Source organism: Cricetulus griseus, chromosome 6 (assembly GCF_003668045.3).
Source record: "Cricetulus griseus strain 17A/GY chromosome 6, alternate assembly CriGri-PICRH-1.0, whole genome shotgun sequence".
Taxonomy (NCBI): Eukaryota; Metazoa; Chordata; class Mammalia; order Rodentia; family Cricetidae; genus Cricetulus; species Cricetulus griseus.
The window spans coordinates 25,345,579-25,472,285 of record NC_048599.1 but is presented as its reverse complement, the minus strand read 5'-3'; the positions used below and the strand labels follow the sequence as shown (position 1 = coordinate 25,472,285).

At 46.6% G+C, this 126,707-nt stretch overlaps 4 protein-coding genes and 1 pseudogene across 4 annotated transcripts; all 5 read left to right on the top strand.

Annotated features, from left to right (window-relative positions):
• Positions 1 to 1,915: 1,915 nt before the first annotated feature.
• On the top strand, positions 1,916 to 5,835 carry LOC100753755 (BPI fold-containing family A member 5). Its single transcript, XM_035446044.1, has 7 exons — positions 1,916 to 2,126; positions 2,562 to 2,718; positions 3,645 to 3,752; positions 4,036 to 4,185; positions 5,099 to 5,177; positions 5,431 to 5,494; positions 5,795 to 5,835. Exons 1-7 carry the CDS (start codon positions 1,916 to 1,918, stop codon positions 5,833 to 5,835), a joined length of 810 nt encoding a protein of 269 aa, XP_035301935.1.
• Positions 5,836 to 34,605: 28,770 nt separating this feature from the next.
• Positions 34,606 to 54,112, top strand: Bpifb1 (BPI fold containing family B member 1). Its single transcript, XM_035446955.1, has 15 exons — positions 34,606 to 34,726; positions 36,660 to 36,798; positions 37,407 to 37,514; positions 38,295 to 38,444; positions 39,156 to 39,237; positions 43,420 to 43,483; positions 45,204 to 45,289; positions 46,677 to 46,856; positions 47,260 to 47,313; positions 47,664 to 47,822; positions 48,915 to 48,982; positions 49,892 to 49,937; positions 50,852 to 50,915; positions 52,061 to 52,137; positions 53,966 to 54,112. The coding sequence occupies exons 1-15, from the start codon at positions 34,606 to 34,608 to the stop codon at positions 53,996 to 53,998; spliced, it is 1,431 nt and encodes a 476-aa protein (XP_035302846.1). The 3' UTR covers positions 53,999 to 54,112.
• A 3,751-nt stretch (positions 54,113 to 57,863) lies between these two features.
• LOC100753984 lies at positions 57,864 to 75,684 on the top strand. Its single transcript, XM_027420948.2, has 15 exons — positions 57,864 to 57,972; positions 59,035 to 59,251; positions 61,169 to 61,273; positions 62,179 to 62,310; positions 62,994 to 63,078; positions 63,170 to 63,233; positions 63,638 to 63,723; positions 64,338 to 64,544; positions 67,149 to 67,202; positions 68,006 to 68,158; positions 69,252 to 69,319; positions 69,473 to 69,518; positions 71,600 to 71,663; positions 73,487 to 73,566; positions 75,576 to 75,684. The coding sequence occupies exons 1-15, from the start codon at positions 57,864 to 57,866 to the stop codon at positions 75,603 to 75,605; spliced, it is 1,500 nt and encodes a 499-aa protein (XP_027276749.2). The 3' UTR covers positions 75,606 to 75,684.
• A 16,986-nt stretch (positions 75,685 to 92,670) lies between these two features.
• Positions 92,671 to 103,061, top strand: LOC100754283 (vomeromodulin). The gene is made up of 14 exons (XM_035447029.1): positions 92,671 to 92,935; positions 93,826 to 94,315; positions 94,625 to 94,726; positions 95,406 to 95,561; positions 96,292 to 96,376; positions 96,720 to 96,777; positions 97,501 to 97,571; positions 98,585 to 98,731; positions 99,713 to 99,835; positions 100,006 to 100,073; positions 100,341 to 100,371; positions 101,476 to 101,536; positions 102,239 to 102,318; positions 103,038 to 103,061. The coding sequence occupies exons 1-14, from the start codon at positions 92,671 to 92,673 to the stop codon at positions 103,059 to 103,061; spliced, it is 1,761 nt and encodes a 586-aa protein (XP_035302920.1).
• An 11,650-nt stretch (positions 103,062 to 114,711) lies between these two features.
• Positions 114,712 to 115,529, top strand: LOC118237950 (annotated as a pseudogene).
• Positions 115,530 to 126,707: the final 11,178 nt, after the last annotated feature.

The window sequence follows — 126,707 nt, the reverse complement described above, 5'->3', positions numbered from 1 at the left end:
TGTTCATGCGATTATGTACATCACGTGTGTGCATGTGCAGGAGGAAAAGCATAGGGCATCAGATCCACTGGACTAGAGTTATGGGATGGATGCCAGGATCCAAATCTGGGTCCTTTGCAGGAACAGTAAACACTCCTAACCTGTAAGCACTCTCTCCAACCCAAATAAATCTTTATTAGAAGTGAGAGGCATGACGTGGGAAGCAAGGAGCAAGTGGATTAAAGGAGGCCATCTTCATCTCTCAGTACACTGATTAGGAGAAAAGCCGAGTGTGAATGTCTCTCTGTCCTGCCACCTCACACTCCAGCCCCAGTTCTCACTGTAAAAGCTCATCTCCAAGTGTGGGGCTCTGAGGACCTGGCATGTATGCAATTCTGTCATTGTTTGCATGGCATTATTATCCGGTAAATTGACTTCTACTCTGCCCTGTCCTCTCTGGGTCACAGGTCCTAACCAGACCTCAGTTTTCTCCTCTGAAAACAAGCAGCATCCCTACCAGAAATCTCGTGAGGACCCACAGGCACCTAACTATCATGCATGAGGGACTTAGAAAACAGCATGTACATGAGTGTGCCCACATACCTACACAAATGTGTACAGAATTAAGAGATAGTTCAGAGCTGGGAAGGCCACATATAGTGTGTGACCAAAAAAATTACCAAATAGGGGGAAAGAACAAGACCAGGGAATTATATGGGCTGAGAGCTAAGAATGAAGTGTCTGACGAGGCTACTCTGGCTGCTGCTCTCCATGCCAAGCCTGATCTTCCTGCCACTCATGAGCATGGATCCCCAACTTAAGCCTCATGCATGGACCATGAAGTCTTTAATAACCTGCCATCTCAAGTTGTCTTGTTCAACTTGTGGACCAAACAGCTGACTCACCTGATGGAGTGATTGGTAATTATTTACTTTGCAGAACCCTGAAAGACACTACCAGATTGCAGAATCTGGAATTATCTAGAAGTACATCATCTAATCTCATGTTTCCTGAGTCCTGTTCTATAAAAGAGGCAGCCAGCTGCTTGGTAGAAGCAGGAAGGAGAGGAGCTCAGGACAGCCGCCGAGATCTTGAGACTCAGGTGAGACCTGCCCCTTCCTCTGCTCCACAGATGCTCTGGGTAGCAGGAGGCCATGCCCCTCACTGCTACCAGATTGTGCCATCACTCCCTGGGGACCTAACAACAACAAAAAGACAGTACCAGCCTTATCAGGGGCAAGGGCCAGCCATTCACACACCTTTCCTAGAGAGGGCACCATTGATAGAGCAGTGAGCTCTCCAAATGTCCTAAGTAAATGCTCTAAGGAAGAAATTTCAACTTGAGGTTAACATCACAGTTAAGATGCTGTTTTTGGTCATGTGACCTGGACATCCTGTAGCTCTTGATGGTATCCACAAACCATCATGACCTGAACACAGACCAAAGAACCTCCCTTAGCAGAGATGATGGCCAAGCAATTCAGATCTTCAGCCTCTGCCATCTGAAGAGCGGGGATGAGGGCAATGGGTCAGGCCACCACAGTCACATCCCTGGCCCCAGAGTAAATATGACAGTCACTTAACTATACAGAAGCTTCTGGGTCAGGCACACTTAACTTCAGCTCCTCTCACTGCTGCAACTCGTGACCTTGGGGAAGACTGCCTTGAGTGACTAGGCCTCTGCTCCAACTGTTCAATAGTGGTTGTCCGTGCCCACATCTGAGGATGTGGTGACAATGAAGTTGGTGACTGGATGTATCAGCCTGTGACATGGGACAAGCTACTCTATGGCAGTGTTAGCTATTGTTGCTAGTTATCACCCGCTGGGGTTCAGGCAAGGAAAGATATCCACCACCCCTGACAGGGCAGGCAGTGAGAGAATCCCCTGCCTTCCAAACCACAGCAGACTTGTCATTCTTTCTGCAGATACCAAGAGATGTTTTTACTTGGGAGCCTCGTTGTCCTTTGTGGGCTGCTGGCCCAGAGCTCAGCTCAGTTGGCAGGCCTGCACTTGCCCCTAAACCATGACCTGCCCATGTCCGTGGGTCACTGCCGGCCCTTGCACCTGGGCCAGAGCCTGCCCTATGGGATGACTCCAGTCATATCCACATATCCTACAGAACATCTTGCTAGAAACTTCAGAGATGGTAAGTGAACTTGTGACAGTCTCTTTCAGGTGTGTGTGTGTGTGTGGGTGGGTGGGTGGGTGGGTGTGTGTGTGGGTGTGGGTGTGTGTGTGTGTGTGTGTGTCCTATGCAACTTCCCAATAATAGGAAGGGAATCAATAGTGAGAAAGAAGGCCTAAGGCTCTAGAACAGTGATTCTCAGCCTCCCTACAGCTTCCGCCTTTTAATACTGTTTCTCGTGTTGTGGTGATACCCAAACATAAAATCATTTTCATTGCTACTTCATAGCAGTAATTTTGCTACTGTTATGAATTGTGATGTAACTACTGTGCTTTCCAATGATCTTAGCAGACCTCTGGGAAGGGGTCATTAACCCCCAAGGGACTGCAACCTACGGGTTGATAGCTGCTACTCTAGAGTTAGCAGAGGAGAACCCTGAGAGTCTCCACTTTGCAGGTTTCAGACAAGGCCTGTTGTCTGGGGGGATTCTGGGATTTCTGGAACACATGCCTCTCCTGAGCTACGTGAGACCTGCAGGAAGCAATGCTGGTGGTCTGGTCGGGGTGCTTGGAAAAGTGATTTCATCAATCCCTATCCTGAACAACATCCTGGAGTGAGTTGCCCCAAAGAGGGATTTGGTTCCCACTAACAACTGAACACCTGCCAGTCCTGGGCAGCAGCTCTTCAGAGGCAGAGGGGTGGGCTGAGAGTGGAGCCAAGACTCAGTCCCCAGGCCTCTCTCCACTCTACCAGCAACAGTGGCCCTTTGACCTGGAGCTGCCCTGAGTCCTGAGGCACATCCTGAGTCCCAGCAGCAGCTATTATCTCCATGACAACCCTTCCATGTCAGTACAGACATGTGCCTGTGCTCACATAGCTAGGGTGATGCAGAATCAGGAATCTTAACTCAGAGAAGCCCAAGCTGGGGCCTTTTCCACCCCCTGCTCATCCCATCTGGGGAATGTGAGCTGTCGCTAGGATAGCCTCCTCAGCCGGATCACCTGAGTGATGTGACTGAGACCCGTTGTGGTGCTCCCCATGAGGCCACAGTGGGGAGGGTAAACATCTAGCCCCATGGACGGTTCAAGGAAGGCTCCCTCCCACTCTTACTGAATTCTTCCCAACTTCCTGCCTCTTAAAGGTTGTGTCATTTCCAATGACAGCGTATCCATCCACAAATCCATCCTTCCTTCCTTTCATCCAGCCACTCCCTCTTCGATCCACCCTCCCCCAGATCCAATGACTCATCTTCCTGCCAAGTTAAAAGTCAGCATCTTTGTTTGAAGGCTCCAAACTAGCATACCCAGTCCCTTTCCTCAAATATCTTCTAAGCTTTAGGTAAACAGAGAATGGGGTATGTCAGGATCTGGTCCAGAAGAAAGTTGGAAATGATAGGGGCATGGCTCAGAACCCAGGGTGGTTCTGACTACGAGACCATCCTGAACCCAAGTGGCCAGCTCTCCCTCCGTGATGAGTAAATTTAGTTAAAGGGGGTTCCCTGGTTTGAGGCTTAACATGCTAATGTTTCTCCATGACCAGCATAAGAGTCACTAATCCCCAGCTGCTGGAGATCGGTCTTGTGCAGAGCTATGACTACCACCGCCTCTATGTCACCATCCCTCTGGGCTTTGAACTCAAAGTGAACACGTGAGTAGGTCCCGAGGCGGGTGGTGGTGGGAGCGAGCCTCACGAAAGGACAGCTCAGGAAAGGCCTGAGCCTTGAACCTTACCTACTTGATGTGTTGAACAAACTTGGTCATGTGGAAAACACACAACCTCTCTGAACCTTGGTTTCCCCTAATGGGAACAGAGATCAGTGCCACTGTGACAAAATGGAGTAAGGGGAGGTTGGCACTCCTGCCAAGAAACCCTCCGTCTTGGAAAGGGAGAGGCCAAGTGGCATTAGAGCTGTTTCCGCCTTCGCTGTCAGACTCGTGGTTGGAAGTTTGGTGGAGCTGGCTGTGAAGCTAGATGTTACTGCAGAAGTCTACGCTGTGAGAGACATTCATGGGAGGAGCCGTCTGGTCATTGGTGACTGCATCCACTCTCCCGGCAGCTTGCGAATCACCCTGCTTAATGGGTAAGTCCAAAGGGCTGGCTTTTCCTGCCCAGAGATAGCAGGGTAAAATGATGGAACAAAGAGAGGATGAATGAATAACAGGACAGGAAGAAAGATGAGTAGGAGGTGGAAGTGTGGATGGGTGGGTGGAGGGTGGACTGATAGATGGGTGGATGGATAGATGGATGGGTGTACGTTTAGATGCATGGATGGTAAGACGTTTGATGGGTAGGGAGACTGATATATAGGCAGATGCATGAATAGACAAGTAAATGGATGAATAAATGCTCGCTTTCCCCTCATTAAACCAAGATGATCAATTTTACATTGCACTGGCAATATATGATTTAAGACCACCTGTTATAACCTGATCAGGAGAACTAGAGAACCTGTGACATGAACCTGGCCAGGGTTCCTCCAATTTGGTCTCACCTTGCTTATCTACAACACAAAACCATGTGAGATTATTAATAGAATCCTCCTAAGAGGTAAATAGATGTGGCACCTATTGGGATGCTTGTTCCAGTTGCCAGCCACATGGGAAGGCCCAGTCATTCATAGTGTATGGGGCCTGGCCACACCATGACTCACATTTGATTAATACATATATTGGGCTTTGCGTGTATCATTTCATTGAGTCCCCATGACAGCTACAAACTAAGTACTTTGCATGCATTCATGGATTCCAGAGTCTTGTTGTATGCCTGCTATGTCCCTGAAGCATGTGTTTATTCTACACTCATCTGTGTGTGCATGGCTGGGCTGGGTGTATCTCTCTTCATCTAGAATCCTTGCTGTTAAATCTGCCATGGACATGTGTGTGCAAGGCCTGGTCTCAATTAGTAGGTGCTAAGACTGAGTGTGCATAGTGGCTGCTGAACTTCTCCATAGCAACCTCAAGCCTCTAGGTCACACCCATGCCTTTCTCTTTCAGACTCAGTCCCCTTCAAAGCCTGATAGACAGCCTCACAGACATCTTGACTAAAGTCATTCCTGGCCTGGTGCAGGGTGTGGTAAGAGAGGGGTCTTTGGGCATCTCAGGCTGAGACAAATTGAGCTACTCTGTATGAAACTATCCATCCATCAGTCCATCTGTCTGGAGGTCCAGTCATCTGTGTTATTTCTTTCTACCACTGCAAACATTAGTTGGCTTCTTCTGCTATAGACAGTATCCCTGAATAAATTTCATCTTGGACATGCTACTCTGCCAAGGGTCTCCTTGCAGGAGGTCCTGTATCTAACTCCCCTCTCTCTGCCCTGGGTTAGGTGTGTCCTGTGGTCAATGGAATTCTCAGCCTCTTAGATGTCACCCTGGTGCATGATGTTGCTGGTAAGTACTGTTCCCAAGTTTTGTCCCTACACGCCATGGGACAGCCAGGTCTCATTAGCCACACACTCCTTAGCTGGGGTGTCTTTGTTCCTATGAACGATCCAGATGAGTTTGAGATGAAGTCCGCTTTCTCCTCAGCCTTACCTGAGACCAGCTGGGCTTTTTGGAGGGGAAGACCTAGTGCTTCCCAGCATGTCTGGGTATGGTGACATGGCTGGTGCTCCAGAGCCTCAGGAGGCTCTCAGGTTCTCTTCAGGTTCCTTCACCTCTGGATCATAACTTCAGTCATTTTTTTTCTAGACTTGCTGCTACATGGAGTACAATTTGTCATTAAGGCTTAAGCCTTCTAAGAAAGGACCTGCCTCTGCTGAGATGGTAAATGCTGTTCCTTTTTTCCAGGATTTGTGGACTAGATGTCACCCTCTAGGACAGGGAAGCAAGGCTCTTGAGACAACAATACCCACAGCAGCTCTCCCAGCAGCACCACTCTGGGCACTAAGCCTTTAACACATGGGCTTTGGGGGACGATGTTAGATCTAAGTTTTAGTGACACCCAGGAAAGAGACAATCATGGACATAGACACGCAGAGATGCATGAAGTCCATAGAATAACTAACAGATGTGGTGAGGGACCAGGACCTCAGCAATACAGCTTCAAAGAGAAGCATATGTGATCATGGGTACACACACAAGCGCATAGACATGACAGTCAAACACTCATCTACATGGGCATATACAGACTCACTAGCCAAGTCGCCATGAGCACACAGACACACACTCAATCACATGCACCAGAAGCCATAGAGACATAACCGTGGGTCACAGCATGCTCCTGTCCCTCAGAGTGCCAGCTGATGATGGAACGGTACCAGTGAGAGTCCCTGACCTCCAGTCTCCCTCCTGATTGAACTCTTCTCCCAACAGAACCATTTCTTGCTGCTCTGTCCACTTCTTCCTGCCCATCTTCCCATGGCTTACAGAAGGAGGCCCATGTCCTGGAAAAATGCCATGGCCATCTTCTCAAGGAACCTTCTCTCCTCCTCTCTCAGGCTTGATGAATATTCTGTGTACATCACTAAATAAAATGGCCCTGCTTCCACACTGATGTTCCTCCCATCTGTTGAGGCTTTAGAGCTGGAGAAAGCCCTGTTGGGGTGGCCACAGCCATAGCAGAGCAGGACCTCACATCACAGAACTGAGCGTTCTTGAACAGCTGAGAACTTGGGTTCAGACAATTGGCCTGCTATCCTTACAAGTATCCATGGAGAAGCCGGGAGTGGATAAACACCCAGGCATAGATGTACACACACACACACACACACACACACACACACACACACACACACACACACACACAGTGTTACCACACCAAAAGTGAAGCAGCAGGTGGGAGAGATGTTTAAAAGCTGGGCATGGAAGGAGGGTATGTAAGGACATATATGGCTCCAGGCTACATCTCTGGCTGGGGATCCAGAATGTCATACACAAGGCATATATTGCCGTGGAGACCTGGAGACATGGCTCAATGGTTAAGAACATTGTTGCTCTGGCAAAGGACCTGGGTTTGATTTGTGGCATCCACATGATGGCTCACAACCATCTATAACTCCAGTTCCAGGAGACTCGGCTTCTGGGGACACCAGGCACAGACGAGGTACACATATGCACATGCAAGCAACACATTCATACACACACATAAATAAATAATAAAAAAACTTTTTAAAAATATGACCAAAAGCAACTTGTGAAGGAAAGGGTTCCTTTCACTCCATCTTATAAATTTATCTTATAAATCCATCACTGAAGGAAGCCATGGAAAGAATTCAAGGGAGGAACCTGGAAGCAAGAAATGAAGCAGACCCCATGGTGGAGTACTGCCTACTGAATTGCTCCTCGGTCTGCTTTCTTATATACTCCACAACAACCTGCCTGGGCTGGCATCACCCCCAGTGACCTTGGCACTCCCACATTAATAATTAATCAAGAAAATGCACTACTGAGACATATTCTCAGTTGAGTCTCTCTTCCCAAATGACTCCAGCTTGTGTCAAAGTGACATAAAACTAGCCAGCACAATTGACCCCTTGTCTACTTGACACACAAACACATCACTACTCAACTAAAGTTCTCCTCTTTCATTTTTCCACATGACAGCATGTTAATGTGAATGTCACAATATAAAACATTCCAACTTTTAAAAGTCTCAATCTTCAAAAATTCCAGCACTCTAAGAGCTCAGTCTCTCTAAAATTCCAACATCTCTCAATTATATCCTATAAAATAAAAAAATAAGTTAAACCCTTTCTTACCCCAAGAGGCACAGTCACAATCAGACCAATTGCAAAACCAAAGTTCAATCATGTAAAGCTCAATGTCAGACTTCTGGACTCACTCACAATCTCCTGGGCTCCAACGGGCTTGCCACAGGACAGACAGTGCTCCCTGGGGCTCAGGCCAGCTCTACTTCGTGCTGCTGATATCCTTGATGATAGCACCATGTATGGTATTGGCATCTCCAAAATGTTGGCATCTCCCAGCCATTTGGCTGCGCCTTCACCAACAACGTCTCCTGAGCTCTCTTCGGGGACTCTGATCCCGCCACACAGTGCTAATCCTCAGCTCCTCTCTATAATCTCTTCATCCCTGGTGCTTCTACTATAGCTGAAGCTGAACCAATGGCCTCTTCCAGACTCCCTTCAGGGACTCAAGTCATGCCAAACCAGTGCCAAGTCTCAATTGTTCTCCATGATCCCTTTATGCCTTCAAAACCAGCACCACCTGGGAGGCTCTTACACTTCCCAAGTTTGGCTTCCAGCACAGTAGACAGCCTTGGCCCCTCTGGACCACAGTTTCTGTGAGATGGTCCTGAGGGAACACTTCAGTGATGCTGGTCTCTTCTTAGCCACCACTAATTTCTCAGCTCCTGCTAACCAGCATTGATTGTCCCAGCAAAGCAAAGGTTTCACTTTAGTGGTCCACAGCCTACCAGAACCATAGATTCTTCATTCAAAATAGCAAATGGCCCCAACAGAGTCCTTAAGGACTCTCATACTTTCTTCTGAGACTTCAGAAGCCAGACCTCCATCCTCTGCACCACTCAACATTTTTATCATCCAAGCTCCCACTGGACAGCCCACTCAGACCTGAGCACTCCATGGCTTTTCCACCAAAGCTAAAATGCCACCACAGTCCTCCCAAAACCAAGTGATCAGTTCTGTCACAGCAACACCCCTTGACCTTGTATAAATGCCTGACTTGGGTAAGGTTTCTACTGCTGTGATAAAACCGCAACCAGAGCAACTTGGAGGAAAGGGTTGGTTTCAGCTTAGGGCAAGAACTCAAGGCAGGAACCTGGAGTTGGCAGAAACTGAAGCAGAGGCCATGGTGGGCGATGCTGCTTCCTGGCCTGTTCAGCCTTATAGACCACAGGAGGCAGTAACTGAGGAACAGTGAGACACAAAGAACATATTGTATATGACACCAGACTCAGGAATCTCATCAGAGGAAGAATTAAAGAACAGACACATGCCGGGCATTGGTGGCACACGCCTTTAATCCCAGCACTCGGGAGGCAGAGGCAGGTGGATCTCTGTGGCAGAGCGAGTGCCAGGATAGGCTCCAAAGCTACACAGAGAAACCCTGTCTCAAAAAACCAAAAAAAAAAAAAAAAAAAAAAAAAAAGAACAGACACAGACAATTTAGGGAGAGGCTCTCACTGAGCTACAAAAGTATTGTGACAACCAGCTTTCTGTCACTGTAACAAAATGCCTGGGGCAACCAACTAAAAGGGAAAGGGGTTATTTGGATCATGGTTTCAGAGTTTACAGCCCATGCTCCATTGGATCATTAAATTGAGCCTGACACAAGAGAGACCACCATGGCTCATTTCATAACATCTAAAAAGCAAGAAGAAAGGAAGTCACAGCCCCAGTGTTCCCTGCAAGGACACTCTCACAATGACCTAACTTTCTCCCACTAGACCCCACTTCTTGGTTCCACTGGGGAACAAGCAAGCTTTGGGAGAGGTATCACATCCAAATGATAGCAAGTGTGCACACAACGTGCCAGGGGTCTTCCCCAATGACCTAACTGAGAGAGAATCGGGAAGCATTTTTTTTTATAACTGTAAGACATTTTTTTCATTTTTAAATTTGAAACAACCTTCTTTTACATGTCAATCCCAGTTCCTTCTCCCTCCCTTCCTCCTCTCCCCTCCACCAGCCCCTCATCCCAACCCTTTTCTGCTCCCCAGGGAGGGTGAGGCTTTCCATAGGGGATCTTCAAAGTCTGTCATTTGGAGCAGGGCCTAGACCTTCCCCCGTGTGTCTAGGCTGGGAGAGTATCCCTCTATGTGGAGTGGGCTCCCAAAGTCCATTCCTGTACTAGGGATAAATACTGATCCACTACCAGAGACCCCATAGATTAACCAGACCTCAAACTGACATCCTCATTCAGGGTGTCTGGAACAGTCCTCTGCTGGTTTTCCAGCTATCAGTCTGGAGTCCATGAGCAGGCCCTTGTTCAGGTCAGTTGTTTCTGTGAGTTTCTCCAGCCTGGTCTTAACCCTTTTGCTCATCACTCCTCCCTCTCTGCAACTGGATTCCAGAGTTCAGCACAGTGTTTAGCTGAGGGTGTCTGCTTCTGCTTCCACCAGATGCTGAATGAAGGCTCTAGGATGGCATATAAGGTAGTCATCAATCTCATCATGGGAGAAGGGCTTTTAAGGTAGCCTCTTTGATATTGCTTAGATTGTTAGTTTTGGTCAATCTTGTAGATCTCTGGACATTTCCCTAATGTCAGATTTCTCTTTAAACCTTTAACAGCTCCCTCTCTTATGGTATCTATTTCTTGCTCTCCTCTATTCTTCCCCCTGACTTGATTCCTGTTCTCTCCGGTCCTCCTCTCCCCTCCTCTTCTCCCCATCTCTTTCTTCTAGTTCCCTCTCCTCTCCCCCATGCTCCCAATTAGCTCAGGAGATCTTGTCCCTTTCCCCTTCTCTGGGGGACCATGTATGTCTCTCTTAGGGTCCTCCTTGTTTTCTAGCTTCTCTAGTGGCGTGGATTTAGGTTGCTACTCCTTTGCTCTAGGTCTAAAATCCATATATGAGCGAGTACATACCATTTTTGTCTTTTTGTGACTGGGTTGCCTCACTCAGGATGGTTTCTTCTAGTTCCATCCATTTGTCTGCAAATTTCAAGATTCCATTGTTTTTTTCCACTGAGTAGTACTCCGTTGTGTAAATGTACCACATTTTCTCTATCCATTCTTCAGCTGAGGGGCATCAATGTTGCTTCCAGGCTATTACAAATAATGCTGCTATGAACATGGTTGAACAGATGTCCTTATTGTATGAATGTGCTTCTTTTGGGTATGTGCCTAAGAGTGGAATTGCTGGATCTTGTGGTAGACTGATTCCCATTTTCCTGAGGAACTGCCATACTGATTTCCAAGGTGGCTGTACAAGTTGGCACTCCCACTAGCAGTGGTGTTTTTTATTTTAGCCATTCTGACACGAGTAACTTTTTTTAATTTGCATTTCCCTGATGGCTAAGGATGTTGAGCACTTTATTATGTGTCTTTCAGCCATTTAGATTCCTCCATTGAGAATTCTCTATTTGGTTATGTACCCCACTTTTTAATTGGATTATTTGGTGTTTTGGTGACTAGGAGAAGCGGGAAGCTTTTTAGGGCCTACTCTCCAAAGCCACACATGTCACTTTTGGTAGAGCTCTCTTTACTAGAATCAAGTCACCCAGGAAAGGAAGAGCAAGCTCGTACTCTGGAAGGAGCAACTGAGCATCTGTGGGCCAGACTGAAATCCATCTTCTTCTCCCTTCCAGATATCCCTGGACAAGGCCTTCACTCAGCAGCCAGAGACATAGGTGTGCAGTGTCCCAGCAAGCCACCTTTTCCCCTAAAAGCGTCTATCTTTAAAGATGAAAATGACTGTGGTTCAGGGTTTGGGATTTGTATTGATGTTTTAATTGTTTACTCAACATCAGTGTCCTTCCCACTCAGTCCAAACCAGGCAAAAGCAGAATTACTCTAGAGGGAAGTAAAGAAATGTTCTCCCAGCTTCTGCATCTCTCCATCTGCCATGCCTCCCACATTGAGGGCCTGAGTGAGGCAAGCTCGGGTAGAGTCTAGACAAAGCATGAGGTAACTGTAACCCGTGAAGCAGCCATGCTCTGCTGCATAACCACTCTCTTACCATCTAACTGCAGCAAGAGTGATGTCCTGGCTGGGAGGCAGCTCTTCTTGGGTGGTGCTGTCTTAGACGCAGAGGTAAGGGTGAGAGAGAGAAGGAGATTTTTCTCATCACATTACCTTAAAAAATGTACACACATACTAACATCCGTCTCACTCGGATCTATTTTGCAGTCACTTTCTTTTAAGTCAGTTTGCTTCTGAGTGATTTTAATTTAATTCCATCAGGCTGGTTAGGTGGCTCGGTGGGTAATGTCACTAAGCCTGAAGACCTGAGTGCTTCAATCAAACACAGGTCCTTATTCTTTTTTATAAGCACTCTACAGACTAAGCCATCTCCTCGGAATATAGGTGTCTTGAAACAAAAGGTGAGGATCATTTAGAGGAATGTGCAAAGTAAATAAGAGAGATGGTGGAGCCTCAGCAGCCTCTGTCCTAGACTTCTTAGCTCCCAAGAGATCTTCAGGCCACTTATCCGGTGTTGGAGTGCAGTTGTCTATGTAACCACAAGAGGGAGCTAATGTACATGCTAGTCCCCATTGCAGTGGAAAGAATTCAGTGTGTGTGTGTGTGTGTGTGTGTGTGTGTGTGTGTGTGTGTGTGTGTGTGTGTGTGTGTGCTCACATATGTTCCAAATGCCTATGTTTTAATACAACTTCCTAGAGTCCAGCGTTCTTCTTCCCTCATGTGTGTCCTAGAGAGTCAGTGGGTTCTTATCCCACCCTCCTCCTAGAAGGTAGCAAGCAAACAGCAAAGTATACAAACATGAGATACTTTTATTGCCAATTCAGGGGTAACAACCTTTAAACTGGTAAAACAACTTAGGTTGCCTTGAGGTATTGAAATTAACTGAGTTGAACTCTCCATTGCTGATGAGAGGTTGCTGCTTTGAAAATGCCACAGCTCAAAGCTCTCTGAGCATCAGATGCCAATCAAGAGCCTTCCCTTGCCAGGCAAGTCTGTGGCTGTGGGAAGCTTAATGGCTTTCTCAGACTTCCTGAGCAGCAGGTCTCTGAAGTATTAGGTGCTTCCACCTCCAGTGGCTGGAAACTGTTTCAGAGGCCAAGGCTGGAACAAGTTCCCAAGGCTTACAGTGGCTTACAGCCACAGGAGCCAGGGCTTCACTGCTGAGACCTCCATCCAGAGCTGTCAGGAGTTACCAGCAAGTCCAGGTGTCAGGTGGCTGTTTTGTTTTTTTGTTTGTTTGTTTGTTTGTTTTCCATCCTGGACCCATTGGATTCTGGCTGAGTAGCAGAGGGTGGTTTCCCCTATGGCTTCCTTGCCTTCCAGGCTTGAGTTCCAAGCCCACCCAACACAGCACCCCTGAATCCACATCAAGCAAGAAGCCTGACACCTGGGGCCCTTTCCACCCCCATCACAGTTGATCAAACTAGGGTCATCATTGGCAGGAAAACAACTGTGTCCACTGAGCAACTGGAGTCCAAGAGACCCTTATGGAGCAGTGCTCTGCTGTCCTTCAAAACTCTGTCTCCAGGAGACATGGAGACTCCATGTTTCTTAAGTCATGGAGCTTTGTGAGCAGTGAGTCCAGCACTCAGGTGTCATCGGGCTCCACAACCTGTGTTGCTTTCTGACAGAGAAAACTCCTGCACTCCAGACATTTTTTTAAAACTGGGTTTCTAGCACAGGCTGGCTTCAGATAAACTTGCTGTGACACCACAGAGATGACCTTGACTTTCTGAGCCTCCTGCCTCCACCTCCTCAGGGCTGGGATGCCCAGCACATCAGGTTTATGTGTTGCTGGAGCTCAAACCCAAGGCTTGGTTCATGCTCTGCAAGGACTTTACCAGCTGAGCTACAGCCTCGGCCCTACTTCCAAGTGCAATTGATTCTGAACGCTGAGTAGTGCCCAGCCCATCACTCTCCCAGCCAGCACGGCACATACTCCCACATTAGCTACTTTCTCCCTTCTTGAGTTTCCATCACTGGGACAAAACCCTGACCAAAAACAACTTTGGGAGAAAAGGGTTTATTTCACCTCAAAGACTTTAGATCATCATTGAGGGGAGTTGGGTCAGGGACCTACAGCAGAGACCATGGAGGGGGTTAATTACTGGCCTGCCCCAGTGGCTGGCTCAGCTTGCTTTTTTATACAACTCAGGACAACTGGCCCCAGGATGCACCACATATAGTTGTTTGGGCCATGCCCACATTGATCATTAGTCAAGGAAATTCCCCCACAGACTTACCTACGCACCAATCTGATAGAAGCATTTTCTCAATTGAGGTTCTCTCTTCCCAGATGATGTGGGCATATGTTAAGTTGTCAAAAAAATCTAGCCAGGACAGTCCCTAAAGAGCTGTAGATTTAGCAACAAAATTATAGGAGTTGGGGGTATCGCTCAGTGGTGGAGTACATGCTGAGCAGGCCCGGGGCCCTGGGTTCCAGTCTCTGTACTAACCTTAGGCTGGTTATTCACCAGTCTGTGGATCCAGTGAGGGCTAGGGCAGCAGAGTTGATGGTGGTGGCTGGGTAGTAATGATTGGGTGGTGATGGTTCAGCCATGGTGACGTTCCATGCCACCCTGATGGGGGATTACGAAGTGCTCTCTAGCAGACAGCCAGAACAAGAAACTGGCTGAGCACATTTCTATCAACAGGCAGGACTCAACGAGAGTGAATTGCAAGTGAGGCTGTAAACTCTCAAAGCCCACTGTAATAGAGACATCCCCCCAAAGGAAGCATGGACCTTCAGCTCCAGTGATGGCTGCCCTTGAAGCCACCCACGGTTGCCTAACTTTGTGAGTGTGCTGTGCCAAAACATGCACAGACACATTTGTGACTCCCACAACATTGGAATTTATTGGATAATAAACTTATGGACCATATCAGCTCTGTTGGCTGCAGTTCACCAAGTGCTCGTGATTTCTCTTGATCGCTGACCACAGGCAAACCAAGGTCTTTTATTCCAATCTCAATTATTAATATTAGCTCTCAGATTATGATTCATATAATATTAAATTATATCTGTGTTGGTGTACATATGTAGATTACAGGATGGCTGTGAATGGATTAAAGGGCTACAGAGGTCAAAGATTTCTAAGAAGCCTAACTTGAAGTTGAGACAGAGAATTGCTGCATATGATTAGATAAGACATTATTGAACTAGTTGGAAAGCTGCAGGAGGCCACCGAGCTGAGCCAAGGGTTTAGCAGGATCATAGGGCCACGAAGGTGACATTCAGGACTGGGTTCTGATGGATGGATGGATGTCGGGGACCCCACAAGCCTTAGCAGGGAGATGATCCACAGGAGGTAAAGAGCAAAATTCTAGTTAGTGCCACCTTTGCAGGCACTGAGCCAAAACCTCCAGAGTCTGACCTCATGGCTTATCCCTCTCATACATTTAAGCATAGTAAAATTTGGGAAGGTGTTTTCCACAGGACAATTATTACAACAAAGCTTTAGGCATAGCAACATAAAAACTCCCTAGCAAGGTAACAAAGCACCTGTGACCTTTACAATGTGTAACAAGGGGTTCTTTGTCCCGGCTGGTCCCACTACCCTTTAGCCCCAAATGAACACACTGACACAATATTAGTTATAAAACTGTTGTCTGGTGGCTAGAGCTTATTATTGCCTAGCTCTGTCTTAATTATTACCCATAACTACTAATCTAAGCATTTCTAGATGGTCTTGTCTCATCGGAGAACACCTGGTGTGTCATCTCCTCCAGGCTCTACATGATGGCTGTCTGCCTACGTTTCCCAGAATTCTCCTTGTCTCCTAGTCCCATCTATCTTCCTGCCTCATTGGCCAAACATTGTTTTATTCATTAGCCAATAAGAGAAACATATATACAGAAGGACTTCCCCCATCAACAATGAGTTCTATTGGCTGATAAACAGTCTCGGGGCTAGGGCCTAGAGGAAGGATCTGTGATAAAGATGGATTCTGTTGGTGGAGGATGCAAATTACATAGGTCTCTTTCATAGGGATGGGTTCTAGTCACTGAGAGACAAAGCTCAGAATCAGAGCTAGGACCTAGACAATGCTTGGGATATTGGAGGGATTCGGGTGTAGGCTGGCTACTAATACAGGAGCAAAGGATCACCAGATTGTCTGACCACTGTCACTCTGGCATCCCATGTGGCCAGGCATCATTCATTTCCTTCCTTTGAAGAACAAAGGCCCATGTGATTGACAATCCTGGTTTCTCTAATGCTTATTCTAAGCTGTGCTTCCTATAAATGGGCCAATGGGTAGATGGGTAGGTGGGCTGCTGAATAGAAAGGTTGATGAATGGGTGGGTGGGTGGATGGACAGATGGATGGCAATTTGAGTGAGCTGAGTCAAGCAGTGGGGAGCAAGCTGAAGCCATGGAAAAGTCAGAAGTCCTCTGCCTGTTGATGACTTGACACACACACATCGAATATTTAGATGACATGTCAAGGCCTGTCATCACTGCCATCGAAGTGTTAGTCGTCTCTTCATTGGGTCCAGGTGAGAATGTTGTGCCCTTTGTTAGTCTGCTGTGTTTAAGTCCTCCCACCTGGCTTAACTGATATGATTTTAATACACTACTATGCGCATGTGTTCCCATCGACTTTGACAAGCTGAGAGATGGCATCATTTTCTTTTTAAGAATGTTGTACATCATTCTGTGCCTTGTAGTTGGTCCAGAACTGGTGCTATGCTTGTTTATAGGGGGGTGCAGGATTATTCTGCCTCTGTATTTGCATTCAAAGCACAGCCAAATGTTGATTGGAAAAATGAAGTCATTAAGGGAAAGGCACAGTCAGAAGCCATTGCCTTACAATAAGGAGAAACTTGGTGCAACACACAACCCAATAACCCTGATGTTACCCTTGAACCTCTAGACAGGTAATATGAGGTGAAAATGATAATTTTCTTTTTCAGTACTGGGGCTTGTTCTCTATCTTAGCAGGGTACCCAGGACTCCTCTTTAAATGAGTGCCGATTGGAATTCTCCTCTTTAAAGCAGTGCCAGTTGGAATTCTCAAAGCCAAAAGAGTTATCATTATCAGGCCAGCCTTGGGAATTTACCCTGCATGTGACAAGGCATGACACTGGGAGTCCTCACCTAAAATGTCTAAGTTAATCTCTATGACTCAGTGTTTGTAAACTGTGGCAGCTGCAGTCATGCGATGGACCGGCCTGCCTCCACCTTAGACTTAAAAGCCACCTTATAGTAAAGACAAACTAGGTTCATTCCTGTTTATCATTAAACCTCTTTCTCAAGGATTGGGGTATGACCCACCTGTAACCTTAACTACAAATGGTTCTATACTGCCTGTTCCAGGAATGACAATCATGCCCTTGTTTCAAAAAGTTGTTTATAATCTGGCTGGAGAGATGGCTCAGAGGTTAAGAGCACTAGCTGCTCTTCCTAGAGATCACGAGTTCAATTCCAGGCAACCACATGGTGACTCACAACCATCTATAATGAGATCTGGTGCCCTCTTCTGGCCTGCAGGCATACTGCAGGCAGAACACTGTATACAAAATAAAGGGAAAAAAAGATGTTTATAGCCATCTTGCAACCCTACCTTTGTTTCAAAAGGGTTGTTATGGTGTCTTAGTTAAGGTTTTTATTACTATGACGAGACACAATGACCAATTAAATGCTATAAAGAAAGCATTTAATTGGGGTGGCTTACAGTTTCAGAGGTTTAGTCCTTATCATCAGGGTGGAGAGCATTGTGGCTGGGAGTATGGCAGCCTGCAGCAGATGTACTGCTGGCTACATCTTAACCAGAAGGCAGAAGGAAGTCAACTGAGACACTGGGCAGTATCCTGAGCATAGGAAACCTCAAAGCCTGCCCCCAAAGTGACACACTTCCTCCAACAAGGCCACACCCACTCCAACAAAGCCACACCTCCCAATGCTACTCCCTGTGAGATTATGGGGGCCAATTACATTCAAACTATCACATATGGCTACCTTGTTCTGATTACCTTGTTATGCCCACCTGCAACCATATCTTTCTTTCAGGAGAGACTAATTTTCTATGCTTATGTTCTACTTCTGTAACCCCGCCTACTTTGCCCAACAAAACCCCCACTTGGAAAATCCCTACCCCTGAGCTATAAAAGCCTGTCTTCCTCACATTTATTGCTAACCTCTCAAATCCCGCCTTAGGAGGAGGCAGCCCATGTACACAAATTAAAAAAAAAAAAAAAAAAAAAAAAGCCTGCCTTAATTAATTTGGCCATGCTGATTTGGACCAGTGGTCTTTGTCTTCCCACCTTTGGGATTAACATATGTTCTCAGGCTCAGAGAGATGTTCCACTCTCCCCCATACCTCATCCCACCTGCACAGAAGCATAGAAAGAATGGGCCACCCAGAAAGGACAAAGACTTGTTGAAAATAACTGGTAGACACAAGGGGAATATAAGATTCTATCACCTCACACATAACAAAGCATTACCAAGGGACTTCATGACTCATGGCATCTCAAAAGCCAGGCATCAACCGTTCTAGCCACTTCTGTCTTTGGGGGATGAAAAAAGAAAAAAGAAAAAGAACCAGAAGTCCTCAGTCCAAAAAGTCACAACGACCTGTCTGCACTGTGCCTGTAACACTAACCAGGCCACTGCCTCGCCTTCATCTCTCACAAAACAAGGGCACATTCAGAGGAAAAAGGCTGGCACTTGAGTGTTCCTGATTGCTTCCTTGTTATAGATGTAAACACCTTTTGGTGTTTGCTGACACCTCTCAGGGTGAATAAGGGCCTACTCACCCAGGCTGCAAGAATTCAAGAACTGGCTCTCTAGAATGACCCTCTCCTTCTGAGTCTTCACAGCCTCAGGAATATCCTCAGGATAAGGTCCCTTTCAGTATCAGCATGAAATCTTTAAAGTCTCTTCAAGCAAGAAAGCACAGTATCATAATGCCACTTGGCTTGGGTCCTGATTAGGGGTGAGGAGGGAAGAAAGGACAGACACATTACAGTGAAGCCAGGACCACGTGAGATTCCGCTCCCAGCACAGCCTGGAAACCACATTTTATTAGGTATTTTATTAGGTTTATTAGGTACAGCACAACGGGAGGGGTTAGCTGGTCCATAGGAGGTCTCTGTAGGGAGTAGTCACAGACAGTAACATCCAGCAGGAGGCTGCTGCAGTTGCCTGCCTTTGCACACACTGAGCAGTAGTCCATGAACACTCACACTCAGATCCCCAAGGAAAGTTTTGCCATGTCTCTTGAGCCTGGATAACAGCTCTGTCAATTTCCCGTCAGTCAATTGGCTTTGGAGTTCTCAACATGTCAAAATAAATACCCATCTACCCGACTTCACTCATCAAGGCTTCCTCGGCTATCTTCATATTAACTTCTTAAAAGCTGTAAGTTCCATTTATAATCCCCCCAGAATTGTAACATTACTTTATGTTCCAGTCTGCTTCATTACTTTTCATTTAGACACTGTTATATATACTCAATGATTACAATTTCACACTGTATTTATATTTTTTTCCATTGGCTCCCTTCTTAGGATTGTTCTTTTGTGTCTTGTCCCATTCTCAGAATACCACCATCACTTATTACAAAACAACATAACAATAGTAACCCAAACAGTCTTGCTCTTAAGCACAAAGGATGATGAAGACAGCTGTCTGACAGAACCAAATGGCCCTTGATGGTCTGATAGCATACGTAAGAAAGCCTTGCAGCTGTGAGACAGAGCACTGTGTGCCTCTACCTGACAACCCAAGCAAGGGGTGCCCTCAGCCCTCCACAGTTTGCATGCCCATAAGTCTTTGTCTGATTCTAAAGTAGATTTTGATGATTCGTTTGCATCGTGGTTACCAAGCACCTCATAAGAGAAGAAAATATAAAAGCCATGCTGCTGGCTTTGGTGTCAGTCTTGGGATCAGGCAAAACTGTCTGCTAATGTTTTATTGCTTATGTATGGTTTGATGTCTCTGCTCCTATGTAGGAGAAACTGTGGCCAGCCTACCCAAGCCGAAGTCACCCTGACCAGGTGCCCAGGCCAGCAGGCATGGACATGTGTGACTCTACTCCCAGAGACTGCTGGTGAAGAGACAACTGACAGAGACACCAATGAGGAAAGGACAGTGCAGCAGAGTCAGATGCCTGAGCCAATAAGACCTTGAAGGGGTATAAAGGCAAGCCTAGCTTCCTTAATAAACGAGTCTGCAGCACCCTCTGCTACTCACTGACTCCCAGTACCTGCGTCATTGGTGCTGTGTCTTCTTACCTCCTTCCCCAAGGGGTGTCTGAGCAGGGTCACCAGCAATACTCATACAGAGAGATTTTAAGAGAAAGCCAAGAGAGTAATGGAGCATGTTTAACAAATGCCCATATGCACATGGCCCCCAAGTAGGGCTGGCTCCTTTCCCAGATGAGAACTTTCCATTTTCTGGGAATCTCACAAACATGACACTAAACTTTACTTACAGTAGAAATGTATCTTAGTTTCCTTGTGCAACCCCTGTGACCTATGGTTTTACCTTATCAACTGTAATCCCATCCGGTGTACCTTGAGAGCTAGCCTATGACCTCGTTCACTGAAAAGGAAGAGACGGAAAGGGGCTGAGAACGTGACTCAGCAGTTAAGAGCACTTGCTGCTCTTGTAGAGGAGCTGGACCTGGTCCCCAGCTTCCTCATGATGGTTCGCAGCACCCACAGAGTGGATATGTGAGTTGACTCTGCCATGTACCTACCACCCATAGCACAGGGAAGGGCAGACAATCACACAAAAACACAAGAGTTAGTAAGATCACTATGGGGGGCTACACTGTTGGAGGAGCCCACCAAATGAGAAAAAGTGTGTAGAGGGCATCTTTAAGTCCCTTAAGGAGGCAACAGCCAAAGAGATTCCTAAATAGCAGAGGATCCCAGAACACCGCTGTTGCTGGTGGGTTTTCTTCCCATCATGGCCCCTCAGTCGCCTTACCCCCAAATAAACACACAAAGACTTATATTAATTATTAAACTGTTAGACAATGACTAGGGCTTCTTATTTGATAGTTCTTTCTTAAATATTAGCCCATAACTATTAATCTGTATATGTCTGCATAGTCATATCTTACCAGAGAACGTCTGGTGTGTCCATTCTTCCCGGTCCATACATGGCGACTGTCTTTGGTGGGCTCTCTCTGCCTACCTTTCCCAGAATTCTCTTCATCCTAGTCCCACCTCTATTCCTGCCTCATTGGCCAGACAGTGTTTTATGCATCAGCCAATAAGAGAAACTTATACAGAACGACATCTTGCATCACACCTCTCTCTTTAACACTGAGCCTCAGTCTCCCTAACTCTGTCACAAGAATGACCCTTCCTCACAGGGTCTGGTGAGGATTAATGCAAGTGTGACGTGTGTCCCTGTGGGAAATGGAGACAGCAAGCGTAGGCGCTGTCCCAGTTGCATCTGCTGCAGCCTGTGCATGCTGTTAAATACTTCCTGGTTCCTACTGAGTGGTGCTCTGCGTGCTAGAGATGCTGTGACTTCAATGGTGTCTTCCTCATGAAGTTCACAGTCCAGAGGGTGAGACGATGACAAAACAAAGTGCCCAAAACTGCAGGGAGACTTTCTAGAAAGTACCTTCATGACACTGAGGAGAGTGTGACTTCTTGGTGGGATATCAGTATCTGCCTAGGCTCTGAGGGTGGGAATATAACTAAGCTGAGCTCAGTCTCTCTCTCTCTCTCTCTCTCTCTCTCTCTCTCTCTCTCTCTCCTCTCTCTCTCTCTCTCTCTCTCTGTGTGTGTGTGTGTGTGTGTGTGTGTGTGTGTGTGTGTGTGTGTGTGTGTGGTGTCTGTCTGTCTGTCTGTCTGATCCTCCTGCCTCCAGTTCAAACTCAGGGCTTTGTTCATGTTAGGCAAGTACTCTACCAAATAAGCTACACCCCCAGCTCTTAAAGCTGAGTCTTCAAAAACAAATGGGCCATCTCCAGATCAGTGAGGCAAATGAGGTTGCAGATGAGAACACAGTACATCAGAGCAAAGGAGAGCGAACTGCCTGATCGCCATAGGGGAACTATTCACCTCGATGCAGAGGGAAACATGGGAAATCAAAACTGGGCAAAGATGGGCTGAACCATGGAGGACTTGAACACTAGGTTAGGAACCAAACCTTCTCCTGAGAGCCACAAAGAGTCAGTGTCATGGATTCTTGTGAGGATGGCATTAGCACACTCACTGACATTATCAAATGTTAGTGAAACAATGGACTGACAGAGAACACTTGTATACTTCAGGCGAAAATATAGAGTGGTGCTACCACTTTGGAAAGGTTCTGGAAGATTCTTATATAGCCAATCATGCACTTAGCCCTATAACACAGCAATTTCACCCCAGGAGAAATGAAACATATTCACGAACTGGCTTGCATAAAACATTTATAGAAAGTGTACCCACAACTGGAAACTGCTCAGGAGGCCATTTGAAGGAAAAATGGATGAGCACATTTTAGCATGTTCATACAATGGGAGACTGTGCCCGTCAAAAGCGTCAGCTGCCGCCCAGATGCAACCAAACCATGATCAGTGATAACTCATGGCTGAGCATGACTGAGAGGCGCATGTATGCTTGAAACCATAGAACAGGCTAGACTAATCTATGATGGAAAAAGTTAGATCCCATCCCTGCAGTCAGTGGGAGCTCAAGTTATACCACTAGGAAGATTTACAAGGGACCTTTCTGGAGTGATGGTGACATTCTGATCTCAATGGGGGTGGGGGGCAAATGCCTTTGTTAACACTGCACAAGCCACACTTTTCATATGGTTTTTCTCCGTGGCACTTAACTAATCTGATGTTCCGCAGTATGATGATAAATGTCAACCATGATGTCATGAGAGTGGCAGCCTTTATGCATGCATCAGACAGATGCACAGTTCCCAGGACTATTTTAGTGGTTCCAGAAAGTTCTCTTGTCTAAGGATTGGTACCAGCTATGGCAGGCACTGTTGCCTGACTTAGGGTCTATTCCCACCACACTTTATGTCTCTGGAGAGCTTTGGTAAAGGCAGCTCATCTTTCAGGCTGATCCCACCCATTCTAAGCATCATCCATACAGTGAGTTTAAACCCTTCCAGTCTCCAGTTGCTTTGAGGCCCAAAGGGTGGTGTCAAATTCCACAGCTTTTGATTTCCCCAGGATCAGCTCAGCAGGGTGACAGAGGGGACTAGTATCAGATAAACCCGGATATTGTACAAAGAAAGCCATATGATAGCCGTCTCCAGGCTGAAACCAGACTGTTAACAAATATTGAACTCCAGGCTCTCAAACATCGCCAGAGTATGGAGGGAAAGGGCACAGACATTTGTAACTTTCTTTGAAATACCATAGACAGATAGCAGGGGGAAAAGCAAGCACAGACAGGTTTCCATAGTGACATAGCAGCACCCAATACACTGTTTGAAAAGGTCTGTAAGAAGTTACTTGCGTTAGGCGAGATGGCTCTGGTTACAGTGACAAGAACTCAATTTGACAGGCTGGAAGTCAGGGGGGCCTGTGCAGGATTAATGAGGAGACCTGAGGGAAGGCCTGGGCAGCACAGGTAGTGAGTAAAGGGAGCCAAGGGCACCATTTGTGGAAGATCTGGGGAGACAGGGCCAGAGGTGAAGCATGAGCACAAGTCAGGGCTACTCTAGAGAAATGGGCCAGTCTCTGTCAGGAGCCGCAGAGGGGAATGAAGAGGGATGGGGAGGGAGAGGGCACACTGGAGGAGAGCAGGGTGGGATCACAGCCAGTCCCCACTTTCCAGTGGTGAACTTGGCTCACCTTTGTCAAGGGCTGAACACCTGGTTGTCTCTTTCTCCTGGATGACCTGGTGACCAAATGAGAGTAAATGTTAGCACAGAAACCCAACCCTGTGAAGGGAACCACAAGGGAGGTTCCCCTGTGCACCCCTGCTGGCCCCCAGGAGGTCAGACCAAGCAAACACCAAGATGTTCAAAGCCTCAGGGGAGGACTCAGGCTGCAGAACAAGTGGGGGGACTCACTTCACTTGAGTTTCAGAGACTCTGCTACTGGACACAGCCACCCCAAGGTGAGAGACTGCAACCCTGGTGCTACGGGCTTGGGATGTCCTCAAGGTATTGGTGATGTTGGGTATCTGGGTGAGGGGGTCTGGAATCTATGTTGCTATGGTACTTCGAGGTGGCATTGTGGTACCATCAGGTGGCATTCAGATACCATCTGTTGGCACTATGGCACTGTCAGGTGGCATTCTGGCACAGTCGAGTGGCAATAAGCAAGTGATTTTCATTCCTATTCTCTCAGTCTTTGTGATGATAACTTGGAGGAAAACTAATCATGGTGTTCGTGTGTTTTCAAATTGTCTCCAGCCATTCATTAACTCTGCCCTTGGAGAGGAGAGAGCAAGGCCAGAGTGTGGCTCAGTGGTGGAGTGCTTGCTCAGACCTGGCTTCTGGGTTCAATCCCCAGTCCTGGGGCAGGGGAGAGGTAGGTTGCCCGAGGTCAATAACATGCTTCTTCTGTATGTACTGAAGATTAGAAAAACCATTTCATCTCTCTCTAACAAAGGTTCACCCAAACTCCATCCTCATATGTCCTGTGTGGGGCTGCACAGGTGAAAACAGCAAAAGCAAAGGACCTGGTACCCATTGAACCATAAATACCCACCTTTTGGTTACTGCCATCATTGCCATCACTGTGGCCCATCTGTAACTTTCTATTGATAGAAAGTGACATTCTTCACTTTAGGAAGAGAAACACAATTTCCATTAAGGAGGAGAACACTGAACTTATTCAAGTTTTCCAATGTAGCTTCATGGTCTAAACTTAGAGTTGATAATTAAGAATCTCAGCAGGTGGTAGGTGGGTCATCTGAGGAGGTTGTGGACAGGAAAAGATGACCTAAACTCATGTGTCAGCAGACACTGGCAAAAGGACAAGAGTGCAAGTATTGGAGTCACACAGACTTGAGTTCAAATCTTGGCTTCCTGTTCTAGTGGCTGTGTGACCTTGAATTAGTGTCACTTACCACCTCTAGGTCCTTATCTGTGCAAGGGGGGTTATAACTAAACCAACAGGCTCAGGCCCAGCCTTTGGCTGGTGAGCATTCAGAGATGGCAGGACCAGTCTGTTCTGCATGTCAGACACCTCCTTCCTTCTGTGAGTTAGCAACCCCCAAAGTTGTTTGTAAATCCAAATACTAGAAAGTTGAGCAGAGAGAGATGAGTTTGTGGGGTGTGTGTGTGTGTGAGTGTGTGTGTGTGTGTGTGTGTGTGTGTGTGTGTGTGTGTATGTATGTATGTGAGTGTGTGTGAGTGTGTGTGTGTGTGTGTGTGTTGGGTGTAGGAACCATTCAATTTTCAGTGAAACTAAACCTCATAGACCTCCACAGCACCCTGATGGCCTCTCCAGTTGCCTCTTTGTTCTAACCCTCACACTGAGAATATAGAGTACTATGGTTTTACATCAGCTTGTCCATTTCTAGTTTACTCAGCCTTGCCCAGAAAACCTTAATCCAGGAGAATGTGTCCCCTGCTGTGTCCATGTCCAAGGCATACAGAAATCTGCTCACACATAAGGGAGCGCCACACATCTGCTGGCTAGCCAGCTCAACTCATGGCTTGATCTCTCTCTCCTCTCTCCTCTCTCTCTCTCTCTCTCTCCTGGATATCTAAAGAAACAGAAATTTCAGGGAAAGGGGGAGATGTAGTCTTATGATCACACAGCCAAGTCTTAGGCTGCAGCTGCAGTGGCCTCCCTGGGCTTGCCCTGGGTTGCTGGTGAGTCCTTCCCTGGCCTGACCTGGAGCAGAGTAGAAGAAAGTCTATCTCCACCACAGCTAGCCAGAGGAAGCTTAGGCTAACCTCAGAGTGCTTCCAAACTGAAGCTCTCAATTTGAGGGACTTATCTTCTCATCCTCATCACGGAGATCCCCATTTCCTAGGCCCCCAGTATACACAGCCACACCTCTGCGAGTATTCTTGGAAGTCTAGACTTTCCAGACCACAGGGTTTTTCCTTTTTCTAGCCATGGATGTGTACAGCCACCCCAGCAGGTGCAGTAATGATGTCAGAGCTGCTCAGGCTGAGTCCCTTCCCTTGGGGTTGGCTGCAGAGATGGCTCAGCTATTCAGAGAACTTTAGTTCTTGCAGAGGACTGGTGCCTGTGTGGTGGTTGACAGCCATGGGTAACTCCAATTCCAAAGATCCAACGCCCTCTTCTGGCCTCCACAGGCACCAGGCATGCATGTGGTTTGTGTATATGTAGGCAAAACACTCATACACATAAAACAAAATAAATTTTAAAAATTTAAAAAAAAAAAAACTTTTCCTGGGCCCAGGCCCTGGTCTAAGCCAATACTTTGAGCTTTCCAAGACTATGTCCCTGAAGTGCTACTCAGTCAAGGTTAGACATAGCTGAGTGTCCAGAGCTAGGACACTGAGCTCTTCTTCCAGGCCCAGGCTGTGTCACAGAGAGGTGAGGCCACATATCCAGGGCTGCATAATCGGAAGGGGTCACCTGCTTTATCCAGGCGCCAAAACCTTGTTCTCTGTGGGGCCTTAGTTCTGTCCTGGTCTCTGTGGTGGCACCTAGAGATATACAGGGAGAGGGAGAAAAATAGAGGAAAAGACACTAGGAGAGAGAGATAGGGAGAGGCGTGGACCAGGAAAGATAGGTGTAAGGAAGAAAGGAAGAAAGGAAGGAAGGAAGGAAGGAAGGAAGGAAGGAAGGAAGGAAACAGAGGAAAGCCACAGAGGCTTGGAGAAACCAGACACAGAGAGGGCAAACTGGAGCTGGAGATGGAATGCCAGTTCTCAAGGCATGACACAGGAAATAAGAATCTCACCCAAGGGAGATTCTTATGCAGACTGTGGCATCCCCAGATGAGCCATGGGCCCCTACAAGTTACCCTATGCTTGCCACAGGGTTCAGACAAACTCCTAGACTCACTGGTGTGCCCCAGTGGGGCCTCACATGAAATGCCTCCCTACCCCCTATACCCAGCTATTAGTTATACCTTCTTCCAGCCCAGGGAAAATGTCACCACTTCAGAAGCTGCTGTCTCTGATCTAGCCTCCTCTCAGTGCACCTGTTCCGGAGGCCTCGACAGAGATTCTAGAGACAATCACACCCTAGATGGGTGCTAACCTCCATCAGTACTGACCTTCCACTCTGTGTTGCTTTTTGTTCTTACATTGCCTGTGCATCCCACACTATAAGGCCCTGACAACAGGCCCCATGCCAACCTCCATGCTAACATGCCACACTTGACCTGGACTCCTGCAGCAGACATATGCATCACACTGTTCCAGGTCCTTAAAGCACCCACCTCCATTCTCCTCTGAAAGCATGTTGCCTGTGTAGAAGGAAGTCCCACCACCAACCAAGACCCACCATTGCCCACTGAGACCTTTGAAAGGCCACTTAGCACCTGCCAAGACCTGATTGTGAGCCTCATCAGGGCAGGGCCCTGGTCCTCATTCAAGGCAGAGCTGGGAATGAGCCTGGTTTAGCCACGGTTTGTTTGCATTCAATTTCGTCTATTCCTGCCCTACAAAAGAGAGATTATGCCCAGAACGGGATTTCCGGGCTGATGTAACTATGCTTTTGTTGCACTTATCATCGGTGGTGTGGCAAAGTTTCCAGCTAACTTGGAATGGGTAGGGCTATGACTCAGGCCCTGGGAAAGGAGGACCTGCGTGCACTCCTTGACCTCTGCCAGCCTCCGTCTACACATTTTTCAAGTTGTTTAGTGTGGTAGTTTGCCAATCCTATAGATGGATAGATAGATAGATAGATAGATAGATAGATAGATAGATAGATAGATAGATTTAAATCTTAAAATCACCAAGGAGATCAAAAAAGTTACCTGGGATCATGTCACACACATACACAAAAAAAAAAAAAAAAAAAAAAAAAAAAAAAAAAAAAAAGTTATCTCAGGGGACCATATCCTTTCAGAACATTCTCTAGGTTAATTTCATTTGACTCAGTCTCCCTTCGTTGTTTAGTGACAACTGCCTGGTGGCTCAGGACTAATAAATTCCCCAGTTACTTGGACATTTACGCTAGTCCTGCTTTGGGGCTATTACAAGTAACCACACTGCAGGCAGCATGCTAATAATTCTTTCCCCAAACTACTGGGAGATTCCCTCAGCAGAGCCCTGCCCCCCACTCCCTACCCACCCCCACTCCAATCTAGGGGCTGAACCTATCTCAGAACACACAGTGGGTGGAGCATCCTACCTTGAATATCAGCTGGGTTCCCTCTGCTATGGGCAGGCTTATACAAAGCAGCCTGACCAAGGGGATCACAGAACCCACATCTCTATTTTGCATCTGGGGAGACTGAGGCCAAAGATATGAACCAACTTATCCTAAATCAATCCACTGGAGGCAGTGGCAAACTTTGTGTCATCTACAGGCTCCCCATTTCCATTTCATCCTGTCTTTAGAATTGTGCAAGGGCATACGGCCTTTAACAGGGAGGCAGCAATACAAGGCCTCTGTATTGTTCATGGCAGACATTGCTAATCAATTGTCACATCCTTTTCTGCTGGACCCAGACCCTGAGGACTTCAACAGCCATGACTGGGCTTGGCACAACATTGAAGGCTCGCTGGTGCCAAGAAGAGCCATTGTGTAAAGGCCTTGGGTCGGCTGAGAGCAGCTTGAAGTCTTGCTTTTCTTCTCTCCTCTCTTTCGGGCAAGAAACAGTTGGCAAGCTCTCTGGTTTTCACCAGGCCAACCAGCCAACCCTGCCATGCCACGCCATCTGTTTCTATGCAACCACAGCCTTCTCCAGAGAAGCTGTCCCCATTGCAGCTGGACAGGGTGGCAGTGCAGGGGACAAAGTCAGGAAGCGCTAGTCTACTTTCTAGCCCCTGCTTTAGGGCTATGTGAACTCAGGCAGATCTCTGCTCTTCTCCTAGACCCCATTCACCTGGGAGAGGAGGGAGTGGGGTACGGACATGCTGTTTTCTCCTTCCTGGGTCTGCTTGATGATACAGCAGAGGTTGGTGGTCTTTTCCACTCTGCCTGTTGCTTTGCCTAGGCAATCAGCTTTGACATGGCATGGCCCCTCTCCTCCACCCTAACCCTAGCTGCCTTGAATGACTGGCCCCTCTCCTCACTCTCCCTGTCTGCGAATAGAGTACAAGTATGTGGGAAGAAGGAAGGAAAGGGTGACCTGACTGCGGCAAGGCTCCCTTGCTCTCTATGGACAGAGAGCTTTGTGCTTAACACTGAGCCTCGGGGCACATTGTGGAAGTTTCCTAAGTCTCTCTGCTGAGTTTCCCAAGCAGCAATCAGTCCAAGGCAGAGCTCCCTGCTGTCCAGTGGACCATCCTCTCCAGCCCTCCCTGGTCCTCCTCAGTCCCTGCCTTTCTGGCATCACCTTGTCTCCTCTCCAAACCATGACTTCTGACAGTCGAGAACCCTGTCCTGCTGTGTCCACACCAGCTTGGATGCCATCCACAGCAGTGACTTCCCAAACCCAAGTCACTCTGCCCTCCACAACTGCAGCCCATCATCTCTACAGAACTCAGCCTCAAGCTCCCACGTGGTCTCTGAGTCTCCTTCTAGAGCCCCTGCTTCTTTCCTGAGAGAACACAGCTATCCCTTAAGAAATGCCTTCACGGAGATGCCCGATCGTAATCCCAGCACCTGGGAGGCAGAGGCAGGAAAATGGAGAGTCCAAGGCCAGCCTGAGGGACATAAGAAACTCCTGTCACAAATAGAAAGGGAGGGAAGAGGGGTTGCAACTGTACTCCTCTCCTTCAATTGCCCTTATTACCTCTAGCTGGTGGAACTCTGCATGGTGGAACTGAGAGCTGTGCATTTGTTCTTCCTCCTGCCTGCACTGTGGCCTGCCCACCTCCTTGTTGCATAACATCTATAGGGTTAGGTAGGGTTAGGGTTAGGGCCTATAGAGTTGCAGGCCCAGCACACTCTAGTCTTCAGGTCTGAAATTCTGGTATGGACACCCACCAGCATATAGTCAGAAGCACCCTGCCCTAGCTGGGTGACAAGCAAAGAGGCTGAGACTTGGTAGAGGAGAGGGAGCCAGCCTGGGAGAAGGTTCAGCATGTGCAAAAGCCCTGGGGTGGGAATGAAAGGAAACAAGGGCAGCCTGGTGAGAAATGAGGAATTAGATGAGGAGTCAATCACGTTGGGTCTTATAGAGCTTGGTTCTCGTGCAAGAGCACTGCAGGCTTTGGCAAGTTTCACCAAGACTTTGCATAGTTTACCAAGGGCCACTGGCTGCTGGGGAGAATTGGACTTTTGGTAACAGGGGCTTAAAGGTGGAGACCCAGAGACCAAGAGGGCCTGCATAAGAATAGAGGAGGGCAGAAGCAGGGGGATGGCTCAGTGCATAAAGTTGCTGTTGTGCAAGCATGTGGACCTGAGTTTGGATCCCCAGCACCCACAGAAAAACCCGATACAGCAGCATGTGTCTGATGCCAGCACTGGCCAGGGCCAGAAACAGGCAGGTTCTGGGTACTCACCACCCAACCTGCCTGGTTGAGTCAGTGAGCTCCGGGGTCAGTGACAGAGTGCCTCAAAACATAAGATGGACATGGGGGCTAGAAAGGTGGCTCCATAGTTAGAGAATTTGCTGCTCTTCCAGAGGACCTGAGTGACTCATAACTGCCTGCAACTGTCCTCATCTGGCCTCCATGGGTATCTCCACGCACGTGACATACTTCACACAGACACATAAATAAAAATTAAAAATAAATATCCTTTTAAAAGACAATAAAATAATAAGATAGAGAGTCCTGGAGGGTATAGCAACAGAAGTAGACAACTGACCTCAACCTCTGGCCTCTGCATACATAGACATGCTCACACACACACACACATGCACACACACACACCACATCCACAGATGTGCACACACATACACACATGCACACACATGAAATAAATACGTAACTTTTAAAAGACTGAAGGAAAGAGGGATAATGGAAGGACAGAAGGCAGATAACAGCCCTCAAAGCACAGGGTTCATATCTCGAGAATTGAGTATGGGCTTTGAGGACTCACAGGGGGTAAGAGGACAGGGACCAGGCTAGACAGATATCCACTTCCGGATTGAACCTTGAAGGTGGCTGGTGAGGGCAGCTCTGTCATGGTGGTGGAATTGTCACTCAGTGGGTGATGATCCAGGCATTTTCTCCTCAGAAGGGAGTAGTGTTCAGCAAGGCCACAGCCATGGCACAGGAAAGAGTGAAAGTCATGTCTCCAACTCCAAAGTTTCCTTCTGGCCACCACCACAGAGGATCTTTTTTTATTTAATTTAAAATTTTTATTTTATTTTATTACATATATACACATATGGCTGTTTTGTCTGCATGCATGTCTGTGTACCAAGTGTGTGTCTGGTGTACAGAGGTCAGAAGAGGGTACTGGATCCCCTGGAACTGCACTTGCAAACAGTTGTGAGCTGCCATGTGGGTGCTAGGAATCAAACCCAGGTCCTCTGTAAGAGCTGCCAGGGCTCTTAACAACTAAGCCACCTCTCCAGGCCCATAAAGGAGCTTTTGTGAGATGGGAGGAGTTCCAGGGAGGAGATGCACTCAAAGAAAGTAAGGAACTGTGAGAAATGAGACCAGAGGGAGGTGTGCAGGGCAGGGCCACATGAGACCAGGTACACAGCCCAAGGGGTGCACGATGCCTGTTGAACCCTGACAGGCCAAGCCAACAGGCAGGAAGCTGGAGCAGATGTGGGCATTGGCCTTGGCACCAGCTCCACCTCCCCACAGAGGGACATTGTCCCTGGGCAGCAGGCATGGTGACTAAGGAGCCAAGCTGGGGCGTGTGTCTCTGCACATGTGCCTGAGGCACTGGCAGGGTCCTTCCAGGGAGCCCTTCTGGCTCTGGAGAAGCTTGCCTTTGGTGTTTGGGACCTATTGAGTGTTCCAGACATGGCAGGATGCAAACCACGTTTTCCTCCGTGACCAACCAGGGCATCTGTGACCTCATAGATACTGCCCCTTTCTCATCACACTGCAGATGGGCACAAGACTCAACAATAGATCCCCTAGCCTTAATCCATAGTTTATCGCTTACAGACAGAAGCCAAGACATGTGCCCAGGTGGTATCCAAAGGTCACATCTTTATACCTACTGACCCTAACATTAAGCAGGGATCACTGGACAGTGTGGTTAGAGTGTGTGGCCTGCACTAGGTGCTCAAGTCTCCTCTCTGACACCCTTGGTCCTGTGACCTTGAGCAAACCTCTATCCCCTGAGCCTCCAATACTCCTGGGAAAATCAGGAATGTTAATTCCTCTCCGGTACTGTGTGGCTAAAGGAGACTAGCCTTTACCCAGGCAGGAATGACTGGCCAGTTCACACTCGTCCCTTGGTCCACAGTCTATCACTCATTATTCTTTCACTCCACAAACATCCACTGCATTCCTGGCAGTGTAAGTAAGGCAGAGAAGTGCTCAGGCCATAAAATAACTAAATGAAAGTGACAAGGGCATATGGCCCATAGCTCAGCTGATGCTCTCGCCAGCCTGATGGACAGCATTACCATCAACCCCATTGTACCAAGGAGGTTAGAGAGGCCCTGGGAAGTAAATCACTTTGCCCAGGGTAGCAGAGCAAAGAAGTAGCAGAGGTACCCTCTAAGGAAGAGGAGCTTGAGCATGCCCATTTCACATATGGAAACAGAGAGGCTCAGAATCCCAAGAAACTCAGAGTGAAAACGGTGAAGACTTGAACCTGGCCTGTCCCCTAACATACATCCTGTGTCTACCAAACTATGGAGATGTCCTCAGATGGCTTCTCAAGCCAGATTTCTGCTTGGAATCCTTGCTCTTCTGTTGGCTGACTGTGGCGGCTGGTTCCTCATCACTGATATCAGGATTACTGGCTGACCACACATGAGAATGACGCCCATCGACCCAACTGACGGAGAACACAAATGATGCCTGCCATGTCAGAGATGCTCATACATGGCCACTGCTACTGTGGTCATTATGGTGCTGTAGAAGTCTGTGTGCTCATAGAGAAGTACTAGGGGAACCTGGAAAATTAAACACACAGGGCTATTCCTTCAGGGGACGGAATGCATAGCCTGCTATCCTCCCAAAATGCTGAGAGAGGACATGTTTACTATCCTGGTGACCTTTGCTCTATCTCTGTGGCTAGAGACTTTTCCTGGCACCAGGTCCCCCCACCACAAGACCCTTATTGTAAATTTGTTTTTCTTGGTCAGCCTATAAAACCTATCTTTATAGACTTTACAAGAGTTTCAATATAATCACGTCTGATTTATAGTTAGCTTGCTCTGTTCCTCAAAGAGACTTATGTATGCTTTCTTGTGAATGCAAGACTCAGTTAATTGTCACAAGAATAAGTTTTCAGCAATTATTGCTGTGTTTAAATATGCCTAAAATAAACTACCCAGGGTCAGACTCCAGAAGTCTGAATCAACACCAGCTACTGAGTCATACTGAACTGAACTGCCTTCTTGCTTCCTGCAGATCATGATTCTGCTGGCTATGAAGGTTACAAAGAACCCTGCATGGTCCCATGGCAGTGACTGCCCAGGATGCAGGGAGCCCCTTATGAGGCTTGCTGTTGCCTGGGTCACCTTCCTGTCTTATGCCCCAGTGCTCCCTCTGCCCCTCCAGCCAGCTTGGACCCTCCTTTCTGCAAACCTCAGGAAGCTGCAGCTCCTAGACTGCCTCCAGGAAGGGCTCTGGTTCACCAAGAGCTGCAAATATTTACCTTGGAGACCTCAGCCCAGCCTGAGTTCTTGGCCCACATGCTCAGGTAGCTGCCCAGGTTGGGATTGCAAAATATAAGGCTGGGTCTCCAGACCCACCACCCAGGAGAAGAGAGGGTAGACCCAGGACTCTAGCACTTCCAGGTAAAGTGTGGGGCGGATAGAAGCCTGGGCAGTCAAGAATGCTCCTCACAGGGAACACCTGCTGAGACCAGCCCAACTGCTGAGGGAGAACTGAGGAGCCTGATAATGCCTCTGTCAGCTGTGGTTTCTGGGAGCCAAGGGGAGAGGCAGAGAGGTGCTGGTTCTCTCATCCAAAGCCATGAGCAAAGATGGAGGCATGAGGCAGGCTGGTTTTTCCCAGTCCTCAGTCTAGGAACTTCCACCCCCTTTGCATACACTGGCTGTGCAATGTCTGTGTGTGCTGATTTGTTTCTGGGAACAAACAGAAGCATCAGTCACAGCAGCTGTCAAAGAAATCCCAAGGGACCGTTGTGGGCTTACTGTGTTTAAGGAAGGTCTAGGACCAGAGAGAGGGCAGTCAGAGGAGGCTTCCTGGAAGAGGGGGCATGTGGGATGCAAAGCTGAGTGGATGCTAGAAAGGAGCAAAAAGCATCCATGAAGAGGGAGGGGCTGAGGACCACGTGGAGGGTGAGCACAGGCTGGGATTTGAGGGAGACGATGTCTCCCATGAGAAGCAACACTACAAGTCCTGGGTTCAGAATCCTGATCAGGAGGCTGAGCAGCGGGCAGGAGAAGGGGACAAATAGGGGCCAAAGTGTTTGGAAAACAAAAACGTGGTTTGGGGGTATGGTTTGCCTTGTCAACCAATGCAGATTGTCAGCTCTGCCCCCCACCCTTGCTTTGACTGTGGCATGGTTTCCTCTGGTGCCAGTGTCAGTAGTCACTGAAAACTGTTAATGTCTCCCAAGCTCTTCCTGTGGGGAAAACACCACACTGAATGATTTCTAGATACTAACTGTTAATCCCAGAGACTATGAAGTGAAGCCTCATCCCATTCACTCACCAGAGGAGAACCCTGAGGCACAGAGGTATTCATGCCTTGCCTGATTATTCAAGTGTGCACAACTAAGCCTTGGTTCTTACCCATTGCCCTGAATGCCTCTTCTGGACACTGTGCTCCAGGCGTGGGCCTCTCTCTCCAGCTAGCAAGGCCCTTTGTGCTTACCCTAGGCCCTGCTACCAGACACCTACTTCTCATCAACACCCATGAAGATGGCTGGCCCGTGGATTGTCACCTTCCTCTGTGGTTTTCTGGGAGCCACATTGGTCCAAGCTGACCTTCGTCCCCCTGCAGTGCTCAACCTCGGCCCAGAAGTCATCAAGGAACGTAAGTCATGACCCCCTCCACCGAGCCTCACCACCATAAAGCAAGGGCAGTACTCCATAAAGGAGGGGAGTTTCTCGTCAAAAGCGTGCATCAGGCATGGGTGGAGTCCAGGACTTGAGTGAGACAAGAGTAGTGGTTGAGTATGAAGTACTGGGATATTATTATCTCAAGAGCCTGTGATGCCAAGATGTCTTCAAACAGTATTATTCCAAAAACCCTGGGGATCTTATGAGTGGTATGTGGCCATTGCCTGCAGGGAAGCACCCCAACCCTGTCCTTGTCTGAACTCCCATCAACAGAGTTAAGATCTAGCATGTTCCTGACCCCCAAAGCAGAGGCCTGGGCAGAGTCTGTGGGCCTCAGTCGCACACACAGGTTGGCTACTCCAGCTCCATAACCCTGGGCCTAGGCTCACTCTCCAGGAGCACAGAGGAAGGCCTTCCTCCCTGGGCCAACCAGAACTCCCAACACCATAGGAACTGAGGAGGGTCACAGGGGCTCTGGGTAGCCTTCTCCCCAGCTCCTCTCTGGCATGGGGAACAGTTCTGTGTGCTAGAAGACACTTGGAAGCACCTTCCACCCAGGAGATACCTTCCACACGTATCTCCTATGGCAATGTGGCAATTACCTGGTGGGCAAGCACTGTTGCAAAGGCTGGGGAAGCAGATGGCCTACCTGAGGCCCATCCTGTGACTCCCAAGCATGTGGTATCTTCAGGGAGCTTGGGTGAGCGAGCATGGTGTGCAGCCAAGGAGTTATTACTGGTGGCAGTTTGGGAGGTGATTCCCAGGATCCCCTGCAGAAGAGTCAATGGACCCACTCAAGTAAGCAACCACTAAGGGCCAGGAGCCACCAGGCAACTGTACCTGTTAACTCCATCAGAAGATAAAAGCCACACCATAAACCTTGGGAAAGGTGTTTAATGTAAAGGACTACAATGGGGCATCAGAGAGAGGAGGATTTGGCTAAGGGGGAGAAAGAGAACTAACTCTAAAGGGCACCCCGCAATAAGGTGGCACCAAGCATAGAACACACTCACAGTCAGAGCCCCTCCCAAGACTGCCTAGGACTGGGTGTGCCTAAGGCCTGTTGGATGGAGGGAACCTGGGCTGGGTTGCACTAGGCCAGCGCCAGCCTGATGCAGGCAAGCAAAAGCTACAGAGCACACCCTACCCTCAGCTGATGGTGTCCTTTGGCTGATGCCCCTGGAGGGAGAAGTTGTTACATCTCTCCAGAGGACCATCTCTGCATGACCCCGGAAGCTTGCCAGAGGACCCCAGGGCTTACTCTCAGCCTTCAGGAGCCCTGTTAACTGGCAATTCAACGTCACCTGGGCACTGACACCACAGGAACTGATGAGAGGCATGGTTCAAGGATTTGCCCCTCCATGTCCCCTGAGTACCTATGCTGATGGGGTAAATTTAAGACTTCCAACTGGCAAAGAAAAATGCTAATGAGTGCAGCCCAATTAGCACAGACTAGGCAAGTGCTTGATGGGAATGACAGGAGGACTGTGAAACACTGAGCCTGGCACAGCCCTAGAACACTGTCTATGGAATGGCCTCTGGCCACTGCTGAAAAGTCAGAGGGACCAGCTCCGAGGCCATGATTCTCATTTCTTGCTTTCTCTGCTTAGCACCTAAGGTGCTTTGGACAACAGGACAGACACTGAGGATGCCAGGAGATCATTAGTGAGTGTGATTTGGCCACAAAACTGTCCCTGATGGGCTAAGCCGCTCAAGAAGCATTTGGCACTGGCTGGAGAGAGGGAGGATACAGGTCCAGCACTCCAGCAGTGACTGGCAACAGTCTGAGTGTGAGGGCTCCCATTCGCTCAAGGACACCACCCTCACCTAATGTCAGGTCCAAGGAGTCCTGAGCAAAGGCCATCCTTAACCTCCTCTTGACCTCTAATCCCTGGATCTATCTGCAGACCTGACCCAGGCACTGAAGAATAACCATGCCACTGCCATCCTCCATGAGTTGCCCCTGCTCAGTGCCATGCGGGATAGGTCTGGGAGCATCCCCATGCTGGACAGCCTAGTGCAGTCTTTCCTCCGATACATCATCTGGTGAGTGGCACAGGGCCGGGAGCCATCTCTTTCCCACACCCCTGCCCAAGTACGCTGCTTGCTCAGTTCTCAGTCAACAACCCTTAGTGAAGAAACTAAGTTCCTCTTTGAAAAGCCCCCAGAATTGATAGTGGTGACTATAAGGCAGTGTCACTGGTGCTTCAAGAGGGCAGCCACATAAGAAGGTAGCCCCAGGTGGAACAGTGCCAGGACCAGGAGATGCTTCTTAGTGGAGGTCATGGCTAAGCCTGAGACACCAAGAAACTGGCATTCCAGGCAAAGGGACCAGTAGGGCAAAACCATGGAGGGGCAAGAGTCAGAATGACTGCATTTCAAACCCCCACAGCAAAGAGTGACAGGCCAGTAGGGTTGGGTCCCAGGGGGGCCTTACTGGCAGCCCAACGGGCTGAGGCTAAAAGTCAAGGAACATGCAGAGAGAGAAGCAAGGGTGATGGGGAGAGACAGAGGTAGGACCGTGAGAGAGGATTAATAGACTGGGCTTGGGGTCTGGGCAGGTGTGTCCAAGTCAGGAAAGAGGATGGAACAGGCTTAGGGGTGACACTCATCTGAGCATGAGCACGATTCCATCTCCCCTGCACCCTGTCCAGGATGAAGGTCACCTCTGCTAACATCCTCCAGCTGGCTGTGCAGCCTTCAGCCTATGACCAGGAGCTGGTAGTCAGAATCCCCCTGGACATGGTGTCTGGACTCAACACGTGAGTGTTCCCTGAATCCAACACAGCTAACCTAACAGCTTCATCTGCTCACTCTCTCCCTCCACGCAGACATCTGGAAATGAATCTAAGAGTGACAAGAGCAAGTGCAAAGGCCCTGAGGCAGGAATGTACTTGCCTTGCTCAAAAATGACAAAGAGGAGGGGGGTGTGGTTTGAGATGAGATCAGCAAGCGGCTAAAGCCGGATGATGCAAGGCTTTACAAACCAAGACGAGAACTTGGCTTTTATGGAGCTGTCTGAGCCAAGGAAGAGCCATGGGGGAAAGTGTGGGGCAGAGTGGAGGTGGGAATGCCCCATGGCAGGTCCTTCAGCCGCTCTATAGGAGAGAGTGATGGCATAGGCCAGATGAGCAGAGGAGTAATCAGATTCTAGCTGTGTGGTGGAAACAGGTAGACATAGGGATTCCTGGCGAGTAGAATATGGAGAGGGAGAAAGATCAAGGATTACTTCAGAATTTGCTCCCACATCAATTTGGGAAGAGCGGCCAGCATCCAAGACGACAAAGCTTGAAAGTGGCAGGCCAGGGGATTATGTGGAATCCACTGCTGCCATGCTATCCTGAAGGAACTCAGAGGACATGAGTGGGGCAGAGCGCGTGGCTTGGAACCCCATGGCATCCATAATGGGTGCGCTCAGGGGAGGAATCCAGATGTTGGAGGGACAAGGGGAACCAGCCAAAAAGATGGTGAGGGACAGACATCCAGCTGTGGCTCCCATGTGGGCTTGAGCAGCACTCACTGTCACTGCTGTTGTCCTCCAGGCCACTGGTCAAGACCATGGTGCAGTTCCAAATGAACACTGAGATCCAAGCCCTCATCCGAGTGGAGAAAAGCAAGAGCGGCCCCGCCCACCTCAACCTTAGTGACTGCTCCAGCAGTTCCCACACCCTGCGCCTCAGCCTGCTGAACAAGTGAGTGCTAGCTTCCATCATGCTGGCAGAAGCAGACTGTAGCCTTGCCCCCCGCTTGCTGGCACAACACTGAAGGAATGGACATGTGTCCCTCCTGACTCTAGATCTGAGGCTCCTTCCCGAGAATCGGGGATGCCAAAGCTCTTCTGGATGGCAAAGATGAAAGAAGCAATGGTGCCGTGATACCAGGACGGGAGGGTGGGTGTAGGGGTGAGTGTAGCGGTAGAGGTATGGTCAGGGTAGGGTAGGGGCGGGTGGAGTGGGTATGGAGCAAACACCTGCAGACAGAGCAGAGCTTCCATCTAGGGCTCCCAGGCCACCCAGGCAGACATAGGTGGACCCAAAGCAAGCTTGCCTTCTTCCTTGACTGCCTGCCTGGGTGATGTTGGGCGAGTCACCCTCCTGCGTTTCACTTTCCTGGTCTGGAAAAGGCTGCTGATGACACTTTCCAAGCAGCAAGAATGACTTACTGTAAGAGTGCATGTCAGCTCTCAGGTGATCTGTCAGCTCCGGGATCCTAATGTCAGCACAGATCTGTACAGACAATACCCAGGCCAATGTCTGCCTTCAGCTTGGCCCTTCCGCAGCTTTGGCTAACACCCTGGGTAAACTTGAGCTAACTCCTTCTTCCCAAGATTCCATGTCACCTCTATAAAGCAGGGAAAATTCTCTCTTAGAAACATCCTAATATCCCACTCTCCTTTGCCAAAGGCTCTCCTTCATGGTCAACTCCTTGGCAAATAAAGTCATGAATATCCTGGTGCCAGCCCTGCCCCAAATGGTGAAAAACCACGTGAGTAAAATTAGGCCTCTGGCCTACGGAGATGGCACCCCTATAGGACAAAGGTGGAACTGCAAACTGGTGCCAAATAAGTTAGGTCTCTTGGGGTGGGATCCTTCTGGGACTGAATAATTCCTTCAACAAAGCAAAGAACCACTGAGCCAATGAATTGAGTCACTGAGCCAGTGAGATCATTGAGGTCAATGTAACAGAACAGCCAAAAGGCCAGGAGGCTTTAGTAGGTAGTGTGCTGACTAAACTTTTAACACTTGTCTCTACAAGAGTTGAGGGAGGGAACACTACTTGTAGCTTTTGCTGACTTCCCAATTATAAATCCTATCTCCAGGCTGACTTTACTCTATTAAAGAGATGTTAAGGAGCCAAACTGGAAGAAGGTGCCAGTGGCATGCTCCTGTGTAGTACTGTCACCAGACAGACAGTAGGAAGTACCTCAAGAGCAACAGACAACAGTGGATGCTAAGCAAAATACTTAGGAAGCGATGCATTTTCTGCCTTTATTAAACTTATTTTAGTATCTTTTAATGTAAATCTGTATACTTTACTTTTAAAAACCAAGCTAGAAATCCCTGAACATCCAGAATTTTGCCCTGGAATACTTTCATAAGCAGGCTGTGGCATGCCCCTGCTCAGCTGTCCAGGTGTGGTTTGTAGGCACTGCAGCCCACCAGGTCAGCTGCATTTATTTCTTCTGTGTCAGTAAACTTGGGCTCTGTGTGTGTGTGTGTGTGTGTGTGTGTGTGTGTGTGTGTGTGTGTGTGTGTGTGTGCTGGAGATAGAACCCAGGGCTCCTGCTAGGCAAGCATCCTACAACAGAAGGCACCTGCAACCCCAGTGACTCATTTTATATGTCCCTGATATGCCACAGGTAAACTAAAATGTCATAAGTGGATCCATTCATATTTACCTGTGATTTCCATTGTAAAGTCAAGATGCATTCACTTCAGTACTTACCCAGAGGGCTCAGATCCCCTCGTCAAGCAGTCATTTCTTAACCATAAGCCTGCAAGCTGTCATTAGTCTCATTGATATCATGTTAATGTTTTAATGAAAAAGATGACATAATAACTAACACGAGTTAGGAAGAAAATATTCATAATGTGTCCAGTCCAATCCAGCAGCTGTTTGGCCATTTGTGTATCTCCAGCTCCATCTTCAGGCCGTCATGTTTTCATATGACTGTGCCTGATGTTCTATGTCCTTATTGTTATTATTGTTATAATAGCTGGATCATATTTAACTGTGTGTCAAGATAACTTTTTAATTAAGATTACTTTAAAACAATAGTGATATTTAAAACAATATTTCATATGCTTGATGGGATTTTATTCAAAACAATGGAGTATCAGTTTCCCTCCAAACTGTTCAAAATTGTATCAAATCCTACTAAATCACCTTTAAGAAAATTACAGTGTAGCATCTCGCATCTGTTAATCATGGTCTACTTACAATACCAAATTGTGTTTGGTTTAGTTTGGGCTTTTTTATCCATTCTTGTTAAATCTTGACTAAATCCCTGTTTCTATGCTGGGAAACAGTCTACTGAATCTGCTATTAGTAGACTAATTGTCTAATTGTTACAGAGAGCAAAGAAAACAATTAAATTATCAAGAACCTAAGGGCTAAGAATGCACCTTGTGATAAAGTACTTGCTTAGCATGCACAAGGCCCAGCACAAAAAAAAAAAAAAGAAAAGAATCTCAAATGATATTTTACTGCAAAGATCCAGTTTATTCTTTATCTTATGTCTATGCATGTGCATGTGAGAGGGAGTATATTCTACATACATGGGTGCCCACTGAAGCCAGGAGTATCTGATCCCTGGAGCTGGAATTGCAGGCAGGTTTGAGCACCTGGAGTGGGTGCTGTGAATCGAATTTGGGTCCCCTGGAAAAGTAATGCACACTCTTAGCTGCTGAGTCATCTCCCCAGGCCCCTGGATCTTATATTTTATAGAGTTAATTTTAAAAAACATTGGCCAGTCTGGAATAGGCTTGTAATCCCAGCTTCTTGGGAGGCTAAGAGAGAAGGACAAAAATTCAATGCTTGCCTGTGTTATAGAGCAAGTTCAAGGCCAGCCTAGGTAACTTGGCAAGATCCTTCCTCAAAACTGAAAGTAAACCCAAAGGGGTGGAGATGTAGCTCAGGGGTAGAGAGAGCACTTGCCAGGCATGTGTGAGGCCTGGGATCAATCCTCAGAGAGTAAGGGAGGGGAAGAGGGGAGAGAGGGGGAGGGAACAAACTTCCTGGTTCTTGAAAGAGGAAAGGTTGGAGAGGTAAGTAGAAAATGGGAGAATAAGTAGATATATGTGACTTCTAACTCAAGCCAACTGTTTACTGTTATTAGAATTGTAACCCCTGAACCATTAGTTGAGGTGCATATCCAGAAAGGTATTTTAAAGGGAAATGGAAAGAAATCACTTTGTTAAATGATCTTGTCTCACTATCATGAGCATGCTGTGCCAGAAACATAGATGAAGGCATGCGTGTCTTTCCACGATGTCAGAAGTCGCTGAATAACAATAAATTCGCAGGTTCAGGGGTTTTGATGGCAGCAATCTGTCAGATAACCCATCTTCCTTGGTCATCTGGCCCAGAAGAATGCACGTCCTTCATTCCAAATATTTTAGAGAAGGGCATAGCCTGTTCTCAACTTATATGAGAATGTTATAGGAGTGGGGTCAAGGGTATTGTGTAGCCCAGACTAGCCTTGAATTCCTGATCCTTCTGTCTCCACATGCCAAGGTTGGGGATTACAGGTATGTGCCAATATGACCAGAAGATATATTTTTTAAGAACTTTATTTTTCTGATTAAAAATAGGAGTTTCTTGGAGTAGGACCCAGATGCAAATATTTTCAAAATTTTGCCCAGGAACATATTTTATTAGAAAAAAAATGCATTCCCCATCAGAAGAGATTGGTGAACTTGGAATTCTAAGCTGATTCTGACTCACGAATTTGCAGTGACTTGAGGCAGGGTTCAGTGGTCATTGTTGTGACTCAGAATGCCATCTGAGGAGGGGACTTCTGGATGGAGCTCACAGAGGAGCCCTTCTCCGTGTGGATATGGCTCTCAACCAGGCTGTGCTTCACAACTATCTGAAGGCTATTAAAAAAAAAAATTGATGTTCCACCCAACCCCAGATTCAGAAGCAATAGGTCTGATGGGAATCTCATGTCCCAGACTCTGATGTGTGGTCAAGGTCAAAGGAAGTGAAGGGAATTGTGAGAGGAAGTGTGGAACACTTGCTTTCCTGCAGGGAACAATCTATCCATCCCCTGGCTGTGTGAGTCAGACGTCTCTCCACCTATCCCTCCTCCTCTCTGGGTCATAGGTCAGGAAAGCTGTTGGAAGCAGGGAACCACTGTTCACAAGTTAGCATTTCTCAAAATGCACTGCCCTCCCTCACACAAGAATACTGAAGGGGTAGCCAGTGAGATGGTCCTTCCGCTAACTCCACATCGCTGACTCTTGAGGCTACTGATATTTTGATACTTAGAGGCTGGGCTGAGGGGAGGGGTGTGTAGTAGCATCCTTGACTCTGTCCACTAGATGTCAGTATGGTTCATCTGCTACATTATGATAACTAAAAAAATGTCTCCCAGTATCTTGCCAGAGACCAAAATTGTTCCCTGTTGAGAGGTGCTGTCCATGTTATGCGGAGAACCCCTTGGTGGCACAGGGATATGTTGGGGCCAGAAACTCACCAAGATTCAGACATTGTTTAGCATCTGGTGGGGCAGCCCAGCTGGCCTCTGTGCTAGTCTGACATGGGAAGAACTCTGTGAGTTCTTATGGAATAAACAAGTGAACTCTTGGCTTCATCTAAGGAAATGTGGGCTCCTTTGAGGTATCATGGGTGTCTTTAGGGAGCGTGGCTGGCAGGCCAAGCACAATCTGGGCACAAGGCAAAGGGCAAACCATTGCAAAAAAAAAAAAAAAAAAAAAAAAAAAAAAAAAAAAAAAAAAGACCTGGGTGGGCCTTAGGACAGCCATGGACTCTGAACAGCAAGGAGGGACAGAGACGGGCAAAGCTGTGAGTCCTCAACTCCACAGATGAACATTTGACTAGCTGGGGCACTGCAGTGAGACTCGGGTTGGGGGAGAGAAGCCCAGGACACTGTGGGCAAGGGTCTGGCTCTTCATTGATGGACCTGTATTTGTGCTGTTGCAGCTGTGCCCTGTCATCCAGCAAGCCTTCAATGACATGTACAATGACTTCCTGAGGCTGGCAACAGGTAGGGGCTGTTGGGGCTCTGCTGTCTCTACTGTCTTTCCTTTATCTATAGGTTTGGACTTCAGGCCCCACTTTTATCCAAGAGAGACCGCCCTCTCGTGTCCAATAAGCGCCTTGGGCCCAGCACCAGTGCACAAGCACTTGTTAAGTCCTGCCCAGATGCTGTAGCTTCATCATGATCACCGTATATGTACAAGGCTCTAAGACAGTGTTTCTCTAACCTAACTATTGCTGCAACCCATTAATACAGTTCCTAGTGCTGTGGTGACCTCCAACCATGAAATTATCTCATTGCTACTTCATAACTGTAATTTTGCTAGTGTTGTGAATTGTAATGCAAATATCTGATGCAGGATGTCTGATATGCGACCCCCAAAGGCTGAGAACCACTGCTCTATGTGATCAGATACTCAGGTAGAGCTGAGTTAAAGCCTACCTCTGCTGCTGACTTGCTCCTTGATTTGGGGAAAGTCACTCTACCCAAACTCTACTCAGTTTCCTCATCTGTAAAATGAGGCTTTCTACCTCCCAACCTCAAAGGATTGTTGCCAGCACTTAAAGGTTATGGGCAAGTTCTGGACATATAGAATACTCTGTCTAAAACAGAATTGTTTAAAAATAGATATATGCTGGATGGATGGATGGATGGATGGATGGATGGATGGATGGATGGATGGTAGAATGGCCACTGTGTGCTACTTAGAGGAAGGAACAAGGGCAGAAGTGAGCTATGTTTCCAGAACAGATGCCATTTCTCTCTCCCTGAGAGCAGCAAAGAGAAGACAATATGGGCTTCTGCCCGCAACCTTGGAAATTGATCCTTCTCAACCCTCTCAGAGTGATAATCAACAAGAGGGGAAAAAACCCTACCATGTCACAGGGTAGCCAGAGTGCAATGTAAACAAAGTAAAGCCCCTAGTGCATATCAGGGCTAAATCCAGGGCTGGGCATTTCTGTCTCACTTCCTCAGTACACTCAATTGCCTGGTTGTACATGTGAGGAAATCTCCTCACAGAGAAGATTCATGGTACAGAAGGCTGGAACCTGATTCTTCCTGCTCCAACTAGGTGTGAGTTGGTATGGCCATGGCTTACCTAGCATGTATGAGACTCTAGGAACGAGAAAGAGAGAGAGAGAGAGAGAGAGAGAGAGAGAGAGAGAGAGAGAGAGAGAGAGAGAGAGAGAGAGAGAGAGAGAGAGAGAGAGAGAGAGAGAGAGAGAGAGAGAGATCAGAAGACACTGTCATGGGAGTTCCCAAGTCTAGCTGCTCTGATCTTAGGGACAGGGGCTGGAGGAGGGCACGGATAGGCACATGCATTCTCATTCTCCATCCAACTGCTGAGCAGATGGGTGTCTCCATCCCCTGTCCACCAAGTGGGGAAAACCAAAGCAAACAGGTAATGGATGAACTAATGGGTGAATACCTGAGTTCAATGCCTAGACCCTACATGCCTTGAGGAGTGGGTTACAGTGAGGTGGGGGAGGCTCAGGTTATAAACAGCATTTCGGGTTTGGCATAGGACTGGATGGGTTCCAGTTAGACACGTAAAAGTCTAGCTCTGTGCTGGTTCTTTGAATGGTCCCTGTAATCTGTGCCATAGTTACTACCAACAGCATCATTTTTCCTGACTCTGGCAGTATCCCTATCTGGAAGCAGTAGACAAAATCACCCACCCAACCCTACCCTCCATCCTCACAAACTTTCTTCTTGCCCCGAGAAGCACCCATTCCCCTGAGCCCTGGAGCCCTGGACTTTGGCCTTCTGTCCCCTGCTATCCAGGACAGTAATATCGTGTTCAACCTGAAGGTGAGTGCACAGACCTCAGAGCAAAGTGGGGACATTGGGGAACAGCTGCTCTTCTGTGACCACCCAAGGTCCAATACTTACCCAGCATCTGATTAAGTCAGACCCTAACAACCCTGTGAAAGCCAGCAGGTAGAGCTTCATGCCCCATCCCACCCCCGGGGGATCCTGACCTCAAACTTTGACCCTATGTTTGTATGAGTCCCTGGGTCTTTCAAGCAAGCTCCTGCAAAACCCCAAACTTTGGATGACATTGCAACATGGCCTCAGGGCAGAGGCATCCTCAAGGATCATACAGCCTTAACATTCATGGATCCATGACTACCTGGCTGTGTAGCTCTGGGCAGGTTTCTTCACCTCTCTAAGCCCCAGTTTCCTTGGCTATAAAATATATAATATAATGCTTAGGAGACAATGAAATGAAACATTCTGGCTTCCCAGACAGGAGGCACTCGGGAAAACACCGCACTGCACATACCTTCAGGGAGTACTCCCTGTGGGTGGTGAGTCCCAGACCTGTTCTCAGGAGTCCCTTGGAAACCACAGCATGGGATAGTTGCATCTGCTCTGCTGTGGTCTGAATCCTCCCCTTCAACTAAAGGGTTTGAGGGGTTGAAACCAAAGTGAAAAGCAAGCATTTCAGTTACAGGCTAAGCACAGGTAGCATGCACCCACAATCCTAGCACTCTGAAGATGGAGCTAAGAGGACCATTTGAGCTGAGGCAGTAGGGGCCAGCCCGGGCAGCATGGGGATGTGTCATCTCTTTAAATGTGAGGCAGAAGGACAGAGGGGAGGACAGAAAAAGAAACTGAGAGACAAAGGGAGAGTAGAGGTAATCTAAGGAACTCAGGAGTGGAGGCTGCCAGGTACCTGACAGTCATTGCCTTATCAATCTAAGCTTCCTGACACAAATGTGAAGATGGGAAGCAGACAGAATGGTATCTGTGTTAGTCTATTTTGCGTTACCAGAACACAGTAACTAAGTGGTTTGTAAACAATAGAAGTCTACTGATTCAGTAAAGATTCAGACCACACAGGGCTCATGGTCCTGGTAGCTAGGAAACCCAAGCGCATGGTGCATCTCCTAGTGAGGGTCTCCATGCCGCATCAGCCAGAGCAAGGGCAGCTAGGGGTTGGGCTTACTTTCAAATGGGCCACTCCCACCTCCAGTAACTAGGCCACTCCTGAACCAGCACTAACCATTGATCAAGGCCCAGTCACCTCTCAAAGGACACAACTCTCAGGGATGTTACACAGGGATGAGGTTTCCATCATGAGAATTTTTGGAGACAGCTTCCCCCCTCAGCACAGTCATTTCCTTCCAGGTGGTTATGGGATTCAATGGAGTGTCAAAGCCCTCAAACCATGGCCTGTTCTGTGTCTCCTCAGGCCAAGCTGCTGGACTCACAGGCGAGGGTGACCAAGTGGTTCAACAGCTCTGTGGCTTCCCAGATGGAGACCACCCCCAGGGGGGCCCCTTTCAGCCTGCTTGTGAGGCAGGACCTGGTGAATGCCATTGTGGACACCCTAGTCCCCAAGGAGGAGCTTGTGATCTTGCTTCGATTCGTGGTAAGCCCCACTGCCGACAAAGGACGATTGAGTCTGTGTCATCTGCCCCCTGGAAGGAGACGGAAGTGGGAACTCCCAGCAATGATGAGCTCTGCCCTCCTTGCAGAGAGACCCTGTTTCTGACATTGTATGCTAGAGCCCAAAGTGTCCCTTAACACCCAGCTTGGGTCCTGGTTCTGTCTTATGGGATTGCGTGTGCCTGTTTCCTCCTCCAAATATCCTGGGGGAGCTTAACAGCATTCTGGATCCTGAGGAACACGGGGATGGTGCCTGCACCCCAGTGGCACAGGTCATTAACTGATCAAGGTCCTCATTTATTCTGAGCCTGGGGAGGACACATACTCTGATCCTCTTACTGCAGCACCATCGATCAAATGATTCACAGCCCTTCCCCTCTCTCCAGATTCCTGAAGTGGCCCGCCAGCTCCAGGCGGACATCAATGAGATCAACGCAGAGGTGGGTGTGTTTCTCACCTGCAGCTTGCTGGGTGCTTGCTGTCTGTGCCCATGGGTCTCTACAGTGGAGAACAGATGTTCTCTTGTTTTCTACTATGGGGACCGGGCCCCCTGGAAGCCCAGAGACTTTCTTCATTCTAGCAGAGAATCTTTGATCTGATGATTACCTGGGTGGACTGGCACTGGGTTATGAGGGCAACTCTAACTAAGCCCCTGCTCCAGGCTGAGAAACCAGAGAACATCCACACTGGGGTGCTGGAGAGGGCAGAGGCTGGAGCACCAGGAAAATACTGGAGGGGTCACGAGGGCCTGTGCACTGTGACCAGGCGTGTGGGTCTGATGTCTTTCCAGGCAGCAAACAAGTTGGGGCCCACCCAGATGGTGAAGATTGCCACTTACAGCAGCCCCCAGATTGTGCTGAATGAGGGTGGTGCCACAGCAGCCCAAAATATCATCCTGGAAGTGTTCCCGACCAACACCGATGTCCGGCCCTTCTTCTCCCTAGGCATTGTGAGTTCAAGTGTCTGTGGCATAGGACAAAGACTGGGAAGGTCCTCCTGATCTTTGTTATGAATTTAGGGTATCACCCAGGAACGGGGAGAGAAGGGGTTCAAGAGTCAAGAACTTTGGGGGCCCATCAGCCAGTCATTAGCCACCAGCAGCCTTAGGGATAGAGGGACCATAACTCCCATCAAGGCAGCTATATCCAGCTAGGGACTTTTTCCAGGGGCAACATGCAGCAGCTCAGCAACAGAGCCCCCTCCTGGAAAGAAAGGGTGGGTTAGAGCAGGGCAACCACATGCACTCCAGAGGCAGAGAAGACTGGAGAAAAGTAGGCTCATGAGTGAGGCCAGCCAGGCTTACCCAAAGGGGACGAGCAGTACCTGCTGTGAGTAGGAGGAGTTGACTCCTCATCGCAGTGGCTCTACGTGCAGTTCTACACCACACAATCTCAGGGGTGCCTTTCACAGACTATAGGTGGGTTGGTACCTCCCAGAGAGTTCATCTTGACATTCTGACCTGGCAGTGAAAGACAGTGTGGGAACCCACTTCCCAGGCCAACCTCCCTAATGACTCTTCCATGGCCATTGGAAAGCACTGCAGGGAAAATTGGTTCTCTAGGCTCTGCTATAATGGAGCCTGGCACCAGGCCTCTGGGTCAAGCCAATGCAAGGCTTGAGCCCCGTAGGTCAAGCCTGACTTAGCCTCTAAGCTTTGCAATCATATTAATGGTGCTTAGGTCTTACCAGAGCCGCTAACCTCCTCTGCCCTTCCGTCCCCTCCCATGGACACCAGGGGACTGATGGGGCCCCCTTGAGGGGTGGTGGGCTTATTGAAGAAAGCATTTGGACTACCTGACACACAATGAACAACCAGCACATGTTGACTGTGTTGGAATTGTCATCTCCAGCCTGAACTGTCACCAGTGGAACAGGACTAGGGCATGGGAAGTGAGGCCCAAAGAGGTAAAACTATTTCCCAAGGTCACAGAGCCAGTAGCCAAGAGTCAAATCAGATTTCCTTGAACCCAGTCTTTCCTGTATAACCCTCCCTCTAGATACATCCTCTTCCAAAAATGGGGGCTTGGTTCTCTTGTTGCAGGAGACCAATTATGAAGCTCGGTTTTTCACGGAAGGTGATCGGCTTATGCTCAACTTCAATAACATCAGGTAAATGTGTGAATCTGTGAGAGGTGCTGCTGAGTGCTGACCCAGAGCAGTGGGTTTCTCTAAACTTCCAGTAGGGGACACCAGAGACAGCTGACAACAGAAGGCTGTTTGCCAGGTCTGATCTGCCTTAAGGACTGAATTCCAAATAGAAAACGAAGGAGCTTCACAGGAGCCATAGAGCAAGCTAACCCCACCACAGGGCCGGCCTGCCATACACCACCCCAGGCTTAAAACAGCCCATTCTGAAATATTTCAAGACAGAGGCAGTAAAAGCCCCAGATACTAAAGTCTTGGGGCCCAACACAGAAGTGCCCTTGGTGTCCCTGTCAGTCCTGCAAGGTCTACAACCTTCTGTCCCAGACTGAGTTCAGGGGTTCCAAACTGGAGACTCTGGTGATAAAGTTGGAGTCAGGGAGGCATTTTGATCAGCCCAAACAGGGTAAGATAACAGCTATATAGAAGATGGTAGATGATAGGTAGATAGATGATATATAGGTAGGTAGATAGATAGATGATAGCTAGACAGACAGATAGACAGATGATGATGATAGACAGATAGATAGATAGATAGATAGATAGATGATAGATAGATAGATAGATATCAAACTATCAAACTATTCTATCACCCAGGTTGGCATTTCTACATGAGTAGTTGAATAGGAATTAGGGACCTCTTTAGAAAGGGCTTGAGCTAACTAGTTCACCAATCCTCCCTCATTCCTGGGTGATTTCCTGTCCTTTGGGCCATGGGCCACCTCTTTTAGAATGTGGCACCACGAAGCAAGTACTTTCCCTGCTTCACCATTGTCTCATGAAAGCCTGCCTGTGCCTGGCACACAGCAGGTCCTCAATAAACGGTTACTGACTGAAACCCCAAGGGACCATTCTCACGGTTATCTTTTGTTACAGTATTGACCGCATCAAGCTGATGATCTCAAATATTAAGCTTTTCAATGTAAGTATTAACAGATTACCTCTAAGGGCACTGGGGCCAGAATGGGCCATTCTAAAATGAGACACCACCCAGGATTTGCTTTAAAGAGACGTTGCAGGAACCCAAGAGTGGGCAGGGAGTCTCCTCACTATCCTCCAAAGTCCGGCCTGCAGGCTGCCATTTTTGCCGAGCACCAACTGTATGCAGATAGCTGGGAACACCAATCATGTGCAGATCTAAGCCTGCTGTCTATTAAAAACAATGCCCCCACATTGACCATGGGTGACCCCTTCTCTCTGGCCCTATTTCCCAAGTCCCTAGTCTGAAGAGAACTCATCTGGGCTGAGTCTTGTCTTAAGTTTTAAGATTTGTTTTGTTTTGTATTATTTTGGGTTTTGTTGTTGTTATAGGCAGTGGTTTTGCCTGTTTTTTATTTTCCTTTGCTTTATTTTGTTGTTGTTGGTTTTTGTTTGGTTTTGTTTTTTGGAGACAGGGTCTCACCATGTAGCTCTGGAGCTGGCCTTGAAACTCCTGACAGTCCTCCTGCCCCTACCTTCTTATTGCTGGGATTGTAGGTGTCCGTTACCACACCTGACACTTCATGGTCTCTATGAATTTTTGCTTACAAAATATTCTAATGCAAAGTTTGTGAAAATCTGGACGTCTGGCTTTTCTTCAAAAGCAGAATTCCCTCGGGGTGCTTCCAGCTGGAACAAAGTCCCTGAGTGTAGGGCATTTTCAATCAGCCACAGTCAGAGCACTGAGGGTCTCTTTGCAGTCTATCTGGTCTGACCAAGGCAGCTCTAGCCTGCAGGAGACCTGGTATTCCAACACATGTCTGCTGGGTGCCCTTGTCATGGGGAAGAGTAAGGAAACCTATAATAACCCAGAGGAGCTGGCAATGAGCTTAGTAATGGCTTCCCTCTTCCTCACAGCCTGAATCCATGAAGGGCACCCTGACCAAGATCCTTGAATACACATTGCTGCCCAATGAGAATGGTGAGTCCTTCAGCCCTCAGTGCCCTTTCCTAAGCTGCTGAACCTCCTGCCTTCACCCGGGGCCCCTCTTATTCATGACCCAATATCTTAGTGTTTCTATTGTTGTGAAGAAGCACTATGAACAAAACTCTTATAAAGGAAAACATTCAATTGGGGTGGCTCACTTACAGTTCAGAGGTTTTGTCCATTATCATGGCAGGGAGCATGGTGGCAGCATGTAGGCAGACATGATGAAGGCTACATCTTGATCAGAAGGCAACAAGAAGTGGACTGTGACACTGGTAGTAGCTTGATCATAGGAAATCTCAAAGCCCATCCCCAACAGTGATACACTTCCTCCAACAAGACTATAATAAGGCAACACCTCCTAATAGTGCCCCTCCCTTTGTGGGGCAAATTCTTCCTCCTCCAGGGTACCTTCTTGGTCACTGACTGGAAAAGACTCTCCTGCATCCCCCTCTGCCTCCTTTTCTGCCTCCCCTCCTGAATCCACACTCCCAGCCTGGTCCTTTACGAATGACAGTTCTAAGTCAGGCAGGGAGGAGCTGACAGACACCAGATTCACAGGCCTAGAGAGAACCAGGTGCAAACAGACAGCTAGAGCTCACTCAAGGGGCCATAGGCTGACTGAGCTCAAGTGCCCAATTCTTCTTGCTGGCTACCTGGCTTTGAACAAGCTGCCTGGTCCCCCTGAGCCTTAGGTTCTGCAGCTGTGAAAGGGATAAATAAGAGTACTTGCCTCAGAGATGGGAATGAGATGATGTATGTGAGGGGTGGGGAGATTGGTACCTGTGACATCATCACCATGCATGAGGGGTGGAGATTGCTGGTACCTGTAACATCATCACCTTTTTAATTTTGCTCTATGAGCAGGAAATCTCAGGTAGAGAAACTGCTGCAGTGGGTGATGGGAGCCATGGCTGTTCTTGAGCAAGAGTTAGAGGATGTGAGGTGCATTGTGGAACAACCAGAAGTTGGTGCCAGAGGGCCAAATTGGGCTAGGTAAATGCCAGAGTAGAGGACAGGCATGCAGAAGGAGGAAAACAGAATAGGTCCTGCGTGCAAGATCCCAGATCTTTGAGCATGCCCACTGCTACGCAGACCCACACTGACCCACCACTCTCTGACTACATTTGTTATTTCAGGCAAACTGAGAACTGGAATCCCCATGTCACTGGTGAAAGCCTTGGGATATGAGAAATCTGTGTGGTCTGTGACTAAGGTGAGAGGCATGAGGAAATAAACAGTCTGGGCTGGGGGTGACCTGCATGCCTCCACTCCTGGTCCTGTCAGGGTGTAGGCACCTGTAAGTGAAAAACCAGTGCTCTTTCCCACCCTGCTTGTCAACATTCATCCCTTCACTCACTTATTCAGGAATCTTTCTTAGCGGTGCAATATCCTCTAGGCATGGCTCCTAGGCATGACGACAGAAACAGAAAACACTGTCCCTCTGGAAGAGCCTACATTCTATCAAGAGAGACACCTATGTAAACTAATAAATAGAATCAAGTAAATAAGGACTAGGAAGGAAAAGAAGGCAGGCTCAGAAGAGAAAGTGGAATGCCAGTTTTGATGGGGTGGACAAGGAAGGCCTCTCTGAAAAGGTGATGCTTGCTGGTGCCTGAGAAGACAAGACAATGAACCCTGTGGATAGTGGGGAAAATGTCCTTTCAAAACTACCACCAAGTTCAAAGGCCCTGAGGCTGAGATGTTTACTGTTCCAGGAAAGATGAGGAAGAGGTCTTGGATACGAAGTAGCACCCAATGCTGTAGACCTCAGAATACACTACACACACACACACACACACACGCACGCACGCACGCACGCACGCACGCACGCACGCACGCATGCACCTTGTGGCTAAGAGACCTCAGTTTGCAGAGACCAGAGCTACTGCTGAGTTGTCCTTGCAGCTGTCCCAGTGTAGTCAGCAAGGCCTGACACACACTAGGTGTTTGGTAAAGGGTCGGTAAACAAGTAACATTCCTAGCTTCTGCTTAGGAAGAGGGGCTGGTGGCAGAGTCAGGATTTGCATTAGAAACCTGTCCCAATAACCTCTTGCTTTAGTCCCAACTTCTTCATGAGCCAGTCAATGAAGTGTCCATCTTGGTCAGCTGGCTAGTGGACATTTATTAAGTCCTTACTATGTATAGACACTGGCCACAACAATGAACAAAACAGAAGGAAACCTCTGGCTCCTTAGAAGAGGGAGGGATGCTAAAAACAGATGACTTGCTGACCACCCTTCTGTGATGAGGTGTTCAGCCTCACTCTACAGAGGCACTTTGGACCAAACCTGTGCCTCCTACAAGTCCCTATTTGTCCCCAAGTTGTGCGTTAGAACCACTGAGCTCCTGACCCATTTAATTATAGAGAAATCCACAGATCTAGATCCATATCCCCGTTTCCAAATATCCTATCTTGCTCTATTGGTTTCCCTGTAGCCAGAAATTCATTGATTGTGTTCTATAGCTGGGTGACATCACACATTTAAATTAGTGTGAAGACAGTGAAAAACAGAGTGAGCTAACGCCAGTATGTGAGGAGACGACAGAACACAAATGACAATGCTCACCGTTCACTTCTACTTTGCTTGGAGCTGTAGAGAGATCACAATACAATCTTGGAGGATAGACCAGAGCAAGTTTTATCGTTACACCTAGTTTTGTTTTGATTTGATTTTAAATAGACAATTGTTTAAGACTCAGGTGTCCTCTAGAGACAGCCAGGAATCTGCATTAATAAAATTTCTTAGAGTTCCACTGTGGGCTTGAGGACAACTGTCATATAGACTCCAGCCATTGCACACAAACACTTTGACTGGGCCAGAGTGCTGGAAGAAATTGCTGTTCATATACAAACCCTCCACTTACAACTGTGTTATATGCTCTGCACATGCATTTTCAAGATCATGACTGTTCCCCCAACACCAGGGCTTCCTTCATGGAAGACAAAAGCAGGGTAATCCCTCAAAAAAAAAAAAAAAAGCAGTAAGTGAAAATCAAACCAAAGCTAAAATCTAACCAGATTGACTCCTCTTCAATTCCAGGGTGCCCTCAAGCTCACCCCAGACTCCTCCTAGAGCCCTGGTTCTCCCTCGTGATGAAGACCTGGATAGTAGCTGACCCACACAGGCCAGGTCCTACCTGGAAGTGTGAGAGCCATCGATGTAGACTATCCCCCTGCAATCAATAAATACTTGCCAGTGGCTTCTGTTGTCAGGGTGGTTTTGTCCAGCATGGGAGTCACTCTGCCTCTGGCAGGCCTAGGATACAGACACAGACACACCGGTGGGGCTCAGTAATCTCTGAGCCAACCTGGACAAGTCTTTGTTATATGGAAACTTCATGGTCACAGAAGGATAGTCGCCATGGTTGGGATCACCTCCCTTTTGGATGTCTTTTGAGTGGGGGACACCCACTATGTTGATCTTTTTGGCAGGTGGGTCATATGCTCTCTGAACTGTGTGGTTCTGGAGACAGACAAACAGGATGTGGCTTCCCCTAGGTGGGCCTCTTTGCCCTTCCCCGTCAAGTGGGAAGAATCATGGTTCTCACCTTGCAGAGCTGAGGTGAAGATGAAATGAAGTACCCATTAGGCACTCAGCCAGTGGCACCATGGCATCACAGGCACTTGTCACCTGACCTCAGGGAACACTTTATCACCAAGGCCTTTCCTACTCAGGCCTGTATGAGGGCCATTGTCTCCATGGCTTCCCTGAAGCCCCAGGGTTCTAGGACAAGACAATAGGCCTCTGTTTTTTAGGCCTGGGTTGGGTTATGCCCACACTCAACCACAGCTTTCAATCACACAAGAGCCCTTATGTGAAGACAGGGATAGTCTGTCTGTATGGGAAGGGACAGTACTCAGTGTCAGAACACAATCTCTGTCAGACCTCTGGTCTGTAGTGCCCACCAGTTCCCCATAAGGCAGGATCATCCAGATTTGAGTGGGGAAACATGAAGAACTTTCCCTAATACAGCTATGGCCAAGGCTCTCCAGGTCCATCATCCCCTGGGGCCTTTTTGGGTGGCTGATGAAGAAGTCCAGGATCCTTACTCCATGGGCAAGGAACAGCTCTGAGGCTCAAGCTCTCCTGTGGCTCCCAGCCCTCCCACAGGAAGGAGCTTGGGTGCCCTAAGTAGCTGGTCACATCCCACTCACCACAGTTGTGCAAGTCATCGCCTAGATACATGCCACTCAAATATGGGTATCAGCCTACTGCTGGGAACCCCAAACCAAGACCACATATTACTCCATGTGGGTAACACTAGAGGGATCTTAGAGATGACTAATCACCTACCATCCCCACAGCCTATGGTAAGACTCTACCCTCACCTAAGTGACAAACTGGGGCTCTGGTAAGTCATCACCACCACCAATTAGCAGCTAGCAGCAATTCACCGCCTGCTCTTCTAGGCTCCTCATCACCACCCCTTTTGCCTTCCAAGGGAAAGTAGACTACTGCTCCTGTGCTGGCCCGCAATGACAAGACCCTGAAACTGCCTTCCCTGACTAGAGAAAGGAAGCCCTAGAGGTACCAGTTCCCAGATCCCACAGGCAGGGCTCTGAGCCTCTGTACCCTTCCTTAACAGAGAGAAAACTCCTTCTCTTCAATCTGAGTCTTAGAAATAGCAAAGAGAAAGTTACAGGTGATATCCTACATATTGTCCTTTAGGGACACCCATCTATAATCCCAGCTCCTTCGAAGGCTGAGGCAGGAGGATTACTAGTTGGAGACCAGCCTGGGCAACATCACAAGACCATGTTTCAAGAAGACCCATGTCTTGGGCCAGTGGTAAAGAGCACTTGGCTGTTCCTCTAAAGGATCTGGGTTCAATTCCCAGAGCCCATGTCAAGGGTTACATCCATCTATAACTCTAGTGCAGGGGAGTCCAAAGCCTTCTTTCCAGCCTCTGTGTATACCAAGCACACATATGAGTATATAAGACATAAAGACAGGCAAAATGTCCATACACATTAAATAAAATTTTTAAAAAAGACCCCACTCTCTGGGCTGGAGATGTGGACCAGAGATTAAGAGTGTTTACTGTTCTTAAGGAGGACCCAGTACCTACATCAGGCAGCTCACGACCACCCGTAACTACAATTTCAGGGAATCTGGTGCCCTCCGGCTGCCGAGGCACACGCATACATGTGGCTCACATATACTCATGCAGACATACACACTTACACATAAATGTTTTTTTTAATCTTAAATAAAAGAGCCTAGTCTTCTCCAAAATATTCCACCAAATCATGTGAACATTTGCTACCAGTCTGTGCTGTTTGCTGAAGTTAGGTGTTCAGAACTAGCCAAGGTGAGCCTTACACTTCCTGGGTGTCTGCTGTTTTGGGCTCCGTCTTCCACCAGTTCCCAGCCCTGAGTCTCCAGGTGAGAGTTGGAACTCATGGAGGAAAGGGTGGAGAGGGAAGGGTAGAAATAATACAATGATATTATAATCTCAAAGAACTACGTTTAAAATAAAAAGAAAGGAAAATTGGAGCTAGCGCTTGCCCTGCTTGTGCCCTGAGTTGTCGAAGAGAAAATTATGTAGAAAATCCCAAGCCAACTGGAGATAGTCCTGTCTGCCCTGGGGTGGCCACACCACCCAATAACGAAGGAGCTGTGCTCACCTAGCTAGATGCATTCAGGAGCAGGGGAGAGTGGGGAAGAGTCCTCGAAAGGCAGGACATCTGCACAAATAGGTGGCAAAGAACTCAGGCCTGAAACTGCTGTGGTAGAACCACCAAAACTCGGTGCCCTTTCTGGGCCCTGACATCAAATCCCAGCTTTTCCTGGGCATGCTACCTGACCTTGATGGAGTCACTTAGCAGTCGGCATCTTGGCTCCCTTATGTATAGAATGTAAATAGTTGTAACAGCTTGTTAACCCTTCCTGTGCACTGGGCCCTGTGCTCACGTTGTTTGAGTTGTCACAGTTGTCACAGTGACCTTCACCATCCCCCCAAAGCCATATACCTATGCTTATCATATTCTGAGTGAGGCTTAGAAGGAAATGAAAATGGCTTATTCTCCATTACTCAGCTTCTACACGGTCAGAGCAACCATTCCAGGGCCTGCCTGTCTGTAATGTTGGTGACCACATCTGGGCAGAAATGAGATGCAAGTCTAGGTGACGTACATACGAAAGGCATGGGAATAGCAGGCAGTGACAAGGTAGCCACAGACACTGCCGGCCTCATCTTTGCCCTTCAACTGCTACGCACACATCCATACTACACACACGCATGCACACGCATGCACATGCATGCACACACGCATCCTCACCCCCTTGGGTTCCGTGCCAGTCCCTTCTTGCATTAGCAGCCTCTGCACCCCTCACAAGAGCTGAAGCTGTGCCAAGGAAAAGGGCCCATGCCCGGCCCACTTCCTCCTTGGGGTCTGGAGGCCATGTTCTGAGCTTGTCCCTCCTGCCCAACCCCCACCCCAGTACCAGGCTTTATCAGTTTTGGCCAAAAGCCCCTGGCTACGCAGGGCCAAGAGGAGTGATTCTTCCCCCGGAAGAACTCTAGAGTGTGCCAAGCCCTGGCCAGGGGCCTTGACATCCCATCACCTGCCCACCCCTCACTCCAGAGCTTGGCTTATAAGAGCAGTCCTTTAAGAAAGCTGGTGACACCATCCTGAGAGATTCTAGAAGGTCCCATTCAGAGAGTGGTAAGGACAAAAATGACAGTGCCCGCATACTCAGGCTGTGCCCTGTCTTCACATGGTGAAATAAAGCAGAGGTTGTTGGCATCCAGTCATGCTGGGTTCAGATCCAAGCTCTGCCATTTACTGTGTTACCATGAGTGAGTCTGGCCCAGAGCAGGACTGCTAGAACATAAGAAGATGGATATGGGAGTACAGAGCGGGGGACACAGGGCTGCAGGTCCCTGTAGAAGACAAAAGCTCTCACTTTCATGGCCACAGGTCCTAACAGGAGAATGTTGCTGCCGTGGACACTACTGCTGTGCTGGGGGCTGCTGCACCAAGCCCGAGGGATGACCCATAGTCCTCTCTTCCTGAGGATCAGCTGGAGCCAGCTGGAAACAGGTGAGCCTCGAGGAATGAGACTGGAGAGGCATGACCTCCAAGAAGGCAGAGCCGGGAACAGCTCTCTGGGCTTCTCCCGCTCTGACCTCCCACTTACTGGTCATCCATGCAGCCCTTGTCCCTCCTCTATTCTAACACTTGCATGGCTCCTACTTGTCATGCATAGTCCTTACCCTGACATTCAAAGCCCCAGACCTGCAGTGTCTTCCCCGCCACCTTCCGTGTCCACCACATAGAGGTCATGGCTGCCTCCTGGACTGGTGTGGGCCCTTCTCCCTTTTTCTCCTTCTCAAGGTAGTGTGCTCTGACTGGGCCTGGAAGACAAAGCCCTCGGCTCCTCTCCTGCAGAAACCTCTTCTGATATCCCTGTAGCAGTTATGTCTCTCCTTCTGGGCTCCCACAGCCCTCTGGTGAAACCCCAATGGTCTTGTCCAGATAGAGCACCTGCCAACCTGTCTGTCTGTCTGTCTACTGTTCTGTCTGCCTCTTGTCTGTGAGGTACTTGTCCCAACTCAAAGAGCTGGTTTGCAAATTCACCACACTCATAACCTTGAAGCCTTTGATAGCTATTGCTCTCTGAGACCCTTTCATAATGGGATTGTTCTCTTCCTTGAGATGTCTGTCCCAAGACTCTTCCTCCTCCTCAGAGCAGCCCTCCCTGACCATCATGTCCAAAGCAGATGCTCCTCACTTGTCCTGCTTTGACTCAGCCCTGTTACATTTTCTTTGTAACAAAACATAAGTTACTTGCTCACCTGAGTACTAGTTTGTCTTTCACCCTGACTAGCATGTCAACTCCAGGGCAGCAGGAGCCATGCTGCTCCCTGAGCCGAGCAGACTAAAACTTGCCATCTGAGCTTGGTAGCAAGGTGAGACTGAGCCAGGAGAATGACTTGAGCCCAGGAGTTTGAGACCAGTCTGGGCAATACAGTGAAACCTGAGCTCTAGTCTCCTCACAAAAACTTGTTGCTGAATGGCTATCTTATCAGCCAGCTGGTCACAGGTGCCAGTGGATGTTTGCTGGATGGCTGAATACACCCTGAGGAGCTGCTCTGTCCCCAGATATTTCAGATCTATTCACAGACCACCAGGTCCTGAAGGATATGATCAGGATGCCTGTGACTGGATCCCCGAGTGAGGGTGTGTCTATCCTGGACCCCCTGCCCTTCGTCAGAAAAGAGTTTGTTGGGAAGAAGAATGGGCTGGACCTGTCACTCGTGGGGGACCTGCTGTCTGGGAAAGCCATGCCTGAGCTGAAGAAGCTACTAGAGACAGCTGGGTGAGTGGCTAGAGAAGCAGCATCTGCCTCTCTTCTCCCTCGGGAGGCTTTTCCCTGTCAGGTAGAACAGAGATGGGTAGGCAATCGGGGTCCACAGCATCTCCTCAGCCTCAAAGGCATGAAGCAGGTTTCCTCATACTGTGTGGCTTCCTTTCCAGACCTCCCCAAATACCCCTAGGAAGGAAGCAAGGGCTACACCAAAGTGGGTTGGCAGTGTAGCCTCCTCTGTGGTTCCCCATGCTTTACATTTGAATAACATGAATTTTCCTCAAAACCCAGGTTTCCCAATTGTATGCGTTTTCCAGGGCAGCCACACTAAAGTGTTTAGAGCCAAGTGGTGTCCCTTTGGAAGATGAAGGCCAGTTGAAGCATGACTCAACTCTTGCTCCTGGCATCTACCAGAAATCACTGGTGCTGGACCAGAAGCCTGATACTGCCATCTCACAGGGCATCCTCTCTGGGTCCAAATTCCATTCCTGTAAGAACACAGCCACGTTGTGTTATAGTCTAAGCTACTCTAGTATGACTTCATCCTTACTAGTCATGCGGGCAGTCAGTGTCTTTCTAAATAAGGTCACATTCTAGAGTACTAGGGGCCAGAACCTCAGCTTAAACTTGGAGGCAGTGCAACCCATAATTCTGATTGTCCTTAAAAAATGAAAATCTTGCCACACCGGTCCTGACCTTCGACATGCCAAATGTTAGTGTCAGGTCTATAGTCCCTAGCTAGTCCCCAGATGCCCCACAGTGCTGTCTGTTCAGCCCTGAAAGCCCTGGGTTAGAGCCTCCCAGCAGAACAAGAACCTGCCTAAATGAATGGTACTGATTTTAATTGGGGGCACACCTCCCTCAAGGTGACCTGCATAGCCACAGGCTCTGCCCTCGTGAATGAGTCCCTCCCCAATGTGATCAAGGAAAGACCCATAGGTCCTAAGATCCCAAGCTCAAAAAGGGATTTTTTCTGATGGGTATGAAATGGAATGAGAAGTTATGAAACTATAGTGTGGGGAGAACCACCCAGTGAGACTTGGGAGACAGCATAGGCTAATACTACCCCAGTCATGCCAAGTGTTGGTGCTGTCCACTGATTTCCCCACCCCATGGCTACAAGCCTCTCCTATGCAAGGACATGGCTTGGAAGGGACAAAGGAAAATGCCACATGGTCTGATCCTAAAAATATCCTTCAGGGTGAGCAAGAAGTTCCATCCTTAGCTACATAGGAGGTGTGAGACTAACCCAGGCTGTATGAGACCCTGCTTTGAAACAAACAGGGGGAAAAATCCCCTCTAGAAGGCTCCACTCTGGTGGCCAGGTTTGCCCTGTGATAGAATGTGTTGCTGCCGACTCTGTGGCTCCAGTTGGATCACCAGGCAACACTGGTGCCCATAGTGTAGCCTTGACCCCTCTGAGCCCAGGGATGGGAGGCACCTGAAACCTGGAAAGGGAGTACAATGTTTGAGGATGCTCGGCAGAGACCACATAGGTCCTCCATGGATGGCAGAGGGGTTGCCAAGACTCTTACTTCTCCGTGTTCTTTTCTTCTGGGTTTTCTTTTGAGAAGCTCAAGGAGCCTCATTCCCTAGACCTGGGGATAAACTCCGGGATCCCATGTATGTTAGACAAGGCTTCTTTCTCCAATTGAGCCACAGCCTCAGCCCCTGAGGCCTGTACTTGGGTTCAGATGGCCATGTGTGCATAGACTTAAGCCACGGTTCCTGGTTTTTTAGAGGCTGACCCAGAGAAGGATAAGATCCTCAAGGCTTAGAGACGAAAAGCTGAGTTCTGTGATCTCTGGCAGGTCAGAGGGCAAGGACAGGCTATCCCAAAGCCATCTCCACTTCTCCTGGCATCAGCTCCCATTCTAGACACTCCAGACACACATGGAGTCAAACATCTCACCCCCATGTCTCCCATAGGTTGGTCATAGAAGATGCCAAGGGACCGGAAGTCACCCTGGAAATTCTAAGTGACAGCCTGCTGCAGATCACACTGCGCTGCAAACTGTACCTCTCACTCCTGGAGTAAGTACCCATGGTACTTCCTCCCCACATGCTGCCAGGAAGCAAGACTGACGAGGATCACAAGTCCTTTCCACTTGGGAACATTTCAAAGACTGATTTATGGGGAAACTGAGGCATAGAATGGGGAAGAGTCCTGCCCAAGATCATATAGTGAGTCTGCACTGAGGGCTCCTGCCCATGCTATCTGTCATGTGGGTACACTGGCACTAATGGGGAAGTCTGGAAAGAGTCTGGAATTCCTAGGCTGGGCAGTTGAAGCAAGAGTATCTGTTCCCTGGGCACGAGTCTATAACCAGGTGTAATTCCAGTTCCCTACTAGAGTGAGCCAAGTGTCCACTGGCACAGCTCTGAACTGTGAGTGGTTGTACATGAGGCCACCTGCAATAGCAGTGATACAGACCCATGTTGGTTGGGCAGTAGGGAGAGTCGCAATGCCCTTTGAGAATATGTCAGCTCCTGCCTTTCTTGTGAACATTTTCCCTGGAATGCATCTGATCTCATCCAACATTGGAAGCTAAGCAGGACCATAGTTAGTGCTTGCATGAGAGATTAAGCCCAAGGAAATACTATGACAGAGTCAAGGGGCCTGAGAAATGGGTCTCTGCTCCCAGAGGAATGTATTATTGCCTTGGTTAGGATAGTGTGGCAATAGTAAGATTCATGACCCATGCATCTCGGCAATCAGGAGAGCGTGTGTCCCATCTCAAGGTCATACTCAGTGGGGTTGTCTGTTGCCCTGTGAGGACACTGGTTCGGTGCTGCCCAGGCTGCCAGAAGATTCCATATTTTAAAGCACTCTCCTAGTTTCTAATGCAAGCCTGCCGGCAGCAGCAACAACCAGCTCACAACTTCTGGTCTCAACCTCAGAGTCTCTGGGAACCTGGCCAGACATACTGTCCCTACAGGATCCTGTGGATAAAAGCCATCAAGAACATACGCATTGGAGTACGGCTGGAACAGATAGGGAACAAGACCCAAGTGGCCTTTGAGGAGTGCCATACACCACCTGGAAGCCTGAACATTGAGATCCTGAATCAGTGAGTACCTGGTGCTTCTGAGCCTCCCCTTGGTGTGGTAGGTGGTGGCTCTTCCTGTAGCACTGGCCCCGCACTTTCTGTAGTGGTCCTTCTCTGAAACCCAGGGCAGGGGCTGCCTCTCCTTTAAAACCACAGACTGTGCACGCCACCTGTCAGCCTCTCCTGCCTCCCCAGTGAAGGTCATCGTTAAGTCTCAACCTCTGCTTAGCTACTCCACACAGTGGGTCCTGACCAGGTCCTGACTTCTGGCAGCCTCGGTGGCATTGCTTACAATCCCCAGCCCACATGGAGTGGTCCTGGGGAGGAGATGTACTAACCCACTTAGAACCTGACACCCAAGGGAATCTAGAATCCATCTATTTATGCGACCCCAAACCTCCAGGAAGCAGGACATGATCTCTCCATTGCCAGTGGGGCCACTTCCTGCTTGAAAATCCCAATGACCCTTCATGAAGCAGAGAATAGGAATCAGGACATGATGCAGAAAATTGGAGAGAAAACACATGGAGGGGAAAACGGGGGGAAGAAGAAGAAAAGGGAGAGAGGGTGGGAATGCCAGGGAAGAAAAGGTAGTCACTGTGGGCATTCCTGCTGCCCTGCCTCAGTAGTGCTCAGCCCCTGCTTCTCTGCCCGCACCTCTGGTGCACAGCATGGCCGACCCTACCTTGTCATCCCTCCCCTAGAACAGACACCCTGCTGCCAAACCAGCTGCTGAAACTGGTGACTGAGATCCTGGAGGAGTCACTGCCGTTCCTCCTCCAGAAGATAGTGAGTCACCAGGGGAAAGGGCGTGGCCCCCACGAGAGCCCCTCTACTTCAGCCCCATGCCAGCAGGACACCCCTCTTCCCTTCCCTCTAGGTGTGCCCTGTGACCACAAACCTGCTCAACTTCCTGCTGGAAGACCTGCTATACATCACTCTCCGTATGTTGCTGCTGGTCAACTGTCCCTTGTCACATGCCAGGCACTGGCTGTAGGAATATACCCAGAGGCAGGGCAGTCTTACCTACAGGGAGGATACTTTCTAATGGGGAAAAAGAGTAGACAACATAGCTTGTAAACCTTCATATATCACTTTCCCTCTGAGCCTCAGTTTCCTTATCTGTTAAACAGGATCAATGGAAGGCCTGTAGATAAGGCCTGGTAGGATAATACTAACAACCTGGCACAAAGCCAGCATGCAATAAATGTCCCTTGTCCTAGAGGGCATGTGCTCAGCCATCAAGGAACTTAAGGCTGAGCAGAGGAGAAAGAATTTCTCCCTGCCCCCAACGGCATCCTCTCCACCTGTAACTTTGGCTGAGTTAGGTTTCATTTCTGCACCATAGCTCCAGTCATCTCGGGTCCCAATGATTTCCAGTACTATTTGACCAGCACCGAGTTCACAGAGGAAGCCATCCTGATGAGAGTGCAGGTGGGCAACCCTTGGCTGTCATGGGCCCTTGGAGAACCGGCTGGGAGTGGACAGGCAAAGAGAAAAGGAGCCGGGGTTCCATAGGCTGGGGAGTGAGGCAGGAAAGGAAGACAGGAAGGCAAGGAATGAGAAAAGAGAATGGTCAGCAAAAGAGGAAAGGGAAAAGGGAGGCCCCAGGCTGCCAGCCAGCAAGTGAGTCAGACCCAGCAGGAAAGCAGCTGAGGCACCTCCCAGTTGGGGAAACTGAGGACAGAACGGCTGAGGACTGCCCAACTCCTGTCCACTGCTCCTTAAGGTCTCTCTGTAATGGGAGGTAGGAGGGACAGAGGGCCCAGGAGGGACAGGATTCACAGAATGGAATGGAGCTTGATGGGGGCCAGGAAGCCAGGTTAGGGATTCAGCTCTACCTCTTCTCGTGTGGTATTTGAGTGAGTGACATCACGCCTCTGGGCCTCCGTTTCCTCGTGATCAGATAGTGACCATAATGGCTTCCTTCTGGTGATGCTGTTGGCAGATTCAAAGGAAACTGTGCCTGCTGTGGTCAGCAAGGTGAGCTGTGACCAGGTGTCGACCAGGTCCCCACTGACCATCTTTCTTCCATCATTTCTCTGAAGCTTGTGACTCCCTGTGGCCCACCCCAGCGGGCCTCAAGGCCACAGCATATGGCTCCCCCACCTCTCCCGGGATTAGCCCAGGACAGCAAGGCAGATTTTGCCTTTTGGATAGAACTCTACAATGACATCCTGTCCTGTCTGTACACTAGCCAGGAGATCTTCGTGGAGCCCCAAGACTCCTCGGGAAGTGGGGGGGAGGGACAGAATGTTTCTGCCCTGTTTCTTACATGAAAAAGCCAAGGCCCCAGTAGCAAAAGTCACTTCCCCACTCTGGACTCGACCAGTCTAGCCTGACTAGCTCCTATTTATCCTTCAGAACCCTTCACAGAAGCCCCTTTATCTGAGAAGAGGAACTCTCACACACCTGTATTCTCCTCGTAACACACACCCATTCTTACACAACAGATACTCACGAAAAGTCTCCTGTGGGCTGGCCCTATGAACACAGGTCCCCTAGCATGTACAGATCAGAGTCTCATAGGGGAATAGAAAACTGAACAAGAAAATGGTGTGGTATGTGAAAGGTTTGGGGGTAGGTGTTCAAGAGGACACTCAGATGGATTACTGGGGAGTAAGGAGTTTAGTAGACAAGTTTTAACACCACAGACAGACAGACAGACAGACAATGAACAACAACATGGCAGTCTCTGAAGACAGGCTCAGCGCTTTCCTGGCAAAGATGGGATCTGAGGATGGGGAGGTTTCACAGCACAAGCCTGCAACCAGACCCTCTGATCTCCAGACAGGAGGTAGGGTAGGGGTGGGGAGCAGGGTTGAGGGTGTGAGGACTTGGATGTTCTCACTTTCCAGGGGAGAATCTGTTAGCTAAGGACTCATAGGCAACGTCTCAGAAGGTGCCTGCCAGGATCTTTGAGGGGAAGCCACTGTAAATAAAGTGTGTGGCCTGGCAGAGGCCAGGTTCTAACAGTACATTCTTACAATAACTAGCCAGCTTTGCTTAAAGCAATCAGGGCAGCCAGAAGGCCAGCTGTATACTGTCTCTAGGGAAGGCATACCTGAGGCTGGCCTCTGTCTGCAGTGGTGAAGAGGCACACACAGGACTGGTGGGAACAATGAGCAAGGCCACCCATATCACTGCTCAAAAGCCTGCAGCAGCTTCTCCCTATCCCAGAGTAAAAGCCAGGCTCCTCTGTGTGGGTCTGGGCAATTTGATCCCTGGCCTCTCTCCAGCTCTGTCTCTTTTCTCCCTGCTTTCTAGCCATGCAGGCTGCACTGATTCCCAACTGATTGCACATACTGGACTCTCTGCCTGGAACATTCTTCTCTCATTGGTAGTCTCAGTATGAATGTCATTGCCTCAAAGTGCCCCCTCAAGACTGCTACATCTAAAGATCTAAGAAAATGTACACTCTCTCTCTCTTTCTCTCTCTCTCTCTCTCTCTCTCTCTCTCTCTCTCTCTCTCTCTCTCTCTCTCTCTTTCCCTCCCTTCCTCCCTCCCTCCTCCCTTTCCCTTACTCTTTCAAAACACTGATCTCATTCTAACTTTATATATAGTTACACATGTATATGAGATTATATGCATGTGTGTGTAGGTTGAGCATCTGTAACTCAGATCTGAAATTCAAAATGCTTCAAAATCTGAAATTGCTTTCAAGTGCCCACATGACACCACAAGTGAGACATGCCACACCCAGAAACTTTGATCATACAAAGAAAGTTATTTTAAATAGTTACACTACACAAATGAGTACCCAGACTGGGGAAGTGGACTGCTCAAGGTCATCCACAAATGGAATTGACTATAGATGACGTCCACTGTCTCCCACCACTCGTCCCTGTATCCCACACAAGTGTGACAGCTCTGAGACAGAATTGAACCCTACATATGAAGAAACTCTTAACACTGGTGGCCAGGAACACACATCTGCAGGGGTTTAGAGCCTCATTGCTACATAGTAAAAATCAAATTGATTCATGGCCCATCACTAAGCACTAAACTTACTGAGACTGCAGGCAGTGGAAACTAAGACGGTTTGTAAGAACAAGATTGCTCTATAGGTCCTGGCACTGAGTGACACTAACAAGGCATAGGGCAATGTGGCCAGAATGCTTCTCTCTGGTCATGGTTGTATGTGAGCAGAAAAAGTCCATCTGGATATACTTCAAAAAGTCAACAATAGTTACCTCAGAGAATTGTATTTAGAGAAAAAGGAAAAGATACATTGGGTGAATTTTACTTCAGACATAGTTTTCTCTATGATGATGTGTGATTTGGAGGGAGGGAAAAACGATGGGTCAGGGATCCACTGTAGCTCAGTGGTCAAGAATGAACTCAGCTTGTGTGAGGCCATGAGTTCAATCCCAATACCTCCCTGAAAATCAATAGAGCATAGATGGATGGGTAGGAGTATGATAAAGCAAAGGCAGGATTGTCAATAGAAGACCATATCAAGCATGCAAATGTTCTCTATGACACTCTCTCCACTTCACTGTGTTAACAGCATTTTTCATGAGGCTGTGGGTGTAGTTCAGTGAGTAGAGTGTTTGCCTAGCTTACATGAAGCCCTGGCTTTGATCTCAGGCATTGTGTACACCTGTAATCCCAGCACTTGTGGGGAGGATCAGGAATTCAGCTACACAGTGAGTTTGAGGTAAGACTGGTACATGACACATGAGACCCTGACTCAAAAAAATTAATAAAATGTTAGGATAAAAATTATCAAAACCACAGAAAGTTAGCCTTTCCAGTGCATCCAGGAAAGGCAGCTGTCTCCCCGAGCCCCCCCCCCCCCGTCTGCTCAGAACACACCTGCAGGACTGCACAGCTGACTTGGTCTTTACCTTTCTAGGAAACTGGCCTCTGGGAGCTGTTGTCCCAGAGTGCCCCGACGCCCCAGCCAGAGGTAGGTATGGTGCCTGCCCCTCCTCCAGCACCCTGGACTAGGCAGGCTGGACCTAAAGATTTCATGGACATGTTCTATTTTTCTGCTGTGAACTTCAGAAGTCACTGCACCCCGTTTACAGTGTCAGGGCTGTAAAACAAGAGGAAGCAGTCAAGACAGTGACTGTGGCTATGGGCTGTCATTGTCCACCACTGAGCATGTCCCACCCTGCTAAAACTCACCTAGATAACAGGGCTCAACAAGGCTCAACAAGGTGAAGGCAGCACTGCTGAGTAAATGGAAGAACTAGATTTGAACCCAGTCCCTGCTCAAATCTGAACTCATTGTGACCTCTCCGGAAAACTTTCTGAGTTCACCAGATAGGCAAACAATTACAGCAGAGATGTAGCATTGTAGGTGGTAATGTCTCTGAGCACAGCAGATCAGTTAGTTTGTTTAATCCACACGACTTTATGGAGTAGGTACAGTTCTTTCCTTTACTTTACAAGGATGAAAATGTAAAGCACAGAGGGGTTAAGAATCTTGTTTCAGGCTACACAGCTCACAGAGGTAGATCCAGGACTTTAACTCCCCAAAATCAGCACTGTGTGTGTCCAGGACAGGGAGGATGGGATCTCACCTCATAAAAGTTCAGAGGAGCCAAGTAACTTCCCCTAAGCCACACAGCAAGAAGTTGTAGGGCTAGAAGAGAAATCCAGTCCCCCTGACTCGTAAGAGAATCTTGTTCCCACCCTTCCAAGCCAGGGCCAGGGAAAGCCATCTCCTAAGCCTCCCTCTACCTCCCCTGCTTTAACTTCATTCAGGTTCATAATCTGACCAGAGGGAGCCTGGGACTGATCATCAGCACCCCAGATCCCCCTGCTGTCCACCTTGATGGCTTCAGGGCCACAGTCACCCAGCAGGGCTTACTGATGCTGCAAGGGACCAACAATGTCTCCTCCGGTGCAGTTGTCTGGGTGAGTGAAACTGCATGGATTTGATTCCCAGTCTGCAGACTGAGGACAGGGAGATCGATCGGATGGCTGTGACCAAGCCTACCACCATCTCCTAACAGTTCTACGTGTGGGCATCTGTGCCTCTGCTAAGACATTCACATACTAGCTTCTCTACTCACTAAGGACCTCCTCAGTCATGAAGACAATTCGGCTCCAGACCCTCCTGTAGGGTGCAGTTAGGGCTTTCAAATGGCTCCCCTAGGGACGGCTGAGTCACAAAGCAACCATACAAATCATGGGGAGAATTCTGGGAAATGTAGCTCCCTCCCCAAATTCCAATGGCTCAATTCTGAATTCCAGGCCTCAAAATTGGAAAGTGCCTCAGATGATAAAGGAGAAGTGTCACTCTGTCACAGGTGCACTGGGTGGCATCCTAAAGACGAAACAGGGTCCTTGGATCTGAGATATCATTGTATGACCAAGAAGTAGCTATCCCTCACTGGTAGTGAAGAGCCCTGAACCTGTATGTATGGGTTAGAGCCTATCTACACTCCCACAAAACCAAGGGGAGCCAGCTGTGATCGTGACCACTATAATCCCAGCTTCTTGAGAAGCCGAGGCAGAGGGAATCACTTGAGTCTGAGACCAGCTTGGGCAACATAGCAAGAATCCATTTTAAATCAGTAATAATAATAATAATAATAATAATAATAATGTCAATTAGACCTCTTGCTCAGTGGTAGAGCCCTCGCCTAGTATGAGGCCCTGGGTTCATTCCAAAATGTATACAGGTAAGGACCCTGCTGGCTTCCAAAAATGATGATTCCGGGACCAAGACCTTTCTATTGAGCCTGCCTCAGGTTCAGCCCTGGCCTCCCCTGCCTCCCCGGAGTGGCCAGCCCCATCAGTGTCCCCTCCACCAACGAGGCTATATAGGCATAGTTTGGGGAAAACAGTGACATGGGTACAGAGTGAGGACCATGGGACAGAACACAAGTTCATGGGGCTGGGACAGGACTGAGGGGTGGGGGTGGTGCAGTAGGGGGTGGGGTGGGGAGCTCTGTAGGAAATGGCTCTGACTCTGCTCAGCCTGTCTGCTTTCAATCCAACTCAGCAACTCCTCTCCAAAGCTGTGTTTTCCTCAAGAAGTCAGAAACTAAAACTCCAGTTCATGCCACACGGGTAATGGGTTTGATTTGGGAAATTAAGACAGCTGGGAGTGGGGGGATGAGGAAAAGGGGGTGGTTAGAGTTGACAGCCCCCTGCTGTGCCTAGGCAAGGGCAGGTACTTGGCCCCCCAGCTCACTCACTGACTTACTCTCTTTCTTCTGGCAGCGCTGTGGTCACCTTGGGTCCCTATCCCACCATCATTGAGAAGCAGGTGAGTCCCTTTCTTCAGCCTTGTGTCCTAAAGAATCCATAAATGCACAGTGTAAATAGTCCCAAGTCACTGGTATAGGATCAAAAGCCTGAGTCATACTGTCCCTAATCTCATCTCACCCTGGAGCCCCCACTCCTACTTGAGTAGGGTGTGGCCTCTGCGGCTCCAGCTTATCTGTTTTTTTCTGTCATATATAACAAATATTGAGTACCTACTATGTGCCTAGCCTTGCCTTAGGTACACAGATGAGTCAGGTATCAACACAAAGATCCCCACCCCTCACATGCTAGCAGACATAAGCCCAGAGAAGCCTCAGCAAAACAAATTATATAGCAGAGTCAGATGATAGCACCATGAAGAGAGAAGAGGGGTCAGTGAGGGGGGTCAGTTACATTAGAAAGAAGTCTGGGGGCTGGAAAAAATGGCTCAGAGGTTAAGAGCACTACCTGTTCTTCCAAAGGACCCACGAGAAAGCTCACAACTGTAAATCCAGTTCTGGGGACCCAACATCCTCACACAGACATACAGGCAGGCAAAACACCAATGCACGTAAAATAAAAATAAATGAATCATTTTAAAAGGAGTCTGGGAGATGTATTGAGGTGAGCTTTTAAGCCAAGACTCAAAGTAGCAGTGGGGAAACTGGAGACAGTAGGAAGAGGTGAACAAAGACCCAAGACTAAATGTGCCCCATGGGTTCAGGAAAGAGCCAAGGCTTTGGAGCAGAGAGCAGGATATCAGAGGGGCAGGGCAGGTCATACTAGGGTGACTTTTCCTCAGACTGAGACAGTGTGAGCAGAGTAGAAGCAGCACCAAGAGAAGGCATTGGCACCCACAGCAGGGTGTAGCCAGCAGAGGGTGGATGAGGTTCCCAGGAGGTGGTGGTGGCTGAGCACACAAGAGTCAGGGACTGTCATTTTTGAAGGTGGTCCTAGCCAACAGGATTCCCAGATGGGTCAGAGAAGGGAAGGGAAGTAGGGAGTCATGTGAGATGGGGCAAGCCTTATTTTAAGAGCCAATCTTGTACTCCAGGCTAAACATGGGGCTGCAGGAAGCTGGGCAACATGGCTGAACCTACTGGCCTTCAGTCCCTGAGCCCAAGCCACTGCTGATGCAACCTGCACCTCTCCCCCAAGGGTTGATTCTGCTTGGGAAGAAAGGTGCCACAGTAAGCCCCCTCCCCACAGCCCACCCACCCTCTCTGTAGGCCTGTGTGTCATGGACTCAAACCGTAAAAGAGAAGAGTCACAGGGAGTTGGGCCTGAGTGAGTATTTGAACCAAGAAACACTGTAGGGAGAGTTCACTGGGACTGGAACCCAGGCCTGCCCTATAGAATATTATGGTCCTTGTCACATGATTTTCACTAGCTTAGATCTGGGTCAAAGGCACTAAGACTCTTTTCTCCAGTAAGGAATCTCCTCTGTGACATATCACAGGGCACCCATGAGACCAGAGTGACAATTTATACACTGTATAAACTACCCACACCATGGACGTGTAAAACTATGTGTGTAGTTATAGCAGCCTCCCACTAGACAAAAAACATCTGCAAGAGTCAGGATAGCCCTGATCAAGACCCCCTTGCACACTCCAAGGGATGGGAGGCTTGCTGTTTCAATGTGTCCCACTGTCAGCAGTTCTCAATACTGAAAGTATATCTCTCACTGACTGAAGTTGGTCCCTGTGAAGTTGTATCCTGGACTCCTATAGACCCATCCATTTCCTTCCCTTCAGAGCTGGTACCTTACTGGTGGGGGGTGGTCCTTTTTGAGCCCATCAGTGTTCCTCTGACCCTTACTAATCTGACCCAAAGCCTCCAAAGTCCCTCAAAAGTGTCATGTGGACAGATGTGGTGGCATCTGTAATCCCAGCACCAGAGAAGTTAAGGCAGGAGAATAGTAGGTTCAAAGCCAACCTAGCTCACATAGGAATACGTTGGGTATTTTTAAAGGTATTTTTAAGGTGATATCTGCAGAACTTCTCTAAAATCTGTGTGGTATCTGTACAACAGAGTCACCCAATCCTGGGTTGGAATGTGCCAAGCTGGAGAAACTGAACTGTATGTTATTTTCCGTTGCAGGAAGGGCATCTGAAGGCCTTGCTCTTGGAGGTCCTGAAGAGGCGGTTCTTGCCTCATCATAACCGTGAGTCTTACTGTATCTCTCTGTCAGACCACACATCACAGTACATTGCTGAAGGCAGCACCAGACCTGCCCACAGGGACTGAAAACAGCTGCAAGGGTTTAGACTGGTCCCCAAGCAAAGCAGGGGGCAATACGCACCCAAGCTTTCAGATGCAGTTGCAGAGGACGCTAACACTGACGCAAGCTCGGAGCATGGACAGGTAGCCTGAAGAGCAACTGCCAGGAGGATATGAAGTCACAAGGAAGGGACCCTCAGAGGGGAGGGGCCACTCAACCTCAGCAGCTACAGGGCCAGCAGTCAATGGTCCCAAGTGGAACGCTAAATGTACTGATCCAATAGGATGGCTAAAGTGGCCAGCTCACACTGTAAACGTAACCAGCAGGATAGGAGTCTGACCTGCTAGAACAGCTGAAAGCTGAATGTCATCACCCTCCCCTCTAGCTATCAGGAATCCAGAATTTTCCCAAATCCCCTGTCTCACTCTGGGTTCCTCAGATGCTGAATCAAGGCAGTGTAGACAGCTGGGGAGATGAGCCAGAAGATGGAGGGGATATCCTAGCACTGGGCTTTCTGGTTGGCCTTTCCTTGAGCACGGTGTGCACCCATCACCCATCAACCCCCATGGTTATGTGGTTAGTACCTGTGCCCCACTGCATGATGAGCTTCCCAGGGACACAGGTCATCATGTTTCTCATTGTGTCCCTAGCGTCCTGTCCAATGACTCACACCAAAGAAATGTACATAGGATATACAGCCCAGCCCCACTTATTCCTGAGGGATCATCCAGCTAGGCCTTTTCATCTTTCAGATGGACCCATTCCATAGACCCAGAGAGGTTAGGTGACTTGTCCAAAGTGACCCAGCAAATCTCTGGCCAGGCTGAGTCTAGAACCCTGACTTCTTGCTTTCTCAATTGAGGGTCTTTGTGCTCTGAGTCACAGTAGGAGAACAATCACGTTGAGAAGTTGACAGAGGCTCAAATGCTGGCCATGTAAGCCCCATGGGAGAGACCTAGAATGGGGGTCCTCAGGCTGGGTACCAGGTGAGGTCTGAGGACAAATGGGAGAACAAATGCATGGGTTTGTCTTCCTCCATCCACCCCAACACCCCACTTCCAAGTGACCATTAGGTCAGCAAGGGGATTATGCCAGACCCTCCAAGCCCAGAGTGGCTGAGAGAAATAGGATGGGGAAGGCCTGCTCGACACAGGGTGGTGGGCACAGGAGGAGGCCATGCCAGGCCCTCAATTTTTCACAACTCCATTTACGGAAAATCAGCTAGCCAAATAGTTGACAGAAGCACTAATAGCAAACTGACTGACCAGCTTAGTTTCCAGATTTTTGGCAAGCAAGCATATCTTTGACATAGTCAGTGGATATTGTTTATCAGAGCCACATTTCCAGCATTTTTAGTTGATTCTGACCCCTGTCTTATCTCTTTGTGAGATGTTCGAAGGTCTGGGATATATCTAGTAAGAATGTTCCTTTGAAAGACAGGCATAAGTGAAGGTGTGGGGGGACCAGGAGGTGATCAGGGGTATCCAACCTCCAGCTCACAGGACACATGAGTCCCAGGAGAACTATGAATATGGCCCAACACATGTAGATGACGATGCCACATGGACATGTTAAAAGTTGTACACCTCTAGTAACATCTGCTTTCCCTAGGCTACTTGCTGTTCAGGACTGCCTGATTAAGGGGCACTGGGGTACAGAAGGTTTCCTGGCGAGGGGCTGGGAAGGGTAGCCTCCCAGAACCTCCCAAGCATACCCACCAGACAGCCCGGCCCACCAGGCCCTGAGCTCCTGCCTTCCTCTTGCAGAGTGGCTCAGAGAACATGACCTCCCGCTGCCTAACATCAAGGGCATCTCCTTCAGCCAGGCCCAAATGGACTTCTCTGAGGTAGGTACAGGGGGAGGGCCCCCCCCGCCCCCCCCCCAGTGCTCAGCTAATGAACAGGAAGTTACAAGCCTAAGCCACTCCCAAGCCTTCTGACTCTGTGTTACCTCTACCTCACAGCCATGCTGGATATGACACCTGGTATAGATGACTGAGGCCTTGGGGGTCAGCATGAGTCCCTCAGGAACCCAGAACACAGGCTTTATCAAGAGCATCTCCCCTTACAGACAAGGTTATTCTCCCCACTTTTAGAGGAAGCTCGGGCTCAGAAAGAAGGAAAGCAAGGCCATGGTGACAAAGTAGGAGTCTTTATCTGACCTCCAAGGCTATTATCTTAGCCAGGACCACCCTTCTCCCTAGAACTAAGGTGTTCTGGTTCCCAAACAGTGATGTTATACCCAGTGCCCGCTCTCTGCAAACATCCAGGGTTGGGAAGCAGGGATAAGCTTAGAGAGTCCCTGAGGGGCTGCCTGCAGATCTGTTCCCAGGCCTGTCCTGCTTTCTGTCCAGGCTATTTCTTTCCAAAGGGGGAGAGTTCATTTAAGGAAAGTTCCAGGAGTGGGGGCTCAGTGGCAAAGAGTGTTGCTCTAGAGGACCCAAGCTCCACTCCCAGCACCTGTAGCAGTGGTGGCTCACAACCACCCGGAACTCCAGCTCCAGAGGACCTGATGCCCAATTCTGGTTTCCACTGGTACCTGCACACACATGCCATACAGCCACAGACATAAAACGTACACACAAATACAAATAAAATAAAAATTATCTATTAAAAAGGTAAAAGAAATAGTTAAAGGAAGTTGCAGAAGAACAAGCTGGAAGGGAGACAGAAATACAATCTCACAGTTAACAGAACAAATCTCCCAGAATGAAATGTCTTCTGAAAGCTGAACATGACCATAAAAACTCCACATTAGGGCAGGGGGAGACAGAGAGAGACAGAGAGACAGGCAGAGACACTGAGACAGAGACATGGATCTTGGAAAATGGAGAAGAGGGTTGGTAGGAAGGGTAGGCTCAGGCATTCCCTTCATTTCCTTCTCTCACCTGAGATGATTTCCAAGGTAGTGGCACATACTGTAATCCCAGCAATCTGGAAGTGGAGGCAGGAGGATCATGAGTTCCAGGCCAGACTGGGCTACATAATGGGACTCTGTGTCAAAAAAGAAAGAAAGAACAGAAGGGAAGAGGAAACAAAAAGACAGACGAATGAACTTGGGCTTTAGGACCCCAAGCTTAGGCCCTGGGCCTCCTGTCCTCATTCCTGACCTCAGAAGCTTGCCTTCAAGAGCCTGAGGTGGGAGGGGCAGCAAGGATTGCCTCATCAGGCCACTCAGTGGCTTCCACTCCCCATCCCCCACCACTGCTGCTCCTGCCTAGGGACCTTAGAGTCAAGAGAAACCCTCACTTGAGTAGACCTGGAGGAACACATCCAGGTAATCCAGGGTTTGTGACTGCCCTAAAAATGATGCCACCAGTCCAAGAGCCATCAGGCCAGGTGCTGCCCAGGGTGACAGACAGATCTGAATGACCAGAACCAGGACACAGCCAGCGCCTTCTAGCCACTGAAGCACTGCTTTATAACCAAACCTGTGGAAAGCAGGCTAACTTGCTGATCCGCTTCTCGGCTGCCTTGTGCCATTGTTCAGGTTGCAAGTTACAGAGTGTACCATGCAGACTATGATTTAAAGAAAAAACACCATCTGGAGCTGGGCAGTGTGCAACACACACACCCTTCCATGGCTGCCCTGATTGTTCAGTCATTCCCCCATTGTCCTTTGTTCAATATCAATATATCTCAAGAAGCACTCCATATTCTAGTGTGTTCCTGTCCTCATAAACACTCCCAAGACTTCCTCTTCCTCTCTGCTCTATGCCCTCATCCGCTCAGTCCCTGACTCTCCTTAGTCACAGGTGTGGGCCCCTCTGGAAAGTCAGCAGCACCCCACCCCCACCCCGGGAAGCAGACTGTGTGAGAAGTGAGGTCACATACAGGGACTCTGCTCTGTTCACAGAATTACATACTGCTGACCATCCCAGAGTAGCTGCTCTGCAGAAGGCCAGTCCCTGCCCCCAGCTGTGCATGTTCAAGACCCCAAAGTCCATGATCAGCTTCAGTCCCTGTGGAGTTCTCAGCTGTAATAAAGATGTTTCCTCTGTGAGTCTGGGTCTGAGTTTGCTGGGTTTCCTGCCAGCTGGGGAAGGGGCCTTGGAGTGTTTAAATGAAGGTCATCTTTCCCAGCTCCAGTCCTCCTGTGAACCATGAGGAGAGTGCTCTTCATCTGTCCTCTGTGGAAGGAAAGACTGGGCGTGGTGGTCACAACTGTCAGCCCAGAGTGTTGGAGGCTGAGGTAGAGGAACTGCCGTGTGTTTGAGCCAGCCTAGGCTACAGAGTGAGTTCCACATCAGACAGGCTACAGGGAGACCCAGCCAGACAGGAGTAGGGGTGAGAGAAAAGAGAAAGAGAAAAACAAAAAGGAGAAAAACCTTTTTGACTCTCCAAAGATCGGGCCCTGAAAGCATGGCATCTAGGAAGGACACTGGGATCTGTACGCCCAGAAAAGTTTCTCTGGTCAAAAAGGAAGATGGAAGGAAGCTGAAGAAGTGGGGATGGCTAGGAGGATGACCCTCAGGAGCCTAGAGACATTTTGGAGACTGTGGGTGCAAAGGAACAGGGCTAAGGGAGGTAGAGAACCATCAAGGTAGCTATTTCCATAGATTTATTTTCCTTTAATTCCTGTTCATCTGTTGTGTTACATGACTTCTTTGTCAGGGTATGGGATCTGAGCTGCATCTTTGGCCCTGCATCAGAACAAAACTATCTGACTGCCAGGAGGTTCATTCTAAGGTTCTATGGAGAGGCTTTCTGCTAATAAACAAAGACACACCAATGCCCTCTTCATCAAGGGTTCATCCAAATGGGCCTCTCAACACCTTTAAAACATGAGGGAAGTGGGGTCCTTGAGTTTAACAGAGGATTTCTAGCCTCAGGCAGGCTTAATTCAGGAGTTTAAGTGTCAGTAGCGAGGAGTCAGGCAAAACTCCTTCCACTGAGTCAGTGGCTCCAGACTCTTGTCTCACAAATTCACAGAGAGAATGTCATGGACCTTGAGGAGGATGAGTTTTTAGATAAACGTTCATTATAGGTTCACAGGTAAGAGCTTAAGAGATAGGAAGCAAACCAAACTTCTGTGAAGCAAGAGAACGTACTTGGGATGGGGGTGCCATTAAGCTGCTAGTTTGGGGACTTTTTATATGAACTATGGCAGAAAATGGGTTGTGGGGGTTGGTTGGTCCAGTTGTCCCACCCATTAGACATCCATGTGCCTCTCCATCCTAAGGTGTCTGGACTGGTGTTTTGGTCATACCCTCACCTACAATTTCCAGACAGTTGTGTAAATGAAAAAGAAAGATAACAAGAAATCAGAGCAGGAACTAGAGCCCCCAAACACTTCTGGCATTTCTGACCTCCAGCCAGGACAGAGCTGAGGACAAGAATCAAGATCTCTTGTCTTCAAAACTTCCTGACCCATTTCCGTCTTCTGTTCCCATCATCCCCTCAGAAGCAGTGACCCTGACTGCCATGAGGAAAAGGGGTGGGGGTGGTGGCTTCTTACTGAACAGGGCTATTGGGGGTGGCAATCAGGGGCTTTGTCTAAGGGACCTTGAAAGGGCTTCCACAGTTTCATTTGTGTAACAGCCAGATCAAGTGAGGAAAGAAGCCTTTGGTACCTGGACAGTGATGTGTAATGAAGGAGGTGTAATGAAAACAGAGACAGAAAAATGAGATGGGAGCCCTTGAACATAAGCAGCCATTCCACTCCACTGGAAACAGATGGGATCTCCGGCAAGTGCTTAACATGCTGAGGCCCAAGAGAACCAGGAAAAGGCAGAACAAAGGACATTTTTCAGAGTCTGACACAGGAGCTGGAGATGTCGCTCAATGATTGAGAGCACTGGATGCGCCATCATGAGGATCAGAGCTTGGATTCCAGCACGCACACAGGCTAGTTCACAAGCACCTGTAACTTCTGTTCCAATTCTGGACTCAGTGGGTGCCTGCATATACATATGCACATACACCCATTCAAAAAATAAAACAAAGCTTTAAAAGAATAAAAATGAAATGTCTGAATGAAAGCCCATAGGCTCACCAGAGCATCCACCTATGTCTGGCTTACTGGGATCCTGGCTCTTTCCATCTCTGGCGTTCAAGGGTTGACTCAAGAGCCATGAACTCAGGACTGGCCTTCAGGCACTGTGAAAGCTGTTGGAGTGGCTAGAATCACTGCATGAGGCCCCTCTCAAATCGACTGGAGAAGAAGAAAGAAAAAAGACTTAAACGTCATTGACCTTCAGATTGGAACAATAGTGAGGCTGTCTCTGGGCTACAAGCCCTATGTAGGCAAAGAGTGTTGAAAGTAAGCTAAACTCCTGTATCTAGGTAACTGTTTCTTCCTTTCTTTCCTCCTTTCTTTCTTTCTTTCTTCCTTTCTTCCTTTCTTTCCTTCTCTTTCTTCCTTTCTTCCTTCCCTTCCTTCCTTCTTTCTTTTTCTATCCTTCTTTGGTTTTGCAAAACAGAGTTTCTCTGTATAGCTCTGGCTGTCCTAGAACTCATTCTGTAGACCAGGCTGGACTTGAACTCAGAGATCCACCCTCTGCAGGGGTTAAAGATTTGCACCATCGTACCCAGAGTGGGCTGCAGTTTCTTACTAAGCTTATAACACCTCATACGGACTTAAGCCTAATATCTAGGGAGTGTCATTACTTGGACTGTTTAAAAAAAACATTTTAGTTTGTGACTATACTTTTCAATTAGGTGTTTAAGGACATATAGATGGCCAAAATTAACTATTTCCAGTTTTATTATTAAGGTCAAAGGGTCTGGCTGTCAGAGAATTATCTGGGATTTGGGAGGCCTCTGGTTCTTCTAATTTTTCTTTTACCCATTGTGCCATTTTCTGGATGAGTTGGGTTTTCTGATCCTTCTTTTGGAAGCACTGAGGGCTTTGCCCTCTTTCCAGGATGTGTACTGCATAGAGTCTAACCTCTGGGTCTCCACAGCCTCTCAGGCAAGAAGACAAATGACTTACCAGAGCTGCAGGGCCCTCTGAAAGCTGTCCTGTGTTCATGAGGGAGCTGATGACCTTGGATGGCAAGTGCCAAAGTACAGGCCGTGCTTTCAGTTCCTCTGTCCACACGGATGTGGGATGTCAGGCATTGTTACTCAACACCCAAAAGGCTGGTTACGTCAGTTTTGAAGAATAAATCGTGCTTTAAAATGTAGGTGCTGTGCAATACTTAAATAAATCTGGATTGGATATACATGTTTTGTTCTTTAAGCCAATTTTTGAAAATGTTGCCAAGATCAATACTTAAGAGAATTCTGTTGACTGCCATTGACGTTTGCCATCAATGCACTGAACTTTGAAATAATGTATTTTAATATCCTTTAATTATATATATATATATATGACTATGACATATGATAGATATAGTAGATAGATTATATGACACATATAATCTCAGAGTCTCATTCTCTATGAACCTCCTATGATTTACATCAGCTGTCTATGACATAAGTTCCCTCTACCACATAGAAACCCTTCTTTGCTAAAATATCCTTCTACTTACGTCCTTGTAACATTTTCTTCCCCTACTTACTGGTTCCCCTTTACTTTATATCTTTTCTTAATGTTATGCAATATAGCCACATTAACAAATAATGATATTGTCTCATTTTTAAAGATTTGTATCCAAACTACACAATAATATAATATCAAAAATTAAGATTACTTGTCTATGCATTGTTAAACTCTAAGGTTTATGTCTCTTGCATGTTTCCATGCAGACTTCATCACCACTTAGATTTGTCAAGGTAAGCCATCATTGCCTTTAGTACTATTCGTTGGCATTGTGTGTGGAGAAGAAACAGAAAAACAGTCTTTTCCCTTCCCAGGGTGATTTTCCTTCTCTCCGGGAGCTTCCCAGTCAAATCTCCCCGCTTTCTCTCTGCTTCCCATTCCTTTTTCCCTGACCAAGCACTAGCATTTGCCTCCTTCCCCATTGCCCTCCACATGAGTGGCGTGTCCAAACCTGACTGCAGGACTGCATACATAGGAACCAACCACAGCTCCTCACAGAAAGAAAGTCATTATGCTTCCTGTTGTAATTTAAGAAAAGCAACGCTCAAGAGAAAGATGTCATGCGACAGGGATCAAGCACAGGGCTTATTATTAGGAAAAGGGATCATAAAAAGGGGGAATGGGGCGGGGAACCAGCCTCCGGAGATAGGAGCAGCAGGAGAGAGGAGAAAGGAAAGAGGGAGAGAGAGGGGGAACAGACAGAGAGGAAGAGAAAGAGAGCAAGAAAGAAGGATGGGAGGTGGGCAGGGCCCTTTTAAAAGGGAACATAGTGAATATGCACAGGGGGTGCTCTTAGTGGCTGCAGCTGAGGGCGTATCCTGTCAGAACCCCAATGACAGGCCAGTACAGATGCCTGAATACTAACACTTCCACCTACAAATTGTGGCCCCTCTACCCTACCCCTTCTTCATCGCCAACATGTGACCAAAGAAAAATTGTCTTTCAAACCAAGTCCAAATAAAACTCACAAAGTAGTCCCTCATTCTTTAGCCTGAAGAAATGCCTTCAGTCACACCTCTTTCTTGTCCCCTACGAGTCCCAGGAAGCTACACACCAAGGACATAGAGCTCTGACCCACCCTCATTTCCTCCACCTGCCTGCAGCACAGTTCTCAGCCAAGCCACAAAGGACAAGAGGTTCTGAAGGAAAGGGGAGAAGGACATAAAAACACCAAGTGACAGAATTCCTCCGTCCTGCACAAGTAAGCTCCCCAAAAACTTAAGAAGCTAAACAAAACAGACCCAAAAACCTCCACTCTATCCTTTGGCTCTCTCAATGGTCAATGTAATCATATTACATGTTATTCCCATGTGCTGTCATGTGATGCCAGCTGTCATATGTGCTATTAAGGACTTAATACAATCTGTTTATGCGATTTGTCTGTCATTTTAGATTCAAAGAGCTAAATAAAATCGAAGCCGCTGCATGATATAATTTATGCTAATATTGCCACTCCTGTCATTTTTAAGATGTATACATATAGCATACATATATAGCCATCGGTATGTATGTATATTCAAACACTTTAAAGTAATTTCATTTTAAACACTATACAAATGCCAGGTGTGGTGGCACATGCTTTAATACCAGCACTCCAGAGGCAGGTGGATCTCAGTGAGTTCAAGGACAGCCTGGTCTACATTAGTGAGTTCCAAAACAGTCAGACCTATAATGAGAGTGAAGACGATCCATAGTCTGTAAGGTTACTATATCTTTATTCAGATAAACACCAGTCAAACTCAAGCCAGAGCATGCCAGGAGCAGCAAGGCAGGGAGGCCAGAGAGAAGGGGCCTCCCATGTGCTTGTGGCCCCTTAAAAACCTATCCCACGTCATCCTGACCTCACTTTGACCACACCCTGACAGGCTTGGTCAGGCACACCTGTAGCCAGCCCTTAGGAGGCGTGGTTACGGTGTCTCCCCACACAGACCTCATAGAGAGCCTGTCTAAAACAAAACAACAGTAACAAATAAATACATAAAATAAAAATTATACAACCTACTCAAAGATATACCAGGATGTCTTAAAATTTTCAAATAATCCCATGTACCTCTCTAACATTAACTCCACCTACCAGTTTGAGACAGCTTTAGATTAACTCCTGTAGTCTAAGTTGGAGTCCCTATCTCCCTCCTCTGCTATCTGTACATCCTGGAAATTTTAACATGATACTTCCATTACTTCAGTGTTATCAGATACGGAGGACCAACGGGGTCCTGACGGAGAAAAGACTAATATGCTCCAGAAGTTTCTTTCTTAATGACCTTTGTAACCATTGCTTTCTCCTGAAGCTCTGACTTCCTGGTTATTCATCATCATCTTCATCAAACCCTAGAATGAGATCCTAGCCATGTGGGACATGCACCAGTATAGGCCATGCTTGGCCAATAAGAAGCTATAAAAGTTACCAGGAAAAGCTATGCCTGTGTTGCTACAACTTCAACAAGGTACGCCTGTGCTGTCAGAGCTTCAGTGATGAGTATGGAAAGTAAGGCTATTTGGGGTCTAAAGCCAAAATTACCCAGGGAGCTGCTCACATGTTGAGTTGAGGAAAGGATTCAGAGTACCATACACACCTCCAACCTATTCAGACAGAGGACCACTAACCAGGGAGTGACTCATGCTGCCTCTAGGGCAGGCTCAGAATCCAGGAGGGTGTATGCTTGTTGACCAAAAGACAAATCCAGGACCTAGAACCCCACATGCAAGTGGCCACCGGGGCAGGTCCAGCACCCAGAAGACTGAAAGCACACTGCCCTCCAGTACAGGTTGCCTATATAGTCATGGGTCAGCAACACATTACCAGTCAATGCAGGCCTGGTACTCAAGAGGTCACCCATATGCTGACCTCAGGGAAAGCCAATGCACAGAGCATGTCCAGTGTCTAAGGGACTGCGCCCATATTGTCCATGGTGTGGGCCCAATACCCAGAGGGTGTCCTCACATGAACTAAAGGGTAAACCCAGTTCCAAGGAGGGAAATATATACAAATAAGCATGGGCCCAGTATACACTTCACCATTCAGGCCCAATATTAAGAGGACTATCCCAAGAAAGGAGCAATACCCTGTGTGGTACCTTGGGCAAGGCCAGTACCCCTGGGAATCCCCACATGCTGAATTGAGTGGAGACCAAGAACCCAAAAGGTCAACTGTAGCTATCCCTAGGGCAAATTAGTCAAAGGGATGACCATACAACGATCCCAAGAGAGTTCTGTACATGAGCAGGCACACAAAAGAAATTGCCAACATGACTACACCATTGCATGGCTAAGAGGAAGGTTTTTATTGTAAATAATAGAGAAAAATATCCAGAAGTATCTGGAACTGTCCAGGCTACATGCGCAAGAAGGGAGAATAGCAGGGACAGGAGAGAGGGCACTGTTATAAAAAGAACAAACGAGTATCTGGGAGAAGAGGAGCTGGGAAAGTGAAAAGGGCTAGGATGCTAGGACGGGGACTTTGAAATGTTATATATTGTACTCAGGGTGCTTGTGAGTAGGCACTGGGGGAAGCTGCAAGCAGGCACTCATGCTGCCTTTAGAAATGGCCCAGAAGTATGCCCACACACTGAAATAGAGGATATCAAGAAGACTCTTTCTTTCTACTGAAAATAACTGCTTTCTTTATGCTAAACCACTGTAAGGGGTCATTTTATGTTCTTCAAAAAAAAAATACCTTAAAATCTGTTTTAGGGTTGAGGGTTTAGCACAATGGCAGAGCAATGGCCTAGTAAGCATAAGACCCTGGGTTTGATCCTCAGCTCTGAGAGGGGAAAAAATTACATATTTTATCTTTGCAAAAGGGTTAAAAAAAGTTGCCAAATAGTGACATACAGAACTGCTAATTAGATGATATAAAGTCTAACAAAAGCATCAGGGGAAACCTGAGTGTAGCAGATGCAAGGATAAAGTAGGAGGAAGAAGAAAAGAAGGAGGAGGGGGGAGATAAGGCAAAAAAAAAAAACTAGAAGCGATAGAGCATAGGCTCAGCAGTCAAGAGCACTGACTGCTTTACCAGAGGACCCAAGTTTGATTCCCAGCATTCTTGTCATGGCTCACAATTGTCTATAACTTCAGGTCTGAGGGACCCAATGCCTCTTGAGGCCTTCACAGGTACCAGGTACATATGCATTCACAGACATACATTCAGTCAAACACACATATAAATTATTTTTTTAAGTTCTAAGGGGGAAAAGAAAGAAAAGTATTGGTACTCACATATATCAGTCATGCTACCAAACACTTGATGTGTTCCATCTAATTTAACCCATGAAAATCCTAAGACAGAAGAGCTCACACTCAAGTAGGAGAAGGAACTGAGGCACAGGACAGCTTAGCGACCCAAGGCTATGCAGCCTGTAGGCAGCTCATTCACAATTCATGTCTGGGTCCATTTGGCCCCAAAAGCTGTGGTCAGAAATCTTGCCTCTTTCTAAACTATGGAATCATCATGCTTTGGAAATCACAAAATATGAGAAGAAACTCATTAAAACCAAGTAATCTCAGCCACCATAGAAACTGAGGCAGAAGGATCAAGTCCACCTTGGATAACTTACTCAGAATGTTTCTCAAAGTTGAAGGAAAGTAAGCTGTGTGTAGTAGACACACATGTAATCACTGCTTTGGGGAAATGGGAACAGGAAGAGCAGGAGTTCCAGGTCACCATCAGCTACAATAACAAGTTTGAGGGCAGCCTGAGTTAAAAGATACCAGATCAAAAAAATTAAAGAATTAAAAGGGGCTCGGAGGTCGCTTGGTGGCTAAAAGCACTTGTTGCTCTTGCAGAGAACCGAAATTCAGTTGGCAGCACCCACATGGTGACTAACAACCATCTATAACTTCAAATAAAGTGGATCCAAACCACTCTAATGATTTCCATAGCCAAGAAATACACAGATGCAGAGATGAGGCTAAAACCCTCACAAACATAAAATCAATTCATTTAATTTTTTCTTTAAAATAACAATAATAAGTTAAAAGAACAGATTTAAAAAAAAAAACACTTGGGAGATTGGTTGAGGGAATACCTACCTTATGTAAGACCCTAGGTTCAATGCCTGTACTAGAAAAATTGGAATGAAAACTCATCAAGAGTATGTCACCTCTGCAGACAAGACCACACTTGACCTACAAATTCAGAAGGTTCAGAGATACAAAGGACCCAGGAGAGGGCCCTGTGAACCAAGACTCCCAATGATCAGAACTGATCACACCACAGAAGCAATGACACAAAAGACCCGACTCAGTCTATAGTACAGAGAAGCAGACACAGACAGGCACATGAGAAAAGAGAAATGTAAGCCTGTCCACCAGTGTGTGCATTGTGTGTGCTTAAAGACACAGCTACCACAGATGGAAATATTGGTGGCGGTGTCAATAAAACACCTTGGCTGGAGCTGAGCTATTGTGATCTCTTTACACAGAGGCCATTAAGAGTTGGCACCTACCTTATTTACAACAGGCAATTGTGACCTCAGGCAGCCTTGGACAGCCTAAAAGGCTCTCCCTTCAAAGACATATAGCAGCTCCAAACACTTAGTGTCTAAGGCAAGTTGGCCTTGTCACCACTTTGTCCCCAGTTGGGAAACCTGCCCCGTATGACACACTCCATGCATCCTGAATTAGCAGAATCAAAGGACGGCTCACCTCCTAAGAACCAGGAGGAGCAGGAGACACCACAAACCACCTCCTGAGGTAGCCACTCCCCACATCTTCCACAAGTGGTTTGGTTCCAAAAAAAACTACTGGGGACATTAAATCAAGAGGTCTACTCTCTGAGGGGTGGAAAACTGACATCAAAAACACGGCTCAAGTTTCCACAAAAGTCCAGAAAAAATAAAACCAGAACACTTAGGTTCTCTCTGCTACTGAGCATCATAGGTAACGCTCTGAGCTCTGCCCTATGAGAAAAGGTCAGCTGCCAACTGTTCTTTGCATCTGACATTTCACCAAGATCAATGACATTGGGGCCATTGGAGGGAGGGCAGCAGCTGAGATTCAGAGCAAGGACCAGGGTGGCTGGGGAAATCCCTGCAATGGATGAACATGCTGAGGCTGTTTGAAGGGCCAAGCTGGGGAACAGGAAAACTGCTCTATGCCCAGCATGTGGGGATCCAAAGCAGGCATGAGTGTCCTCCAGGCAAATAATACCATCCTGCTTTAGGCCTGTGATTGTCCCAACCCTGCAACATCATGTACAGGGGAGGGGGGACGTGACAAATCCTTCAGGGATGGGAGTCCCTCAGTCTTATTTAAAAGTGGAATGCAAACACAGGAAACAGGCATGGAAGCTTGAGAACCACACTATGAGGAGAGAGACAGAAAGGAGTCTGGCCTCCAGATGGACTTATAAATACAACCAGAACCATCAGAGACCACTAACAATATTCTTGCCTCATTCTGTAACTGAACTTAGGGTCACACCCTGTGTCCCATAAAACAAGACAGGTTTTGGCAACCCATTCTCAATAAATAAGACAATTAAAAGCCAAATGAATGTGAAAAGCACAAAATGGAGATTTAATCAATATGTCTACAGTGGGAAGCAAGACAAAGATCCAGTGACAAGCTGTCTCACCATCAAGGCCCTCTTTAAGGTCCTGGCATGGGGTTCAGGTAAGTAGAAGCCAGAGTTATGTACAGCTAAGCAGTCCCACTTGGCATGTGCCTGCTACCATCACTGTCCCCTCTGCAGTCTCTGCTGCTGGTGATCTGATGAGGCCTCACCTGTAAAATGCCTTCAAGAACACACCCCTCCTCTGGCAGGCACTAAACTCCAGCCTTTCTGTTCCCAAACTGGGATTCCAGGGCTCATTTCCAATCCACAACAGTGCCGTGTTTCTAACTGCTAACCACAGGAACAAGTAAGTACCTCTTTAAAATATGCTCATCCTTCTCCTTTCTGTCCCATCAGTCAAACAGGCCCAATTCTTCCCTGACCCATAGACTACAGGTTCCACCAGGATCTCAACTCCCTGTGCTTCCAGAACATTTGACTTTACATCAAGCTTCTCCAGAATCCCTCTTTCCTGCCCTATGGTCCACTCCTCCAGCATCTTGCATCCCTTTGCCTATAGGTAGGCCGGCTCCTTCCCACCCCTTAGGCCACCCAGCTCCTATGGGAAGCTCACTAGACTTCACCACCAGGTCAGCCCATCTGTACCAGTGCCACAAAGGGAAAACGATGTCTCAACCCTCTCTGAACATTGACAATCCTCCACTGAAAGAAAAACGGTTACTTAATCAAAAAAGAGAATGACTAAATCAAGAAACTACTTCAGAGGGGCAAGTGCCTGCCCTGAAACACACACACACACACACACACACACACACACACACACACACATACACACACAAGCAAAAAAAAAAAACAGGAACATGCCCCTTCCCATAAATTTTGGACTGCATTAATGATCCCAAGTGAGAATGACCTGGAAGAACTTTCAAACAAAGAATTCAAAATCATGACTGCGACTGTGTTGAAACAAGTCAAAGAAGCCAGGGGAATGCCCAAGACAAGGAAAACAGCGCTGAATGAAGGGAGGAAGTCAATCCAAAATAGGGAAATGGAATTCACAAAGAACACAATGCTGAAATAACCCAAATAAAAGCCTTAGTGGAAATCCACACCAATACAATAGATTATGTAGAAAAAGAATGTCAGAACTGGAAGACAAAATAGAGGAAGTGGATTATTCATGAAAGGTCAATAGTAAACTTCTACAAGTCTACAAATGGAACATGGTAAAGCATTGGGACACCACAAAAAGACACAACCTTTACTTTATGGACATGGAAGAGGAAGAGTAACATACTGAAAGCACAGAGAATATTTTCAAATTTTGTTAAGATTTATTATATGGATTTTTTTATCTTATGTGTGTGTTTATGTCTGAATGAAAACATGCGTGCAGGAGGAGGCCAGAGGAGGGTATTATGTCCCCTGGAACTGACTTACAGATGGCTGTAAGCTGCCTGATGTGGGTGAAGAAAATTCATGTCTTCTCCAAAAGCAGCAACTGCTCTTAAACAGTTAGTCCTCTCTCCAGCCCCACCATGGAGTATATTTTCATTAAAAACATGGAAGAAAATTTCCCAAGCCTAGAAAAAAAGAGATGCCCAACCTGGTACAAGAGGTTTATAGGACACCAAATAGACAGGACCAGAAAAGAAACTCCCACAACATACCATAATTAAGACACTACAGAGACAATGGGGGGAAAATGTATTTCAATCTGCAAGAACGGTCAAGTGACCAGTAAAGGCAGGATCATTAAAGTAACATCTGATAAACTGGTAGGAAGTTTAAGGCCAGAAGTGCCTAGAAAGACATATCCAATCTCTAAAAGATCCAACTGCAAAACCAGACTATTGTACCCAGCAAAATTACCCATTAAATGAAAGAGAAATAAAAACTTTCTACATTAAAAACAGATTCAAGGACTTTATGACCATCAAGCCAGCTCTACAGAGGATATTGAAAGGGACAGTTCACATTGAGGAGGAGGATAAACACATTCAAGGAGCCACAGGGTATAAACAATACCAGGCAAGCATGAGTGTGGATGAGGAGTGAGAAGCTGAGGGGTGTCAGAAGGCTTGACAAAATCACAAGTACATGAAAAGCTATATGAAAGTCTATGATCTTACAACCCAAGGAAGAAAATTTTAATGAGGGGATAGAACACAGAACATGGGTTACATAAAAGGGGATTAAATGGGATTGGGGAGACGAGAGGGTAGGGGTAAATTAGCCCAATCAGGATATATGAAGATATCTTACAGAAGTCCCCATGTTTGTAAGCTAATCAGAAAACGTCTTGTTGTTGTTGTTTTGTTTTCAGAAAGGGTTTCTCTGCATATCTCTAGCTGTTATGGAACTCACTCTGTAGAACAGGCTGTCATTGAACTCAGAGATCTGCCAGTCTCTGCCTCCCAAGTGCTGGGGTTAAAAGCATGTGACACTATGCCCAGCTCAGAAATACATTTTTAAATAACTTTGAAGCAGAGCTTCTCTGCAGGGTTAGACAATGCTACTCCCAAATGGCATGTGTTATTACACACACACATAAAAGAAAATCTCAATGCCAGGCACAGGAAACCACCCTACAAGTCGTAAGTCGGGAAGGTCCCAGAGGTGCCCAAAACACCACCTGCTATTGCTCTTAGGTGCTATCTTAGTAGGGGCTTTCTCCCCATGACCAAAGCAACTTGGGGAGGAAGGGCTTATTTTCAGCCTTCACTTTGGGGAGACAGTCCATCGCAGAAGGAAGTCAAGTCAGTAACACAAACAGGGCAGTAACCTGAAGGCAGGAGCTGATGTAGAAGACAATGAGCAGCGCTGAATACTGCCTTGCTTCCCCATGACCTACTCAGCCTGCTTTCTTATAGATCCCAAGACCACCAGCCTAGGGATGGCACCATCAACAATGGGCTGGGCCCTCCCCAATGTACATGTACCTACCCTAACTAGATGACCAGACCCTATTAAAAAGTCAGCACTCAAAAAGATGCAGGATGCAGAAAAATCAACCTCAATTGACCAGGAAACTCTGTCACTGCTGGGTAGATTATATAGTGCCAGAAGATGCTACTCAAGCTTCTGCTGGTAGGGGAGAGACACCAATAGTCTCACCCAACACTGCATGTTGCATGCTATAATACTGATCTGCAGAAGACCTGCACACTGGTGCAAGAGTGGAATAATGATGACGGAAATTACCAAGTGTTTTCTCATTGAATATGAGGCCTACTTCACAGAGAAATTTCATACCTGCTTAAAGAAAATGACTGAGGACATCATAGGATGAAGAGAGAAAATGTACTTGCTACACGTACCTGCTCTCAAATTGCCAGCTAAATATTTATGTATACACATATAGGTTATTGTTGCTTTGACGTTAGTAAAAGACACTTCTTTCTGCAGGGGTAGTAGTTTATCCAACCTCATACCCGGTCCAAGTATCAAGCATAAGTAACTGTGAGTTCACCTGTGGACAAGTAACCTACAACAACCTCCCAACACACAAGGCTCAGCAGACATCATGAAAGAGAGAACAGAAAAGAATGTTCATGGATGGGAAGAATGGTGAACAGTTAACTTCTGGACATAGCATGGTTATTGCACACATCAATTCCTACCAGATGTGTTCACCTGCAAAGTCCTCCAGGAGATCAAACCAGTCAAGATTCCAGAATGGATGGAGCAAATAAAACAAAGATCTACCCTTACTGGATGAGCTATTGACAGATTTGATGGTTGAGCGGGAGTTGCTCTCCTCTGCAGATGCTACAAGTATGTTGCCCATACAACAGTGGAGAGCGCTAATTGGACTCAGGTATATAAATAACCAAAAGAAGGAAACTGTGAAGCTGTGAGAGGGTAGTGGTAAATGACTATCACCAAAATGCATTGTATAAATGTACAACATTTACAAGGAATAAGTAAGTATTACTGAAAATATAAATTCAGAATTCATGTCTACATCTCTGCCAGGCCTGTTATAATTTCACAAGAAGAGGAAATTATAAGGATCCCACAATTATATAACTCCTGTGTGCAACACACCCTAGACCACTACTAAATTCTGATCAGTTCACTTTGTCACTAGAATCCATCAATCCATGCATAAAACTTACTCATGGGTAGACTTTTATGGGACAGAATGTTTTGTGTCAGTCATACATGAGACAAAGTATTTCTCAGGAGACCATCACTTAAATCAATGACCAACGGGACATAATAACTATATCACGGATGCCTAAAATTCTTTTGACTATAAGGTGATGAGTCTATACTTAGGGCACTATCTGACATCATCAAAGTTCTTTCACAGGTCAGTTAACTGTCTCCCTCTTTAACTAGCATGCAGTCATCCAACACACTAATGACCACAAACAGCAAGACACAAGAGGGCTTGTGAGGATGGAAACTAACGAGGGAACAGATAAACCACTTACAATACACTCCATAAGGACATTCATTAAAACAATCCATTTCCTTCATTCCATCCCAATTTTGAATATAGAACACAAAGAACCACTAGGCCCCACAGGCAGGCATTGTATTTTCTCTGTGGTGGGTCTGTCTGTGCCATCTCAAGACCAGCTCTAACAGACATGGGGACATGCCAACAAAAGCAAGAACAAAGAGCAGCTGCTGATTTTGGAAAGCAGACTGCACCACACCTGTCTTATCAGCACATCTAGATCCCGCCCCTTCCTACATGATGACCTTTCTAGGAGACAGCGAATGCCTATAAAATGGAGTGCACCTTTTGGGTGGACAGTCAGAGGCAGGAGCAGGAGGAGAAGCAACATCTGAAGACTTTGACCCCTGAGAGCGCCAAGGTAAGGACTGCCCAGAGGGATGCACTAAGAAGGGCAGGCCAGGTGGGAATGACCATGGGAGAGGTCACCTCTGGACAGATGACTAGGGCTTACTCACTGATAATCTAGAAGGTTCCTGGGCGGCTGAACTGCAGGACACTGAGCCTAAAGTGGGATGGTGGATAGCAAGGGCTATGTGGAGGATGTTTTCTAGAGAAAACAGGAGACTGACTGCTGGAAATCTCAGAGAGGTCCACCAAATCAACATAGCCATGAATTCATTAACAGGCATACTTGCTTTTCCTGAAAGTGTGTTTAGATGAATGCCATGCTGTTTAGATTTCGAAGGGGTCAGAAATGAACGGGAAAAGTCTGGAAATGTGATGAGACTTACTTTTCAAAATGGCAATTTATTCAAGAAAAGGAATTGTCACTGGCTTCAATTTACTGGAACCACTTTCTGATGGTAATCACAGCAGAGAATTTACTTTTCATACTTAGGTATACACAGTGCCTACCTAAGTCATCACCATTACCCTCTAAGAATCATCAAATGTACAGACAATGCCTAGCTCAGCTCTGGGAAGATACAGCTACTGTAGACTATGGGAGTGTGGACATGGAAAGATTTGAAGGATGATAGGAGAGGGATTGTAGATGATATCATAAAACAATATGAAGTAATTACCAGAACGGCACCAGTCACCATGGAGGAGCAATTACTGGGCAGGCATATCACATGAAGCTCCGTGATGTGAAGCTATAGTGGTCTTTCTGTAAAGTAGCAGTTACAGTTGAAGTCTTGATGAATGATCCCTGCTATCAAGAACATATGCACAGGGTCCCCTCTGCCATAAAGCAAATCGCAATTAATTGTCTTAGGGTGAGGATTTTACAAAGTGACACCATTACAATTCTGACACCTTTTCTAAAGGTCAAAGGAAAGACCCACACCCTAATTTTGCAAACCCTGACAGGTGAAATAGGGCAAGAGGGAAGAAATGCAACAGTGCTCCTCATATCTTAGGGGAAATGTCAGGGGCACATGCACAGTGGGAAAACTGAAATCACTCAGCTGGTAAAGGTACACGCTACCAAGTCTGATGACTTCATTTTGATCCCTAGAACAAACATGACAGAAGTAAAGAACCAACTCCATCAAACTGTCCTGTGATGTACAAACATGACTTAGAACACACATAAACCCCAACATAAATAAATAAATAAATAAATAAATAAATAAATAAATAAATAAATAAATAAATGTAACTCAGAGATTTGAAGACTGGCCAAGCATGGTGGTGTACACATTTAATCCCAACACTGGAGGGACTGAGAATTCAAGGCCAGCCAGAACTAGAAAGCAAGCTGCAGGAAAGTCAGGACTAAGAGTAAAACCCTCTCTCAAAAATCAATAAGCTAATACATCAAGGTAAACGTCAGAGACAAAACATCTAGAGAATAAGCATAAGCAAGGAATCTGGGAAGGGGAGATGGGAAATGATGTATACCTCCCAATTGACTAGGGAAACTGGGGTAAAAACAGGAACTAATGTCCAGCTTGGCTGCCACAATTCTATAAGATGTCTCAGGAAAAGTCCAATACTAACTACACACTAAGAAGATAATTAGGGGAAGGGGCCTGAGATTGAAGCTGAGCACTCAAATTGATGTATCTAAAATGGGGACTGGGAAACTACCAGGGGCCTAAAACACAAATCAGTTTTAAAGCAATGCCATAACGTGGTCAAGCGTTGTATACAATATCAGCACTGAAAAACGCAAGAGGAGGGGAATTTATATGTAGGATATACCAAGAATGTGTGGCAGCATGCTATAGCACAAGAATATATATGGGACCAGGAAGTCAGACCTCAGGACAGGGCTCACCTGCATTGACTTGTTGCAGCCAATCCTGACAGTACAATTGCCCAAGGTAGAAACAGTAATAAGAGTATGTTAACTAGCATATATCAGGACATATTCCCAGGGACAGAAGAGACTAGAGTGTCAATGTGAAAAACGAGCTATTATGAGAGACAGAGAGTCACCGACACAAAGTTACATAACAGCTCTAAGGCCCATAGTAATATGCTATATGTGACCCATTTCTCTTCCGCAGGTGTCAGCCATAGCCATGTGGGCTCTCCGGGCCTTAGTCATCGCATTGAGCATTCAAGCGGGAACACTTGACCTGGTAGAAACACCTCCAGTGGTGAGCAGTCTCCCTGTTGCTGTGCCCAATGGGAGCCCCCTTCCTCTTAGCCTGCCAACATCACCACACCACAAAAGTTCCTCCAGCAGCCAAGGCTCACCTATCAAAAAGCATCCAGCTGCCTCCAAGGGTGGCAAATGTGCCCCTGCAGCCAGATACTTCCTCTCCAGTGGCAAACTCCATGACTGTAAGTAAGATTCATTTCAGCTGTCTTCTTGAGTCCGTTCCACACCTTTCATGGCCTGCACATTTCTGAGCTCATAGCAGGTTCAGTCAACCCTGTGAATAAGTGGTTTCCAAACATGGTAAGCCTGTGGCATCTGCTTGTGTCTAGAGAGAGAGGATGACTTGGGACATTCCTAGAAATTCTGGTACTGCAATGGTCTGAATCCAGCTATCCAACAGCTCAGGGAGATGGAGAAACTTTTCATAATAGACCTGAGACTGGATCTAAGGAATCAACTTGGCATCTTTAAAATAGGGACTGGGACACTACCAGGGAACTGCAGACAGAGCTCATTGTTTGAGTAATGGTGTAACATAGTCAAGCCCTGTGTATGATATCAGCACTGAAAAACGAGAGGGAGAAAATATATGTCAGGCAAAATCAAGAAAGTGTGGCTATACAAGATGGCAGGAGAATATAAACATTCCCAGAGAGTCAGACCTCAGGAAACGGCTCAGCCTACATTGACATGATACGGCCACACACATAATTCAGGAAAGGCCGATGCTACCCTAGACATGGAAATTCACTGACTTCTTGGATTCTTACCACCACTGTGTCACACTTAGAGTTCATCCTTGCTGGGACCCAAGCTGGTGTAGACTCCCTCAGCCTGGTTTTCAGAACAAGAAAACACCAAATTAGAATCTGCTTCTGCTGTTGAACTCAGAGCAATCTCTCCAGCAACAGAAGGCTATTCAGAACTAGGACAGGGGCAGCAGGAGAACCTAAAAGGCAGAATTCAGAGTTGCCATATGGCCCATCTTTCAAGATGTCATCCTACAGAAAGGAGGATGGTAGGATAACCTGAACAGAAAAGCACAGCAGGGTTGTCTCCTGGTCTTTTTCAGATCTCATGAACAATCTGCCCACACAGATTGAGGACATTGTGAAGTGTGATGATGTTGGCATGGCAGGTGTGCTCGGGACACTGTTAGCCACACTGGACAGCGCTGACCTGCTCTCACTCTTGGATCCCTCTTCCCTCCTAAAAGGGGCAGGTGGTCTTGGCCTAGATGGTCTCCTAGGCAAAGAAGGGAATGAGGATTCCTCAAAGCCCTCTTCAGGGTCCAAGGCCACTGGGGGTCTCAACAAGCTACTCCCAGGGGGCGGTGCTGGACTGGACAGCTTACTAAACCTCGGGGGAGACAAGGGCTCTGGGAAAGGACTCCTGAAGGGAGAGGGGCTCTCCAGTATCAAGAAGCCTCTGAATGACATGGTTGAAAATGTAGACAATATAAAAGACTCTGTGGAGACCAAGGTGAAGGAAATCCTCCCCAGTGAAATCAAAGACCCAGTTTCAGATCTACTCAAGATAAACCTCAAAGAGCTTCTGCTTGAGTAAGTGCTTCCTTGACAATTCTCAGGATCTCTGGACAAACAAGATGCTCATGGGAACCCTTATACTCAACATACAACAACCCCAGTGACAGCCACCATTTCACAGAAAGACATACTTACTCCCACTGGAATCTCTGCAAAGCATGGCCAGGATATCTTAAGCTTAAAAAACTGGTTGGGAAGCAGAATTCCGGGGCAAGATGAGTAGCAGAGCTTAGTTGGTGGTGAACTGGCTTCCTCACAGGTATTTCTCATGAGGGCTGGGCTGTTTCCAGGAAGCAGAACTGAGTCTGTGTTATCATTCTGCAGATTCCAAGTGGACGAAGTAACAGTGGACAGCACAGACATAACCATGGCAGCTGATGAGATCCAAGTCCACTCCACAGTCACTGCCACCATAGGTGGAAAAGGGTGAGCTTGTTTCCAAAATGATTGCTGGTCAACAGGGATTATGATGCAAGCCACCTCTCCTAGAGCCAGATGACATGGACAAACAGATAGAGAAAAGAGGAACAACTATTCCCAGCAAGACTTCCTTAAAGAGGGCTATGTGCCTCAGAAAAATCACATGTATAGATATATATTTATACATACATACATACATACATATATATATATATATTACATATACATGTGTGTATGTATATACACACAAAAAAACATATACATAGATGTACACATATATAAGTATATGTATAAACACATTTTGCACTGTCCAAAACTTCCTATGTTAAGAAGCCCTGGCTTTTCCCTTTTACACTTCTCTTATGTATTTCCACAAAACTCAGCAGGCCTAAGAGCTAGGATTCAAGGTGAACTTAAAACTGGTAACCTGTGTTACCACCAACAGGCAACTCCATAGGTCAAGCTAGATCAATTATTTCACAAACATTAACTGCCAAAAATGACCAGGCTCTTCACTCTCTGGCATGGGACTGAGGCCCTAAGAGCATGGGGACTGGAAAACACAGTCCTTCCCTCTAGACGATGACCTTCTCCACAGCAGGAGACCCATTCCCTAATAGACATCCCTCCCCTGGAGCCTCAGATCTCAGGCAGTATTCCATTCACCTCACATTCCTCTCCACAGTGTACTTGGACCTGTCATCAGTGCACTGAAATTTGAATCTGACATGGAAGTGACAATGAAAATTGCTATTTCCTCCAACAACACTCAGTGTGTCAACCTTGACATCCAAGACACCCACATCCAGGTCAACGAAATGAAGATTCAGTTAATTGAAACGTAAGTAAAACCTTCCTTCTAATACTGCATCAATCCAAATGTGTGTCAGAGGGTCCTACTGCTGTCCCAGAGGAATACTGGTCACCATACAGTGCAGGACAATCAGGAAGTACCAGGAGGGCTGACAACAACGTTATACTGTGTTTGACAAGAGCCTTCTCACATGACCTTCTCTCTTTCCTGCTGACTCTACCTCAGTGACTCATCCTATATTTTCCCTAAACGGTACACTGACCTGAGGCAAAATGGAAAAGGAAGCATGAGGCCATACAGTGAATCTCTGTGCCAGCTGCCTACTTCTGACTCGGTTCTCACTAGGAAGATGGAAGAGCTTCACACCCACAAATACCAGCTTTGACATCCTTTCCTTCCATCTGCTATGCCCTAGGCAGGACATCATTCCCATTTCTCCAGCTAGAGTTTAGCAAGCTGTGAATTCAGACCCACAGCTACAGCAAGACCACAGACAGGTCTGTGGACATCTGTGTTCCAGTGTCTGAAGGATGCATCCTCCAACCAGGGGACCTCAGGGCCAATGTATCCTGTGCTTTAGCCAGGTGTCTTTGCATCTTCCTTAAGACCAAAGACCAAGGCAAGAGCTCAGGACTTACCCACCCATAGAGAAACCAAGCATCATCCTGACTCGTTCATCAGTGAGTTGGTGTGTCTAAGACATGGACACATCTAGAAACTGGACCATCACTTATTTTCACATGTGTATCTTCCACAGAGTCACAGGAACTGTGCCTCTCCCCATGTCTCTGCCCTTGAATGACCTTATCCCAATAGTGCTCTCAGCAGAGATGAATGAGAATGTAAGTCCAGGGAAGGGGTGGGGCTCACTCACAGACCTGAATCACTGGGAACCAGTGGAGAAATTTGAAGCTTTGTAAAGGGCCAGCTGCAAGGATAGATTTCAATCAAGACCAGCGACATCAGGAGAAGAAGGGCCACCATGGACAAGCAGCTCCTCTAACCCTATGTCTAGCAGCAGAACTAGAGAAGATGAGATTTGGGGACAGTGGAAAGTTCTGCCCAATACAGGCCAGGGAAATAGCACAGGAAAAGGGGAAGCCAAGGGGAGAAGGGGAGGAGGAAGGCTGATAAAAGAGGCTCCTGATGCTCCCTCAGCTAAGCTAACCTGTGGTGACTTCACAGCTGGAGAAATCCAACTCCTGTGCCATCGTTCTTGGGGACTTCAACGACTGCAAAAATGGTGAGTACTTCCTTGGTGTCCTCTTGTCGGTGGACTGGAGTGGCTCACGGACCATGGGGGATTTCATAGGGTGATATACCATAGAGGAAGGGACTCTGGCATACCACACTCCAAAACTACAAGGGCCCACACAAGCTACTAGGCACACAGAGGTAAGAGAATGGTCCAATTGACCTTTCCCTCAAGGTACTCGACTTCTGACACACGGAAAGATTAGGACACAGTGTCTCTGGGGGCTGCACAGAGCTTCCCAACCCTAACAGCTTTCAAGGCCACACTCCATAAAGTCTGAATCAAGACCCGTCCAAGGCCATCATCTCTGGAGTCCTGAGATGAGGACATCTTACACTATCCCTATTAACATGACAACAGCCAAGGAGAGAGGGCATATTGGGTTGAACAACCCGAGAGCTGAAGTAGGAAATTGGGCTAATTACTCAAGTCCCATGACAGACAAAATCTGTGGTCTACATAGCCACTGTTTCCTTCTCCAAAGAGAGCCTGACACATCAGGTAAGAAAATAAATCCTTGTGGGTAAACCAAAAGCTTAGAGCATCCTTGATATGTGGAAGATGTTCAGAGCAACATCTTCTGTCTGGCATGCAGACAGAGGCAGCTGTCCATACTGGTGTCTACGGCTGGCCACAACTACAGTTTGGAACACAATAGCCATCAGTGGCAGTGTGTGCTCTCTCCACTCCTCCTCCTCCTCTTCTCTACAGCTACCGGCTTATTCAAGTACTGGGTTCAAAGTGCCAGGATTTCTCCCAAAGGACTTGCCATCCTCTACTGTGTAAGTAGTCACTGTCTTTGCAATGACAGCTGGATTAAGGCTGGAAGCATACCTGGAATTTAATTTAATACCCACAAAAGGGATTAAGATTTCAAGACAGTGAAAGGGTCAGCTCTTTTGACACCCCTCATCTTTTCCTGGCATCAGTCTTCTGAGTTCTCCTCGGGACCTGGTCAGCCTAGTGCTCTTCTCCATTCAAATCCACAGGATGATGGCCTGTGAGGCTCATCAACTGACAGAACCATAACTTGGCCCAGCCCAGGGCTCCACTCTCAGTAGAGTATACACATTAAATTAAAAGGACCAGCTCCAGACAACTACACACTCCCAAACCAAGAAGGCAAAATCAGGGTGTGACAAGTGCTAAAGACAGGGGATATGGTTAGCTCAGTTTCTCCTCTGGAAATCCATCAAGAAAGCTGCACTCAGATGCAGAAGCACAAAGCCATGCCCATCCAGGGTGATGAAGCACAAAGCCATGCCCATCCACGGTGACCTTCATCAACATCCCACAACACAGAGGACTGAGGGCTGATCTTTCTACACATGTCACTTGTCAGAAGCATTTCACAGCCATGCTTTCCAGATACTATTAGTCACTCTAAAGTCAAGGAAACTGAAGGAGGGAGACACCAGGCAGGAGGGAACACCAGTGATGTTAGGCATAAGTCTCTCTTCTCTGTGTTCTGCCCTGAGTGCTCCAACATCCCATCCAAAAAGAGATTATAGTTCAGAAATATGACCCTCAGTTCTGTAAACTTTGACAAGCAGAGGATGTAGCTATTAAACGCACACACCCACATCTTAAGAAGTACATCATAAATGGCTGACTCAATTTAGGTGACGTTTCATTAGCTCTCAAGTAAGCGTGGCTGCCCTGAGCCCTGCTACAGTGCCACTGGAACTAAGATAAGGCAAATTCACCCTACAATGTACCTGGCAGGCAACAGGAACATCCCTCTCCTTCTGGTCTCCTAAAACACACAGATATTTTTCTACTTTCCTCTCCTTAGGTTGAAGCCAATTTGGGCAAAAAATCAGTGCCAGTACCTGGAAGACGCCTGCCTCCAGATCCCAAAGATGCCACCATTTCTGTAACTATGTCCAGCTCAATGTTGAAGATACTTATAATATATGTGGCCAAGCAGAGCTCTGTCAAGGTGAGTGTCCTCCATCAGTCCCAGGGCTACCCTACAGAGGATGTCAGCTAAGATTATCACTGCTGAGGGAGATGGTGGAGATAAGAACGACATCTGAAGCTTTGGATGGTTTTGTTTTGTTTTATTGTTTTTTCGAGACAAGGTTACATTGGATAGCTCTGGCTGTCCTTGAACTAACACTGTAAACCAGACTGGCCTTGAAATCAAGAGATTTGCCTACCTCTGCCTGCCATGTGCTAGGATTACAGGTGTGTGCCACCATTGCCTGCAGTATCTGAAAGTTCCTGCAGACATGAGTAAGACCAAATGCCACAGGGCACACACGACCCTTAGGGATCTGGAAGGAGCCTTGATGCCATCAGTGGGGCATCAGGAGCAACCAAGTGGGTTGGAGAGGTAAACATTGAGTGTGTCATCCATATGCCAAACACACATCTGTGTGTCCTTAAATGATCAATGGCAAGTAATCCTCAAAATGAAAATCAATATAGGAACTCTTCTTCAGTTTACTGGTGCTCTCAGAGGTTGAGTGGCTAGTCACAATAGCAGCAAGGGCACCAGGCTTATCTTCCCAGGAGGTACTTTAATATAACCTCCCCATGTTAAAGATGGGAGGATCCCTGCAGTGAGAGGAACTCACATGCTCTAGGTACCATGATCAGATGAAGCACCATACAGGAATCTTTACCTCTGAGTCCATAAGTGTTCAGCAGAGACCTTCCAGGACACAAGGGCAGGGAAGCACACTTCTACTTTGAAAGCCTGGATAGAAAGCAACATTTCACAAAGTCTCTGCCTCAACATCCATCCACTGAAGTGAACACAGAAAAGGGGTGGGAACAGCCCGGCCCTTTCTTTTTCTCAGCTGCACCAGCACCCAGCTGGGTGACCAAGCCTCCAGGACCAAACACAGTACCTCAAGCAAGACTGGAGCACCGCCCATCCTCTTCCCCTCACTAACTGAGGTCTTCTTCACAACAGATGAATGGCCTGGATGCCAACATCACCAAAATAGCCTATGCCTTCCAGAAAGACAAACAACTCAGAATCTCCTATGAGGCTGCAATAACAAAGGACAGTGAGGACTTTGCCACTGGGAAGACGGTGAGTGCTGAGAAATGGAGGTTCATGAGTTGGAAGAAGGCCAAGGACTTGGATGCATGGGATGAACTGTTCCCAAGAGCCTGGGGCCCATTGTTATGCCTTGCTGTCCCCACAGCAGAGGGAAAGGCCGAGGTCCCAGGTTTCACTCATGCCCCCTTGTGTCATTTCAGCAATTAATCATTAGCCATGGCAGCAAGATTACAAAAGCAAAACTGGAACCAAACATCAAACTCATAAGGTAATACACTCTATAAATTCACAGTCCTCCTGAGCATTTAAAGACCCTGTGAAGTACATGGGACTGATGGGTTCTGGGCAAACATTTGAATACCTACAGAGAATCCGGAGTTGTGGCTTCCATGCTCTTACTCACTTGTCTATTCTGCTCAGTAGGTCCTAGTCAACAGCTGACTCATTCTAAATCAATTGAGATAAGACTTGAACTTAAACTTCAGTAGTCATGTTCTCATGAACCTAACATTTCTCTGTATTTTGTTGCTGACAGTTCTGACCACAGAGTGGAGCCCCCTGAGGCTGTAAGTTGATGTACTCTTTTATCTTGATCCATGATAGGTGGGAAATCATGTCAATGCCAGACACTCGGTAACTCAGGAGTGGAGGAAAGGGAAGCTCATGGGTACTGGAGCACACCTTTACTGTGGAACAGTACTACAGGCTCCTCACTGGCTCTCTGAAGAGTTCTTAAACCACAACTGCCCATGCTCACATTGACATCTGCTTGTGGGGTTGCAAGGAGCATGCATACAAACACATACAGAGGAGGCAGAACATATGAAAGTCTGGTGTCACATGCTGGAGAGAGGCCCACAGTGGGTGTCCAGAGATAGGGTAGGAAATATGTCCTTTAGCACCCCGATATATGGACAGGCAGTAAAATAGCAGACTCGGGAAATATTCCAAGGCTAGCTATTCCCCATCTCTACTGAGCAGGGAAGTGACAGGAAGTTCCTTGCTGTGGACTCAGTGAAAAAGACTAAGAATGACCCTGACCTCATAGACTCCTGCATACAGTGTTTATGCCAACAGCTGTCCCCTGGATGTTAGAGAGCAGAGTTTAAGGAGTGTCCTCTCTATGCACACAGTGGGGTACTGTTACAGTGGCAACCCAACCCAGTTCTTCAGAAGCCTGTCTTCCAACAGAGAAGGGTGAGCAGTGAGGAGGCAGACATGCAGAGGCAACCCCATATGCTCTCAGAGGAGGGTCAGCAGTGAGGGGAGGGAGCACACGACATGGAGAAACCCAGACCTAGACATCCTCTGACCTCATCACAGCAGGCAGCAGTGAGCACCCGGAGCCACTTCTCCCACCTTAGGCCTCCAAGTAATTCCTGAAGGCCCTAAGCCACCTGCTGTAACTGTAGCAAGATGGTCATGAATAGGCCAATACTTCTGCTAATGGAGAAAAGGGCAACAAACATAATAGGGGCCCCAACAACCCCAAAAGATGGAAGCTCTAAGGATACATAGAGATCCATCTCCACATTTGGCTATGACATGTGACAGACCTGTCAACTAGAGAAATCCCACAGGAACCTCAACCCTGATCAAATGCTCTTGGGCCTTGAGCACAAGGAGAGAACTACAAGGCTCTACTGAAAATGTCCTCCTGTGTCTTGCAGGAGGAAGAGGGGAAACTCGTTTTATCTGAACTCGCAAAGGCATTTTGGTCTTCCTTAAATGGTATGTAGTATTAATAATTCTGATTGCTGGCATAGTCAGTGCCCCAGGAGAGGCAAGAAAGAAATGGCACATGTAGGACACTAAAGCACCAAGAACAAGGTCACCCTGTCATCTGCTGAGTTATACATCGCCTTCTCTATCATAAATGACAGCATCTCATGGTACAAAGAGAAAACAGACCAAAGTGCCTCCTCTGCACCTGCCAGGAAGTCTTGTCCACAAGTGCCTTGGGACCAAGGCCATCAGAGGATACATGTGAACAGTGGACCTTGGTCAACCCCCAGTAGACATTAGGTTTATGACACTTGAAGTTTATGGCATGACCTCTTGGACAACAATGACGATGGTGCCACATGCTGGGTACACACATACCCGGTTAGGTCTATTGTGACCATAAATAGTATACTGATCGTCAAATGTATGTGTCACCTCCAGTCAGGTCCTGTAGTGAGGCAGTGTATCTATCACTTGTCATCAATGTTAGGAGGGCTTTGGGGGCCTTTCTTCTCCTATACCACAACTTGCCTACATCCTACAGGCTGGGGAATACAGTATTCATGAAACCATATTGAAAGTGTGTGGCAGGGACTACTGTTAGGGCCACATACAGGTCATTGATCCCACATTGACTGTGCTCAAACAAAACACCCAGGTTATTGTTTCCCTTAACTCCTGTTACAACGTGGTACTTCCTCATTTCAGATATGTATAAGCAGATGACTATTCCAGAAGGAGTGTCTTCATTTGCATTAATGAATGCCAATATCAGACCGCTGAAATCGGTAAGAAACTGAAACACGGCAGTTTTCCGTGCTGCTTTGCTTTCTTTGCCAGATACAGAACCTTACAAATAGTCTTGATCTACCTGTGCGATCGGTGTTCAATGCAACCCAGAAACCATCAGCTTCTTTCATAGGACTCAAACCTTAAGCTGGGCTTGACCCCATGCTTTCCAGCATCTGAGTCCAATGATCCCTACAGGGTCCAAATGACAGAAAGGCAGCATTTGCTCAGGGTGGTTTTCCATGCTCTCATTCTTTCCTACTGACCAGCTCAGGGGCCAGGGGACTTTGCACAAGCCAGCCTTAATCACAGGAACAGATCAGATGGATGACATCTGAGATACAACTACAGTGACAAGAAACACAGCCTGCAGCAAGTTATGTGCTAACAGTGGAAGTGTAGTTACTGACAGCCAGCATTGTGCCAGGGTCAGCAGGTGCTTCACTCATGATCCTGTGAACCCAGAGTTGGTCGGTGCCTTACACCCTCTGTCTCTGGGTGCACCCCAACTGCATCTGCATGGATGCCCTCCTGCCAGAGGCTTCTCCTGAAAACTCCTCTCACAGTCTAAACTCTCTAGGGTGTTCACTCCAGGTGTTCTCTCCCCATCCCTGAAGCAGTGCTGTGTGATCTGCCAGGAATGGGGGTTGACGACAATCATGACTGCAGCCAACATCTGGGGTTAAAGGCAGTAATTGCTCTCTTTTTCTCCCCTTAGAGTGACCTTCAGGCAACAAACTGAACCCAGCACTACTGAAGCCAGGCCATGTCCTGGAAGACAGCGGAATCCCCTGTGAATCTCTCCATGCCATTTGAAGCCCATCCTTATGATTAAGGAAACAGTAGCAGTAGTCCCCTCAGCAGGCTCAGGATCCTCTGCCTTGATTGACAAGGCAAAAAAGAAGAACAGAGCAAGGACATGGGCATTGTTTAATCAGCTACTTAATAAACAGTCCCTTCATGCAAAAGTAATGACTCTGATGCCTGTCTCAACTCTGGTACACGTTCCTGAACATGCAAAGAACTTCTGACTTGGGGCTGAACAACAACATGAAACAACAAATCCAGGGTTCTCCAGCCCTCTGGGGGACAATCGTGACAGTGATTAAATCTTTCTGCAGCTCACTTTCCTGTTTGACTTTGGATCTGTAGTGCCTCCCAAAGGCTCAGGTGGTAAAGCCTTGCCCCCCACCTGGTGCTATAGGGAAGTTGTACCTTTAAGAAGTGGTGCCTAGAAGTACTTCTTTAGTTCAATTGGGCACATCCTTCAACCCGATGAGGAAGCCTGTCTCTTTCTCTTCCTGCTTTCACTTCCTAGACTTCTGGGGAATACTTTGCTTCTCAAGACCATAGACTGCTCACCAGAAACGTAAAGATCAGAAATTAGGTCACAGTCTGGGTCCTCTAACACTGAGCTTACATTAACCTCTTCCATACATCAGTGATAAATTAGCTTTGGATCCCAGGTTACTGGGTTCCTCAGATGCTGATACAATAAATCAGATCAGGCGGAATTAATAAATCCAGGTTTAAACTGAGCAAATCATTCCCTGGTGGCCCCAGGGAAGAGGAGAGAAGCAGGAATGGAACCCACAAGGAGGGACTTTTAAATGCCCTCAGGGGTGGAGCCCATGGTGGGTTTTTCTCAGGGTCATAGTCTGAAATGAGGCAACTCCAGGGAATGGTCTCCAGTTTGGCACCCTGAGGGCAGGGTTTGGAATGGGCCCCAATCTGGAGATTACAAACCTTGTGGTCAGTCTCAGTGTCTGTGCTACTGGTGATGTTCAGGAAGTGGTCTCCTGTACCAATTTGTTCAAGAGTAGCTTCTACTTTCTCTTCTAAGAGGTTTAGTGTGGCTGGATTTATGTTGAGATCTCTGATCCATTTGGACTTAAGTTTTGTGCATGGCAATAGATATGGATCCATCTGCAATCTTCTACATGCCAGCATCCAGTTATGCCAGCACCATTTGTTGAAGATGTTTCCTTTTTTCCATTCAATATTTTTAGCTTCTTATTTTAAAAACAGGTTCATAGGTGTGTGGGCCCATATCAGGGTTTTTGATTTGCTTCCATTGGTCTACCTGTCTATTTCTATGCCAATGCCAAGCTGTTTTCAGGACTATAGCTCTGTAATAGAGCTTGAGTCAGGGATGGTGATGCCTCTAGATGTTCCTTTATTGTACCCGGTTGTTTTGGCTAACCTGGGTCATTTGTTTTTCCATATAAAGTTGAGAATTGTTCTTTCAAGGTCTGTGAAGAATTGTGTTGGGATTTTGATGGGGATTGCATTGAATCTGTAGATTGTTTTTGGCAAGATAGCCATTTTTACTATGTCGATCCTGCCTATCCAGGAGTGCAGGAGATCTTTCCATTTTCTGGTATCTTCTTTAATTTCTTTCTTCAAGACTCAAAGTTCTTGTTATACAGGTCTTTCACTTGTTTGGTTAGTGTTACCCCAAGGATTTATGGGTTTTGGGCAATTATAAAGGGTGATATTTCTCTGATTTCTTTCTCAGCCCATTTATCTTCTGTATATAGGAGGGCTACTGACTTTTTTGAGTTAATCTTGTATCCTGCCACTTTACTGAAATTGTTTACCAGCTGTAGGAGTTTCCTGGTAGAGTTTTTCAGGTCACTTATGTAAACTATCATTTTATCGGCAAATAGTGAAAATTTGACTCCTTTCTTTCCAATTTGTATTCACTTGATCTTTTGTTGTCTTATTGCTCTATTTAGAACTTCAAAGACAATACTGAACAGGTACGGAGAGAGTGGACAACCATGTCTTGTTCCTGATTTTAGAGGAATTGCATTGAGTTTCTCTCCATTTAGTATGATGTTGGAAGTTGACTTACTGTATGTTGCTTTTATTATGTTTAGGTATGTTCCTGTTATCCCTGATCTCTCTAAGACCTTTATCATGAAGGGGTATTGAATTTTGTCAAAAGCTTTTGCAGCATCTAATGAAATGATGATGTGATTTTTCTTTCTCAGTGTGTTTATATGGTGAATTATATTGATGGATTTTCAAATATTGAACCATTCCTGCATCCCTGGGATGAAGCCTACTTGATCATGGTGGATGATTTTTCTGATTTTTCTTGAATTCTATTTGCCAGTATTGTGTTGCAGATTTTTGCATCAATGTTCATGAGTTCATGAGTCTGTAGTTCTCTTTCTTAGTTGTGTCTTTGTGTGGCTTGGGTACCAAGATTTTTGAAGCCTCAAAAAAAGAGTCTGGCAATGACGCTTCTGCTTCAATTGTGTGAAATACTTTGAGGGGAATTGGTATTAGCTGTTCCTTTGAATTTCTGGTAGAAATCTGCACTGAAGCCATCTGTCCCTAGTCTTTTTTTTGGTTGGGAGACTTTTGATGACTGCTTCTATTTCATTAGGGGTTATAGGTTTGTTTAAATTGCTTATCTGTTTTTTATTTAATTTTGGTAAGTGATATCTATCCAGAAAATTGTCCATTTCCTTTAGATATTTGAATTTTGAGGAGTACAGGTTTTCAAAGTATGACTCGATGATTCTCTGGATTTCCTCAGTGTCCGTTGTTATGTCCCCCTTTACATTTCTGATTTTATTAATTTGCATATTCACTCTCTGCTGTTTAGTACGTTTGGATAAAGGCTTGTTGTCTATCTTCTTGATTTTATTGAAGAACCAACTATTTGTTACATTAATTCTTTGTATTGTATTCCTAGTTTCTACTTTATTGATTTTAGCCCACAATTTGATTATTTCCTGGCATCTGCTCCTCCGGGGTGAGTTTGCTTCTTTTTGTTTTAGAGATTTCAGTTGTGCTGTTAATTCTCTAGTGTGACTATTCTCCAGTTTTTTCATGAGGGCACTTAGTGCTATGAACTTTCCTCGTAGCAATGCTTTCAAAGTGTCCCATAAGTTTGGGTATGTTGTTTCTTTATTCTCATTGAATTCTAGGAAGTCTTTAATTTCTTTTTTTATTTCTTCCTTTACGCAGGAATGGTGCAATTGCACATTGTTCAATTTCCATGAGTTTGTAGGTTTTCTGCAGTTCATGTTGTTGTTGAATTCTAACTTTAAAGCATGGTGCTCTGATAACATACAGGGAGTTGTAACAATAAGACTTTCTGACAAGCTGCCTGAGCCCTGCTGCCATGTGGGCACTTTCTGCCAGGTTGCCCAAGTTCTGCCCTCCGCCACATTAAGGTCCCAAATAACACAGAGAGACTTATATCAGGTACAAATGCTACTTGGCCAAAGACTAGGATTTCTCATCTGCTAGCTCAGTCTTGGCTTGGCTGTGGATCTCTGTATCTGCTTCCATCAAGTACTGGATGAAGGTTCTGTGATGGCTATTAGGGTAGTCACCAATCTGATTACAGGTGAAGTCCAGTTCAGGCCCCCTCTACACTACTGCTAGAACTCTTAGCAGGGGTCATCCTTGTGGATTCCTGGGAGTTTCCCTGGCACCAGGATTCTCCCTAACCCCATACAGGTCCCTTCTATCAAGATGTCTCTTTCATTACTCTCCCCCTCTTTTCTGCCCCCAACTCAACCATCCTGATGCCTCATGTTCCCATCCCCCTTTTTCACTCCCTCTACTCCCATCCCTGCCACAGTTTACCCAGGATAACTCATCTATTTTCTCTTGCCAGGGAAATCTATGTTTCCCTCTTAGGGTCATCACTGTTACCTAGTTTGTCTGGGGCTGAGGATTGTAGTCTGGATATCCCTTGATTTACATCTACTATCCTCTTATGAGTGAGTACATACTATATATGTCTTTCTGGGTCTGGGTTACCTCACTCAGGATGATTTTTTTCTAGTTCCATCCATTTGTGTACAAGTTTTATGATGTCATTGTTTTTTATCATTCAGTAATACTCCATTGTGGAGATTTTTCACATTTTCTTTATCCATTCTTTGATTAAGGGGCATCTAGGTTGTTTCCAGTTTCTGGCTATTATGAATAATGATGCTATGAACATAGTTGGGCAAGTGTCCTTGTGGTATGGTTGAGCATCCTTTGGATATATGCCCAAGAGTGGTATCTCTGGGTCTTAAGGTAGATAGGTTCCCAATTTTCTGAGAAAGCACCATACTGATTTCCAAAGTGGCTGTACAAGTTTGACCTCCCACCAGCAGTGGAGGGGTATTCCCCTTACTCCACATCCTCTCAAACATAGGCTGTCATTAGCGTTTTTATTCTTAGCCATTCTGACAGGTATAAGATAGCATATCTCAGGGTACTTTTGGTTTGCATTTCCTTGATAGCTAAGGATGTTGAACACTTCTTTAAGTGTATCTTGGCCATACGGGATTCTTCTGCTGAGCATTCTCTGTTTAAGTCTGTGCTCCATTATTTAATGGCATTATTTGGTATTTTGATGTCTAGTTTCTTGGATTCTTTATACATTTTGAATAACAGTTCTCTGTCTGATGTGGGGTTGGTAAAATTGTATTCCCATTCTGTAGGCTGCCATTTGTCTTATTGACAGTGTCCATTGACTTACAGAAGCTTTTCAGTTTCAGGAGGTCCCATTTATCAATTATATATCTCAGTGTCTGTACTACTGGTGTCATATTCAGGAAGAGGTCTACTGTGCCAATGTAGTCAAGGCTACTTCCCACATTCTCTTCTATAGGCTTCAATGTAACTGGATTTATATTGAAGTCTTTGATCCACTAAGACCTGAGTTTTGTGTATAGGGATACATATGGATCTATTTGAAATTTTCTACATGTCAACATCCAGTTATGCCAGCACCATTTGTTGAAGATGCTTTCTTTTTCCATTGTACAATTTGGCTTCTTTGTCAAGTATCAGGTGTTCGTAGGTGTGTGGATTAGTATCAGGATCTTCAATTTGATTCCATTGATCCATGTGTCCATTTTTAAGCCAATACCAAGCTGGTTTTATTACTGTAACTCTATAGTAGCTTGAAGTCAGGGATGGTGATGCCTCCGGAAGTTCTTTTATTGTACAGGATTGATTTGGGGTTTTTTTTATTTGTTTTTTCCTTTTTTATTTAAATTAGAAACAAACTTGTTTTACATGTCAACCCCAGTTCCTTCTCCCTCCCCTCCTCCCCTGCACCCCACCAACCCTCTATCCCAACTCCTTTCTGCTCCCCAGGGAAGGTGAGGCCTTCTATGGGGGATCTTCAAAGTCTGTCATATCATTTGGAGCAGGGCCTAGACCCTCCCCCTGTACAGGATTGTTTTGGCTATCCTGGGTGTTTTGTTTTTCCATATGAAGAGTAGTATTGTTCTTTCAAGGTCTGTGAAGAATTATTTTGGGATTTTGATGGGGATTGCATTGAATCTGTATATTTGGTAAAATTGTGATTTTTACTATGTTAATCCTACCTATTCATAAGCATGGGAGATCCTTCCATTTTCTGACATCTTCAATTTCTTCCTTCAAAGACTTAAAATTCTTGTCATATAGGATTGTTTGGTTAGAGTTACCCCAAGATATTTGTGGCTATTATAAAGGGTGTTGTTTCTCTGATTCCTTTCTCGGCCCATTTACCATCTATATATAGGAAAGCTACTGATTTTTTTTAGTTAATCTTGTATCCAGCCACATTACTGAAGGTGTTTAACAGTTGTAGGAGTTCCCTGGTAGGATTTTTGGGGTCACTTATGTATCCTGTAGTTATTTTGTTTAAGTTTAAAAATATAAAAAGACAAAAGATGAGACGTGAGAATGAGAGATACATTAACCATAGTTTATTACAAGTGGAGGAGGGAGAGTGGGAGTGGGAGAGATGAGAGAGACACAGAAGAGGAAGAGGGAGAGAGAGAGAGCAGAGAGCAGGGAGGAGGTAAGAGAGAGTAAAGCGAATAGAGAGAAGAGAGTTAGTGGCCGGCCACTGGAAACAGAGAGAGAGCAGAGGGATCTAGGCACAGGCTTAAAAGGGGGTACTGGAGCATTTCAGAGTCCCTACACAGCCCTGTAATGAGTGATGTAGCCATCACATGGCCACACAACACAGGGCCCTTTGAACTGCCTAGGTATCTGCCTAAACCTTTCATTCCCATCTTTACTTATTACAAAAAGGTGGGGTGTTAGATGTGGCAAGTTAGGGAATAAGGACGTCAAGTTCTCAAAACTACTTCCTGCTGACCTGGGGGCATTGACCATCTTTGAGGGACCTGAGAAAGCTGGGGTGCAGCCACATCCTGGGGTAGCTGGTTGCTCCATCCCAGTCCTGGCTATTTGGAACTCTGGCACCTGTTAGACCTGGCAAGATGTTAGCAGAGTAGAGGACAAGGTTAAGTTCTAATTTTTTTTTAGGTCCTGGTACTTGAGGGGAGAATGACTGTAAGATGAGGGAGGGGTTCCTGAGGGGTCCCAAGATGAGGGACGGGAGTCCAGGACCAGGGGAAGGTTGAATAATATTTATTTGGAGTGAATCTGACCTGTTTGAGTGGGTCCAATTCAGCTCCCTGGAACTTATAAGAATCCTTAGGGTTTATGAAAACATAAATAGTAGACACATTAACAGCATATTTATGTTAGAAGCAACTTGGCTGAAAGCATTAACATTTTTTTAATGACAGATATTTTTAGAACAATGAAAAGCACCTTAATCTTGACCTTGTAGTTATGATCTTATAGTGGTATTGTAGAACGTTATTGACTATGAACAGTAGCATGAGAAATAGAGAAATCAGGAACACATTTCATTCTTTTTAATGTCTCAACTCACTTTATCATCACCTAAGCCTTTTTATCCTCAGACCTACATAACTTTAATTCATACACCTTACATTACCACCTTAGACCTTCCATTCTCAGACCTTTATACCTTACATTCTCAGACCTTCACAATTTGCATTTATCCACCTTGTTAGACCTTTCTTCCATCCTCAGACCTTTGTAACTTACATTCTCAGACCTTCATACACCTTACACTTTCCTATCTTCACATAGATAAACCGTAAAATACTTGTTTTGTGATAGTAGAACCTTGGCTGTTGTTTTAATCGGCAAAACTATCAGTCGTCAAAAGCATCAGAGTTCTTGAGAAGGATAAAATTTTACCTGAGTTAATGATTAAAGAATAACAGACTTGCCAGCAGGCTGAACAGACAGCCACCCCCAAGGTCCTCCATGGTTGTGGGCTGCTGAACACCCACATTATTGTTGATAGCATGTGACCTGTGGATTAGAGAACTTTAGGAAGACTTGCCTACTGTTGACTCAAGCAACATGGAGAAAGTCAATTCCATTGTCCTCTTGTCCTTTGCAGCAGTTGAGGTGAAGGGCACGGTTGCTCAGTGACTAGCGTTGCCATTTTTGTGGCTGGAGTTTCTTCAGTTTCCACCAGTCTTTTTGGAGGAAATGGGGTGGGATCAGCAGCTAGCCTGTCTCTCTGTTATAAAAAGCTTTTTAACAAAACATTTTAAATGCCATGTTCTCTAGATCTCTGAGCATTTGAGGGCTGTCTGTCTATCAAAGAAGTAGAGGAAAGTCCCCTTTTGTAATAAAAAGCTTTACTTTTGTAAACAGCTTACAGGATGGACTGAGTGATATATTTTGTTAATTTGAAATAGACCTTTGTAATTTTTAAATGTTCATCATCATTTAAAGATACATCAGTCAAATTTAAGTTGTATAGAGTTAGCTTATATTTTAAATATAAAGTTAAATTAGACCTTTATGGCTTTAAATGTTTCCCATCATTTAAAGATACATAACAATTTAGAAATATGAGACTTAGCACAGTTAAATTTAAGTTGCACATAGAGTTAGCTAAGTATAAAGTTAAATTTAAATCACATGTACAGAGACAAGCAGACATATCAAACAGGACTGGATAAGAGCAAAAGGGGGAGCCAGAGTGCAATCTCTGATTGAGCAAATAGACAGGAAATTTAAAGGGACAGAGTAGACTTAAACAGTAGCAAACAGACAGGAGATTTAAAGGGACAGAATAGAGTTAAACAGTAGAAAACAGACAGGAAATTTAAAGGACAGAGTAGTGTTAGGAGCTGGTGCGTATGTAAGGAGCCGTTGGAAGCTGTGCGCATGCGCAATGGGTAACTTTGTAACTCTCCAGCCCTTAGTCTCCGCCCCTCCCGTGACGTCATATGGTTCCATCAGCTGACGTCACATGGTCCGAGGGCTTCAGCCAGTTAGAATGTAACACTTCTGAGGCGACGGTTGCCAGCCTATATAAGGAGGGCTTTTTGGGCGTTCAGGGTCTCCATTTTGTAAGCTTATGCTCTTCCTCTCAAGAGGCATTAAAGCTTTACTGCAGAAGGATCCTGAGGAGTGTCCCCGTGTCGTTTTTTGCTGGCGAGACGGATAGCGTGGGACAGAGTAGACTTTAAACAGGCGGCCCTGGAAAGGCACAGTATTCCATAAAGGAGTCATGTGCAACAGGGCCAGTGAAAGAAGAAATCAGAGACAAAACTAAAAAGCGAAAAGTAAATAAATTGTATGTGGAAGCCTACAGAATAGCTGCTGGACTGAGTGGGCATGTCTATAGCTAGGTCACTTGGTCAAGATGGCTGCTTCCAGAAACACCTTCCCAAGCTAACCCACATGACCAAGACGGGGTCCCCAGGTTAGGCCACATGGACAAGATGGCCACCACCATAAATGGTTTGTCTGTTTAACGGTCTGCTGGCCACAACTGGAAAGGTCCCATATGTATTTCCCATGGGTGAAGCAAACATAAAATGGCAAAATTTACTCTTCGGGTGCTCATTAGCCCGAAAGCATTGCCAGGGCAGGGCCCGAAAAAAGGACTCAGCAGTCCAAAAGGTGGAAAGCCAAAGCACACTGTTTCTCGGGTGCAATTGTGGACCTCATCAGTGTGAAATGTACCATTCAGGAGAAGGGGTGTCTTACCAAGTAGCACCAAACTGGAAGAGGAGTGAGGTGTTGGTTTGGAGATAAGGATCCCATTGTTGTTTAGAAGGATCCCCGTGTCTCCCACGGCGACTCGAGAGACCACAGGAAGAGCCTGCCTCACTTTGGGCACCAAAATGTAGTTATTTTAAGTTCAAAAATACAAAAAGTCGAATGATGAGACTTGAGAATCAGAGATATATTAACCATAGTTTATTACAGGTGGGGGAGGGAGAGCAGGAGTGGTAGTGGGAGTGGGAGAGATGAGAGAGACACAGAAGAGGAAGAGGGAGAGAGAGAGAGCAGAGAGCAGGAAGGAGGGGAGAGTAAAGAGAATAGAGAGAAGAGAGTTAGTGGCTGACCACCAGAAACAGAGAGAGCAGAGGAATGTGGGCACAGGCTTAAAAGGGGGAGCTCCAGCATGCACAGAGTCCCTATGCAGCCCTGTAAAGAGTGACGTAGCCATGGCATGGCCACATAACACGGGGCCCTTTGAGTTGCCTAGGTATCTGCCTGAACCTTTCATATCCTATCATATTATCAGCAAATAGTGAAAGTTTGACTTCTTCCTTTCCAATTTGTAAACCCTTGATCTCCTTTTGTTGTCTTACTGCTCTAGCTAGAACCTCAAGTGCTACATTGAATAGATATGGAGAGAGTGGACAGCCTTGTCTTGTCCCTGATTTTAGTGGAATTGCTTTGAGTTTCTCTCTATTTAATTGTATGTTGGCTGTTGGTTTGCTATATATTGCCTTTATTATATTTAGGAGTGTCCCCTGTTCTCTCCAGAACCTTTATTATGAAGGGGTGTTGGATTTTATTGAAGGCTTTTTCAGCATCTAATGAGATGATCATGGTTTTTTTTTTTTCTTTCTTTATATGGTCGATTTACGTTGACAGTTTTTTGTATGGTGAACCATCCCTGCATCACTGGGATGAAGCCTACTTGATCACAGTGGATGATTTTTTTAATGTGCTCTTGGATTCAGTTTGCCATTATTTTGTTGAATAGCTTTGCATCAATGTTCATGAGTCAGATTGGTCTGTAATTCTCTTTCTTTGTTGCATGGCTGTTTGGTTTGGGTATCAGGGTAAATGTGACCTCATTAAAAGAATTTGGCTATATTCCTTCTATTTCTATTATGTGGAACAATTTGAGGAGTATTAGTATTAACTCTTTGATATTCTGACAGAATTCTGTGCTAAAACCATCTATCTCTGGGCTTTGTTGTTGTTGTTGTTGTTGGGAGATTTAAATGACTGTTTCTATTTCCTTGGGGGGCCAAAGGTCTGCTTAAATTGTTTATCTGGCCTTGATTTGGTTTTGATATGTGGTACCTATCAAGAAAGTTGTCCATTTCTTTTTAGATTTTCCAATTTGTGGCATACAGGTTTTTGAAGTATGACCTAATGATTCTCTGTATTTCTTCAGAGTATGTTGCTATTTTGTTAATCCAATTTTGTTCATTTGAATAGTTTCTCTCTGCCTTTTAGTTAGTTTGGATGGAGATTTGTCTTTCTTGGTGATTTTTCAAGGAACCAACTCTTTGTTCCATTGATTCTTTGTATTATTCTCTTTGTTTCAATTTTATTGATTTCAGCCCTGAGTTTTGTTATTTCCTGCCCTCAACTTCTTCTGGGTGAGTTCGCTGCCTTTTGTTATAGGGATTTCAGCTGTGCTGTTGAGTCACTTGTGTGACATTTCTCCAAATTCTTTGTGTGGGCACTTAGTGCTATGGACTTTCCTCTTAGCACTGCTTTCATTGTGTCCTACGAGTTTGGGTATGTTACAGATTTATTTTCATAGAATTCTAGGAAGTCTTTGATTTCTTTCTTTATTTCTTCCTGGACCCAGTGGTGGTTCACTTGAGAGTTGTTCAGTTTCCATGAGTTTGTAGGCTTTCTGTAGTTTGTGTTGTTGTTAACCCATGGTGGTCCAATAAGATACAAGGGGTTATTCTAATTTTTGTAGCTCATGAGATTTGTGATCAATTCTAGAGAAAGTTCCATGAGGTAATGAGAAGATGGTATACTCTTTTCTGTTTGGGTGAAATGTTCTATAGATGTCTGCTAAGTCCATTTGAGTCATAACATCTGTTTCTCTATTGAGTTTCTGTCTAGCAAACCTGTCCATTGGTGAGAGTGGCATGTTTAAGTCTCCCACTATAAATGTCTGGGGTTTGGTATGTGATTTAAGTTTTAACAATGTTTTTTTTTTTTTACAAATGTAGATGACCTTGTATTTGGGGCATAGATGCTTAGAAGTGAGACTCCATCTTGATGGATTTTTTTCCTTTGATGAATATAAAATGTCCTTTTCAATCTTTTTTGATTAATTCTAGTTTGAGGTCTATTTTTGTTAGATATTAGGATAGCTATACAGCTTGCATCTTATGACCATTTTAGTGGAAAATCTTTTCCCAACCTTTTACTCTGAAATGATGTCTGTCTTTGAAGTTGAGATGGATCTTGTTTTTGTAGCCATTCTATGAGTCTATGTCTTTTTAGTAGTGAATTGAGTCCGTTGATATTAAGAGATGTTATTGACCAGTGAGTGTTAATTCCTGTTATTTTGTTGTTTTGGTGATAGTGATGGTAGTGTGTATGTTTCCCTTCTTTGGGATTTGCTATAATTAAGATTATTTATTGCTGGACACACCTTCTGCTGCTACCTCCATCTAGTGGGACACTCAGGTTGTGTCAGGGTCTTCCCCTCTAGGTCCTTCGGGGATTGAGGTGGAGACGTCACCCGTCGACCTGTGGCTGCCTGCGTGGCTGGAACCGGAGAGGTGTGCCGTGTTCCACTACGCACATTGCCACGCGGTGCTCGCCGACACCGTGCATCTCGCCTGGGACCTGTCAAGGTCCAAGGTCCCTCGGGGCCGTGGCCTTCTCCAGAATCACAAACAACGTCATTTTGTTAGAGCCCTGTCTCGTTGGCATTGAAGATTCTCTCAAATGAAGCACATACAATCTTCTCTTCTGTAATTTCTGTAGGGTTCCTGTTGGTTTTCATCTGTATTCCACCCATGTTGCTCTGGCTGCCTTGAGAGGTCACTTCTGCCTTTCCTGTGATAAAATGGTGTGCTGTCTCTTAAAAACAAAGGAAATAGTAAGTGCATCTGAGATGGATATTCACAATGTGCCTCTACCAGGAAAGATGGCAGAGCTGAAAGAGAAGATAATGCTAATGCATGCTCGATTAAATTCACTGATAAAGATTCTGAAGGACCTGACTCCTGACCATTCTAACCAAGAAAACTGAAGAAACAAGCACTAGAATGAGAGGATTGCAGATGTGGTGTCATATGACTGTACCTCCTGCACATGGAATACAAGCACGAAGACCAGACCTTCAACAGCATCCTTGCCTACATTTTGAATTGAGGTCACCTAAGCTTCCTGAGAACTTGTCCCAAAATCCCTACTTGACCCAAATAATTGTTTTAGAGTATGTCTTTGAGCCTATGCCTTGTTCCAGCTCTCCAGCCCACTCTTACTTTGGGGAGTGTTTTTTCTTCCTTAATAAATTATGACTCCATTACTTAAAAAAAAAGTTAACTTTGGCTGGGTGCTGGTGCTGGTGCTGCTGCTGCTGCTGCTGCTGCTGCTGCTGCTGTACGTACACCTTTAATCCCAGCACTTAGGAGTCAGAGTCAGGTGGATCGCAAGAATTTGAGGCCAGCCTGGTTTACAGCATGAATTTCATGACAGCCCTGTCTCAAACAAAAAAAAAAGGAAGAAAGAAAGAAAGAAAGAAAGAAAGAAGGAAAGAAAGGGAGAAAGACCCTATTTATTTTATAGTATATTGAGTCTATAATACTCATCTCTGAAAACATGTTTCACTACTAATTACTAATTAGCATTCAGTAACCCTTGTGTCCAGTGATGTAAAGATACACAGTTGTGTAGGGGAAGCTTTAGCCACACCTACTTAGGGGCTGGCTACAGGTGTGCCTGACCACGCTTGTGAGGGCATGGTCAGAGTGACGTAGTGTGACTGTGTTTGCGCCTTCGGTTTCACTTTGGTACTTGCTATACAGACTGCTGCCATGCCGACTGGCTAGGTTACTCTGTAAGTAAGGCTTTTCCCTATTAAATACCCTTATATTTCTACCTGACTTCGTATTGGTAATTTCCCACTATATCTGGTTGTCAGAAGCGGGATATTGGAAACCTACACCCCATTTGGGTTCCACCGGGCCTGCGGCCTAGGCCCGGAAAGCGCCCTCTCTCCACAGGTGCTCCCGGCTAGCAGCCGACCCGCTGCAGCTGAGCTGCTCAGAACCATCCACCCAGCTCGGAGACAGTTTCTAGCTGCCTAGAGTCGAGGCCTCGGCTTTCAGCAGAGGCTTCCCCTGGCGGCTGCTTCGGGAAAGCCGCATCTGTTTCAGTGGTTGCGGCCTCAAGGCCGTATACTCTCTAAGATAAGCACAGCCGCTTTTGTGACCTCTCTCCACCGCTGACCGACTGCTGCCAAACGCCACGAACTAACTGAACGCCTTTGCTACCTGCTGGTCAAATATATTTACTGCATCTGGAGTAGAAATCAGGTAAAATTATGGCAGAATATTTATCATTTGCTAAAATTGGTAATATTTTTGCTTATTATGTGAATTCACTGTATGAGGAGGATGTTAATGTGCCAATTACCGGCCTATATGCCATAATGGCAGTTAGCTTGCTGGTACAAATAGTATTACTAGCCAGAGGACTCAGGAATAGGGATAAGGATAACCTCACCACCTACTTACAGGAAATAACAGCTTTACGCAGTGAGGTTTTGGAGAACAGATTAGGTCAGACCACAATTGTGCAGCAAGTGGAACAGAAATTGGATGATAAGCTTGGCTCTGTGTCCAATACACTAAAGACAGAGCTGTCTGATGAGATGCAGCATATTTATGATAAGATAAACACAGAGAGATCCTCCATGTCTGAGGCCTTAGAGGCTAGGCTGTCAGAAGACCATGACCAGCTAAAGAATATCTGTAGCCAGCTAGAAACTCAGATAGGCAATGGTACTCATCAACTAGATGCAACGGTGCAAAATACCCACCATAGGGTTGAAGAATTGGACAATGCCATTCAATCAGTTATTGAAGCATCCAAGGTAGCAGATCAGAAATTTGAGACTAGATTTGAATGTTTGGAAGATAATTTACAGTACAGGGCTGAGAGATTACATAGGTCCATATGGTCGATTGCTGAGGACTCAAAATCAGCAAATCAAGACCTCATATCTAGACTCCAATACCTAGAAGGCAGTTTCCATGCCATCCAGATGCTGCCTAAGGATGATCATATTAAAGACCTAGAAAAACATGTAGATGAGCAGTTAGAGCAATTTACAGATTCACTAACATACTTGGAATCTTTTATGATTAAGGAGATTGAAACTTTTCAAAAGGATATCATTGCTAGGCTTAAAGATCATTGGGATGCCTCAGAAACAGAATCACTCCAATCCCAGGCACCTACTCCACCTAGGTATCATGACTATTCTTCTAAGGTTGTTACTCGTACACCATTAGTGTACCCAGCTACCATGGTAGAAAAGCCAGCTTCTAAGAAACACCCTCCTGGACGGATGGCTTATGAATGGTAACCTATACAGCTGAAGGATCTTAAGAATATTAAAGAATCAGTTGTCTCATATGGTCTCCATAGCCCATACGTAAAACAGCTATTACATTCATGGGCAACCTTTAACAGGGTGACACCCACAGATTGGGAACGATTGGTAGCAGCTGTACTTGAGAATTCATGCCAAATCCAATGGAAGGCATTAGTAAGGGAAGAGGCAAAGCTCCTTGAGCGTCAGGGCATAAAGGAAGGTTTTGAAGCCCCTCTAGATAAGCTTCTTGGTCAGGGTATTTATGCTGACCCACAGGTTCAGGCTGAATATGATGACGATATACTGTCTCTATGCAGGAAAGCAGCATTAAATGCCTGGGATAAGGTTCGTGAGCCAGGAGAACGCCTAGAAGCTTATACCAGAATAGAACAGGGACCTACAGAACAGTTCCAGGATTTCTTACAAAGGTTAACTAGGGCAGTAGAATTACAGGTAACAGATCCAGAAACAAGACAATCAATTATATATGCAATAGCTTATGAAAATGCAAACCCTAAATGCAAAAGAATACTTTTGCCTTTAAAGATCAGATCAGCTCCGCTAGAAGAATGGGTTTTGTATGTAGCCAACATTGACTATAATGTGCAAGATACTGGTTCTTGGGTAGGAGAAGCCATCTCCAAAGGTTTAAAACGGCAACAGGAAATTAAAAGGTCTAGAGGTGAGGATGTAAGGGCTTGGCAAGGAGAAGCACCTTACAGAGGTCAACATAGATACCAAGAGACTAGAGGTTACTACTACTATGAACCAGAACCTTGGGTAGGAAGAGCCTTCCCCTGGAGACCACGAAGGCTCCAGGAACCTAGATGTTTGAACTGTGATAAAATGGGACATACTAAGAGAAATTTTAGACAAACGAATTCTAACAATGCCTCATACAGAAGGCCACTGCCTTCTGGATTGTGTAGAAGATGTGGTAAGGGCAGACACTGGACCAATGAATGTAGATCAACCAGGGACATACAAGGAAACCCATTAAGGTCGGGAAACCCCGAGGGGGGGCTCAAGAAGGCCCCACACATCGAGAAAGGTAATACAGAATAAAAGAAGAATTTGGGGACTGTCTTTGTCTTTTCTTGGATCTTTCTCTCAAGGTGTATACCCTCTCATAATTGTTATGCTCTCATGGTTACATTCCCCAGCATGTGTACATACACAAGCAAACATTTATCTGCTAACTTTTTATGTTTGAGTCCCACACAGCCAATGAAGACCTGCCTGACAGCAATCCCTGAACACCCTGGAAAGAAAATAGGCCACACCTCCTCAACTGCACTGGATCCAACTTGCTCCATTTCAACTGACACTCCGGCCAGAGGTTCGGGTACTGACTTCAATCAAGTTGAGGATTTCAAGCGAGATCTTCAATCAAGTGAATCCCATCTAACATGAACTGGATACAATTCATTCAAGACTTTCACTATACTAACATTTTCTTCCTACAGGACCCCACATGACTGTCATCGTCCCATTTCAGCAGGAAGTAACTCGGAGGATGCTACGCCCCCTTTCCCCATTGTTGTCACTTAGGATAGTGTATATACCTAGTTAGGAATAGCTTCCTATTGTTTTTGGTTGGGATTGGAATGAGGTGTTCAGGCTTGGATACCTCTGTCAGATGACTTTAGGGTTTAGTTAAAATAGATAGTTAGGATGTGACATAAGCAGATTGTTGTATCTTCTTATATTTTACCTTTATGATTGTTCATTTTGGATACTTTAAACTGTTAAGTTTTAATCCTCTTTTAGACTAAAAGGGGAATTGTAGGGGAAGCTGTAGCCACGCCTACTTAGGGGCTGGCTACAGGTATGCCTGACCACGTTTGTGAGGGCGTGGTCAGAGTGATGTAGTGTGACTGTGTTTGCGCCTTCCGTTTCATTTTGGTACTTGCTGTACAGACTGCTGCCATGCCGGCTGGCTAGGTCACTCTGTAAGTAAGGCTTTTCCCTATTAAATACCCTTATATTTCTACCTGACTCCGTATTGGTAATTTCCCACTATACAATTGGCCATGAAAATAAGATGTGATTAATAGTGATGGTCCTTGTACATACCGTTTATATACATACTGATAAATACTTGCCTGGTTGTCTTTTGCTTGTTTGGTTTGGTTTTTTGTTTGTTTGTTTTGCGACAGAGTTTCTCCATGTAGCCCTGGCTGAACTGGAACTCGCTCTATAGACCAGGCTGGCCTTCAACTCACACAGATCCACATGCCTCTGCCTCCCAAGTGCTGAAAGGTCTCTCTATGTAGCTTTTGGTGTCCTGGAACTTGCTAAGTTGACCAGGGTAACCTTGAATTTATAGACATTCACCTGCTCCCATTTTCCTGAGATAGAATTATAGGTGTAAGTTACCATGCCTAGCTCTTAGAAATTATTTTTGCTTATATAAAATAGATATGTATGAAGGGTGGTAATGGTGCACTCCTCTAACCCCAGCACTTGGGAGGCAGAGGCAGGCAGATCTCAGAGTTCGAGGCCAGTCTAGAGGGAGTTCCATAACAATCTGGACTACATAGAGAAACCTTGTCTCAAAAGCCAAAATAAACAAAAGATATGTCAGATCCCCTAGAACTAGAGTTGAAGTCAGTTATGGGTGCTGGAAACTGAACCCCAGTTCTCCTCAGTAAATGCTGTTAACTGCTGAGCCATCTCTGCAGCCCCACAATGGCCCTAATAAATTAATACATTGAAATCATTTTCAAGACAAGATCTTACTCTGAAGCCTATACTGACCTCCAAAGTGGCAATTCTGCCTCGTTCTCCTACTGTCAATTTTTAAAATACATGTAAATGTATTTACCTTAACATTAATGCATTTCCTTTATCAAAGCTTAAAAAACTGTTATGTCATTGTGTGTAGGTTGCTGGGGCCTGACACATGGTAGGTGAAAGCTCTACCACTTACCTACATTTCTTTTTAATTATTTTTTATTTTATGTGCATTTGTCTGCATGCATGACTGTGTGAGGGTGTCAGATCTTGGAGTTACAGCCAATTGTGGGCTGCCATGTGGATGCTAGGAACTGAACCCTGGTCCTATGGAAAAGCAGTCAGTGCTCTTAAACTGGGAACTGTGTCTCCAGCCCCCATACGTTTCTAATTTAACAACTATTTTTAACTTCTGGATTTGCCATTTTAGATGAGACTTTCTATAGAAAATTAAGTGCTTGAGCCTGACTCAGATTAAGCTGGGATGCATGTATCCAGGAAATGTATTTTTCCCATAAAATATATGTTCACTGATGAAAAATGGAGGTCAGAGGACAGCCAGAAGGAGGCAACCAGTTCTGTCCTACTTTGTGAGTCCTGAGGATACAACTCAGGTCCTCTGGCTGGTAGCTCAGCTCCTTTACCTGGTCAGCTAGCTTCCTGCCTCTCCCTTCTTTCTTTCTTTTTTATTTGTTTTGTTTTGTTTTCCCTTCTTTATTTCTAAATTTGATTTTTCTTTACTTTTAAAAGAAACAAACTATATGGTGGCTCACAACCATCTGTAATGAGATATTGTGCCCTCTTCTGGCCTGCAGGTATACATGCAGGCAGAAATTGTATACATAATAAATAAATCTTTTCTTTAAAAAAAAGATTATGTATTGCCTATGTTTTCCACAAAGTAACTGAGTTCCTTTGGTTGGAGTTTTCCTTCTAATACTTCCTGTAGTACTGGATTGTCAGTTACATATTGTTTAAATCTGGTTTTGTCATGAAATATCTTGTTTTCTCCATCTATGTTGATTGAAAGTTTTGCTGGGTATAGTACTCTGGGCTGGCATACATGGTCCCTAGGTATTGGTAAAAAGTCTGTCCAGCACCTTCTGGATTTCAGAGTGTGTGTTGAGAATTCAGGTATCATTCTGACAGATCTGCCTTTATACATTATTTGGCCTTGAAACTTTGCAGCTCTTAAAATTCTTTCTTCAGTATGTTTAGTGTTTGATTATCATGTGGTAAGGGGACCTTTTTTTTGGTCCAGCCTATTTGGTGTTCTGTAAGATTCTTGTACCTTTATAGGCATGTCCATCTTTAGATTAGGAGAGTTACCATGAATGATTTTGTTGAATATGTTTTCTGTGCCTTTGAGCTGGGATCCTTCTCCTTCTATCCCTATTATTCTTAGGTTTGGTTTTTCATAGTATCCCAGATTTCCTGGATGTCTTATGTTAGGAATTTATTGGATTTAACATCTTCTTTCACTGATAAATCTATTTCCTCTATCATATCAACACCTGAGATTCTCTTTTCCTTGTCTTGAATTCTGTTGGTGATGCTTACATCTGTTTGCTTCCCCAGACGTTCCATGTCCAATTCTCTCGATTTCTGTTTTCTTTGTTTCTATTTCAGTTCTAAAGCTTTGAACCATTTCCTTCACCTGTTTGTTTTTTCTTGGCTTTATTGGCTTTCTTTAAGGGATTTATTGATTTCTTTCAATTTTTTGTTTGTCTTTTCCTCATCTTATGCAAGGGAATTTTTCGTTTCCTCTTTAAGAGCCTCTATCATCTTCATAAAGTAATTTTTAAGTCCAGTTCCTTGTGTTTCAGATGCATTGGAGTCTTCAGGTTTTGCTATTATAGGGTCACTAGATTCTGGTGGTGCCATATTGAATATATTTTGCACCATTCTTTACTCACTTTTTTCCAACCAGTGGGGCTTGTGTCTGTGCCTGCCCTTCCAAATGGTGTGCTTTGTATGTGTGCCTATGAAGTCTGCTGTTATTCCAACTAGTGTGATTTGCTCCTGTGCCTATGTAGAGTGCTGGGGTTGCAGGGGAGGGCTGACCACAGGAAGGATGTTCAGATATTTGGGATTGGGCAACAGAATGGGGCTTGGTGGGACAACATCTAGTAGGTGGCAGGTGTTTCGGTACAGCCAGGAGGCAGTTCTCTCACCTGCCTGCAGGTTGGTGGGGACCTCCTCCATTTTCAACATGGAGGATTTGGGTTCCAGGATCTGTTTTGATTCATAAGAAAGCATGTAGAGTTGGAGGCTGTGTTAGCTTTCCTTTAGTGCAAAAAGGTAAGCATCTTAACGTTTTGGTGGAAGCCCTACCCATATCTATATATACCCAAAAGAGTTGTGATCTTTGGAATCTCCAGCTATGGGTCCTTTCCAAACCCCAGTTTCATAGTGCCAAACATGGCCCCTCACCTGGAGTGGCCTCATTCCAGAAGCCCCCCTGAGAAAGCCCACCATTGGCAGCTCGACCCCAGGGAGTATTTAAAAGCCCCTACTCATGGGTTCCATTCGTAGTTCTCTCCTCTTCCTCTGGGGCCACCTGGGAATCTATGCTCAGATTAATTCTGCATCTATTAATACAGTGAGATTGATTTATTATAGAACCATCTGAGGAACCCAGCAACCTGAGGTCCAATACTTTTCACCCAAGGAACCACATGGGACTCACAGTGTAGACCCACCTCCCGGTGGTCTACTTGAAAACTGTCACCCAGGTCAACCCACATGCTACACTCTAGGACAGACTCTTACCCGGTAGGCTACCTGAACATCAGTACCATTTCAGGTATAGTTACCCAGGGCACCACAAGAATGCTACTCCAATGTCAGACACAGTAACGAAAGAGCTGCCAAATCACTACTCACAGGGAAGACTACTAAACAAGGGAACTGACCACACACTGATTTTAAGGAAGGCCCAGGACCCAGGACACTATATATAAGCTCCCCAGAGGGCAAGTCCTATTCTTAGAGGACAACTCCAACACAACAGCCTGGGCAAACCCAGTGCTGAGGGGACCACCCACAAAATTTCTATAAGGTCAAACTGATATCCTTTGAACTCACAGATTACTATTCTCCAATGTGAGATTGGTACCCAGGAAGTCAACTGCCTGATAGCCTCATGGCAAGAGCAGCATCTCAAAACCAACTTAAGCCCTGATACCCTTGCAGCATTGGAAACAAATGAAACATACAATGCCCCTAGGGTAAGCTTAGTGACATCTACACATTTCACTCAGTACAGGCCCAGTACCTAGGAGGTGGTCCCTAGGCTGACTTCAGAGAAGCAATATCTTTGAGCTTAGTCAAATTGACCCCTGACAGGCTCAACACCCATGGGAAGGCAAACAAGCTGAACACACTCTAGACTCAGTGCTCAGTAATCCAAGTGTAGACTGTCTCTAGGACCAGTGAGTACCCAGGGGACCAATTGCATTCTGATATCAGAAAGACCTAGTACCCATGTGATCAAACTCAGGCAGCTCAGTGTGAAGACCAGTATCCAGGTAATCCTCCACCTGATGCTTCTGGGTATGCCAGTAATAGGAGGTTACCAGAAACTATTTTCAAGGCAATTCTTGTACCCACATTGCCACTCTCATACTTCCACCAGAAAAAAAAATCTCCATGGGGCTGCCCATATGCTGCCCTCCAATGCAGGCCCAACACCCAGAGAGTCTTCCCTGATGTCAACATGTGGTCAGCTCCTTTTGACACACTGATGCCCAACCCCCAATCCAGGGGGCTGATTTCCAACTAATATCAGGAAGACCTAGTACCAAGGGGACTGACTGAACCCTGCACTTTAATTCAGGCCCAGCATCCAGAAGACAACCCCACAGTTAGCTCGTGGTGAGACAATAATACAAAGGACCACAGGCACACTATAATTAGTACAGGCCCAGTAACTAAGGAGCCAAAATCATACTGCCTCCACATCAGGTCCAGTACCCAGGGGATACCCTTATACTGGCCAGTAAGTAAACCCATATCAAACTAACAAGGTGACCACATGCAGAAACCAGGGTTTACGAAATGCTGTAGGGATGCCCAAACACTGACTTCAGTGCAAACCCAGCACCCAGATGGTCACAATCATGCTGTCCCTAGTGTAGGTCTGGTACACAAGCTCTTGTTGCTCCAATGCCCCCAGGACATTCTCAGTATCCAGTGTCAGCCCGACTGCTGACCCCCACAGTAAGGCTCACCAATGAGTGAGCCTGCCATATATCCTCAGTTAAGGTGAAACATCTAGGGTCTACTGGAATGATGACCCTAGGATAGACCTACTACCTCGTCAACTGCATGCCACTCCTTGTCCATGCCCTATACCCAAGGGAGTGTCTCCATGCTGACACTGAAGGCAGTTCTAGTACCCTGTGGGCCAACCACTTGCTGATCTTTTGAAATCTTCTGGGGCCCAATCGTGGGAGTATGCCCCACACTCCAGGGCAGGCACAATTCCGAAAGCCAGACTACACATAGTAGACAGGGTAGAAGAAATGATTAAAAGGCCATCTTAATAATACTGTTAGGACAGCCCAGTTCCTAGGGATGCACAGCAAGTCTACTTTGTATCCCTTGGAACCTCTGTTGACCTGGACCAGCAGATCACCCCACAATGACAGATCCTGAGGGACAGGACCAGAGGATGAGAAATTTTTAACACTTGGAAAGCTGAGGCCAGCAGATCTTGAACAAGCTATGTCTTATGAAAACTAAGTTTATTAAGAAATAAAGCATCAGTCAGGCAATGTTGGTACATGTCTTTAATTCCAGCACTCAGGAGGCAGAGGCAGGTGGATCTCCATGAATTCCAGGATAGTCTGGTCTACAAAGTGAGTTCCAGGGCAACCAGGGCTATTACAGAGTAACCCTGTCTTGAAAAAGCAAAAACAAAAACAAACAAACAAAAAAAAACGATATATAATGGAACAAAGTGAGCAGGCAGCTAATTGAGCACACAGCAGTCTTGGGATTGATAACCATAACCCTTCCAGGGAGAAAGAGTTGAGTTTCTTCAGGACATTACTGGCCTGCCCAAGTACATTCCTGGGATTAGACAAGTAACTACATTACTTTTCCATACATCTGGGCCTCAGGAAAAGCTTTGCATTGACTTGGCCCAAACACATCATTGAGAGTATGTCACCTCTGCAGACAAGACCACACTTGACCTACAAATTCAGAAGGTTCAGAGACACAAGGACCTAGAAGAGGGCCCTGTGAACCTGTACTTCCAAAGATCAGAACTGTTCACATCACAGAAGCAATGACACAAAAGACCCGACTCAGTCTCTAATTACAAAGAAGCAGACACAGACAGGCACATGAGAAAAGAGAAGTGTAAACCTGTCCACCAGTGTGTGCATTGTGTGTGCTTAAAGATACAGCTACCACAGGTGGAAATATTGGTGGCTGTGTCAACAGGGCTCCTTTGGCTCCAGCTGGGCTATTGTGATCTCTTTACACAGAGGCCATTAAGAGTTGGCACCTACCATACTTACAACAGGCAATTGTGACCTCAGGCAGCCTTGGACAGCCTAAAAGGCTCCCTTCAAAGACATATAGCAGATCCAACCACTTAGTATCTAAGACAACTTGGCCTTGTCACCACTTTGTCCCCAGTTGGGAAACCTGCCCTGTATGACATACTCCATGCATCCTGGATTAGCAGAATCAAAGGACTGCCCACCTCCTAAGAACCAGAAGGAGCAGGAGACACCACAAACCACCTCCTGAGGTAGCCACTCCCCACATCTTCCATAAGTGGTTTGGTTCCAAAAAAAAAACTACTGGGAACATTAAATCAAGAGGTCTAATCTCTGAGGGGTGGGAAAACTGACATCAAAAACACGGCTCAAGTTTCCACAAAAGTCCAGAAAAAATAAAACCAGAACACTTAGGTTCTCTCTGCTACTGAGCATCATAGGTAACGCTCTGAGCTCTGCCCTATGAGAAAAGGTCAGCTGCCAACTGTTCTTTGCATCTGACATTTCACCAAGATCAATGACATTGGGGCCATTGGAGGGAGGGCAGCAGCTGAGATTCAGAGCAAGGACCAGGGTGGCTGGGGAAATCCCTGCAATGGATGAACATGCTGAGGCTGTTTGAAGGGCCAAGCTGGGGAACAGGAAAACTGCTCTATGCCCAGCA

Excerpts from the sequence above, each read along its gene's own strand:
- Bpifb1 (XM_035446955.1), top strand. The coding sequence starts at position 34,606 with ATGAAGATGGCTGGCCCGTGGATTGTCACCTTCCTCTGTGGTTTTCTG. Across the intron at positions 38,445-39,155 it reads CGCCTCAGCCTGCTGAACAA|GCTCTCCTTCATGGTCAACT; the intron begins GTGAGTGCTAGC and ends CCTTTGCCAAAG. Across the intron at positions 43,484-45,203 it reads CTTCCTGAGGCTGGCAACAG|CACCCATTCCCCTGAGCCCT; the intron begins GTAGGGGCTGTT and ends TGCCCCGAGAAG.
- LOC100754283 (XM_035447029.1), top strand. The coding sequence starts at position 92,671 with ATGTGGGCTCTCCGGGCCTTAGTCATCGCATTGAGCATTCAAGCGGGA. Across the intron at positions 94,316-94,624 it reads CTCAAAGAGCTTCTGCTTGA|ATTCCAAGTGGACGAAGTAA; the intron begins GTAAGTGCTTCC and ends ATCATTCTGCAG. Across the intron at positions 100,372-101,475 it reads GAGTGGAGCCCCCTGAGGCT|GAGGAAGAGGGGAAACTCGT; the intron begins GTAAGTTGATGT and ends TGTGTCTTGCAG.
- LOC100753755 (XM_035446044.1), top strand. The coding sequence starts at position 1,916 with ATGTTTTTACTTGGGAGCCTCGTTGTCCTTTGTGGGCTGCTGGCCCAG. Across the intron at positions 3,753-4,035 it reads TTTGAACTCAAAGTGAACAC|ACTCGTGGTTGGAAGTTTGG; the intron begins GTGAGTAGGTCC and ends CTTCGCTGTCAG. Across the intron at positions 5,178-5,430 it reads CTGGCCTGGTGCAGGGTGTG|GTGTGTCCTGTGGTCAATGG; the intron begins GTAAGAGAGGGG and ends GCCCTGGGTTAG.
- LOC100753984 (XM_027420948.2), top strand. The coding sequence starts at position 57,864 with ATGTTGCTGCCGTGGACACTACTGCTGTGCTGGGGGCTGCTGCACCAA. Across the intron at positions 62,311-62,993 it reads AACATTGAGATCCTGAATCA|AACAGACACCCTGCTGCCAA; the intron begins GTGAGTACCTGG and ends TCCCTCCCCTAG. Across the intron at positions 71,664-73,486 it reads GTTCTTGCCTCATCATAACC|AGTGGCTCAGAGAACATGAC; the intron begins GTGAGTCTTACT and ends TTCCTCTTGCAG.